This window comes from Oncorhynchus nerka, linkage group LG11 (genome assembly GCF_034236695.1).
Source record: "Oncorhynchus nerka isolate Pitt River linkage group LG11, Oner_Uvic_2.0, whole genome shotgun sequence".
Taxonomy (NCBI): domain Eukaryota; kingdom Metazoa; phylum Chordata; class Actinopteri; order Salmoniformes; family Salmonidae; genus Oncorhynchus; species Oncorhynchus nerka.
Window position 1 is genome coordinate 58,078,378 of NC_088406.1, and position 126,204 is coordinate 58,204,581.

Genomic DNA, 126,204 nt, shown 5'->3' on the forward strand with positions numbered 1-126,204 from the left:
GTGGTACTTAGTGATGTGTTGTGTTGGATTTGCCCCAAACATAACGCTTTGTATTCAGGACGAAAAATTTATTTCTTTGCCAAGTTTTGCAGTTTTACTTTAGTGCCTTATTGCAAACAGGATGCATGTTTTGGGATATATATTCCTTCTTTTCACTCTGTCATTTAGGTTAGCTTTTTGGAGTAACTACAATGTTATTGATCCATCCTCAATTTTCTCCTATCAGAGCCTTTTAACTCTGTAACTGTTTTAAAGTGACTATTGGCCTCATGGTGAAATCCCTGAGCAGTTAGGAAGGACGCCTGTTGATACACTATCCAAATCCTAATTCATAACTTCCTCATGCTCATAGGGATATTTAGCGTCTGCTTTTTTATTTTTACACTACCAATCGGTGCCCTTTGCGAGGTGTTGAAAAATCTCCTTGGTCTTTGCGGTTGAATCTGTGCTTGAAATGTACTACTCGATTGAGGGACATTCACAGATAATTGTATGTGTGGGGTACAACGATGGGGTAGTTATAAAAAAATAATGTTAACCACTATTATTGAACACAGAATGAGTCCATGCAACTTATTTTGTGATTTGTTAAGCACATTTTTACTCCTAAACTTATTTAGGCTTGCCATAACAAAGGGGTTGAATACTTATTGATTGCCTCATGACATTTCAGCTTTAAATGTTTTATATTAAAAAAGAATAATATACAAACAAAATCCCACTTTGACATTATGGGGTACTGTGTGTAGACTAGTGAAACAAATCTCAATTTAATCCATTTTTAATTCAGACTGTAACGCAACAAAATGTGGAAAAAGTCAAGGGGTGTGAATACTTTCAGAAGGCACTGTATATATTTTCACACTATGACGTTGGAATAATATTGGGAAATCATGAAAATGATGACAATGCCCTTTTAGTGTGAGACGTGTTTGAAAAGATTGGTAAATTAGTTAATTGACTACTAAGAGCGAGAGTTCCAAACCTCTCTGTCAATAACAGCTAGTTTTCAGTTTTCCCCTTCCACTCAGACCACTGCCAGAAAGTCCTAGCAACTACATTGTTTCTTAACATTCTCTGAATGTTCTGAGAACATGACATTATATAGAACCATGAAGAAACTTGCAGAAAATGTTACGCTGAAGTACTGAAATTCCCACAGAAGAACGTTGTTTTTTAAAGTTCTCTGAACATCCTGAGAATATTATTTTAAATAGAACAATGAGGAAACCTATAGAAAACGTTATGCTGAAGTACTGGCATTCTCACAGAAGAACATTAGTTAGTTTCTTAATTTATAACATAATTCTCAGAATGTTATGTGCTAGCTGGGTATCCTGCACCATTCCCAGGACAACCACACTTTCACCAAGCTCTAAGAAACGTGTTTCTCAAAACATTATGTGATAGCTGGGTTGTATTATTGTGGAGTGACACTTAAATAAATACAGTCATGTACAGCATTTCGCCACACCCGCAATAACATCTGCTCAACATGTGTATGTGACCAATACATTTGATTTGATGTCTAAATGTTGTTTGTATGTCATTTTGACAACCTAATGCAAAGCAAATTGCCCCTGCTGATTTGCCCAGCAGGCAAATCTGGTTGCAATGACAAGCTGGCATATTTTGTAACATCACGGTCAGGTTGTAAGGCGATTGTAAAAGGACGTTATTTAGACATCTTTTTAGTGACCAGGAAAATACATCTTAAATTTGTTGTATAAGCTGACGTCACATCAACCAGAAAAAACAATTTGATGATGACTCTTTACTTTACTCTAGTCCCAGAGGTTCTTCTCTTGCGTATGTCCTGGATCAGCCGGCGATAGGCCACCCGGCCTGCCAGGTCTCGGTCCAGCCCGGCCAAGACATGGTAGTACTCCTTCGGGTCCAAGGGTACGTCACACAGCCGCAGAGCCGCTCGGAACTCGCCTGGGGAGAGGTAGCCACTGTCGGAGCTGTCCAGCCTGTGGAAGGCCCGACGCAGAATCTTGCCCTGCCGCTGAAGCTGGGTGGAGGGTGTCATGGGGAGGTGGGGAGGTTTTCAACTCAAAGCAACATTAATAAAACTATAGTGTAATTCTTATTAATCGTTCTGCTTATGTGACTCAATAAAAACAATTATTCAGAAAAAAAACAATACTAATATGGTTCTCATACAAGAAGTCTCGCATAACTCTAACTTTTTCCAAAGGAGTGTTATAATTTTCTTTTAGCAGCAATTATTCGATAAAGCTCATTATGAAATTGAATCAGTGTAAGGTTTTCATCATGCAGAATGGGGTTTAACTAGATCTTGCAGTCTATGATGATATGGAAGTGGATTGAAATATCCTAAATCTATGGTGGAACGCACTGATTAAAAGTTAGTCAGTGTACCTTCTTCCTTAGTCTTGAGCTCAGTGGTACTTGGTCACACATGGAAGAGCCTTTCTCTGCAGACAGATCCTCTGTTTCGTTATGGAACTGCAGTATGCCGGCCATGTTGGATCCATGCCTCCACGGCTGTTTCCGTCTCCCAAAGGGCCTCAGGAACTCAACGAAGGAAACCCTGAGGATGGAGTGTTGCTGCTCATTCACAATATAAGGATCAAAACCATTGGCCATAACCACTTGAGGAATGTAGCTGAGGCACAATCAGATGAAACATCAGTCTGATGGTTCCAGATCCATGCTCTGATTCTAGAAGCAATTTTATGTTTGTGCAAAAATGTTAGGTTTGTGTAAAAAACTTAAACAGGGATAGGCCATCCTGTATGTCAACTAGTCAGAATTTCTGGCAATTCACCCACCTTCCATCCCTGTTGATGTCAAACTTTCGAGCCAGCATCTCCCACTCGTAGTCATCGAGGTGCACACACAGACCTTTCAGCACTTCCTGGAACTCCTCCTGGCTCACAAACCCCGTCCTATAAGGATCCAACTCCTCAAACTCCGCCCGCAACTCATCCAATGACAGCTCCACCTAGGCCAGTGTAGAGGGAGGGAAATAATGGCGACAATGAGAAAAAGTTGACCTGGGCCAAAGATGGGGTTAGGTACATTAACCTGAAAAAACCCTGGACAGACTGCAGATGTGAACAGTGGCTAGCACAGTCCACATATACGCTGAGGGATGCCAAGGGCATTAGCAAAGCTAAAGATGTAGGAATATTACATCTCCACATTTTTCAGCGGCTAGTAGCTGCTGTGAAAGGATCTTAAGCACAATAGACGCGTCTCAGGACGAACTAAAGGCTTAGAGATTGGGCGTAAGTGACGTGTTCCACTTAGAGACAACACAACAGTTCTGGATAAACTCGATCACTTTCTGGGCCATTAAAGGACCTTACACTAGAACCACCATAGGCCATGAGGTTTGATTTTGTAATTAAAGATAAATCTGCCTTTTCCTAATTGCCCAGTTATTAGAATTTTAAAATCACAAACAGCAAAGTATTGAGATCCTTTTTTCCTGTTTTTCCCCCCTAATTTAAGGGGCCAAGACAAATGCGCTGCTGGGCGTTGGTACCCAAGCGGGCTGTACGTGAGTCCTGCTGCTCTGATTGGATAAAGCAAAGCTGTCACCATTCACTCGCTTCATATTTCACACAAGCTGTCTCAGTTCACTCACTTCATAATCTACCCGATCACTTCTCACAGCATGTTTCGGGTCTGATCATTTAGATTGCTGCTGCATCCTGTTAGCCTGCTACTATAATAAATAAATAGGCGAGGATGTTTGCTAGCAAGCTATCAATGTGCATAAAATCTTACAAGCAAAGTGAGATTAGGGAAAGTTCTGTGATAGCCTAATCAATTATGTTTGTTTTGTTCCTTTATGTTTTCCAGACACCTTGATCACTGAACCCGAGACCATGGTGGATGGGGAAACGTCACTGGATTTGGTAGCTGGCACCGATCGATCCAAGGATTCTCCCCAATCAAATGTCCTCGGCTCCTAACCCGTTATCAAACTCACAGGAACCAGTGCTACTCAGCCCGGGAAGCAAGCATCTCTACTCAGATAAGCAAATACTTTGATGTCATCCAAGACATTGACACAGATGCTTGCACTTATCTTCTGGGCTAAATTCAAAGACAGATTCCCAAATCTATACACATGGGCAATGAAGGTCTTATCAATCCCTGTCTCCTCAGCACTGGTCGAGAGGGTTTTTAGTAGAGGGTGGCTCATCATGAGACCCCACTGTGCTCGTTTAGGTCATAGAAGGGTCACTGCACCTGTATTTCTGAAATGCAATCATACCCCGTTGTAGTTGATCTCTGATAAGAGCTACACCAATCCATTCACTTTCTTCAAGCAATTCAAACTGGTATGAAATGGCTTAATTGAAGCTGGTAATGTGATTTGAAATGCCAAGATTATACAGTTGAAGTCGGACGTTTACATACAGTACACCTTAGCCAAATACATTTAAACTCAGTTTTCCCAATTCCTGACATTTAATCCTAGTAAAAATGTCCTGTCTTAGGCCAGTTGGGATCACTACTTTATTTTAATAATGTGAAATGTCAGAATAATAGTAGAGAGAATGAATTATCTCAGCTTTTATTTCTTTCATCACATTCCCAGTGGGTCAGAAGTGTACATACACTCAATTAGTATTTGGTAGCATTGCCTTTAAATTGCTTAACTTGGGTCAAACGTTTTGAGTAACCTTCCACAAGCTTACATTTACATTACATTTAAGTCATTTAGCAGACGCTCTTATCCAGAGCGACTTACAAATTGGTGCATTCACCTTATGACATCCAGTGGAACAGCCACTTTACAATAGTGCATCTAAATCTTTTAAGGGGGGGTGAGAAGGATTACTTTATCCTATCCTAGGTATTCCTTAAAGAGGTGGGGTTTCAGGTGTCTCCGGAAGGTGGTGATTGACTCCGCTGTCCTGGCGTCGTGAGGGAGTTTGTTCCACCATTGGGGGGCCAGAGCAGCGAACAGTTTTGACTGGGCTGAGCGGGAACTGTACTTCCTCAGTGGTAGGGAGGCGAGCAGGCCAGAGGTGGATGAACGCAGTGCCCTTGTTTGGGTGTAGGGCCTGATCAGAGCCTGGAGGTACTGAGGTGCCGTTCCCCTCACAGCTCCGTAGGCAAGCACCATGGTCTTGTAGCGGATGCGAGCTTCAACTGGAAGCCAGTGGAGAGAGCGGAGGAGCGGGGTGACGTGAGAGAACTTGGGAAGGTCGAACACCAGACGGGCTGCGGCGTTCTGGATGAGTTGTAGGGGTTTAATGGCACAGGCAGGGAGCCCAGCCAACAGCGAGTTGCAGTAATCCAGACGGGAGATGACAAGTGCCTGGATTAGGACCTGCGCCGCTTCCTGTGTGAGGCAGGGTCGTACTCTGCGGATGTTGTAGAGCATGAACCTACAGGAACGGGCCACCGCCTTGATGTTATTTGAGAACGACAGGGTGTTCCCACAATAAATTGAGTGAATTTTGGCCTACAAATGTTCTATGAGATTGAGATCAGGGCTTTGTGATGGCCACTCCAATACCTTGACATTGTTGTCCTTAAGCCATTTTGCTACAACTTTGGAAGTATGCTTGGGGTCATTGTCCATTTGGAAGACCCATTTGCGACCAAGCTTTAGCTTCCTGACTGATGTTTTGAGATGTTGCTTCAATATATCCACATCATTTTCCTTTCTCATGATGTGACGTGCACCAGTCCCTCCTGCAGCAAAACACCCCCACAACATGATGCTGCCACCCCCGTGCTTCACGGTTGGGATGGGTTCTTCGGGTTGCAAGCCTCCCTCTTTTTCCTCCAAACATAAAAATGGTCATTATGGCCAAACAGTTCTATATTTGTTTCATCAGACCAGAGAACATTTTTTGAGAGGACAATCTTTGTCCCCATGTGCATTTGCAAACCGTAATCTGTTTTTTTATTGCGGTTTTTGAGCAGTGGCTTCTTCCTGGCTGAGCGGCCTTTCAGGTTATGTCGATATAGGACTTGTTTTACTGTGGATATAGATACTTTTGTACCTGTTTCCTCCAGCATCTTCACAAGGTCCTTTGCTGTTGTTCTGGGATTGATTTGCACTTTTCACACCAAAGTATGTTCATCTCTGAGACAGAACGTGTCTCCTTCCTGAGTGGTATGACGGCTGCGTGGTCCCATGGTGTTAATACTTGCATACTATTGTTTGTACAGATGAACGTGGTACCTTCAGGCGTTTGGAAATTGCTCCCAAGGATCAACCAGACTTGTGGAGGTCTACAATTTTTTTCCTGAGGTCTTGGCTGATTTCTTTTGATTTTACCATGAGTTTGAAGGGAGGTCTTGAAATACATGCACAGGTACACCTCCAGTTGACTCAAATTATGTCAATCAGCCTATCAGAAGCTTCTAAAATCATGACATAATTTTCTGGAATTTTCCAAGCTGTTTAAAGGCATAGTCAACTTAGTGTATGCAAACATCTGACCCACTGGAATTGTGATACAGTGAATTATAAGTAAAATAATCTGTCTGTAAACAATTGTTAGAAATATTACTTGTGTCATGCACAAAGTAGATGTCCTAACCGACTTGCCAAAACTATAGTTTGTTAACAAGAAATTTGTGGAGTGGTTGAAAAAACAAGTTTTAATGACTGCGACCTAAGTGTATGTAAACTTCGGACTTCAACTGTATGTGCACAGTATACTCTAGCCTGTGAAATGAAAATATTGGCTTTATGATTTGGATATATCAGAATGACAAGATATAAAATACATTTTATATTTTGAGTTGGTGTTGAAATGACTTGATGAAATCTTTTTCAACTTGTTTATTTTATTTATCATTAATGATCTCATTCCAAAATCATGGGCATTAATATGGAGTTGGTCCCCCCTTTACTGCTACAACAGCCTCCACTCTTCTGGGAAGGCTATTCACCAGATGTTGGAACATTGCTGAGGGGGCCTACTTCCATTCAGCCACAAGTGCATTGGTGAGGTCGGGCACTGATGTTGGGGCTGAGGTCAGGGCTCTGTGCAGGCCAGTCAAGTTCTTCCACATCAATCATGACAAACCATTTATTTTTGGACCTCACTTTGTGCACAGGGGCATTGTCATGCTGAAACAGGAAAGGGCCTTCCCCAAACTGTTCCCACAAAGTTGGAAGCACAGAATCGTCTAGAATGTCATTGTATACTAGCGTTAAGATTTCCCTTCACTGGAAGTAAGAGGCCTAGCCCAACCCATGAAAAACAGCCCCAGACCATTATTCGTACTCCACGAGATGTTATAATTTGCATCTATGCATTGGGGCAAATAGCTTTCTCCTGGCATACGCCAAACCCTAATTCGTCCGATGGTGAAGCCAGATGCCAGAGGGTGAAGCATGATTCATCACTCCAAAGAACGCACTTCCACCACTCCAGAGTTCAATGGCGGCGAGCTTTACACCACTCCAGACGACGCTTGGCATTGTGAATTGTGATCTTAGGCATGTGTATAGCTGCTCAGCCATGGAAAACCATTTCACAAAGCTCTTGACGAGTAGTTATTGTGGCGACATTGCTTCCAGAGGCAGTTTGGAATTCGGTAGTGAGTGTTGCAACCGAGGACAGACAATTTTTACGTGCTGCGTGCTTCAGCACTTGGTGGTCCCCGCTCTGTGAGCTTGTGTGGCCTACAATTTCGCGGCTGAACCGTTGCTCCTAGACGTTTACACTTCACAATAACAGCACTTACAGTTGACTGGGGCAGCTCAAGCAGGGCAGAAATGTAACGACCTGCCTCGTTGCAAAGGTGGCATTCAGTAAGGCCATTCTACTGACAATGTTTGTCTATGAAGATTGCATGGCCGTGTGCTCAATTTTATACACCTGTCAGCAACGGATGTGGCTGAAATAGCCGAAACCACTCATTTAAAGTTGTGTCCACATACTTTTGTATATATATTGTATGTCATAGTAGTTCCTTATAAATACCTTTGCTGTCTTTTAATCAGGATAGTTTGCTGAAGTGACAATTCAAATAAACTTTTGTTTTCGATATGATCACCATAAAAAATTGCAAAGCTGTCATCTATTTATACCAGTACTACACTGTACTGTATGTACCACATGCAATGGTTTTCAAATATCTTATAGCATACCTTGTTGGAACCGTTTTGGCTTGAATTATGTGTTGGGTATATGTTGTATGACTAGGGACGTTTGAACTTGTTTTGTAAACTGGAGGGCACTATTTGCTGGGTCAAGGGTCACTGGTCATGTATAATGCAGCCAATTCTGATTTTTCCACTAATTGGTCTTTTGACCAATCACATCAGATCTTTTTCAGATGTGATTAGTCTAAAGTTTTCAGATCTGATTAGTCTAAAGACCAATTTGTGAAAAAAAAGACTAGAATTGGGCTGCATGTCTAAACTCAGAGGAAAGGAAAGGCTCAATTAGTCTGTACACCAATTTAAACGCACACCAGCTGATGGGGAAATTCTATGTATGTAGTGGCTAATCCCTGAGCCACCTCCTGCACATGTTGAAAGCAGTTAATGACGCAAGTCAGTCATTTGAAACGCAATTTTTTAGATAAATGGATTGGCTTCTGTCACTTAGTAAATGACCCAGTATAGTGGATTTAGTTTCTAAAGAATGGGGTGGAAGAGAGAAAGTATATGGCATCACCCATTTTTTCCTGGGTGTGTCAGCTCGTCCACCCCAAACGGCATGGGCATGGTCTTTTGGGATGTGGTCTCCCAGGGCTCTCATAGGGCCATCGCTTATACCAGGCTGCAGCAAGTCTGTCTGGATAGATGCTGAAAGTATCAGCATCTAGCGCCATGACCTAAGATGTCAGGCAATATATATTGTACACCACCGTTCAAAAGTTTGGGGTTACTTAGAAATGTCCTTGTTTTTGAAAGAAAAGCACATTTTTTGGGCCATTCAAATAAGATCAAATTGATCAGAAATACAGTGTAGACATTGTTAATGTTGCAAATTACTATTGTAGCTGGAAAACAGCAGATTTTTTATGGAAAATCTACATAGGCGTACAGAGGCTCATTATCAGCAACCATCACTCCTGTGTTCCTATGGCACGTTGTGTTAGCTCCCATAAGATGGGGAGGCAGAGCAGGCAGTAGCTAATCACAGTAACAAAATGGGACGAGGAAAAGTCAAAACTTTGTGGACTCGAGAGTACCAGATAGCTCGCCGCCTTTTCCCTAAGATCCAGAAAGTAAAGTTAGATTATATTACTAGACTGACTGATCTCTAGCTCAATAGAGTGTGTTCTCCATAACAGCCAAGTCATTTTTTGCAGTGGTGGAAAAAGTACCCAAATGTCATACTTGAGTAAAAGTATTAAAAGGTGCATGAGGGAAGCCCTACAATATTATGTTTTTCTAAGTAGTGATAAAGCCTGCGAGCAGGCAATGTTGGAAAGTAATCTTTAGACATGCTGTACTTTTCTTAAATGTAGTTTTGTAATTGAATAAAACAAGCAGACAACAATATATTTTTTTCCTGGGCCAATGGGGTAACATAGGTAACCACAGGTTGTTTTCTCCACAGACTGGGACGGGGGCCATGTTCTATCTAGTACCAACTGAGACGATACGGAAAGATTTTGGAAGCATCTATATACAGTAGGTCTTATAAATGGTTTATAGTGTAACGAGCCGGTGGTCTAGTGGTAAATCTCCTGGCTCAAGACACATATGTCGGCTATACCACTCTCTCCACCAGAGATCGAGGTTCAAACCCAGCTCCAACCCTTCAATCTGTTTGTCCAATCTGTATCCCACTCTGTCATTTCAAATCTGGAAAATATATAAGTGAAATTCCACTATCCTTTAAAAAAGGATAGAGGCTTCGTTAATCCTTAAAAGTTGTGCTTTGTTTAAAGTGGGATGATTATTATTATCATGATCACAGGGAAGGTAGAAGGGAAGGGGCCTTTGGGAGGTTCTCTGAGAGTTGCACCAAAGCTGAGTGGCCTCCCCATCCAAACTCACATGAGTGGGGATCTGGTGGTAGGGAGACAGCAGTGGAGATCCTCTGGTTCTCCCATGTGAAGGACAATGCTCTCTCTGCTGGGTGAGTGTGAGCAGCAAGTCCCCCTAGTGAACTTCCATGGCCCCCTGTTCTCATACCCTCCCAACAGCCAACAGTCCCCCCTAACACACACACACACACACACACTATGCTGTAACCTTAAACAAGCTCGCAATTGAGGTCCCATTAGACAGACGTGGGTAGCACAGTGTTGTATGTGTGTGTGTTGAAGGCGATAGGGGCTTACCCTGGTTCGCTTTGTAAGTCCCCTCTACCCCCGCTCTTATCTTCCCACCCCTGCGCCCTTACCCCTACCTTGGCACGCACTCCATCTGCAAGTATGTCAGACACACAGTGGAGCTTTCTGGAGCACTGCCGGAGATTCTCATCCCCTTTCTTCGGGGGGCTGCGCTTGGCGTTGGGAAAGCACGAGGACTTGGGAGAGTAGCCAAAGTGGCGCGCAAGCTGCAAGAAATCCAGCGTCCTGTCCTGGTTGGTAATCAAAGTGACCCAAAGATGTCGGATCTCCCCCCGGCTCACTTCGGGGTGGATGTCAAATCTGCAGGATGAAAAGATGAAAAGAGAGAGACAGAGCGAGAGGGAGAGAAGGAACAAGAGAGTGAGAAAAGGGGGAGAAAGGGATGGAGAAAGAAGAGGGGGACAATTCCCACTACATATAGATGAATAACTACTATCTCACAGGGTTTAAGGGCCCCCTTTTTGCTTGCCCAATCCCCCTCACCCACCCACCCATCCCCCAATCCCCACTTCACCAATAACAATGCCAAAACTTGGCAGCCAACCCAGCACATAAGCAACAGTTTCCCATCAGAGAGCAAGCAGCTATCTTAGGCCTTGTTGGCATCGACCGGAGGCCAAAGAATGGGAAGCACTGTAAGAGAGCAGACATGAATGGGTCTGTAAGAAATGTAAAAAAATATATTAAAAAATAAACGTCTACACAGTTATACTGCCTGACTCTCAGCTCCCTGAGAATACGTTATTGATGAGTAAAGAAGTCCTTTGAAGAGAAACAGATTTGACCCTGATAATTTAACTATTTTAGTTATTCGATTTTTATATAACCCATGTAGATGGATATATGTCAGATATAAAATGTTTTCAAATGACAAATCCTAAAATATATATATATATATAACATCCCAAAAAAACTGGATTGAGTGGAAAATATTACAGATAGCGGGAGTATCTCAGAAGGGAAAGTTTTAACTGGCTAGATGTGATATATTAGCTGTGGACCTGGTGGATTCTGACTACTAAGTTATTGTACTAAGACTCTGGAAGGGTAGGGTGAGTGTCCCCCCTGCCAAGGGATGAAGGGTTTACCTTTTCGCAGTTGGCACGACCCTCAATGTGCTCACCCGCACTGAGAACCCCAATGCCCGAGATTATGCAAATCCATGGAGATGTTCTATTCAACACTACCTCTATTTAGGGCAGCCACTGGGATATTCCAGCCAAAAAATGAATAGACAGATAAAGGAGGGAAACGATATAAAGGAGAAAACAAGTGGGAAAGGGTCAAAAGAAGACTCAGATAAATGAACAATACATTTTTTCAAAATGTTCCCCAAACTTTGAAAAGGTATCCCCAGTCTCTCAGTCTTTGTCACTCTTCTTTGGTAGTGGGATTCTGATAGACATGGAGCCCAATGCAGAACAGAGCATGACATGGGAACACCAAAACAAGCGTGCAATACGCCATAGAAAATGGTCTGCCTGTGCTCTCAAGAAAAACAAAATCACAGTAAACGCTTTGTTATTCATGGGAAAAAAAGAGCAGGCTTGTTAACTCCCACAATTAAGGCATCATTTGCCAGGAGAAAGTGCTGCTTCTGATGGCCATTGTTTTTGTGGACAAAAGGTCTCCAAAGCGACCCTCAGATCAGTGCGTATGACTGTGTGAGTATCGCGAGGGTGGCTTTGGTTATCATGTAGCGCCACAACAAGGGGCACTTGTGTCACGAGGAGAGACAGGGTTGTGTGACATCTGAGAAGTACTAAAGATGAATCAGTTGATTTGACATGGTGGTAAGACAAAGAGGCAGTATGCATTCCATAACTCTGTGAAACCATTGAGAGATGCTCACAGGAACTGGGGGCATATAATGCATTTTGAGTAATTTCCCAAGACATTGCCTGAAGAATAGTATTATTCTGTCGGGGGAAAAGTTCAGATTAAAAGCCTTTTTGTTATAGACTATAATATCATTATATCTAAACACCAATCAATTATTCATATTTTGAGTAATGTTTTCCATCAAAAGAGCTTTAGGTAAAAAATGATTATTTAAAACAAATTTAGAATTACTATGACTTCTCAGTTCTGTGGAAATAAAGATGAAAATCATGTCTTGTCAAATGGCAAATGATTACTTTAGATAACAAAACACAATATTTTCAGTTGCAGCATAGTTGAGGGTCTAAATTAGTTCTACAAACGAAACACATTGTGTGGCAGCCCGTCTGGTGTTCAACCTTCCCAAGTTCTCTCACGTCACCCCGCTCCTCCGCTCTCTCCACTGGCTTCCAGTTGAAGCTCGTATCCGCTACAAGACCATGGTGCTTGCCTACGGAGCTGTGAAGGGAACGGCACCTCAGTACCTCCAGGCTCTGATCAGGCCCTACACCCAAACAAGGGCACTGCGTTCATCCACCTCTGGCCTGCTCGCCTCCCTACCACTGAGGAAGTACAGTTCCCGCGCAGCCCAGTCAAAACTGTTCGCTGCTCTGGCCCCCCAATGGTGGAACAAACTCCCTCACGACACCAGGACAGCGGAGTCAATCACCACCTTCCGGAGACACCTGAAACCCCACCTCTTTCAGGAATACCTAAGATAGGATAAAGTAATCCTTCTCACCCCCCTTAAAAGATTTAGATGCACTATTGTAAAGTGGCTGTTCCACTGGATGTCTTAAGGTGAACGCACCAATTTGTAAGTCGCTCTGGATAAGAGCGTCTGCTAAATGACTTAAATGTTAAATGTAAATGTGGTTGACTCAGCTACTGTAGTTGCAAAGTCAAACTTCAATACCTACAGTAAGTTCACACAACAATTTTTTTTTAAATTCAGCTTAAAGTGAACAAACTGCCTTGGCTAGTAAAGTATTCCATGTCAGCTCAACATGTTTTAGGCCAGCAAACTTAGACATTTAAACAGTTACATTTGTATTTATTTTACAGTGAAGCAAAACAATATAAGCGATTCAGAGAAACATTTCACATTTTTAGGACTGATCTGTGTTTGTTGTGATTCATGGGTCTTTACCGTCATATTTAGGGCATCATCCCTTTACCAGTGAGTTGAAATTGTGTGTGAACAGTGTTGGGGAAAGTACCCAATTGTCATACTTGAGTAAAAGTAAAGATAACTTAAAAGAAAATGACTCAAGTAAAAGTCTCCCAGTAAAATACTACTTGAGTAAAAGCCTAAAAGTATTTGGTTTACATGTACTTAAGTATCAAAAGTAAATGTAATCGCTAAAATATACTTAAGTATCAAAAGTATAAATCATTTCAAATTCCTTCAACACTCAGACATAATTTACAAACGAAGCATTAGTGTTTAGTGAGTCTGCCAGATCAGAGGCAGTAGGGATGACCACAGATTTTCTCTTTATACGTGTGTGAATTAGACAATTTTCCTGTCCTGCTAAGCATTAAAAATGTAACTAGTACTTTTGGGTGTCAGGGACAATGTAAGGAGTAAAAAGTACATTATTTCTTTAGGAATGTAGTGGAGTAAAAGAAAAAGTAATGAAAAATACAAATAATAAAGTAAAGTACAGATACCCAAAAAAACAACTTAAGTAAGTACTTTAAAGTATTTTTACTTAAGTGCTTTACACCACTGTGTGTGAATATATGTTCATGTATATTCACATACAGTATATACTGTACGTTGATATAATGATCATGTTGTTTTTGTGATAATTAACATGATTTAAGAGAAAGACAAGGGATGCGTCACAAATAGCATCCTATTTCTTACATAGTGTACTACTTTGCTCAAAAGTAGTGCAGATTGTAGGGAATAGGGTGCCATTTGCGAAACAGGCAGAATGTACCTCTTTAGAAGCTGGTAGAAGGTCTCTTGACTGAGACGTTTGGTGTTCTTCTCATCCAGCTTCTCAAAGACTCGCTCTGCTGCCTGGTAGTGGTTCTTCACCAGGGCCTTGATGATCTGGAACAGCTATTGAAAAGAGACAGATGTGCCACATCTGACATTTACACCATACACTCTTTAAAATTCACAATGGAATTCTATGGATATCAATAGTGTCAACTTATGAATCTGGCAAAACATATGACATCTACAGAACTACCCATCCCGGATCCGGGAGAATTGTCATCAACTACACTAATTAGCATAGCGCAACGGTCAAAAAATATTACTAGAAAATATTCACAAGTGAAATATAGTGAAACACAGCTTAGCCTTTTGTTAATCACCCTGTCATCTCAGATTTTGAAATTATGCTTTTATCGAAATTAAGTTTATCGATAGCCTAGCATAGCATTATGTCCAGCTAGCAGCAGGAAGCTTGGTCACGAAAATCAGAAAAGCAATCAAATTAACTGTTTACCCTTGATGATCTTTGAATGTTTTCACTGACGAGACTCCCAGTTAGACAGCAAATGTTCCTTTTGATCCATAAAGATTATGTTTATACCCAAAATACCTCCGTTTGTTTGTCACGTTATGTTCAGAAATCCACCGGAAACGGCGAAAAAAATGACAAATTAAATTCATAATATCGACAGAAACATGGCAAATGTTTTTTATCAATCCTCAAGGTGTTTTTCAAATATCTATTCGATAATATATCAACCGGGACAATTGGCTTTTCAGTAGGAGCAAGAGGAAAAATGACTACCTCTGTCTTTTACAAGAATCACTCTGAGAGCCCTCAGCTGGCCACTTACGCAATGTAGTCGTTTATGCTCATTCTTCAACATGTCAAAATGCTGGAGATGCCTTAGGGAATACGTAGAAAAAGGAATCTGGTTAATATCCCTTCAGTGGCCAATAGGGGTGTATAGGAACACAACGGTTTCAAAACATGAGTCACTTCCTGATTGGATTTTTCTTAGGCTTTTGCCTGCAATATCAGTTCTGTTATACTCACAGACAATATTTTGACAGTTTTGGAAACTTTAGAGTGTTTTCTATCCTAAGCTGTCAATTATATGCATATTCTAGCATCTGGTCCTGAGAAATAGGCGGTTTACTTTGGGAACGTTCTTTTTCCAAAAATAAAAATAGTGCCCCCTAGTTTCAAGAGGTTAACAACAACTCCTTTTATTATTACTACTACTACTATTAATAATAATACAACAACAACAAAACTCTTAGAAAAAAACAGTTCCAAAAGGGTTCTTCGGCTGTCCCCATAGGAGAACCCTTTTGGGTTCCATGTAAAACCCTCTGTGGAAAGGGTACGACGTGGAACCCATCAGGGTTCTACCTGGCATCTAAAGGCATCTCCTACGGGGACAGCCAAAGAACCAATTTAGGTTCGAGATAGACCCTTTTTTTCTTAGATTGTAGTACAGCTACTACTTCTACCTTTACTGCTGATAATAATAATAATAATACATAACATAATGTCACGTTCTGACCATAGTTATTTTGTGTTTTCTTTGTTTTAGTGTTGGTCAGGACATGAGCTGAGTGGGCATTCTATGTTGTGTGTCTAGTTTTCTCGTTTCTATGTTTGGCCTGATATGGTTCTCAATCAGAGGCAGGTGTTAGTCATTGTCTCTGATTGGGAACCATATTTAGGTAGCCTGTTTTGTGTTGGGTTTTGTGGGTGGTTGTCTTCTGTCTTCATGTGTCTACACCAGACAGAACTGTTTCGGTTTTTTCACATTAGATGTTTTGTATTTTGTAGTGTTCACGTTTATCGTCGTTATTAAACATGATGAACACTAACCACGCTGCACTTTGATCCTCGCCTTTGTCCACAGAAGAAAGCCGTTACACATAAGCTCTTATTTTGACTCTGCAAGTAGGAAAGCTGCTCAAGCAGGCAGAAATACAGCCGGAATGGCACTTTATATGAGGGAAAATCATTAATGGCAAATCGATCAGATACACATGAAATGATCCCGGGAATCGATAGTACATCGCTCAGAGTTGCACAAATATGACACAACATTCAAAATGGGTGAATCTTTCCTTTAAAAGTCCAGAATGTAGCTTTGTGGGTGAACTGACCAAATTCATATAGAAATGTGTGTTCCAGATCTGTCATTGTCATTGAAGGCAAGTCTGAAGAACATTATTTCTATGCTTCCAGTTCCGGTTTTGCGTCTTTTTACTTTCTGAGTGAAAATGCTTTCGCTCAGATTTTTCTTTAGCATGACTTTAAAAAAAACGTAAGCTATGCAACATTAACATTATGTTTGTGCAGTAGGCCATAGGCCCAATACATTATCACTGCATATTAGCTATGCTTTAATTTTTTTTGTACTGGACTGATGGCCTGCATCTGATGGTCAGTCTGAGGGGAGGGAGTGAGTAGCGGTGAGGCTGCCTCTCACCCAAGTGACCCGACTCACAGTCCCTCCCTCCTCTGAGAAAAGGGGACACGGTCTTCCAGTTGATGGCAAACTCATGTCGCACTGCATTATTTCTGCCTCATTGCCCAATTCATGTTGTTATTCCTATGACCAAAGAAAGTGAAATATTCCTTGATATTAAAAAAGACACAAGCGTATAACAGTAACAATGCAAGCTTATCGGAACACTTTGTTATACTCCTTCATTGCAGCTGCTGTGCTGGTTGTAGCGTGAGTGGAAGTAGGGAGAATGCGCATTTTATGGATCATAAAAGTGTTGAACAAAGTGTTGCCAGTGCTAAATAACTACCTAAACATGAAATTTAAAAAAAAGTATCTCTCAGGTCAAAAGTTTAGAAATCTCACAGTTTAAACTTTGCTCTGCGTTCAAGGCTTCTTTTTACAGTCTATGGCTCGAGGAAACTGTGCAGACATGTTCATTTGAACTATCTGATTTGCCAGTGGTAGGCCTACAGGTGCACTTGATTTGCTCTCTGGGCCTGCCGGGTAGGCGGAGTCCTACCTTCAGACACATGAAATGGTTGAAAAAGCCTTCCCGGCAGGCTAGGACAGCTGAATCAAGTGCACCTTTCAATTAATAGCGCAAAACAAAAAATTAAAACATTGGAATGCTAGGCTTTATCTTTGTATTTTTTTACAGAAAGGATCGACAGGTTGGTGACCACTGCTCTACACTATACAGGTAACTGCCAAAATAATGAACACTTTTGTAAATGAGGAATACAAAGTATATTGAAAACCAGTGTGGTTTGAGTAAATTAAGCAATTAACATTTCATCATTCTTAGGGCCATCTATAAAAATGTTGGGCATGCCATTATTTTGGCTACCATGGCTATGCCCCTGTGGGATGACAATGCCCCTGTCAACGAGTGGTCACTGAATGGTTTGATGAGCATGAAAATTATGTAAACCCTATACCTTGGCCATCTCAGACACCAGGGCCCAGAGTCACAAAATTTTCTTAAGAAGCAATTTCTTCTTAACTGCCATTTTTTTCTTAACTATAGACTTAAGAAGAACTTTAAGCAAAGTTGCTATTCCTCAAAAATGTTATTGGACATTTTCTTGCGCTATTTCTTATGTTTATCCTTAAGCATAAAGTTAAGAAGAAATTTGATTCTTGAAAATAAAGTTGTATAATGTTGTCAATTCCAAGATAGCTAAACCCTTGTCTTAAACTCAGGGCAGTGAGACAAAAAGCACATGAAAGTAATTGAACATGTTTAGTTCACTCACAAACCCCATCTGAAAGTTACTTTAAACCCAAGAACATGTTTTAGAACGATAATCCCAGTAAGAAATATGCTAACATGATTGCCATTGCAAGCTAGATACCAAAAACTGTTGCCTAGCAACAAACATCTTAAGAAGATCTGTATGAAGATATTTGAGAAGCTCGGAAGAAAATCATTAAATCTTACGATATTGTTGAGGAATTGCACTAACAAACTATTTTATGAACTTCTTATTTTTATCTAAAGAACATTCTTACGTTTTTGCATAAGAAGTGTTCCGTGAATCTGGGCCCAGATCGTCAAAATCAATGGCACTCCATCGATATAAAGTTGTTTTTGACAAAAATGTATCAGTTTGTCACTTTCACAAGGTTGGAGTAATAACATGTTCAACTACCTAAGAGATTGGCTTGAATCTAGGTTGGACCTTTTATATTTTGAGCAAAATAACTAGGGAAGAATTTTTCACTTCACTCATTGAGTTTAAGACAAGGGTTTAACTATCTTGGAATTAAGAACAAATTGAAAAACATTACTTTCAAGAATCTAAGGCGAACATAAGAAATAGCCCAAGAATATTTCCAATAACTTTTTTGAGGAATAGCAACTTTGCTTCACTTTCTTTTTAAGTCTACAGTTAAGGAAAAAATGGCAGTTAAGAAGAAATTTCTTCTTAAGAAGGTTTTGTGAATCTGGGCCCAGATCTCTACACAATTGAACCATTATGGGAGATTCTGGAGCAGAGCTTGAGACAGCATTTTCTACCACCATCAACAAAACACCAAATTATGGAATTTCTTATGGAAGAATGGTGTTGCGTTCCTCCAATAGAGTTCCAGAATCTATCCCAAAGTGTATTGAATCTGTTCTGGTAGCTCAACACCCTATTAAGACGCTTTATGTTGGTGTTTCCTTTATCTTGGTAGTTACCTGTACATTGTTTTGTCACAAACTGAAATTAGGCGAAGATGATAGAACGTTAGGAACTAGATAATGGCGGATATATGCAAAACATGCTAAACATAATAAGATATGAGGAAAAGTCAATATACCTGTGCCACACTCCGTCCCCGTCCCAGAGTCCCACTCTCCTCATTCTCGAGTTGCACGTTTAGCCCCTCCTGTTCTTCGTTTGTACGCCCCAAATTCCCCACAGGACTTGCCTCGAAAAGGCTGGGAACTCCTCTCCTGGAATTCAATTAACAGAGAGATTATTTCAGTCTCAATTGCACTGTTTTGTGCTCTGGGAGATTTTGCTCACTTGAAAAGGTCGCTTGAAGAATGTCTTAAAGGGCAGGATAATGTAGCAGTGCAGTGAGTCTCTTAATAAAAGCAGGGGTTGCTTTGTGTCGGGGCCCCCAAGCCTGCACCTTTTCTACACATATGCTTCAGTGGCCCAACGAGGCACATACGCAAAGCGACAACACGAATCAGGGACGAAGACATGAAACGCTTTGAGGCAGCCTGAAAGGACGTGTGATGTGGTCAAACAGTTTGAGTGCACCTGACAAACTTGACATGCCAGTCAACCCTGTAAGGGAGCCAAAAGAAAGGGCAGACAAAAACCACTGGTCCTAATTTGCTCCCTGTCCGCTTGGCTGGACTCATAAGGGGCTGGGCTGGTGTGTCCTCCCAGCCACCCCTGCCGCCCTGCTTTTGTCTGGAGAAATGGCCCAGCCACTCCTCTGCCTTTGGCTCCTTTGGCTGTGGGCTGGGGCCAGTGTCAGAGCCAGTGTTGGGGACGACTGTAGGTTTTAAAGGTCACGCGCCAGAGGTCACAATCAGGAGACCAATCGAGACAAAACCAATCAGGCGTAAAAAACAAAGCCGAAATATGAGCTGGCAGGGTAGTTGGGTTGAGGACTTTATCACACGTAACTGAATGATTTTAATCAATAACCTGTGTGTGTGTGTGTGTGTGTGTGTGTGTGTGTGTGTGTGTGTGTTTATTGTGTAAAGTGTGGTGAGGGGGGACATTCTTTACACCAACATGGGGCTGTAGGTGACACTCCCACTAAACTACAGGTCTGAAGCAGAGGCTGGATATTTACAAAAGCCAATCCCCTATTTCATTCTACCAGATCAGGGTTGAAATGAATTGGTATTCTTTAAAATAATTTAGGCACACTTGATTTAATTTTATCAATAGAAAAGTCCCGAAAGTGCAAACCCAGTGCGCAGGCTAGGCCAAATCAAGCACACCTATATTGTTTGCCAGACTATTTCAACCCAGATCTGCATTCCACTCACACTATGGCTCCACACAACTACAGACATATCCAAGCTAGCACATAACATTCAGAAAACCATATATTTCTTAGAGCTTGGTGAGAATTCACAGAACATTAAGAAACAACACTCTGCTGTGAGAATTTTGGTACTTCAGCATAGCGTTTCCTACAGGTTTCCTCATGGTTCTACTTAGTCATGTTCTTTTTTTTTCAATTTAAAGTTTTATTAAGTTCTTGTTTTTCAATCAACCAACAAAACACATTCCACATTCACAGATGTGACAGGCTTTAAAAAAATAAAAAGTCAAAAAATAATAATACATTTGAAAAAATTAAAATACAATTAAAATGAATGATAAAGTCAAATAAAAGCATTTATTTTTCTTAATCTATATATTTTCCTTGGTACCTGTATATAAATACATACATACATACATACATACATACGCACATATACATACACACACACACACACATACGTACTCAAAAACTAAATTAAAATAAAAACACACACACAAAAAAAAAAAAACATACCACTTGCAGCAGCACTATCAAGGTTCTTATCAGCTATTTCAAGCATTCGCTGAGACGATGGGCCAATAATTCGTTTTTAGGTTTTACAGTACCTTACACAAAATGTATCTGCGCATTTCCCTAGTCACCCCGTTCACTCTGTCCAGTTTGAAATATAGTTGAATAGTGGGGACCAGAGTCTATCAAACTTGGGCTGTCTCTTGTGGAGGTCATAAGGAAGGAAGTGAGCTTTTCAAGAGGAAGGAAGTCATACAATTTTCTGTCAGGATCAAACAAAGTCCTTCTGGGCATTAAGAAGATAGATACATGGGTCTATAGAACTGCAAGATATTTTGCCTCTTCTCCCTACAAAAATGGATTGTTCCACATTCAGCTGTGACAAGAAGGGTATAATAAAATTTGTACAACTTTCATTTTTACACTGGTTCAACTGAGTTCTAAATTTTCAAAGGAGCAGTAAGGAGTCAGACCAAGGTCCTCCTCTTGGAGGTAAATGAGGAAATTACATGTCTAATTTGAAGATATTTTTTGAAAAAAAAAAAGGGATCTTGGCACGTCGAATTCACTGCAGAGCTCTTGAAAGGATTTCAGTGTAGTGGTTTTCTGATGAAATAGGTCTGAAAAGGTCCTGATTCCTAGAGTATGCCAAAGATTAAAGTTGGCATCCCTCAGGGCTTTTGGCAAGTCTGGGTTGCCTACTATAGGCGAGTGAGAACATATTTGGGAGGAAATGCCCAGGTATTTCTTACAGTCCCTCCACGCTAGTAGGGTGCTGTAAATCACAAAGGATTTGGCTATGTTGCCCACTTCACTAAAGTTATTAATGAATATAATTGAGCTTAAGGGCAATGAACCACAGGATTGGGCTTCTATCTGAATCCACGTTGACTCTTGTCTGTTTGTGATCCATGTTAGCATGTTGCGGATTTGGGCAGACCAGTAGTACAATTGAAGGGAGGGAAGGGCAAGGCCACCTTTAGATTCGGGTTTTGATAAAGTGGAAAACTTGATCCTAGGTTTTTTATTGCCCCATATAAATTTGGTGATGCTTTGGTTAGTTGTTTTGAAGAAGGAAACTGGGAGATAGCATGGGAGCATCTGAAATAAGTAGTTCAGTCTAGGGAGGACGTTCATACGGATTACATGAATTCTTCCTACTAAGCTAATTGGGAGGGAGATCCAGGTTTGGAGATTGTTCTTGATTCGATCCAGGAGTGGAAGATAATTTTCCTTAAAAAGGCTATTCAGATCTGGTGTTATGAAGATCCCGAGGTATTGAAACCCCTGTGTTTTTCATTGGAAAGGACAAAGTGTCTTCATAGAGCTGGTGAGTGTAATATTGAGAGGGCAGACAGTGGATTTGTTAAAATTGATCTTATAACCTGAGAACTTGCCATACTGAGCAATTGTGTCTAAAATGAGAGGGAGGGATTTCTCAGGGTTGGATATGTAGAGCAAGACATCATCCGCGTAAAGCGAAATCTTGTGCTGCAGGCCACCTGCAGAAACACCCATAATACTTGGATTGCTCCTTATCAGCTCTGCCAGAGGCTCCGCCCCCAACAAGTAGAGCAGCGGGGATAGCGAGCACCCTTGTCTTGTGCCCCGCTCCAGAGGGAATCTGTCAGAGTTCAGTCCATTAGTAGTCACCATGGCATTTGGATGAGAGTATAGTGATTTGATCCATTTAATAAAATTTGGGCCCATATTGAACTTTTCTAAGACTGAAAACAGAAAGCTCCACTCCATCCTGTCAAACGCCTTCTCAGCATCCAGTGAAGCCAGCAGGACAGGGGTCTTTTGTGCGTTTACTTGATCAATAATATCAAAAAGACGGCGAATGTTATCAGAAGAGTATCTGTCTCTAATAAATCCAGTTTGGTCCGCTTTTATTATTTTGGGAAGAAGAGTGTTTAGTCTTATGGCGAGCAATTTGGTAATTATTTTATAGTCGAAATCCAACAAGCTTATGGGCCGGAAGGACGAGCAGGATAGGGGTCCTTGTCCTTTTTAGCAACACTGTAATGCGAGCTGTGTGCATTGAGTCTGGGAGAACTCCGTTTTGCAAAAATCCTCCAGCATTGGCATGAAGATAGGGCTGAGCTGGGGCCAAAAAGCTTTATAGAACTCTCTGGGGAATCCATCTGGGCCTGGGGACTTATTAGGTGGCATGGAGGTAATTGCCTCCAGGATCTCCTCAGGAGTGAAGGGGAGTTGAGATCTTCCTGGTCGGTCTCTGATAGTTTAGGTAGCGAGATTCCCTCTAGGAAAGAGTGGAGTTCTGCCTCCGTGTGTTTTCTCTCAGAGGTATATAGTTTGCAGTAAAAATCATGAAAAGTTAAATTGATCTTTTTTGGGTCATATGTGACCTCGTCCTCTGCTGTTCGGATAGCCATGATTGTACGCTCTGACTGCTCCTTTTTAATTGGTAAGCAAGCAATCTACTGGGCCTATTGCTATACTCATGGTATTTCTGTTTAGTAAAGAAAACTTTTTTTTATCTCCCGAGTGTAGTCCAAATTCAGTTTGGCTTTGGCTGCTTTAAGATGACTCCAGGAAGTGCTGTCTAGGGATTGTTTATGTATTTTTTCACAGCATTCCAGCTCCCTCTCAAGATCTAGCCTGTGTGCTTCCATTGCTTTTTTCTTATAGGAAGCATATGCAATTAGATGACCTCTTAGTGTGGCTTTAGCAGCGTCCCACATTGTGGCCGGAGAAACAGGGGAATCTTTATTGTCTTGTGTGTAGTTGTCTATCCATGTAGTTACTAATGTATGGAACTCGTCATTTGATAGCATGGAGGTGTTGAATTTCCAGCTCTTTGACCTCGGGATGCTTTTGCAGAGGTCAAAGCGGAGGTGGACAAAGGCGTGATCTGAAAGTGCTATGGGTCCGATTGTACAAGTGGCTGAATTTATGAAACTCTTTGGGATAAAAATGTAATCTATACGGGAGTAGGTGTTATGGACATTAGAGTAGTATGTATAGTCCATAGATGAGCTATTATTCTCTCTCCAGATATCTATCAGCCCCATCTCTTTAGTAAGAGAGTTCAACATCTTTGCAGATCTAGGATTTGTGGTGGGGACTTGAGATGATTTGTCTAGGGTTGGGTTAAGGGTACAATTAAAATCTCCGGCCACCACACCAAAGGAGACACAATGCTCATTGAACAGGTTATAATTTTTGACATGAAGGCAGGAGTATCTGTGTTAGGGGCGTATATGTTTAATATAGTAATTGGTTGACCATATAGTGACCCAGTTATCAAAATAAATCTCCCCTCCGGATCAGATATGTTTTTGTCTATTATGAATGGAACATTTTTATGGATAAGTATGGCTGTGCCTCTACTGTTTGATTTGAAAGATGAGAAATACACCTGTCCCACCCAAGCTCTGCGGAGTTTGGCATGTTCAGCATCACAGAGGTGTGTCTCTTGTAATAGCGCAATGTCTGCTTTTTCCTTTTTAGAGCACATAGTATCTTTTTCCGTTTTATTGCATGCCCTAGACCATGGCAGTTCCATGTCAATAGATTTAAGGTACTAGTCATCGTCATCGAGCAGTAATCGAACTTTAGTGCAAGTCATCGCTGGGTAAAAGTGGATAGTAATTACAGCTGCGTTCACATAAAAGGAAAATAAATGGTGTACATAAAATAATAATCTCTGAACACCCCAGCCGAGTTCCCAAACAACTCGACACATCCCGTTGGATCTATTACCCCTCCCCCCGCTCAGTCTCAATTCTGTGTTCTGAATAAAACAAAAACCGGGAACAGTTAGCAACGCACAACGTCTCCTCGCCCCACCAAAGAAATGCCTCATCCTCTCCACCCCGCATTGAGTAAGTAACACAGTTGCCCTCGTCCAGACCTCAGTAAAAGAGGGAGAAAAATAAAATCAATAGCCCAGCCTACATATACCTCCCCAAGGGACATAGGGAACCCCAGGTAATAATAGCAACAACAAAAAAAACAGGGAAATAAAAGTAGGCTGAAACATTAGTAGGCCTAGGTTAGGCTATACAGCCCATCCCTCTCAGTTAAAGGAAAATAAATATAAATTGGACGGCTGTAATGACATTTAGGGGGTGGGTCTCTGGATATCGGCTATATGTCGTCTTACCTCCTTTAGTAATGGCATTAATCGCATTTAGTCATTGGTCTGTTTCTCATTGGCCAGGATTGTCTTTCAAAAAACGTTTTGCCTCTTCGGGAGTTTTGAAGTGTCGCAAGGCTCCTTGGTGAAGAATCCTGAGCTCGTTTGGGTATTTGAATCCCCTGAAGATGCCTCGGTCAATGGAGTATTTCTTCACTTTGTCAAATTCTCGGCGCTTTCGGGCGTATTCCAGCTGACAGGTCCTGGTGTAAAGCGAGTTTGGCGTTTCCCACTGTGATGGTGTTGTTTTTCGCCGCCTGTAGGACTCGTTCCTTGTCGGTGAATCTCAGGAAACGTATGGTGATTGGGCGCGGTGGTTGTCTGGCTGCTGGTGGGGGCCTCAGTGCTCGGTGAGCTCTCTCGAGTTCTATGGGCCTGTCGGTGGGCAGGTGGAGCCACTCGGGAAGTTTGTCTTGCAGGTAGCGGATCAGTGGCATGTTTCCCTCTTCTTTTTCGCCCAGATTGAATAGAACACAATTATTCCTTCGCCCCTGTTTTCCAGGTCCTCTGTTTTCTCTTCCAGATGCTCGATTTTCTTTTTTAGCATATGCTATTGTTTCCATGGCATCTGTCAATAAGTTTTCCATGGATAGGATTCGCCCCTCTGCCTCGTCCAGGCGCCCCGCGTTTATGGTTATCTTGTTGTTGATGTCAGGCAATGCGTTTTCCAGGATTGTCACCTTGCCCCCTATCGCACTGAGCTGAGAGTTAATGGCATCTAATTTGGTGTTTAGTTCTGTACGTTGGGATCTCAACTCAGAGAGGATGTCTTCGACAGAGTGCGAGGTTGGCATTCGTTGTGCCTCGTGGGGGAGCGGGTTCTCTTGCTCCTGGCTAATGGCGCTAGTTTTTTCTGAAGCTAGCTTCTTCTTGGAGGCTTTTTCCGTCGCTAATACTCGAGTCCGGGTAAAAATGTCACCTGTAGTGTCGCCTTTTGTAGCCGCCATGACTTTTTCTTACTAAAGCTAAATGAGTGTGAACTTGGAATGGAGGTAAGATTAGGAATTGGAAACTACTTGTGCGGAGCTCTTAGTTCACGCGGCCATCTCGTTCAAGGGTCACGTGATCCCCCTTAGTCATGTTCTAAACATTTTCCAGAACGTTAAGAAAACTTTCCATAAAAACCACAAGAAAACTTTTGAAACGTTCAGAGAACTTTCTATGAATGCTATTTAACCTAAGGGTGAATACAATAGCATAATACAAAAATAACCATAAAAATCTGTCAGTTTAAATATGTTTTTTTGCATTGCATGTAACACTTTCGCATTTGCGGTAAAATGTGACAGAGCTAGAACCGTGTTTGTCAGACCATGAGACATCCCGGAAATTGTCTGTAGCGTCCAAACGGTTTTTCCTACTATTACCCCTCTATGTATAGATGAGACTCTCGCAAACACGATGGTGTCTCCGTTTTGCTCTTCGATCCCCACAAGCATCTTAGGACTCATCTGAAGTCAGTACAGCCAATAGTACAGCCAATATTCCAACTTCTCTCTGTAGCATCTGTACAGTTTGGGCTATACACTAATATGACTCCTCTGTGGTAAGGTGAGACTCTCACAAACTCATACATGTTCTAGGATGTCCACAGGCCTCACAAGACTTGTCTGAAGGTCCCCTGGTACCAGTTGAAAAACATATATGGACACTGTTTAGTCATTTACATTTTTTTTTAAAAGTTTCCTGATCTTTCTTAAACTTTCTTTTGATGTTTTTTTTCCATGTTCTGAATATGGTATTCAATGTGTTTGTATGGGTTAATAGCAGTAAGCCCCCCCCCAAAAAATTAACAAATCATTTGTTTAGCCTACCATCCTGGTAGTGCAGTGGACTAATTCCATGGATAAGGAACAGAAGATTATAGATTTGAATCCCACTGATGTCGTTTCAAAATAAAAATAAATCAATGTGTTTGCATGATTAATGTCTAAGGAAATGAATTTCCACATATCCTAACTGTGCTTGGAGTTCAAAAAAGTTAACACAAAATAAGCTATCAGTGTTATTAAAAGTATTATTGAAACATTCCTTCAGTTTTAAGGAAGTTATTAAGAAACCTCCAAATAACCTATAATCTTCGTGCTCAGAGCTTTAATAAAACATCCCAGGAAAATGTTCAAGGAACCAGAGTAAAATGTTTGCAGAACCCCCCTGCAACCTAAAAATAGATTTTCCCAGAACAGGTAACATTTTCAACTCTATTCTCAGGACGTTTTAAATACATTTAACAGGTCAGGAAATGTATGGCTTCATTCCCATAACCAATGTCAAACCCAAAACATATGATCTAACAACTTCCAAAAAGCCAAATGTGCTAACTGGGGTCTTACTCTTACACTAAATGTTATGAAAATTCAAATGTGGGGATGTGCAGAATCTATGAGACTATAGGCATCAAAACATCCAAGAGGATCATAATGGAACCTTCCTGGACTCCACCACTGCACCCCGCTACTAGCTTGAACCAGAAAATGGCTGCTCATTTTTCGACTCCAGGTGAGAGTAAATGGATGAGTGTCGGAACCAGAAAGAAGGAGAAGATTCGTTCTCGGCGCGTCTGCCTTCTTCCCCTGCGTCCGGACTTAAGAGCTTCAAATTGCTTGGAGTCCCTGTACCAGCTGTTTTCTGCCGGGGACTTGGGTGTTCCCTCCATGGCTGTGGATGCCCCTCCAGCTACCGCTCCCTGTCCTAGTCAATCAACTGCCTGGGCACATCCTGGACCACCGCGGCCCCCCTCCGCTGGGCATTGCTCTCTGGATCAGACCTCTGTCCCTTTGCCTGTTGTGGCCTGCACACAGCCGGTGTCTCAGCAGCCCTCTTCTCAGATGAGTTCTGTGGTTCTGACCTCACAATCTACTTCGAGACACGGCAGAGGCTGGATCATTCTGTCTTAGCACACTCTGCCAACCGGGATGTCCTAGCCATGTCTGAATCCTGTCTTAGGAAGACCACCAATAACCCTGAAATTTCCATCCCTAACTATAACATTTTCCGACAAGATATAACTGCCAAAGGGGGCTGGGTTGCAATCTACTGCAGAGATAGCCTGCAGAGTTCTGTCTTACTATCCAGGTCTGTACCCAAACCATTTGAGCTTCTACTTTTAAAATACACTTTTCCAGAAACAAGTCTCTCACCGTTGCCGCTTGCTATAGACCACCCTCTGCCCTCAGCTGTGCTCTGGACACCATATGTGAACTGATTGCCCCCCATTTATCTTCAGAGCTCGTGCTGCTAGGTGACCTAAACGGGGACATGCTTAACACCCCAGCAATCCTACAATCTAAGCTTGATGCCCTCAATCTCACACAAATGATCAATTAACCTACCAGGTACAACCCAAAAGCTGTAAACACGGGCACCCTCATAGATATCATCCTAACCAACTTGCCCTCTAAATACACCTCTGCTATTTTCACCCAAGATCTCAGCGATCACTGCCTCATTGCCTGCATCCAGAATGGGTCTGCGGTCAAACAACCACCCCTCATCACTGTCAAACGCTCCCTAAAACACTTCAGCGAGCAGGGCTTTCTAATCGACCTGGCACGGGTATCCTGGAAGGATATTGACCTCATCCCGTCAGTAGAGGATGCCTGGTTATTCTTTAAAAGTGCTTTCCTCACCATCTTAAATAAGCATGCCCCATTCAAAAAATGTAGAACCAGGACCAGATATAGCCCTTGGTTCTCTCCAGACCTGACTGCCCTTGACCAGCACAAAAACATTCTGTGGCGTTCTGTATTAGCATTGAATAGCCCCCGTGATATGCAACTTTTCAGGGAAGTTAGGAACAAATATACACAGGCAGTTAGGAAAGCTAAGGCCAGCTTTTTCAAGCAGAAATGTGCATCCTGTAGCACTGTAAAGTCCATGAAGAATAAGAGCACCTCCTCCCAGCTGCCCACTGCACTGAGGCTAGGAAACACTGTCACCACCGATAAATCCACTATAACTGAGAATTTCAAGAAGCATTTTTCTACGGCTGGCCATGCGTTCCACAGGGCTACCCCTACCCTGATCAACAGCCCTGCACCCCCCCACAGCAACACCAACAAACGCTGACACTGCACATCCAAGTATATCTGACCAAATTATGAAAGACAAGCTGTCACACCCTGATCTGTTTCACCTGTCTTTGTGCTTGTCTCCACCCTTGACCCCAAGCCTGCCTGCCGTCCTGTACCTGCCTGACTCTGACCTGATCACAAACCTGCCCTCAACCTGCCCTTTGCCTGCCCCGTGTTTCTAATAAATCATCTGAGAACTGTACTATCCGCCTCCCGTGTCTGTATCTGGGTCATAATACAAGCATTATTATTTAGAATTCTGTAAAGTATGTGTGGAAGAGGTGAAAAAATTGTTGTTGTCTATCAACAATGACAAGCGATGGCTTGTCTGACAACTTGGATGGAAAATTACTGAGGATAATAGCGGACGATATTGCCACTGCTGCTTGCCATATCTTCAATATAGGCCTACTAGAAAGTGTGTGCCCTCTGGCCTGGAGGGAAGCAAAAGTTATTTGCCTACCTAAGAAGAGTAAAGCCCCCTTTACTTGCTCATAGCCCACCAATCAGCCTGTTACCAATCCTTAGTAAACTTTTTTTTTTAAAATTGTGTTTGACTAGATACAATGCTATTTTACAGTAAACAAATTGACAAGACTTTCAGCACACTTATAGGGAAGGACATTCAACAAGCACAGCACTTACACACATTACTGAGGATTGGCTGAGAGAAATGGACGATAAAAAGATTGTTGGGGCTGTTTTTTTAAACTTCAGTGCGGCTTTTGACATTATCGATCATAGTCTGTTGCTGGAAAAACGTATATGTTATGACTTTACACCCCCTGCTATAATGTGGAGAAAGAGTTACCTGTCTAACAGAACACAGAGGGTGTTATTTAATGGAAGATTTTTAACAAAGAGCTGCAGTTAGTTTCAGAATGGGTGGCAAGGAATAAGTTAGTTAGTGATAAATATTTAAAAAAGTTATGTATTTGAGACAAATCGTTCACGAAACCCTAAACCTCAATCATTTGGAAATTGAGAAAGTTGAGGAGACTAAACTGCTTGGTGTAACCCTGGATTGTAAACTATCATGGTCAAAACATATTGATACAATAGTAGCTTGGATGGGGTGAAGTCTTTCCATAAAGCACTGCTCTGCATTCTCAACAGCACTACTAACAAGGTAGGTCCTGCAGGCCCTAGTTTTGTCGCAGCTGGACTACTGTTCAGTCGTGTGGTCAGGTGACACAGGAAAATGAGGAAAATTGCAATTTGCCAAGAACAGGGCAGCACAGCTAGCCCCTGGATAAACACAGGGAGCTAACATTAATAATGTGCATGTCAATGTCACCTGGCTCAAAGTGGAGGAGAGATTGACTTCATCACTACTTGTATATGTGAGAGGTATTGACATGTTAAAAACTTCTTAGGGCTGCAATTCCGTTAACGGGATCGATATGACAACAGCCAGTGAAAGTGCAGGGCACCAAATTCAAAACAAAAGAAATCTCATAATTAAAATTCCTCAAGCATACAAGTATCTTATACCATTTTAAAGGTAATCTTGTTGTTAATCCCACCAAAGTGTCCAAATAGGCTTTACAGCGAAAGCACCACAAACGATTATGTTAGGTCAGAGCCAAGCCACAGAAAAACACAGCCATTTTTCCAGCCAAAGAGAGGAGTCACAAAAAGCACAAATAGAGATAAAATGAATCACTAACCTTTGATGATCTTCATCAGATGACACTCATAGGACTTCATGTTACACTATACATGTATGTTTTGTTTGGTAAAGTTCATATTTATATAAAAAAATCTCAGTATACATTGGGCACGTTATGTTCAGTAGTTCCAAAAACATCCAGTGATTTTGCAGAGAGCCACATCATTTTACAAAAATACTCATCATAAATGTTGATGAAAATACAAGTGTTATACATGGAATTAAAAATATACTTCTCCTTAATGCAACCGCTGTATCAGATTTCAAAAAAGCTTTATAGAAAAAGCAAACCATGCTATAATCTGAGAACAGCGCTCAGAGGACAAATACATATATCCGCCATGTTGGAGTCAACAGAAGACAGAAATAACATTATAAATATTCACTTACCTTTGATGATCTTCATCAGAATGCACTCCCAGGAAACCTAGGTCCACAATAAATGTTGATTTGTTCGATAACGTTATGTCCAAATAGCTACTTTTGTTAGTGTGTTTGGTAAACAAATCAATACTCACGAAGTTTAACATTTAACATTTAACATTTAAGTCATTTAGCAGACGCTCTTATCCAGAGCAACTTACAAATTGGTGCGTTCACCTTAAGACATCCAGTGGAACAGCCACTTTACAATAGTGCATCTAAATCTAGTTGCAGACGAAATGTCAAAATTTTCCTTTACAGACCGTAGAAACTTGTCAAACGATGTATGAAATCAATCTTTAGGATGTTTTTAACATAAATCTTCAATAATATTCCAACCGGAGAATTCCTTTGTCTTCTGAAAAGCAAAGGAACGGGAGATACCTCTCGTGTGAAATGCGCGTGACCAGCGCATGACTGCTTGCCAGACCTCTGACTCAATCCACTCTCATTCCCCACTTCACAGTAGAAGCCTCAAACAAGTTTCTAAAGACGGTTGGCATCTAGCGGAAGCCTTAGGAAGTGCAAGATGACCAATATCCCACTGTAACTGAGTTGAAAATGTCCCACTTCCTGGTCAGATTTCCCACTTCCTGGTTGGATTTTTTTCTCAGATTTTTGCCTGCCATATAAGTTCTGTTTTACTCACAGACATCATTCAAACAGTTTTAGAAACTTCATAGTGTTTTCCAATACTAATAATAATATGCATATATTAGGAACTGGGACTGAGGAGCAGGCAGTTTACTCTGGGCACCTCTGGGCACCTTTTCATCCAAGCTACTCAATACTGCCCCTGCAGCCATAAGAAGTTAAACGCACTAAGCTGTCTGTTTGAATTACTGGCATTCATCTCGGACACCCATGCATACCCCACAAGACATGCCACCAGAGGTATCTTCACAAGTCCAGAACAGACCATGGGAGGCGCACAATACTACATAGAGCCATGACTACATGGAACTCTATTCAACATCAAGTAATTCATGCAAGCAGTAATATTAGATTAAAAAAGCCATTTTGTTTATTTTCTTTGAAAAAAAGAGCCAATTAAAGAGCATTCTCTAGTGTGGTTGTAAGAGTAATGTGTTGTGTGCGGTCCAGGATAGGGAAGGATGAAGGACTGAGGGGTGTGGAGAGTGTGAACGGAAAAGGCTGAGGGGGTTAGGTAACCTTATAACCCCATGGTGGCCATCACAGTGGGGCATCCAGGTCAGACACCAGGGCACCAACAACAGCACAGCAGGACCAGGCAAGAACACAAGTCAGCACAGACACGCATGCAGGAACATACACACCCGGGTCTCCTGCCGTCACAATACTGTGATAGCCCGCAGAACTAAAGCCTAGACATTATGCTGGTAAGCCAACACAAGTCTTAAGGCTTCAGGTCACTCATCAAGTGTGTTTCTGAAGCATCTATTTTACATAAACACTCGCAATAAACACTCTATTTAGCCATTTGCACATTTTTCCTACATATTTTGCACCATTAAACTACGTTCTCTGGTTGATCTGAACAATATGCAAAGGATCTGTCTGTCTGTCTGTCTGTCTGTCTGTTTGCTTTTGCTTTTCCTAGGGTATATAACAAGGCTTTTCATAAATTACAACACCAAGTCCACAAAACAAGTCTGCTTTCTGTCTATGTAACAAAAAGTGTATTTTTTGGGGGGCAAAACAAACAAGGGCTTGAGAGGCCATTATTGGAGGGCATCTGAGAGGGCAGTGCTGGGTTGGCAGTGCCCTCTGCCAAGTTACTTGGTCCTTTCTAGCTCAGTTGGCAGAGCATGGCGCTGGTAACGCCAAGGTAGTGGGTATGATTCCTGGGACCACCCATACGTCAAATTTATGCACGCACGACTGTAAGTTGCTTTGGATAAAAGCATCTGTAAAATGGCATATATTATTGTTAGTAGTCTTCAGAAGCACTTATCAAGGGAGTGTGCTTTTTGGGACACAACCACTCTTGTACAACCCAGCCCAGCATGGGGTGACCATTTCCATGGCACAGGGGTCATTGTGATGTCAGAGGCTGGGCCCTGGGTTATTATTTGGGGTCAGGGGTTCAGAGGAGATGGTGTCACATGTAGCAGGGAAAGAAACCCACTACGGCTACAACTGAAACACTCAGAGAGCCCAGCCAACAATAATACCACAAGTACGACCAATAACAACATGTTAGAAAACAAGCAAACTCAGAAAAAAAGATGTATATACAATACTGTATAGCAAGTCCCTTTCATTTACACAGGAAATCTATATAACCATATAAAGTTGAATGAAGGCCAAATAAATACTCACTCATTTAAGTAAATACATTTGATGGCCTTCTATTGGAGCACAAGTGGAGGACAATAGGGTCCAACAATCTTCGAGGTAAAAAATATTATACTTTCACTTTTTGAACAATGAAAGATAGAAGACTTAGGAAGCTGCTTTTTACTGCAAGTAAAAAGACTGCATTATGAGTGCTACTAGGAATCCTGGCTCCATGTACTGTGAGAAACAAAGTCTGAGAGTTCTTTAGGGGCAAACATGCTTGATCAAAATTGACTTGCATACATCGTTTGTGAGTTATATGTATGTTTGTGTGTTTGTAAGCATGACAATCTTATGGTCTGATAAAACCAAGATAGAAACTCTTTGGCCTGAATGCTAAGCGTCACGTCTGGAGCAAACCTGGCACCATCCCTAAGGTGAGGCATGGTGGTGGTAGCATCATGCTGTGGGGATGTTTTTCAGTGGCAGGGACTGGGAGACTAGTCGGGATCGAGGGAAAGATGAATGGAGCAAAGCGCTCAGGACCTCAGACTGGGGCGAAGGTTCACCTTCCAACGGGACAACAACCCTAAGCACACAGCCAAGACACCGCAGGAGTGGCTTCGGGACAAGTCTCTGAATGTCCTTGAGTAGCCTAGCCAGAGCCCGCACTTGAACCTAATCGAACATCTCTGGAGAGACCTGAAAATAGCTTTGCAGCGACTCTCTCCATTCAACCTGACAGAGCTTGAGAGAATCTGCAGAGAAGAATGGGAGAAACTCCCCAAATACAGGTGTGCCGAGCTTTTAGCGTCATATCCAAGAAGACTCAAGGCTGTAGTTGCTGCCAAAGATGCTTCAACAAAGTACTGGGTAAAGGGTCTAAATACTAAATTTGCAAACATTTGGAGAAAAAAAAACTGTTTTTGCTTTGTCATTATGGGGTATTGTGTGTAGATTGATGAGGGAAAAATCTATTTAATCAATTTTAGAATAAAGCTGTAATGCAACAATGTGGACATATTTTGAAAAAGTGAATACTTTCCGAATGCACTGTAAATACAGATATAGTACGTACATATACAGTATGTATACAAAGCTGAAAGAAATTACTTCAAAACAGGTAAAAACTGAGATACTGAAATTCTTGCTGCTCCCTCTGCACTGTGGTAAATAACGTCAAACTGAAAAACAGAGTGAGAGAGAGATAAAGAGAATTATCCATCGTTTGCCGAGACAAGACACCCAGAGATAACTTGGTGAATGGTCCTCTTATTCCCTTTCTCTATCCCATCCCAGGGTAAAAGAGTAGAGATGGAGGGATAAAAAAGAGCCTAACTAGATGCACATTTTACATTGAAAACTGTATTGTTCGCCTCCTAATCTGGCCCACCATCTGAGAGGAGTGCCGTGCGTGTCGGAGAAGGGAGGCCTGAATGGGAGGACGAGAGCCAGGAGCGCTGGGACAGGGGACTGGGGGGCGAAGGGGAGTAACTGGGGGGAGGACGGGGAGGGTGGCTAGGCTTTGGCTTTACGGAGGGGATCAGGGTGGGTGGAAGTTCAGAATGGATGTTTCTTTTTCTCCAAAAAGGGGGGAACTTTGTATTTGACTGTTGTTTGTATCTGTCTTTCAGGGGGCCTGATCCCCGCCAGGCCGTCCGGGACGTACTGGGAGATGCCCTGTGTGTGTGAGAGAGTGTGAGAGAGTGTGTGAGAGAGTGTGTGAGAGAGTGTGAGAGAGAGAGAGAGAGAGAGAGAGAGAGAGAGAGAGAGAGAGAGAGAGAGAGAGAGAGAGAGATTGGATCTGCCCCTCTCCTTCCCTACAGCTGCAGGCTCAGAGGATTAGGCGTCATCCACAAGGCAACATTACAACAAGTAGCCTTTGAACAAAAGTCATGGATACTATTAATGAGATGGTAATCCTTAATGGAGCTACCTCCCAGTAGTGATTATACTCACATGGGAAGAATGTCCGAAAGTCCTGGACGCAACTCCCTCAACAACACTGTGGCCATTGTTATTGTTACCATAGGCCCTGGTCCGAGGCCTAAAACCAAGTTGTACTGCTATTGCCCCAACCATCAATACATGTATGCATGCACACACACACACATGCGTATATGCACACGCTCGCTCGCTCCTACACACACACTCGCACGCACACCTCTGCCTCCTTGCTCTCCACAGCACCCTTCCCTCCACCCCTATCACCCTATGAATAAAAAATGAAAACCCCAAAAATGGACAGAGAGAAAAAGGGATGGGGGAAGGCGGGGGGGTGTCCTGGCGTGGATTTCTCCCCCTGTGGTTCCCACACACGGATCTGAGCTGGAGCCGAACGTTTTCCTGTTCCCTCCCTCTCCCCTCCTCTCCTCCTTACCAGGAAGACCACACAAACACTGGATGATTTAATCGGAGCCTGTTTAAGCAGTTATGGCCGCCACCTCAGAGACGGAGGATAAGGATGACATCTTTTTTGTTTTGGCTGCATCTTTCTTGGGGGGATTCCAGGAGTCAGAGAGTGGCCTCTGTATGCCTGAGTAAATGCCTCCACCCGTTCAACGGGCCTATGTCACATCAGCGGTGTTTAACCCCTCAAAAACCTTTGAGTCCTTTAAATCCCAATTATTCCTTCACACACTCTTACGGCCTCTTCATACCACAATCACTGTTGAAACTGATCTAAGTGTGGACAATTCTAAAGCATTCATTTTTCCGTAAATACGACAGATAGCAACCTTTTGTCAAAAAAGTGTCACCCAAAGTTGTACCTTGCAGGCCAAATTCATGCTTCATGCAAAATTCATGCCAACATCATGCTTTTAATCATGCTTTCAAAATGTCTTGATGGCGACATCCTAAAGACTCTGTCAGGTGCGCTAGTTCAGTGTCATTGACTATGTGTGCACGTCATGGTTCACCAGCATCCCCGAACATCTAAAGAATCAACTACAGACCAGTCAAAACAAGCGTGTTTTGTTTCAGCAATATGAGGTAGATATAAAGTAAGAAAGTAAACAGCATAGTGGGTACATTTCTGCAAAAACTATGAGCGTTGAAGTGCGAGGCTGAACTCTTCCGCTGTTTTGGTCCCGTGGCCACCACGCTGTACACAGTGTGAAGTTAGCATGTGCACATGCGCAGTGATTGTGTTAGTGAAGTGTTACGTCATTTTGCTACCTTTAAACTCGCTCTATGTACTAATCTGGAGGTTGAGCAATTGAATCTGCTAGGCTGGAAATCGGTAGAGTAAAGGGTTGTATTCATTTAACTTGGTCTGGTACAAATAATTATTACCGACACAGCTCCCAGGTAGCCTACCTATCCATTGATTTTACTTTTATTATGAGATGTTCACCAGAGACTCTGATATTGACCGTTTCAAATGTAAGACTATCCGGTAAGAACACTTTTCTATATAGTGTTACTTTTGAGTGGAACAAACTACTACAACAACTTAAAGCTATACCAACCTGGTAAAATATATATATATATATATATATATATGCCAAAAGCTGGCTGATGACTGAAGCCATGTTCATGTCTGCATCTATAATGTATCAATTCCTGTATCTATGTAATGTGTTTTACCATGCACTTTAAGGGACCACAATGGAAATAAGTAATTGACTTTATTGTGTGATTCCCATGTTTCAAAAATGTATGTACTGTGTGTATGTGTATGTATTTTTTTTACTGTCAAAATAAATCAACCTTTAAATAATAATACAATTATGATCAGATTATATTAGTGAAATAGAGTTGCCTCTTTTTCTGTCTGATATTGATGTACATTTTTGGGGATAGGGTAAAGTTGTCCTTAGAGTAGACACTGATCTTGGGAGAGTTTTGAATTCACAACACTATTGGTTACGGTTAGGATTGGGGGATGGAGGCTGATCCTTTATCTGCACCTAGGGGAATCTTGTCTCATGCTGGTTGATATGTTATCTGCTTTCCATCCAAAACATGTCACTCAGGACCGAAAAGGATGGCCTTCGCAAGTGTATGTAATACCAAAGTAGAAACACAACAGGCACACTGATTGGCTGGCGTATAATTGAACTACATTGTTGTGGTTGTCTCAGTTGTTGTTTGAGATTGATTAGGTTTGTACTCGATACCATAGGGAAATGAGAACATGAGTTGTTTGGAGTAGTTGTCTGAACATAAGTTAAGTTTGTTAATTATTCTCACTGTGTTTTGTGTCACAAACCAAGTTTTGGATATGGTATGTAATTAGCAGACGTTAATTCCAAAACAATTTATCCAACATTTCAAACATTCAGCCGCCTCTGTATGGACAGCCCAGGGCCCTGCCTGACTGATATGTCAAAGTTGAGGACAAACAGGAAGAAAAGGGAGTGAAAATACCACACAGGCACTGACACAGGGGATCAATCCGATTGAAATTATTTAGCTTTTTCTCCGGTTTGAATAAAAATGAGCGCGCTAGACAGTGGAGCAGTTTGATTAGGGAGATCCTAAGTCCCCCGGAGTCTCGGGTGGCTTTTCTCTCCTCCTTTGCTAGCATAAAAGTTCTCTTTCTCTCTTTTCAGGGCTCCCTTGGTACCCAGGCCTTTCCACACTGTTGGTATTACAAAATCCCCATTCAAAATAACCCTTGTCACCTGTCAACTAAGCCAGGCTGGTTTTCTAGGTCTTTATCCCATACACACACACACACACACACACACACACACACACACACACACACACACACACACACACACACATCCTCACATTCATACACACACACAGAGACACAGACACATCCACAAATCCAAACCACACACACCCACCCACGCTCACACACTAAAACCACATGTCTGGGAGAAGTTACTATAGCAGTTTAAAATTCATTACCCTGTTCAATTTAAGAAACATTTACACTGGGATGGTTTTTGTTGGCCATTCATTGGATGGTGCAAGGCAACTTGGGGGTTCACGTGCATAAGATGCTGTCCTCTCACTCGCCCATCACGTTTAACCTTGTTGACCTATATATCTTCAACCCTAACTTTGTGTCAAGTGAATAGAAACAACTTGAGAATAAGTGAATAAATGATGAAAAATTATATATTTGAAAATAATAACATACTTAACTATTTGTGTAATATCAGGATTTAATCTATAGTAAAATTGAATCTGAATTTGATTGATATTTATAGAGGTGGGATCTTAATTTGTTCACTCCTTTTTTTGCTGAGTATGTTTTGTGATTTACACAAATTCACTGAAAACCCACACTAACACATAGCTGTATAAACAGTATTGCACATTCATGTAGCCTATTTCAGCCAGCTAATAGCCTAGACACCAATCAAGGAACATTATGGACTAAACGTTCAAATCTGAAGGATTATTTTTCTGTGACAATATAGGTCAAATTAAGAAGAAGGAAAACACACTACCAAGTAGTTTGTGATTCTTCGAGCCTAAAACACAGGGCAATGTAAAAATGCTGAATACTATGAATCCAAATCTACATTCAAGACATTACTTGGTGAAACAAAATACATGTTTTGACTGGCCTTCTGCAGTCTAAAAGGAATATTAAAAAAATCAAAAATCAAAACAAATAATTGAGTGTGGAATAGTATTCTGAAAGTTGTCAATGACAGCAATGTTTCAGGATGCAAACAAAAGCAATAAGCTACAGCGGTGGGAATACATACAATGCTTTTTTAATTTGTACAAAATATGTTGAAACATATATATTTTAAAATTCTATATGATTATCCTTTGAATTAAAATGTTTCACAGGAATGTAAAATACAAAACTGGTTCTGTTCCATATTCCATTATGAACCCCCCCAAAGAACCAAGCAAGAAGAGCAATATTAGTTTATTTTGAGATTTGAAAGGTTATGGAGGATGATTACATATACATATAAATGAACAGTACTGGACCATAAACCTCTCCATAAATCTTTACTGGCTACTATTGTACTTCATTTGATATTACTTTATGATCTTCTATGATTTTCCTAGGATTGATTCAAGACTGAGGATTTCTAAATGAGTGTGCAAGACCAATAACTAAAAGAGGATCTATGATAGTTCATTGTAGAGCCTTAACCCTTTACTTCACCATTTGGATATAATAGTGGTTTAGGGCAGTAGTTCTCAACTGGTTTTGCCTCAGGACCCAAATTGAACCAGGTTGTCTCAGTCACAATCCAATATTCGCAGCGTGATTTTTTTTTGTTGCAAAAATGCAATCTGGAAACTTTGTTTAATCCTATATTGATAGTAAATGTACAAATGATATGACAAGGGAACAATAGTCCCACCTTTTCCATTGTCAATAATTACATTTTGCCCATATTCTCGATGAAGAATGTTAAGCTCACTGCTTTGAGACCACAAAATAGTTCAGAGAATAAATTATTTAAAATATAGGTTCAGTATCATTTATACACATTTTATACCAAGTCATATAAGTTCCGACTGTAGTATTTGTACTCTTTTTACTCAGACACTCGCAACCCATTCTAAACCTCCCACAACCAAAATGTGGGTCCACCAGTTGAGAATCGCTGGTTTAGGGGAAGTTTACACGTGCCGAAAACAGAGACAGAGCTAATTAACAACAAATAAAAATACATTTTAAAACTGCATTCAGGGAGCAAAGTGGAGAGATTTCACTGAAGAGAGAGAACGAGAAAGTAAAAGAGAGAGAGAGTGAAAGAGTGAGAAAAGGGAGAGAGAGAGAGAGAGAGAGAAGAAAGAGAGAGAGAGAGAGAGAGAAAGAAATGGGGAGGCAAGTTAACAGTGGTCAAGGAGAGAAGGGGTGGGGGTGAGTCAGTGGGATTACCTTGTGTCGAAAGCGGCCATGAAGACTGGGTACTGGACATTTCCGTCCTTGTCCAGGGGCAGCCTGTCCAGCAGCTGGTCAAACTCAGGTTCCGCGACCTCCAGGCCAAATCTAGAGAGGGTGTGTGTGTATATGTGTGTCCAGAGGGGTTAACGGTGCAAGAAAAGGGTTTGAGGGGGGACAAAAGAGAGGCATTGGGTCAGAACAGAGGGTGGTCATCCGGCCCAGTCACTTAGCCATGGCCCACAATGCCCCTGAGCAGCCGCTGGTCATTAGCCCTCTGACAAGGCCCCCTCCTCGCCCCACACAGCCGGGTCAAGTGTCAATCAGCTCTCTCTCCAGCCATCACATTGAGATGGACACATCCTCTCTCAATCAGAGGATTAATGGTGCACAACGATGTCACACACAAATATATGCTCATACACTCACACGCAGGCAGACACACACATATATACACACACAGACATGCAGTACACATCAAACTAGTCAACCGGAGAAATACACATAGAGGCAAACTAATTTAGCACAGCTTAATTTGGCATTTTCAAAACAACATATCTGGATGGTTGAGGGTTATATAGACGAAGACACCTTCATCCAGTCTACATGAAGAGGACATATACTGTTTTTTTCCCATCGCTTTGGTGCTATTTTCACAAGTATGTTGTGAATTTTGAAAACTATTTACAAAACTCCAAATTGGTAACACTTGTAACGCAGAAAGTTTTATGTTCAAAACCTTATTGTGCATTAATCTTTGTTTGGAGATATCACAACCATTGTTTACTGTGGAATACCATGAGATCCTCGATTTAATCACCTAAACACAAATAATGATATCTTTTCAATTTAGTTATTTCAACAACCCGGGTTAATCCAATAGCAAGAAAATGAAAGAAACATGTTTCAAAATTGCCACTTGGATGTAATATGCTACAGTACTGTAAATTACAGTACGTTACACCGATTTCACATTTCCATCATTTTTATCCCATCAAAGGTGTGATCGTTGATGACATCTTTCACAATCATTTAAGCAAAAAATAAATGTATTGTTCAGATATAATTACAACATAGGTGTAACGTAATCAAATAAACAAATTAAAATAGAAATGGAAGTTTCAGTAGAAGCGTCGTGTGCTTGCTCATCTGGCTGAAATAATTAGTACTAATGATAGCGGAAGAAGTTTACATAGTGAGATAATTAAGCCTTTATCTTTGAGATATCTTTCAGTAAAACCAATTCCTGTAAACGCTTAAAGTTTAAAAGGTATAGCCCAAAGGGCCATCCACACCAAGGATGATAACTATAACGATAACTATAATGACAAATTATCCATAACTATAAACGTTGGCGAGCATCCACACCAGCGGACCTTTACCATTTATCGTTCTGCAGTAGGCCTACACCTGTCAGTCAACTGTCACCTGTCAGTTAACGCATCCTACTGTACGCTGTAGGCCTATGAACCCTCTGTTGCTCTGCTGTTGTGTTCGTTTCATGTTAATTCATTCTGTGTTCCCGGTACAAAATGACCTCCCCATTATAGCTGATTATAAATCCATAATTAAACATATATTATCACCTAATGTTGTGTTAGATCTTTTTTTTTTATCAACTTCTGTTCTTGTGAACATTACAAGTTTGAACTTCTATTTGCTATTTATGGCCTGTAGGCCTCATTGACCTGAGCTCATACAACTAGTTTTTGAGTTTAAAAAAAGCATAATGTATGGATTATTTTGACTATAACAAATACTCAGATGAAACATATTGTGCTATTTATCACAGACTACTTTGTGTCAAAGTTTAACAAGGACTCTCTCCTCCTCACTAGTGCCATGATCAAAGATATAATCAAGAGCCTCACATACAGTTATCATTTGGTCATTGTGCTGCCACAGAATGAATTATGAGCAAGACTTCAAAAAAGCCTTGTATACTAGAGCTGCGAGAAAAATTCTATATATTATTGAAAGAATGCTGAGATTGTTTGAGAGAATACCAACAGGTGTGTTTACCGTGGGGGAAAGATTCTATTGGGGAAGGTTCCCGTGGGGATTGCCATGGAAGCCAAGGGGAGTGAGGTGTGTGTGTGTGTGTGTGTGTGTGTGTGTGTGTGTGTGTGTGTGTGTGTGTGTGTGTGTGTGTGTGTGTGTGCTCAAACTGGTCTGGGAAAGGAAGTGTGTCCATCTGATGAATGGGCAAGTGCCTGAACTCAATTTTATTCACTAATTGTAGTCCCACCTGTTCATATCTAATGACCGGTCATTTTGACGGGAATACCACAGGTGTGAAACACCCAAAATGTAATGAAAGTCATCTAAATGTATTTTGTGTGTTCAGATGCCCTGTGTGGACAAAGTCATGGAACCTTACGACAATCAGATTAAATTAACAAAATTTTTCAGAGAGAAAACTTGTAAATCGGTGGTAACACAGACCATTCAGTGCTTCAGGTTACGTTCATTGTCATAGTGACAACTGCAAATAATTATTCAATGTACATGTAATGATTTTTTTCTTAACTCAATAAATGTAGCAAATCAACAACAAACGCTGTTTAGCCATCTTTTACATTATATCATCATGATTTCCATTTTTCTAATGATTGTCAATTCGTTTGGTTCTTCTTTTTCGCTGTGCTTTCTCTCTGTCTGTCCCTGCATTAATGCTACAATGTTCTCATCCCTTGCCAAAGTGATCACACCAACGCTCCTTAACTTTCCCCGACAGTTCGTTTGGCCTAGGCCTATTTTACATTCAGCAAGCCTGCTTCTCGCCACGAAAAGGCGAGTAGGTCTAATATAAAAAAGGCTAAAAAGACATGTCCTATAGCTTTTGTAGCCTATAGATTTTCCTGGGATTTCACGTGAAGAGGAATAGCGGAGAGGATTCCGTTGCCTATAGCCTATAGTGCGCACAGGAACAGCTGGAAGAGAGAGGCTACAGATGTGTAATCGAAGTAAGATGCTAAATATCAGCTACATATTAGGCCATTCATTAGATGAATAGTAGAAATTAATAGTGAATTTAAAAATAAATAAAAAATAATGAAATGACATGGATTTCCCGAGTGGCACGGCGGTCCAAGGCACTCCAGTGTTTGCAAAAATGCAATCTGCAATGCAAACTACAAAATGCAATGCAAACTACAGATCCGGGCTCGATCCCGGACTGTGTCGCAGCTGGCCTCGACCGGGAGACCCATGTGGAGAAGCACAATTGGCCAAGCAAATAGTAAAAATAAAGAAAAATCCTAGAATGAGTAGGTGTATCCAAACTTTTGACTGGTACTGTGTGTGAAACAACAATGCGCTTCAAATTAAATTAGCTGGACAATCCAAGGATGTTCTAAAAATGGCACCTCAATACAACAAAGTCAAAACATACGAGAGGAACAGGAGAGGGACAAAATACCTGCTCTCAATCGCTGCTCGAAACTCCTCCTGGCTCACCACCCTCCTGTGGCATTTATCAATGCTCCTGTAGGAGAGACAAAACACCTCAATAAGACCAGGACAAATGTTAATGTGACAGATGTATTATTTCACTGACCTCCATGTTGAATTCCACTCAACATTTGTGCCAAGTACATATGTATTCACAGTTCACAGTTCAAGATAATCACAACTGGGTCAGTTAAGGTTTTTTTTAGCATTAGGACAGCTTGGGCTTTGAGTTTGGAGAGGTTGTTTGAGTTTGGAGAGGTTGTTTTCTATTCAAAAGCAGCAAGGACCAGCTGACATAGGCTGGTTCATTTCCTGAAGTGAACAGATACTATACACTTTAAGGGCTTGATCTTAATGAGGTATGACTATGGTAAAATGTAGGAGTTTATGACCTCCGACCAGGCAAAAGCCTGCGTGTGACCCCAATCATATTGAGACACGAAATGTAGAGAAAGGTAGTGGAAAGGGGTAAAGAGGGGGCCTGGTTCACTAAAACAGAGCACTGAGAGAAAGAGCAGAGATGGTATATCTATATTCACCCCTGCACAGAAGGGCTAGAATCAAAGACTCATTCTCAAAACTATTCTACACGGAGTATACCAAACATTAAGAACACCTTACTAATATTGAGTTTCACCCCCCTTGCCCTCAGGACAGACGCAATTCGTCAAGGCATGGACTCTAGAACGCGCTGAAAGCGTTTCACGGGGATAATGGCCCATGTTGATTCCAATGCTTCCCACAGTTGTATCAAGTTGGCTGGATGTCCTTTGAGGGGTGAGCCATTCTTGATACACACTGGAAACTGTTGAGTGTGCAAAACCCAGCAGCGTTGCAGTTCTTGACACAAACTGGTGCTCCTGGCACCTACCATACCCTGTTCAAAGGCACTTAAATATTTTCTCTTCCCCATTCTCCCTCTGAATGGCACACATACACAATCCATGTCTCAATTGTCTCAAGGCTTAGAAATCCTTCTTTATTAACCTGTCTTCTCCCCTTCATCTACACTGTTTGAAGTTGATTTAACAAGTGATATCAATAAGGTATAATATCTTTCACCTGGATTCACCTGGTTAGGCTATGTCATGGAAAGAGCAGGTGTTCTTAATGTTTTGTATACTCAGTGCATATCTGAAACTATAAAATGTATCGCTTTCCCCATTATGTTCTGTTGAATGAACTTTTGGAAAGCACATTGAAAGAGAGTGAGACAGAGAGAGAAATAAAGAAAGACAGGAACCAACTGAGATGACCATACACTATCTATACAAAAGTATGTGGACACCCCTTCGATTTAGTGGATTCGGCTATTTCAGCCACACTCGTTGCTGACAGGTATATTAAACATGGCATCGTCATAGGATGCCACCTTTCCAGCAAGTCAGTTTGTCATATTTCGCCCTGCTAGAGTTACCCCAGCCAATTGTAAGTGCTGATATTGTGAAGTGGAAATGTCTAGGAGCAGCAAAGGCTCAGCTGCGAAGTGGTGGGTCACAATGGGCCTACCTAGTACTGAAACATTTTTTGCCTGTCCTCAGGCAGCAGGTTAGCCTAGTGGTTAGAGCATTAGTCTAGTAACTGAAAGGTTGCAAGTTCAAATCCCCCAGCTGAAAAGGAACAAATCTGTTGTTCTGCCCTTGAACAAGGCAGTTAACCCACTGTTCCTAGGCTGTCATTGAAAATAAGAATTTGTTCTTAATTGACTTGCCTAGTTAAATAAAGGTAAATTAAAAAATATACTTTTTTAACTCACTAGCGAGTTCCAAACTGCCTCTGGAAGCAATGCCAGCACAAGAACTGTTCGTCGGGAGCTTCATGAAATGGGTTACCTTGGCCGAGCTGCCGCACACATGAGCCTAAGATCACCAAGTGCAATGCCAAGTGTTGGCTGGAGTGGTGTAAAATTCACCGCCATTGGACTCTGGAGCAGTGGAAGCGCGTTCTCTGGAGTGATGAATTACGCTTCACCATCTGGCAGTCCGACGGACAAATCTGGGTTTGGCGGATGCCAGGAGAACGCTACCTGCCCTAAATTTATAGTGCCAACTATAAAGTTTGGTGGAGGGGGAATAATGGTCTGGGGCTAAGACTGTTGCGGTGACCGTATTAAGGCCACACCAGCGGTCAAGAGTCATGAAGGCAGTCATATTCCATGTGACCGTTTTGTCACCATAATGAGGCTTCTCCAAACTATGATGCTGCTGATGGTCATTAGTAGCCTACCAAACTTGCTAACTGCCTGGTAGTCAGCACTCTATTGTCCCTTTAGTCTAATCGCTCTGACATCAATGAAAATATGCTCGAAAATCAAACACTTCATGAGAGCCTATGAGCTCACGTTGCGCAACATTCCTATAGGCTATACAATTGATGGCCTCTACTAAAAAAAGGAGGATCCCATCAGCTTTCTATAGGCTAGTCCTACTATATTTATTTCTCAACTTTCCTAATATTAAGCACATCGGTTTTAAGCACATATCTTTCTTAAGAACTACATTAGTATCTTCTTATGTTGCATTGCCATTAGTGACGTACTTGAAACCAATAAATAAGCCTATGTGACAGGGATGATCGGATTTGGTTATTTTGTTATTTTTCACACATTATAGACATCAGACTAGCTATATCAAAATCAAAAATGGATAACCAGGAAAAGAGATCGAAGTGATGGTGGATGAAAGAAACCCAGCAAAAAATGAAACGGCCCTTTCTCAGGACCCTGTATTTAAAAGATAATTCGTAAAAATCCAAATAACTTCACAGATCTTCATTGTAAAGGGTTTAAACACGGTTTCCCATGCTTGTTCAATGAACCATAAACAATGAATGAACAGCCACCTGTGGAACGGTCGTTTACAGTTTACAGATGGTAGACAATTAAGGTCACAGTTGTGAAAACTTAGGACACTAAAGAGGCCTTTCTACTGACTCTGAAAAACACCAAAAGAAAGATGCCCAAGGTCCCTGCTCATCTGCGGGAACATGCCTTAGGCATGCTGCAAGGAGGCATGAGGACTGCAGATGTGGCTAGGGCAATAAATTGCAATGTCCGTACTGTGAGACGCCTAAGACAGCGTTACAGGCAGACAGGACGGATAACTGATCGTCCTCGCAGTGGCAGACCACGTGTAACAACACCTGCACAGGATCGGTACATCCGAACATCACACCTGCGGGACAGGTACAGTATGCCAACAACAACTGCCCGAGTTACACCAGGAACGCACAATCCCTCCATCAGTGCTCAGACTGCCCGGAAGATGCTGAGTGAGGCTGGACTGAGGGCTTGTAGGCCTGTTATAAGGCAGGTCCTCACCAGACATCACCGGCAACAATGTTGCCTATGAGCACAAACCCACCATCGCTGGACCAGACAGGACTAGCAAAAAGTGCTCTTCACTGACGAGTCGCGGTTTTGTCTCACCAGGGGTGATGGTCAGATTCGTGTTTATCGTCGAAGGAATGAGCGTTACATCGAGGCCTGTACTCTGGAGCGGGATCAATTTTGGAGGTGGAGGGTCCGTCATGGTCTGGGGCGGGGTGTGTCACAGCATCATCGGACTGAGCTTGTTGTCATTACAGGCAATCTCAACCCTGTATGTTACAGGGAAGACATTCTCCTCCCTCATTGTGGTACCCTTCCTGCAGGCTCATCCTGACATGACCCTCCAGCATGACAATGTCACCAGCCATACTCCTCGTTCTGTGCATGATTTTCTGTAAGACAGGAATGTCAGTGTTCTGCCATGGCCAGCGAAGAGCCCACATCTCAATCCCATTGAACACGTCTGGGAGCTGTTGGATTGGAGAGTGAGGGCTAGGGCCATTCCCCCCAGATATGTCCGGGAACTTGCAGGTGCCTTGGTGGAATAGTGGGGTAACATCTCACAGCAAGAACTGGCAAATCTGGTGCAGTCCATGAGGAGGAGATGCACTGCAGTACTTAAACTTCTTATGGCTGCAGGGGCAGTATTGAGTAGCTTGGATGAAAGGTGCCCAGAGTAAATGGCCTGCTCCTCAGTCCCAGTTGCTAATATATGTATATTAGTATTAGTATTGGATAGAAAACACTCTGAAGTTTCTAAAACTGTTTGAATGATGTCTGTGAGTATAACAGAACTCATATGGCAGGCAAAAACCTGAGAAGAAATCCAAACCGGAAGTGAGAAATCTGAGGTTGGTAGATTTTCAACCTAGCCCCTATTGAATTCACAGTGGGATATGGATGAATTTGCACTTCCTAGGGCTTCCACTAGATGTAAACCATCTTTGGAAACTTGAATGAGGCTTCTACTGTGATGTGGGACTGAATAAGAGCTGAATAAGTCAGGTTACTGGCAGAGAGCCATTTCCTGGTCATGCGCATTTCACATGATAGCGACCTGCGATCCATGGCTTCTCTAAACACAAAGCAATTCTCCGGTTGGAACATTACTGAAGATTTATGATAAAAACATCCTAAAGATTGAATCTATACTTAGTTTGAAATGTTTCTACGACCTGTAATATAACTTTTTGTCCGACCTGCACAAGCGTTTGGATATGTGTACCTAACGCCCGAACAAAAGTAGCTACTTGGACATAAATAATGGACATTATCGAACAAATCAAACATTTATTGTGGAACTGCGATTCCTGGGAGTGCATTCTGAGGGCGGATAATTGTAACATAACATGGCGGATAATTGTATTTGTTTTCTGAGCGCCATCTCAGATTATTGCATGGTTTGCTTTCTCCGTAAAGTTTTTAAAAAAAAATCTGACATAGCGGTTGCATTAAGGAGAGGTATATCTATATTTCCATGTCTAACACTTGAATTTTCATCAACATTTATAATGGGTATTTCTGTAAAATGATGTGGCTCTCTGCAATATCACCGGATGTTTTTGGAACTAGTGAACGTAACGCTCCAATGTATACTGAGATTTTTTTATATAAATATGAACTTTATCAAACAAAACATATATGTATTGTGTAACATGAAGTCCTATGAGTGTCCTCTGATGAAGATCATCAAAGGTTAGTGATTCATTTTATCTCTATTTGTGCTTTTTGTGACTCCTCTCTTTGTCTGGGAAAATGGCTGTCTTTCTATGGCTTGGTGGTGACCTATAACATAACCGTTTGTGGTGCTTTCGACTGTAAAGCCTATTTAAAATCGGACACTGTGGTGGGATTAACAACAAGATTACCTTTAAAACGGTATAAGATACTTGTATGTTTGAGGAGTTTTAATTATGAGGTTTCTGTTGTTTTGAATTTGGCGCCCTGCACTTTCACTGGCTGTTGTCATATCGATCCCGTTACCGGGATTGCAGCCCTAAGTTAATGCATCTGGTGGCCACACCAGATACTGACTGTTACTTTTGATTTTGACCCCCCTTTGTTCAGGGACACATTATCCCATTTCTGTTAGTCACATGTCTGTGGAACTTGTTCAATTTATGTCTCAGTTGTTGAATCTTGTTATGTTCATACAAATATTACACTTGTTAAGTTTGCTGAAAATAAACGCAGTTGACAGCGAGAGGACGTTTCTTTTTTTGCTGAGTTTAGCACCCAGGAAAAGGCTGCTGTTGGGAAGACTTGATAACTGCGGGGTCACTGCAGAGACCAAAAAGAAAGGATGGGCGAGAGTGGCCAAGTCTGTCTCTGCCGTTGGGGGTATGGCAAGAGACAGTGACACCGTAAAAAAGAAGTGGTCCGACATCAAGTTGGCTGCTAAGAAGAAGGGAGCTGAGAGACCATTCATGTGGACCAGCTGGAGGAGAGGGTGTCGTCCATCATAGAGATGGTGGTAGAGGGACTGTGCGACCGGTAAGTTAATTAGCTACGTTAGCTAGCTAAAGCGTAAAGACATTATAGCCAACATAGCTAACGACATAAATGTTAGCTAAGCTATCCAAGTTCTTCTTTGCAAATTGACAAGATAGCGCTAGCTTTTTACGCTTCTAGAATATTTTAATATATTGTAAATTACTAGCTAGCTAGATAATGCAGGTTTAATTTGTATTCTTGCTGTATTTAAATATCCGGTAGCCAACTCTGTCTGTGGGGCAAGAAAACATTTATGGTTACAAAAGTATCCATTCGTCTCAAGACAAGGGTTTGGCTGTCCTAAAGTTAAGTACATTTCCAAGAAGAAATTCTAAAGCATTATTTCATGAATCCCATTCCTTCTTTACTTATTTCTTAGGACGAAACTTAGGAAAAACCTTGTTAAGAACATTTCCAATAACTTTATTGAGGAATGGCAATGTTTCTTAACTTTCTTCTTAAGACTATAGTTAAGGAAAAAATGTCACTTAAGAAGGAATTTCTTCTTAAGAAGGTTTTGTGAATACTGCCCCAGGACCTAACATACGAAGAGCTCAGAGTATGCTATTCTGTACTTCTGAAATAGAATACATTTTCTTCATATCACGCTTCTTTAAACCTGTCTATTGTGAAGGTGTAGGCTATATAGCATGGATTTATTACTTTTTAAAATGTAAATGTTCCAAAGGTCTGCATCAGTGGCTTGTAAGCTATGTGTGGAAGTATCCAGATGCTAAATTTGTTTATATTAATTAACTGTCAATTACTGTGAGACCAACAGTTATTTGCTTGAAATCCACCAGCTGACGAACATTTGTGACAGCCACAACCCTACCTGGGGCTGTTTTTCATGGGTCGGGCTAGGCCCTGTAGTTACAGTGAAGGGAAAGCTTAACGCTAAAGCATACAATGACATTCTAGACAATTCAATGCTTCCAACTTTGTGGCAATAGTTTGGGGAAGGCCTTTTCCTGTTTCAGCATGATAATGCCCCTGTGCACCAAGCGATGTCCATACAGAAATGGTTTGTTGAGATCAGTGTGGAAGAACTTGACTGGCTTGACTGATTGAGCCCTGACCTAAACCCCAACGAACACCTTTGGGATGAATGACTGCAAGCCAGGCCTAATCGTCCAACATCAGTGCCTGAACTCACTAATGCTCTTGTGACTGAATGGTCCCCGCGGCAATGTTCCAACATCTATTGGAAGGCCTTCCCAGAAGACTGGAGGCTGTTATAACAGCAAACTCCATATTAATGTCCATGATTTTGGAATGAGATGTTCAATGAGCAGGTGTCCACGTACCTTTAGTCATGTAGTGTATCTAGCTGCTACAATATGCTCATATTTGCTATTTGTTGAGTCACCATGTGACTCTATACTTACTGAAACATTTCTAACAGAGCGAGGTACTCTGACTGGAAGAGTCGAGCCAGTTTAGCCTCCACCATGGTGACTGTGGACGCATGGCTGATGCTCCCCTGGATATGGTGAAACCTGTGTTAAAAAGAAGACATTGGCCTTGTCCGAATACCCGTTCTTGCATAAACAGTAGGCATTTTGGTTCTGCAAAAACATTAAGTTTTATAGTATATGACATTTAAAAAATGTAATGCCGGTATGCTTTGAGTTTGAAAACAGCTTGATAATCAGAGAAGGTGACACACTGTACCAAAATGAACGAATGGAGTGCCTGGATACAGCACTTAGCCGTCGTATAATCGATGGCAATTTGATTGGACAGCGATACCATGACGAATGGGCCATCATATAAATGGCCCATTGTCATGCCATTTATATGCCGCCATCACCTCATGTTTCAGCATGATAATGCAAAGATCTGTACACATTTCCTGGAAGCTGAAAATGTCCGGACCACTATCACAGGCCCCTATCAACAGCCTGATCAACTCTATGTGTAGGAGATGCGTCACACTGCATGAGGCAAATGGTGGTCACACAAGATATATTTCCGTATATGAACTGTAGCTCAGTAACATTTTTGAAATTGTTGCATGTTTGCATTTATGTTTCTATTCAGTGTACTTGTGCTGTGACCATAGATCCCTAACTCCAGTTTACAGGCTTCAACAACCCAACGTAAATACCCCAAAGCCCAAAGTACACAATGATACGTAAAACCCACCCATCAAGTCCTGTTCGCAAGTCTTATGTCAAGCAGCCCCCAAACACACACATACACACACACGCACACACACTTCGCTTAATCTGGGTAGAGATAACCTCCGACAAAGGACGGCTGACTTCTGTATGCTATCGTCGTGGTAACTCATCCCCGGGAAAGGGACTGTAAACTCAACTAAATTCATCTGTGCTAATGTTTGCCAGTCCCACTTTATCCAATTTAGGGTCCTTAATCAGGAAAGTAATAAATTAGCCTCTGAATACCCTACTAGCTAGCATAGTGTAAACCTCTGCTGCCTTTTAAACATTTAAGCATAAATTGATAAGTGTGGCACAGAGGAAGGCTAGATGTGAGCGGGAGTACTCTGGGCACGTTTTACTGTAAAAGTCGCAGCTCAAGGGTGCACTTCCAGAAGCCTTCGTAACTCGAACTCTAAACTACATGTAAAAGATACAATCTGTAACTTCGATTAAGTCCCCTCAGGGCATGAGGACGAAATACAAAATCAAATCACACATCCATAAACAAGAACAAACCAGTTCCACTGAACCAGTCAGTGCGTGAGTGCGTAGCCTAATAATGACATCACTGAAGGGTGTAAACTGGTTTTCTGGTTAATGAGATGTCACATAAACAGATTGCAACCAGGTAAAGACATTCTGTGGTCGCTAATAATACAGTCGTGGCCAAAGGTTGAGAATGACACAAATATTAATTTCCAAAGTTTGCAGCTTCAGTGTCTTTAGATATTTTTGTCAGATGTTACTATGGAACACTGAACTATAATTACAAGCATTTCATAAGTGTCAAAGGCTTTTATTGACAATTACATGAGGTTGATGCAAACAGTCAATATTTGCAGTTTTGACCCTTCTTTTTCAAGACCTCTGCAATCCATCCTGGCATGCTGTCAATTAACTTCTGGGCCACATCCTGACTGATGGCAGCCCATTCTTGCATAATCAATGCTTGGAGTTTGTCAGAATTTGTGGATTTTTGGTTGTCCACCCGCCTCTTGAGGATTGAGCACAAGTTCTCAATGGGATTAAGGTCTGGGGAGTTTCCTGGCCATGGACCCAAAATATCGATGTTTTGTTCCCCGAGCCACTTAGTTATCACTTTTGCCTTATGGCAAGGTGCTCCATCATGCTGGAAAAGGCATTGTTCGTCACCAAACTGTTCCTGGATGGTTGGGAGAAGTTGCTCTCGGAGGATGTGTTGGTACCATTCTTTATTCATGGCTGTGTTCTTAGGCAAAATTGTGAGTGAGCCCACTCCCTTGGCTGAGAAGCAACCCCACAGATGAATGGTTTCAGGATGCTTTACTGTTGGCATGACACAGGACTGATGGTAGCGCTCACCTTGTCTTCTCCGGACAAGCTTTTTTCCGGATGCCCCAAACAATCTGAAAATCTGAGAAAATGACTTTACCCCAGTCCTCAGCAGTCCAATCCCTCTACCTTTTGCAGAATATCATTCTTTCCCTGATGTTTTTCCTGGAGAGTAGTGGCTTCTTTGCTGCCCTTCTTGACACCAGGCTATCCTCCAAAAGTCTTTGCCTTACTGTGCGTGCAGATGCACTCACACCTGCTTGCTGCCATTCCTGAGCAAGCTTTGTACTGGTGGTGCCCCGATCCCGCAGCTGAATCAACTTTTGGAGATGGTCCTGGCGCTTGCTGGACTTTCTTGGGCGCCCTGAAGCCTTCTTCACAACAATTGAACTGCTCTCTTTGAAGTTTTAGATTATCCGATAAATGGTTGATTTAGGCGCAATCTTACTGGCAGCAATATCCTTTGCCGGTGAAGCCCTTTTTGTGCAAAAGCAATGATGATGGCACGTGTTTCCTTGTAGGTAACCATGGTTGACAGAGAAAGAACAATGATTCCAAGCACCACCCTCCTTTTGAAGCTTCCAGTCTGTTGTTCGAACTCAATCAGCATGACAGAGTGATCTCCAGCCTTGTCCTCGTCAACACTCACACATGTGTTAACGAGAGAATCACTGACATGATGTCAGCTGGTCCTATTGTGGCAGGACTGAAATGTAGTGTAAATGTTTTTGGGGGATTAAGTTCATTTGCATGGCAAAGAGGGACTTTGCAATTAATTGCAATTCATCTGATCACTCCTCATAACATTCTGGAGTATATGCCAATTGCCATCATACAAACTGAGGTAGCACACTTCAGCACACTTTGTGAAAATATATATTTGTGTCATTCTCAAAACTTTTGGCCATGACTGTACGTGAAGTATTGGGGCTCCCGAGTGGCTCAGTGCTCTAAGGCACTGCATCTCAGCGCTAGAGGTGTCACTACAGACCCCCTGGTTTGAATCCAGGCTGTATGACAACCGGCTGTGATTGGGAGACCCATAGGGAGGTGCACAACTAGCCCAGTCGTCCGGGTTTGGCCGGTGCAGGCCGTCATTGTAAATAAGAATTTATTCTTAACTGACTTGCCTAGTTAAATAGAATAAAAACAGTTTACAACTGGACAACAATGTCACAAAAGAACTTCAAGGACACAACCAGTTTTGCCCATTGGATTGTAACTGTCCGGCTGTGACCTCTGACCTGTGTTGTGGATTGGATAGGATCCTATGTGTGACCCCTTCCTCGCTGCGGTCCTGAAACATGCGGAGGAACTCTGGGTAATGGATCACACCTTTCTTGTTGAGTCCCAGGCCACAGCGAGCCAAAAACAAGCCCACATGCTCCCTCTTTAGATTCAGGCCAAAGATCTTCAGCACCTGCAGAAACTCCTCCAGGCCCACCTAGACAAATGTCCCAGCAAACACACAGACCTAGTTTCAATACGTTGAATTTCTTTATTTCTTTCTTCAGTTCAATACCAGGCCAATAGTTTGACTAAAAGTGAAACAATATTAAATCTTCACCTGTTTCCAATCCCTAGCTGTCAACAGACTCACCTTGCAGGTCTGGTCTGGATCCAGTTGGTCAAACTGGGATTTCATTCTCTGGACGCCCTCCCTAAACTTGTCCTTCAGCCACTTCTCCATGGTGATGGATACCCCACGCTCCTCCTCCGACTTCGACAGGGCCCTGGGTCTGGCTGAAAGCATAAGGCCATGAAGGGTAAAAAAATAGTGGTTTAGTATCTATGAGCAAACTGTAAAATTCCCCACTAGCACGCATCAATGATCATTTTAGCTACAGACACATAGCCCTCGAACTTTGAAGAATTTACATGTACCTAAACTTAACTAATAAATAATTTATGAATTTATTAATGAATAGTTATTTAAGACAATAAGGCTTGTTTGCATGTGGAAAACCTACAGATCGCACCTTTAATTTCAGTGGAAATTTCCCATTATTTCCCAACTGTGGATTGCATATTAACCCAGTCATACCTTGGAGAGTAACAGCTTCAATATCATAGGGGTTATGGGGTACTCAGATTAGAAGAACATCCAACATCAATCATTTAAAATGATACATATTAATTTAGTGGACTTTGAATGGATTAAAGATGTAGAACTGTGCAGTATTTTATAAGGGAGGTGCCTTTGACTGGTATGATACTACAGTGCCCTCTATTGGTAACTATTGGTCACAGCAATCACTAACTGTTATTTTTCTCTGGATGTATTGTATGATAATAGTATTGATAACATGGTCATTTAGCAGATGCTTCTATCCATGCAACATATGGAAGGGACACCTATATTAAGTGTGTTACACTACGGGATTCAAAGGCACAACCCTGGTGTTTCAAGAGCTATGCTTCAACCCACTGAAATGTTGACAGATGTTTGTACATGCAGTAGTTAATACTTACTTAAAAACGTAATACTTAAAGTGATGCTCCAGAACTTTTGTTTAATTTCAGACAGCAGTTTTGAAAGTGGTACTCAAGAGCCAAAACGGGTTCCCGTTTTTTGTGTACTACGTCATCCAATTGTGTACAATGTCATCCATTTCGTATGTTACATCCTGCAAAAAAAACTTTTTGTGTGTGTGTGCAATTCATATGATATGTTATGAATTCAATTGGTAAAATATGTTACGAATTTGTTGTGCTTAAGATCCCGGACTGCATCTTTAAGTATATGTAAAAACGTAATACTTGAGTTAAAACTTTAGTAAATACTATAGTTTAAGTAACAACAAAGAGACATTACCAACTGTGGTGAACAGCATCACATCTTTTGACTCATACCGTTTCTGATGGAATATGAAGATATGCAGAATGTCTTTCCTTTGTTCTTACCTTTGGTGTCTTCACCATTGATAGAAGATGAAACTTGATCATTATTATCGTTGGTGTCTGAGGTCTTTCTCTGGCTCAGTCCAAGTGTCCTTAGCAAACCTCTCACGTTCACGGCTCCAAGTCCTTCGCTGTCAAATCTGTTCGTCAACATATTTTCTAAAATCATACAATGAGGTGTACCACTACAGTTTTCCTCATACAATGCACACAGACAGTACATGAATACATAAAGGAAATACTGAACATGAACATGCATACATGCATATGGTGAACATTGGAATTGAAGTCATATGAAGTGGTTTGAATATATACAGTACCAGTCAAATGTTTGGACACACCTACTCATTCAAGGGTTTTTCTTTATTTTTTAATATTTTCTACATTGTAGAATAATTGTGAAGACATCAAAACTATGAAATAACACATATTGAATCATGTAGTAAACAAAAAAGTGTTAAACAAATAAAAAATATAGTTTAGACTTAAAATTCTTCAAAGTAGCCACCCTTTGCCTTGATGACAGCTTTGCACACTATTGGCATTGGCACTAAACTAGCTTCACCTGGAAAGCTTTTCCCACAGTCTTGAAGGAGTTTGCACATATTCTGAGCACTTGTTGGCTGCTTTTCCTTCACTCTGCGGTCCAACTCATCCCAAACCCTCTCAATTGGGTTGAGGTCGGGTGATTATGGAGGCCAGGTCATCTGATGCAGCACTCCATCAATCTCCTTCTTGGTTAAATAGCTCTTATACAGACTCAAGGTGTGTTGGGTCATTGTCCTGTTGAAAAACAAATGATAGTCCCACTAAGCGCAAACCAGATGGGATGGCGTATCGCTGCAGAATACTGTGGTAGCCATGCTGGTTAAGTGTGCCTTGAATTCTAAGTAAATCACAGACAGTGTCACCAGCAAAGCATCCCCCACCATCACACCTCCTCCTCCATGCTTCACGGTGGGAACCACACATGCGGCGCTCATCCATTCACCTACTCTGCATCTGACAAAGACACAGCGGTTGGAACCAAAAATCTCAAATTTGGACTCATCAGACCAAAGGACAGATTTCCACCGGTCTAATGTCCATTGCTCGTGTTTCTTGGCCCAATCAAGTCTCTTCTTATTATTGGTGTCCTTTAATAGTGTTTATTTGCAGCAATTCGACCATGAAGACCTAATTCACACAGTCTCCTCTAAACAGTTGAACTGACTTGAACTCTGTGAAGCATTTATTTGGTCTGCAATTTCTGAAGATGGAAACTCTAATGAACTTATCCTCTGCAGCAGAGGTAACTCTAGGTCTTCCTTTCCTGTGATGGTCCTCATGTGAGACAGTTTCATCATAACACTTTATGGTTTTAGCGACTGCACTTGAAGAAACGTTCAAAATTCTTGAAATGTTCCGGATTGACACCTTCATGTCTTAAAGTAATGATGGACTTTTGTTTCTCTTTGCTTCTTTGAGCTGTTCTTGCCATAATAACGACTTGGTCTTTTACCAAATCGTTATCTTATGTATACCACCCCTACAATACATTGTAACAAAACAACTGATTGACTCAAACGCATTAGAAGGAAAGAAATTCCACAAATTAACTTTTAACATGGCACACCTGTTAATTGAATTGCATTCCAGGTGACTGGCTCATGAAGATGGTTGAGAGAATGCCAGGAGTCTGCAAAGCTGTTATCAAGGCAAAGGGTGGCTACGTTGAAGAATCTCAAATATATATTCTACACTGTAGAAAAAGTACAAATAAAGAAAAACCCTGGAATAAGTAGGTGTGACCAAACTTTTGACTGGTACTGTATATACAGTTGAAGTTGGAAGTTTACATAAACTTAGGTTGGAGACATTAAAACTTGTTTTTCCACCACTCCACAAATGTCTTTTTAACAAACTATAGTTTTGGCAAGTCGGTTAGGACATCTACTTTGTGCATGACACAAGTCATTTTTCCAACAATTGTTTCCTTGGGAGCAATTTCCGAACGCCTGAAGGTACCACATTCATCTGTACAAACAATAGTACGCAAGCATAAACACCATGGAACCATGCAGCCGTTATAGCGCTCACGAAGGAGACGCGTTCTGTCTCCTAGAGATGAATGTACTTTGGTGCAAAAAGTGCAAATCAATCCCAGAACAACCAGCAAACCTTGTGAAGATGCTGGAGGAAACAGGTACAAAAGTATCTATATCCACAGTAAACGAGTCCTATATCTACATAAGCTGAAAGGCCGCTCAGCAAGGAAGAAGCCACTGCTCCAAAACCACCATAAAAAAGCCAGACTACGGTTTGCAACTTGCACATGGGGACAAAGATCGTACTTTTTGAGAAAAGTCCTCTAGTCTGATGAAACAAGAATAGAACTGTTTGGCCATAATGACCATCATTATGTTTGGAGGAAAAAGGGGGAGGCTTGCAAGCCGAAGACCACCATCCCAACCGTGAAGCACGGGGGTGTCAGCATCATGTTGTGGGGGTGCTTTGCTGCAGGAGGGACTGGTGCACTTCACAAAATAGATGGCATCATGAGGCAGGAAAATGATGTGGATATATTGAAGCAACATCTCAAGACATCAGTCAGGAAGTTAAAGCTTGGTCGTAAATGGGTCTTCCAAATGGACAATGACCCCAAGTATACTTCCAAAGTTGTGGCAAAATGGCTTAAGGACAACAAAGTCAAGGTATTGGAGTGGCCATCAAAGCCCTGACCTTCTCTCTACTATTATTCTGACATTTCACATTCTTAAATTAAAGTGGTGATCCTAACTGACCTAAGAAAGGGAATTTTTACTAGGATTAAATGTCAGGAATTGTGAAAACTGAGTTTAAATGTATTTGGCTAAGGTGTATGTAAACTCCTGACTTCAACTGCATATATATATTTTTAAACATTTTTTAAAAATTGCTTCACCTTTTCAGCTTTTTTAGGGAAATATGATTTGACTTAAATTTGATTTGACTCCAACTCTGATGCACATACTTAAATGCAGAAAATGCAGTATATAATGTTGAACGTTTCAAAAATCATCATACTTTACTTATGTACCACATCGTATTATTCATAAATTATTTATACATATATAGAGAGAGATTTTGAGGGGGGAAACACACTTCTTCCAAAGCTTCTCAAACTCCCGGTCCTCTAAGTTGAGGCCCAACTGTGCAAGACATCTCTTCAGCTCTGGAGCTACAATCAAACTGATCCTCTGTAGGCCTAGCTCTGTGGGACGTGACTCTATGACCTCCAGGAACCTGTGGTGGGGAGAACCACATCATTTACATTTTAGTCAGCTGTAAGCAGATGCTCTTGTCTAGCTATCTTTGGTCTAGCATTCAGCTTAGGAAAGTGAAAACGTTTCTGTGACATTCAGATACATATACAGTGGGGCAAAAAAGTATTTAGTCAGCCACCAATTGTGCAAGTTCTCCCACTTAAAAAGATGAGCGAGGCCTGTAATTTTCATCATAGGTACACTTCAACTATGACAGACAAAATGAGAAAAAAAATCCAGAAAATCACATTGTAGGATTTTTAATGAATTTATTTGCAAATTATGGTGGAAAATAAGTATTTGGTCAAAAACAAAAGTTTATCTCAATACTTTGTTATATACCCTTTGTTGGCAATGACAGAGGTCAAACATTTTCTGTAAGTCTTCACAAGGTTTTCACACACTGTTGCTGGTATTTTGGCCCATTCCTCCATGCAGATCTCCTCTAGAGCAGTGATGTTTTGGGGCTGTTGCTGGGCAACACGGACTTTCAACTCATTCCAAAGATTTTCTATGGGGTTGAGATCTGGAGACTGGCTAGGCCACTCCAGGACCTTGAAATGCTTCTTACGAAGCCACTCCTTCGTTGCCCGGGCGGTGTGTTTGGGATCATTGTCATGCTGAAAGACCCAGCCACATTTCATCTTCAATGCCCTTGCTGATGGAAGGAGGTTTTCACTCAAAATCTCTCGATACATGGCCCCATTCATTCTTTCCTTTACACGGATCAGTCGTCCTGGTCCCTTTGCAGAAAAACAGCCCCAAAGCATGATGTTTCCACCCCCATGCTTCACAGTAGGTATGGTGTTCTTTGGATGCAACTCAGCATTCTTTGTCCTCCAAACACGATGAGTTGAGTTTTTACCCAAAAGTTCTATTTTGGTTTCATCTGACCATATGACATTAGCCCAATCTTCTTCTGGATCATCCAAATGCTCTCTAGCAAACTTCAGACGGGCCTGGACATGTACTGGCTTAAGCAGGGGGACACGTCTGGCACTGCAGGATGTGAGTCCCTGGCGGCGTAGTGTGTTACTGATGGTAGGCTTTGTTACTTTGGTCCCAGCTCTCTGCAGGTCATTCACTAGGTCCCCCCGTGTGGTTCTGGGATTTTTGCTCACCGTTCTTGTGATCATTTTGACCCCACGGGGTGAGATCTTGCGTGGAGCCCCAGATCGAGGGAGATTATCAGTGGTCTTGTATGTCTTCCATTTCCTAATAATTGCTCCCACAGTTGATTTCTTCAAACCAAGCTGCTTACCTATTGCAGATTCAGTCTTCCCAGCCTGGTGCAGGTCTACAATTTTGTTTCTGGTGTCCTTTGACAGCTCTTTGGTCTTGGCCATAGTGGAGTTTGGAGTGTGACTGTTTGAGGTTGTGGACAGGTGTCTTTTCAAACAGGTGCCATTAATACAGGTAACGAGTGGAGGACAGAGGAACCTCTGAAAGAAGAAGTTACAGGTCTGTGAGAGCCAGAAATCTTGCTTGTTTGTAGGTGACCAAATACTTATTTTCCACCATAATTTGCAAATAAATTCATTAAAAATCCTACCATGTGATTTTCTGGATTTTTTTTTCTCATTTTGTCTGTCATAGTTGAAGTGTACCTATGATGAAAATTACAGGCCTCTCTCATCTTTTTAAGTGGGAGAACTTGCACAATTGGTGTCTGACTAAATACTGTTTTGCCCCACTGTACATACTGTGTGTGTGTGTGTGTGTGTGTGTGTGTTTGGATTCATGATGACTATTTTTAAGCACCAAACATAGCAGATTCTTGGTTGCATTCATATTGCAGATATACAGTACGATCTCTATTAAAAAAGACTGCTTCTTTGTTTTCCAAATGTCACTCCAATTAAGTAGTGATAGCCAAATATTCAATCATTTTTTTGACTTGCATAGACTTCATAGGTGGTGACCAAAAAGTAGATTTTTGGAAAATTTGACACTAATACTTTGTTAATGTTAAGGAGATAGATTGGGTGTAAGGCCCTGCGATAGACTAGTGTCCTGTCCAGAGGGTGTACTTGTACATCAAGCTGCCTCAGGCTACATAAACAGATAGTTTCCATTTCCAATGAGCCATTCTGCCTCGCACAAATGCCTAGGCTTGTGCAAGGCTAGTTACTTTTACTTACTTTATAAATGTAGCCTAGTGTCCACAGGGTGGCTGCTAGTGTGACTGACTAACAGACGTTTTCAAAAGATAACAATACTAGGACGCCTGCGGGTGAACGCCTTATGGAAAGCGAGCAAAAAGTCCTGTCAATCAGACACATCAGTAGGGGTAACAGGATTAAAGAGTTCACAACCATTTGACTCTCCCTCCCTCTCTCTTTCTTTTCTCTCTCTCTCTCTCTCTCTCTCTCTCTCTCTCTCTCTCTCTCCTTTCTGTGCTTCTCACTCCTCTCTCTTCCTGAGTTTTTCTTTCTCTCCCTCACCCTTTTCTCTTGCTCTCACCGTTTTATCTGTCCCTCTAACTCCTCTATTCCTGAGTTCCATTTCTCTCCACCCTCTTACTTTCTCTCTCCTCCTTTCAGTGGAAAACGTACTCAATTGTCATTCTTGAATATAGGTAAAGATACCTCAAGTAAAGATGACTCGAGTAAAAGTGTGTGAAAGTCACACAGTAAAATACTACTTGTGTAAAAGTCTAAACGTATCTGGTTTTAAATGTACTTAATTAAGTACAGTGGTGGAAAAAGTACTCAATTGTCATACTTGAGTAAAAGTAAAAGGTGAAAGTAAATCAAATTCCTTTTATTAAGCAAACCAGACTACACATTTTTCTTGTTTTTTAAATGTAAGGACAGCCAGGGGCACACTCCAACACTCAGACATAATTTACAAGCACATTATTTCTGCTTAGTGAGTCGGCCAGATCAGAGTCAGTAGGGATGACAACGTGTTATATTGATAGGTTTTTAAATTGGACCATATTGCTGTCCTGCCTGAGCATTTGATATGTAACTGGTACTTTCGGGTGTCAGGGAAAATGTATGGGAGCAAAATTACATATATTTCTTTCTAATTTGGTGGAGTAAAAGTAAAAGTAGTCAAAAATATAAATAGTAAAGTAGAGTACACATATTCCCAAAAACGACTTAAGTAGTACTTAGTTACTACTTAGTTACTTTACACGACTGCCTCGTTTTTCATGCTGTTCTTTTTTGGTCACTCTTTCTCTTGTATTCCCTCCCTTTCAATCCCCTCCTGCTCTATTTCCCTCACTCTTCCCTCTTTCTCTCCCTCTCCCACCCACCCCCTGTCTCTCACTCCCCCTCTCCCCTTCTCTTTGCTCCAACTGACTAGGAGTCTCCAGGTCTTCCTAATTGGTCACGGGGATTTCTGAACTGGTGGCTCTCAGGCCTTCTCAGCCTCCGCTGGAATGTGTTTATGTGTGTGTCTGTGTGTTTGTCTGTCTGTCCACCACAGCCGGTTTGCCAGTTTGCCCTGACAGGGGAGACACACATACCTCCCCGGTCGAGAGCTGCTGATGACAAACTGTCTCTTGCGCATGCGCCCACACCCACCCACACACACTCACACATATACACACACACACACACACCATTTGACACCCCGACAATGGCACCAAAGAGAAGAGGTAAATACTTAAATAATCTCCTTTCCCCTGAGTCCTGTGGTTTTGGGCTCCTCTGTCGATAGAAAGGGAGTATGAATGTGCCCAGTGTTTAAAGCATCCTACCAAGTTTGAACTGAGATTGCTCTAAAGCGGGAGAATTGCGTCAGCATTAACTTAAAACAGAAAGGGCCATTTTGGCTCTGCATTGTTTGAATCTAACTATCCAGGGGGTGAGTTTCCCGAAAGCTTTGTAGCTAACTCACCCTAAGCCTGCCTTTTGTCTAGAGTTATCTTTCCAGGGTTAGTCAATCCCCAGCCTTCTTTGACCCAGAGATTTCAGAACTGATGGTCTAGTAATGTAGTTTTTGGGGTTGTGGTACAGTCTCTGTCCCAACCAATATCATGATTTCACTATGTTGGAATTTAGACACTGCATTGCCAAGGCATTTCTAGGCTGGGGGGCGACAGTACTTCAGCTCTCAGCAAGGCAATAGAGATGCTAACTTAACCATCCACCTGTCTGACACTTGCAGATCTCAGCCATAACACACTCACACTTTCCTTAAAGTCTAAAGTACAACCCCGGCACAACCATAGCATGACTTACAATATTTATACTTATAAAACAAGCCAAAAAATTGGGGGATAGATCACCTTTAACATTTCATTTAGATTGTAGCTTCCATCAATGTAATTGTCTGCATAATTTCCAATCCCCATATATATTTTTTGTAAAACAATATATATATATATATATATTTTTTGTAAAACAATATATATATATATATATATCAGTGCATTTGGAAAGTATTCAGAACCCTTGACTTTTTCCACATTTTGTTTAAGTTACAACCTTGTTCTAAAATTGATTAAATCGTTTTTCCCCTCATCAATCTACACAGAATACCCCGTAATGACAAAGTACAAGATTTTTTAAATGTTTGCAAATGTATTAAAAATAAAAAACTGAAATATGACATTTACATAAGTATTCAGACTGTTTACTCAGTACTTAGTTGAAATACCTTTGGCAGCGATTACAGCCTCAAGTCTTCTTGGGTACGACGCTACAGGCTTGGCACACCTGTATTTGGGGAATTTCTCTCATTCTTCTCTGCAGATCATCTCAAAATCTGTCAGGTTGGATGTGGAGTGTCGCACCAGTTTGAGGTCCTGAGCGCTGTGGAGCAGCATTCATCTTTCCCTCAATCCTGACTAGGCTTCCAGTCCCTGCACTGAAAAACATCCCACAGCATGATGCTGCCACCACCATGCTTCACCGTAGAGATGGTATTGGCCAGGTGATGAGCGGTGCCTGCTTTCCTCTAGACGCTTGGCATTCAGGCCAAAGAGTTCAATCTTGGTTTCATCAGGCCAGAGAATCTTGTTTCTCATGGTCTGAGAGTCCTTTAGGTGCCTTTTGGCAAACTCCAAGAGGCCGTCATGTGCCTTTTACTGAGAAGTGGCTTCTGTCTGGCCATTATACCATAAATGCCTGATTGGTGGAGTGATGCAGAGATAGTTGTCCTTCTGGAAGGTTGTCCCTCCTCCACAGAGGAACTCTGGAGCTCTGTCAGAGTGACCATCGGGTCCTTGGTCACCTCCCTGACCACCGCCCTTCTTCCCCAATTGCTCAGTTCGGCCGGAAAGCCAGCTCTAGGAAGAGTCTTGGTGGTTCCAAACTTTTTCCATTTAAGAATGATGGCAGCCACTGTGTTCTTGGGGACCTTCAATGCTGCAGACATTTTTTGGTACCTTTCCCCAGATCTGTGCCTCGACACAATCCTGTCTCGGAGCTCTACGGACAATTCCTTCGACCTCATGGCTTGGTTTCTGCTCTGATATGCCCTGTCAACCGTGGGAACTTATATAGACAGGTGTGTGCCTTTCAAAATCATGTCCAATCTAATGAATTTACCTCAGGTGGACTCCAATCAAGTTGTGGAAACATCTCAAGGATGATCAATGGAAACAGGATGCACCTGAGCTCAATTTCGAGTCTCGTGGCAAAGGGTTTGAATACTTATGTAAATAAAGTTTTCTGTTTTTTTATTTCTTAAAACCTGTTTTCGCTATGTTATTATGGGCATTGTGTTTAGATTGGTGAGGGAAAAAACATAATTTCATAAATTTTAGAATGTAAAATGTATTCATACATTTTCCTTTATTATGTTCTCCTAACCCTGCCATCCCTCCCCTAATGGAGTAAACTAATGGACAACAACAGTTAGGCTTCTACTTCCATCTTTTACATACTATATACATTTTAGCTTTCTATTCTCATAGCTTCTACAGATTGTAAATTAAAGATCAAATGTTTTGCTAAACGTATTATTATATTGTTGATCGATTGACTATGACTTTTCAAATCCCCAGCATTGGTTTTTGCAGAGTTAGCATCAAGTAAATGTTGCAATTCTTCCGCCATTCCTGAACCTGCAACCAAAAACAAGCTACATATGGACAGTACCAAAACAAATATTCTAATGATTCTGTTTCTTCGCAACAAAATCTTCAGAGCTGAGATGGTTGTATCCCCCAAATATATAACATTATATTGGTTGCAAGAATTTTGGATAATCATTTAAATTGGAAAATTCAAAGTTTTGATTCCGGCATCGTTTCACAATACTTAGGGGATGCGTGTCCTCAATCCAGACTTACCTGTTCTGGGCCTGTCCCCGCAATAGGGATAGGGTCTGGGAGGCTGTGACTTTAGCTGGAGAAAGGGGAGGGGCTGTGCTGGGATCCTGGGTGGGGTTAAACCAAGTGGCTGGTCCACCTGCTCCAGACTCTCTTATGGCCTCCCACAGCTCCTCAAAGCTAATGGCTGCCTTCTTCGACAAATGCAGTCTGGAGGATTCAAAAAGGTTATGTTTTACTGTATGGTTTAGTCCAGTGATGTAGTTAACTGCAGGGATGAATTGAGATTATTTTAGATTTGATCAAATTTAAGAATTATTCATGGTTTTCTATGAGGAGTTTTGAGTTTTTGAATTTAGTTGAAATTGAATTGACCCCAACCCAGGTTCATTGTTTTTTGTTTTTAGATGACTCTATTACACATGGCAAGTTCATTGTAGGCTGGTTCATGTTTTGTTTCAGTGAATCAAACCAAACATTCACACACAGTCAGATTTTAGAAAAGGAGTGTGCTAGACAAAACAAATATATATATACAGTACCAGTCAAAAGTTTGGACACACCTACTCATTCAAGTTATTTTTTAAATGTTTACTATTTTCTACATAGAATAATAGTAAAGACATCAAAACTATGAAATAACACATATTGAATCATGTAGTAACCAAAAAAGTGTTAAACAAATCCAAATATATTTTATATTTGAGATTCTTCAAATTCTTCTTCACCCTTTGCCTTGATGACAACCTTGCACACTCTTGGCATTCTGTCAACCAGCTTCATGAGATAGTCACCTGGAATGCATTTAAATTAACAGGTGTGCAATGTTAACAGTTAATATGTGGAATTTCTTCCCTTGATAATGCATTTAAGCTAATCAGTTGTGTTGTGACAAGGTAGGGGTGGTATACAGAAGATAGACCTATTTGGTAAAACACCAAGTCCATATTATGTCAGGAACAGTTAAAATAAGCAAAGAGAAACGACAGCCCATCATTACTTTGAGACATGAAGGTCAGTCAATCCGGAACATTTCAAGAACTTTGAAAGTTTCTTCAAGTGCAGTCGCAAAAACCATAAACCACAGGAAAGGAAGACCTAGAGTTACTTCTGCTGCAGAGGACAAGTTCATTCGAGTTGCCAGCTTCAGAAATTGCAGAACAAATAAATGCAATTGAAAATAAATGCCCTATTTGGTAAAAGACCAAGTCCATACTATGGCAAGAACAGATAATTGTATATGTTTTGATTTGATTTGTTAAACACTTCTTTGGTTACCACATGTTTCCATATGTGTTATTTCATAGTTATGATGTCTTCACTATTATTCTACCATGTAGAAAATAGTAAAAATAAAGAAAAACACTTGAATGAGTAGGTGTGTTCAAACTTTTGACTGGTACTACCAGATAGATACAGTGAAATGTGTCGTTTCAAACGGTCAGCCATAGTAGGAGTTTATTCTTTCTTTCTGTAAGGGAGCAAATTAGAGTTAAGTGCCTTTCTCAAGGGCACATCAACAGATTTTCCACCGTGTCAGTTTGTGTATTCGAACCAGCGACCTTTCAGTTACTGCCCCAACACTCTACCCGCTAGGCTACCTGCCGCCCTATAGAGTTAAGACTTCTATTATGTTTTTTTAATTTATACTGTCAACCTCGCTGACTCCTTTACCCAGCACTTTGCAACAAATGCATTTGAATGCACTATACTACTAAAATGTGATATTTATTCAAATTGGTTGATGTACTAACCGGAGCAGCAACTGGCTGTACTGCTGCAGTGTGATGAATCGGCCCAGAAACTTGGTGAGGATCATCAGCAACACATCTCTGTGAGCATAGACAAGAGAGAGGGGAGGGATCAAGAAACCATATAGGATAAAGGACATCCTGTAGCTGTGTGTTTGTAGGTGTTAATGTATAGAGAGAAGATTTTGTGTAGGTAATATCATTTTTTAAAAGTGTGTGTGTGTGTGTGTGTGTGTGTGTGTGTGTGTGTGTGTGTGTGTGTGTGTGTGTGTGTGTGTGTGCGCGCGTGCATGCATGCGTGCATGCTCGTGTTAGTCAAAGCTTAACCTGTTGGCCAGTGCTTTTCCCTCCGGATGGTTGTTCTTGAACATTCGTTGAAGATTCAAGTGTCCTAACAACTGAATGTTCTGCCTTAGCTCGTACTCAAGCTGGAGGTAGAACACAAAGATATCAATGCAGTGACTATAGCTCACTCAGTCTATTCAGTGCATTCATTTGTTAATTCATTTGGTCAGTTGTTCATTCATTTTGTTAGTTCATTCAATACACCAATCGACCATCAGAACATGAAACATTTCATCAAAATTCATTTTGACAGCTTTGACCATGTCAAAACAATAATGACTCAACATCTCACATCCAACAAAACAGAGGAAGCTAAGTGACATCCACTAGGAACTATGCTGATGTCATAGGCAGGCTAGCCCTTCCTGCTGGTAGGTTAGGACTTTGACTGACGTTCATCGTCTCTATTATCAGGGGACTTCTTCTGATCTAAGGAAGAGCAAGGGAGGGGGTTTGGGTATTAAGATAACTGTTGTGGATCCCTTTTGACAGGCAGTATCCCCGACTGTCTGTGCATGTTAATGTTTGCCTTGGTGTGTGTGTCTATGTGTGCACACAGTAGGTGTACTCTGAACACTGCATTGTGCATGAGTGTACAGCATATTATGTATGACTGAACTGTGTGTGTGTGTGTGTGTGTGTGTGTGTGTGTGTGTGTGTGTGTGTGTGTGTGTGTGTGTGTGTGTGTGTGTGTGTGTGTGTGTGTGTGTGTGTGCGCGTGTGTGTGTGTGCGCGCACTTGCATGCCTGCGTGAGCGCATTTGTGCTTTGTCTTCACTATTATTCTACAATGTAGAAAATAGTAAAAATAAAGAAAAACAATTGGTTCTAGACAGGGCTAAACCTGGTCAGCTATTCCCGTCTGACATCTGCAGATTTCAGCCATAACACACTCACACTCAAAATGCTAATCTCTACCTCTCTACCTCTTAACCATTCTTGACCAATGGGGATGAGGTTCTCTGGGTACCTATGGGATTTCCCTCAGCATGGTTCAAGGACCCCACTGAACCCCCTTTCGTTACTCTGGACCCCAACTCCACATCATATCTGTGTCTGTTATTTAAACTAAGAACGAGACTGACTTTGATGTGGAAGGAGAGCAACACTGTCTGACTTCCTGCACAATCCTGCTGTTGTCGAGCTCATAGCTAAGAAGCTGTCTGTGGTCTTGGAATATATAATACGGATCAAATGGTCAGACTTAGACCTAAATCAAGAATTCCATTGAGTGTTGAACAGGAATAAGCACCCTTGAAAAATGGAGAGAAGTTGAATAGGAGATGTCAGATGGAGTGAAATGTAGTGAAAAGAGGGAAAAAGAGACCAAAAACGGATGAAAGGAGAGAGGCGGAAAGAGGGAGGGACAGTACCTGGTCCACTTGGATCCTGAGCTGGGTGTCAGGGCAGGAGGCTGCGGTAGTAGTTCTGGTAAGGATACTGGTTCTGCTGGTATTGGTTTGGCTGGTGATGCTGGTTTTAATGGTACTGGTTAGGCTGGTGACTCGGCTCCCCCTGCTCTCTGGTGCCACCCGCTGACCTATCCAAAGTACAACCACATTCACAGCATACCAGGATCATGACCACTCCTGATAAGTGCAAACTCTGTTTAATTGCATTGCAGTTCACCAGTCCTAATTTTAACACATTAATTGTAATTATTTCTGGGTATCGGCATTCTCCAGTTTAGTGCACACAGTCACAAAGTCATTGTGGATTGCATTTAGGCTAGTCGATTTGATGGGATAGGTGTAAAAAATCTACCATTTTGAAGTCAGTTCAGGAAGTAATTTGAATTTATGAATATATTCTACTATTCCTTTCAGTTGGTCCAATTCCCAAACTTATCAAGAGAACATCTCTGGTCATCCCTACTGCCTCTGATCTGGCAGACTCACTAAACACAAATGCTTTGTTTGTAAATTATGTCTGAGTGTTGGGTGTGTCCCTGGCTATCAGTAAATATATATAATTGTGCCATCTGGTTTGCGTAATATAAGGAATTTGAAATGGTTAATAATTGTACTTGTACTTTTGATGCTTATGTACATTTCATCAAATCCATTTACTTTTGATACTTAAGTTTGTTTAAAACCAAATACTTTTAGACTTTTACTCAAGTTGTATTTTACTGGGTGGCTTTCACTTTTACTTTAGTTATTTTCTATTAAGGTATCTTTACTTTTACTCAAGTATGAAAACGGAGTACTTTTTCCACCACTGATCATATCCACTTTAAAAAATAAATAAAAATTCCTCCCAAGATAATCAACAATTACCAACTCCAATAGCAGAAGCATCTGGCCAAACGTCGCACATTTTTTTGTAGAAGGGCGCCACCACATGGAGATTTGGACCAGAGAAACTGTTCTGGTGCTGTTTATGGTACTGAAAGGAATTCGTGTGTGTGTGCGAGAGAGAGAGAGAGAGAGAGAGAGAGAGAGAGAGAGAGAGAGACTATTCAAATTTGTTGCGCAGTATTTCTCCATCCTATTATTCGTTTAGCTAGAGATCACGTTGCAATAGGCTACTCACCAAAGATGGGCAGCCGTGGTTTAACCGGATCAAGGGCTACTGAGACTTCGACTCCTTCGGGGATTGGCTGCGAGACCAGGCTGAAACTGCTCTGCTTCGGCGGAGCCTTGTCATAAGGATAACCTGTGGCCCTTTTTGTGTTTTGACCTCGGAAAACAAAGTCGAGGTCCCCATCCCGCAACAGCGGCGGTACAACTTCGTCACTCCCAGCGTAATCTCTGGAGTAGCCTCTGAGAGAGAGGGTTTCTGGGTCTATGAGTCTTGATAACGGGTGCTGAATGGCTGGTAGTCGAAGAGAAGCAACCGAGGACAGTCTAGACATTGTATCTGTCATACTCCAGGATAAAAACGGTCGCAAACGTCACATGGTGATGATAGCAACTATATTCGTTATTAATGCTTCCTCGATAGCTTATGCTACTCTATGCTGAAGTTCCTTCACTGCGTACGAAGGCAAAGGTTAACTTTTTGTGCCTCGTCTCCAACTCGAGTTGGTTTTGCAGAATAGGCTATAGGTGCGCGGTTGCTACAGACAACAGAAAGCACTCCAGCCCTCTCCATCAAAGTTTATTTATTGCGGTGGTAAATGGTGGGGTGGAGTTGTCAACTCAAAGAACAATGGTTTTGTTCTTGGCTTTATGTGGTATTTTTATGTGTGCAACTTGACAAATTGATAGCCTCACAGCTGAAATAACCCCACTGCGCAAAAACTGGTTGAATCAACGTTGTTTACATGTCATTTCTACAACAACAAAAAATGCAATGTGATGTAGTTGAATCAACGTGGAAAACTGGTTGGATTTCCAAAAAGCCATCAATGTAAGGTTTTTATTTTTAACTTTTTAAACAACACACTTTCCGAACTGTGGGAAATGTAACCTACATGCAACCTTAATTATACTTGTTTTAAAGTAGGCCTATAGCATTCGGCCCATTTAAAGTTATTTGAGTGGGTTTCAATAGCATATTATATTTATTGCTGCCTGTCAAAATGCAATGCACTGATCGCAGTTGCTATGCAGCCTGCAAACAACTGCTAAAATTGGTGTGCAGCAAAACCAGGGAAATGTGAGAGCATTACTCGCATTACTCATTGCATAACTGTAGTCATATAGTGATAATAAATCCCACCATCCATTTGCGCAGTTAGCCTATTGCAATGTGCGGGCACGTGCGCGTAGTATTTGGTCCCATTGCAACAGGGCACAAGTCAAGCTCCTATGCACGTCGAGCACCGAGCAACGCATTTGTCGGGTAATTATCGGTAGACATCGACGCCCCCTGCGCGCACACATGACCTATTCGTGCAGGATCTCTTGATCTCCAAGAAGCAGCCATAGGTCTCATGGAATTGCTGACACGAGGAGCATGTATAGGCTATTAACGTTGTGCTTGGAATTTGAAACAAGGTGGGCTTCTATAACCACACAGACTCATTAGCTTATTGGTTATCAATGGGATTCTGCTGGCATTCACCTACATTATTATTTGTCACAGGTGAACGGGCAAAGCAATGGTTTTGGGGCAGATCGTTTATAATTAACTCGGTAATCAGGGTTGTAAGTATAGGAAAACTCTATAGTAAAATAGTAGGCTATATTCTTCCCACACAGTACAGACTATAGACAGCAAATAGGCTATAACTTAATATGTGTACATTAACATCTCTTTGATTCAAAACATTAGTATTTTAGGTACATTATTGATGCATTATTGTTGTGCAAACAGAAGTATTGTGTTTTGCAATCCAGAATTACAAATAAAATAGAGCTTGATTGAATTCGACTGTTACTATCTCAGCAACCAAGTGGATAGTGAATGGTGTGGGCGCAACGCGGGTGTTTGGCAGCAACTCCAGGTCCTTTTGTACATTTAATTACAGGGCTTATGTTTTGTTGACATAGGTTACTATTGTGTTGGTTAAGTCACAAGCTACATAATGTTCTGGAAGAGACTATATTCGGCTGTATCCAAGCAACGATCAAACATACTTTCCTGTGTGTGAGAAATGCAAGAATATGAGTCTGTTTTCAAAGCTGGAACAACAGGTTAGAAATGGTCAAAACGACGAACCTACAACCTACTGTAACATGTTTGGCTGAAGGTGTTGGCCTAATGCATACAAAACGGAGGAATACTTTCGTTCCAGGGGTGAAAGCTGGTCCTAAATAGCCAACGTTGTTAGCAGGAACAGGCCTGAAGATATGAAAAATACAATTCCATTGACAATTAATGATAATTACAAAGGCCATAATCAGCACATATGACCTACTTCTGCGCTGTAGGTCACATTGACATTCTGTTAAATGGAGACGCGCGCGCTTCCGGCTCTTCAAAACGCATCATAGGCTACAGGTCAGGCTATGAAGCAAATCCTCACCACACCACCACAATGTTAAAAAGTTGGCAAGCTAAGTTAAAGTCTTCAAAGTCGCATGCATACCAGCAACAATGTCACCCTCTCGCCCTCGCTGTTAATGTGTGAATTTTGATGGCATAATTGCCAGGCCTAACCTCTTAAATCACATTTATCATAACAATAAGACCTATATTGAATTATGAAGATACATTATAAAGCTAAACTAAGCTAGCCTACCCATGTGTTAATTGCACACTGTATCATGGTGCCCACCCTAAACTCCGATAAAACTTTGGCCTAAAGCATAAATAGTGCATAAATAATGATAAATAGCTGTGATGTTGTGATGTTATTAAATAGCAGAATAAGAATTATTATCTAACACCACTGTATAACTGGAAAATGACTTGAATTTGCCCTTTAAAAGTCCCGAAGTGTTCTATTACACTTTATTTAATAGACATGGCTAAGATTCGAACCTTAACCTAGGATATTTATTTAGCCTCGCCAATCTGTTCGACCGTCTGCATATCCATCACCCCCAAATTCTCGCGATATATAGCCCAGATATATTATGCGGGATGGGGGCGCTTCGTCCACTTGGAGGGGCGTTGGGTTTCTTTGAGGGTGTCTTGGTGAGGACTGTCTGGAACTTTTACGGTCTGACCTCTACTCCACGAGGAGGAACTTGAAAACATGTCGGACGCGGTGGTTAGCTTCATTAAGGACTTTTTGGCTGGTGGCATTGCTGCTGCCATCTCCAAGACAGCTGTTGCTCCAATTGAGAGAGTAAAGTTGTTGCTCCAGGTAAGACTGAGTGAGAATAATTGTTTTCCAGTCTCTGTCATAAAGTTAATATATTATTGGTTATCCATTGAGTAAGATTGTAATACAATTAGATTAATTTGGCAAATGGTTTTCATTCAGAAAGACATGCGAAAAGCGCATTGGAGACGTTTCTTACGCACATGACTTGTCGCTGTTCAATGTGGTATTGAGTTTTCTAATTGGATTCGATAGGACTCAGGATTTGGCCTTTCATTCAGAACAGAAACCGAATCATATGAATTTCAGGTCATAAAAGAAAAATGACTATTTTGAATAACAAAAAGTTAATTTATTTGATGCGTTCTTATATTTTAATGTTGATTTCAAGTACACGTAATGCTATGTTTCGATTAATAGGATGATAATTAATTATTCCAAAATGTCGAGAATCGTTTGGATATAAGAGCGGCGATATTTGGTTTAGGCCTAGGCTACAGCTAAATTTATCCAGACGCATGCAACCCAATACACTCAGACTGTGCTCAAGTGACATGAGTATACAACAGCGCTGAGAATAGCTCACTATAACAAAAATTGCACACATGCATTCCTACAAACCCGTGAGTATCATTGAATTAAAGTGAATTAGGAATTTTCCCAACAACAAACTCAATATTGTTACGCTCTTGCTATAAGCATACCACCCTGCATACCACTGCTGGCTTGCTTCTGAAGCTAAGCAGGGTTGGTCCTGGTCAGTTCCTGGATGGGAGACCAGATGCAAATGAGAACTTGTTCTCAGTCAACTTACCTGGTAAAATAATGGATAAATAAATAAAAATAAGTAAAAAAGATTAACTTCAGTTGCGTAATACAAAGTAGGCCTAAAGTACAATGATAAAATCCGATTGACATGTTGTTTTTTTGCATACTGAATTGAGGCTAAATTGAAAAATGAATTGTCTTCTGTTGTTCTGCTCTACAGGTCCAACATGCCAGCCAACAAATCACAAAGGAAATGCAGTACAAAGGGATCATGGACTGCGTCAGGAGGATTCCCAAAGAGCAAGGCTTTATCTCCTTCTGGAGAGGCAACCTGGCCAATGTGATTCGTTACTTCCCCACCCAAGCCCTCAACTTCGCTTTCAAGGACAAGTACAAGAAGATCTTCCTTGGAGGAGTGGACCAGAAGACACAGTTCTGGCGTTGGTTCGCCGGGAACCTGGCATCCGGTGGCGCGGCCGGTGCCACCTCTCTTTGCTTCGTTTACCCACTTGACTTCGCCAGAACCAGGCTCGCGGCCGACATCGGAAAAAGTGGAGCTGAGAGAGAGTTCAGCGGTCTTGGCAGCTGTCTCAGCAAAATCTACAAAGCCGACGGTATCAAGGGCCTGTACCAGGGATTCAACGTGTCTGTCCAGGGCATCATCATCTACAGAGCTGCTTACTTCGGAGTCTATGACACAGCCAAGGGTGAGGAGCATGAGCTAAAGTAAAATCATACATATAAGTAGCTGTTTGCAATTGGACGTTGTTTAATTTGACAAAAAATAGGCGCATAATCCCAATTATGTTGCTCTGTGTCATCATCTAGGTATGCTGCCCGACCCCAAGAACACGCACATCTTCGTTAGCTGGATGATTGCCCAGAGCGTCACCGCAGTTGCCGGTATTATTTCATACCCATTTGACACCGTCAGACGTCGTATGATGATGCAGTCTGGACGCAAATCAGGTGAGCTAGTTGTAGGCCTACTCGTTGAATCATATCAATGAATGACCGTCATAGTAAATAAGAATATGTTCTTAACTGACTTGCCTAGTAAAATAAAGGTTACGGCACATTACGCATGGCAATTGTCATTGAATTGCCTACAGTAGGCCTATATTTCACATTTTAATGATCAATGTGTCAATTTCAATAGCGGACATCATGTACACTGGCACAATCGACTGCTGGAAGAAGATCGCCAAGAATGAGGGAGGCAAAGCCTTCTTCAAGGGGGCCTGGTCCAACGTGATCCGAGGCATGGGGGGCGCCTTCGTCTTGGTGCTCTACGACGAGATCAAGAAGTACACATAAACATTCACAACTCCATAGGAAACCCTTCACCACATGTCTTAATTGGATCATATAATGATAACAGCTTGGGTGAATTATCGGGGGTATATGTGTATTCTATTGAGCCAGCCCAGGAGTTGGTTGCTAGTTATCCTTCTCGCCAGTGTATTTGGTCATGTGAGGAACGCACCGACTCTGAAAGCTGTATATATCTTACCCAAGATGTACAGATAAACGCACATCCAGGCCTGCCAGTTGACTGTCAAACTGGTCCAGAAAAGGGATTTTTCCATTTAATTACATGCCTACTGCAAACAAAGATTCATCCACTCTCCTCAGTTCTTTCTTTCTCTCATAGTAAGTCAAATGAATGTACTCTTCACAGCAGCTGCTGTCTTCCAAGGGCCTTATGTTCCTGTGTTGTGTCATATCTCATGTCCCACAATAAACATTATTTAACTTATTTTAATAAAGATGAAAATACCTACTAAGCCCTCTGCTTTGGTGCATTCCTTTGTCATTCATATTTCATATATGTTTTATTGAAATATTATATACAATATATAACATAATATACAGTATAACATAATACATCAAAACATTTAGGCAAGGGTTACTAGTTCCAGGGTCTGACTTAGGGTTAGAAATATCATCCATCCCATTTTCTTGGGCTGGCTATAGAGATCATTCTATTGGGAGCCAGCCTAGATGGGAATCATATAGCCCAGTGCCTCATCAGCTGCCATGCTTCATAGTATTTGTTATGTACATAACAGATACAAATCTAATATTACTCCAATTTTCTCAAACATCAGGTTTTACTAGGCTATACATACACATTACTATAAATTACATAAAAAATACAAAAAAGGCCAACAAACTTGATGTTTGCAATACCACTACCAACATACAAATGTATTACTTTTCCTGTGCCAACCCTCAAAAAACAATTATTTGAGTAAGCTTATAGTACTAATTAATTACAACTACTGGTTAATATTTTCCTTGTTTTTTTCTCTGTTGATGACTTATAGTGCTGGGTCAGGACTTCTGACCATGACACAGCCAATCACTGGTCTATTTCCCCTGCCGCTGTTGTAGCCATCGTGTGTGTGTGTGTGCGTGTGACATTATGTCATTGTGGGTGATAATTATTCATGTCCACAACATGCCAGATTTGCTGCCCGTTAAGTGTGTCTGCATTGGCAGGCTTTGTTGCCACGTGGATGGTATGCAGCTAACTGGCCTACAAAAGACAGCTGCCACAAGTGTAAAAGTCCTGTGGACATTGTTTGAGCTCATTTGACCACGGACAGACATGATTGGTGCGCGCAACAAGCAGCTTTATTGGAAAACATCAAGAAATTTGCACAGGATCACAATAAAAATATATATATATATGACTAATTCTCCCATAATATTCTAAAAAAAAAGCTTTACCAGACCACAAAGATATATCTCTCTCATTATTCATGATAATGTAAGAACAATTACAGAAAAGTTCCACTTGAAAATATTTCACAAGAGTGCAAATACAGCACGCAATACTTAGTGCTTACTCTATTCACTAAGCATATTGATAAGCACCACCTGCTAAGCTGACAAAGGAATGTTTTTTTATATTTTTTAGTTGAACCATATTACCTATATCTAGGCTATAGCCAGGCTATATCTTCCATTACAACAGAAGAACAGTTCACAATACTTTATGGCAGCTAGCCGTAGGTCCTGGGAAGCAATAGTGAAGCAGTTCTATGAGAATTGTTGTATAACGGCAACACCATCATTCTTACATCATATAGGACTGGTTTTCCGGACCCAAATGAAGCCTCCTACTTTATCGAAAGTTATTTTAGGCTTAGTCTAAATCTGGGAAACAGACAATCAGTGTCAGATCCCTTTATTTATTAGAATTGAGGGCTAAAACAGAATCACTGGACAAGTGCATGATCAGAGCACAATGGAGATTTAGTTTGGACAAAGTGTGACCAATTTCTGGCTTCGCACATCTCTGACACAGATCCTTCATTGTGTGGGACACCCCTAACAACCTCAACTTAACCATCTGGAGGAAGAATGTCAAACTGACCTTGGATCAATGTTTAGGGGCAACTATTGACTTATAGGTAAGGACTTGGAAGGGGTGGGGGAGTTGGGGAATGGGGCTCCTCCCTGAGCACAGCTCTCAGGACCATGCTGCTCGGGACGCTGCCGTACTGGCGTGCCTGGGTAGGGGTGTGGAGGTGGTAGCGATGGCAGATGATGCCCTGGCACTATGGTGGTTGCGGTTGGTACTGCCAGGCCTGGGGCTCTTTCCTGAAGAAAAAACAACAAGACAACAGGGGTCAATAGTACTACTGATTTACATACTATTACTACTACATTAATTATATGCTAGTATTACTATACTACACATATGATGAAACAACAAGACAACATGCGTCAATAGTACTACTGATTTACATACTATTGCTACTACATCAATTACATACTAGTATTACTATACTACACATATGATGTACTACCTTCTCCCAAATTGAACTCCCTCAATGTAAAAATATATGGGCTATGTACATTCGAGTACAACAGTACATCACATTTGACGTTTGTGGGGTGGGAAAAAGGGAAACAAAAAAACAGCTGTGAGCATTTGTTATAATTTTGTGCATTTTAAACACAGATAGATCACTCAAAAACTATATTTTAATATTTGTTCATAAGAAAAATGGTGCATGTCAGCAGCCACTTTCAGTACAGTATGCAGTACGGCCACACAAAGGGGATGCCGCCGGGAAATTTGAGGCATTATCAAGTGCTTGTCAAATTGTGAAAGAGAGAGACTGATAAAGTGTGTACAGCCTGCACAAAAAACTAAGCAGAGCTCATGCCTTTCATGCAACTTTTTTCAAATCATCATTAGAGTCACATCATGTAGCCTTAGAAAGTATTAAAAATCAAAACATATAGCTCAACTAAAGTTAGATAAATAACTCTAAATTAAGCATATAGGAGTAACTGTTTCTTTGTTAACCGCTCACCACAGATTTCCACATGTGCGCATTCACTCAAATCGTTTGGAAAAAATATATTTTATTTTATTCAATTGTATTCTTCATACTATAAAATAATTCCATGGAATTCTAAGCAAATGTTGTCTGCTAAATGAACTAGTGTAGCCCACAGCCATATGGCATAGCCAGATCAGTACCATACATAAGGACAACTCAGAGTATACTATTCTGTTCTTCTGAAATAACTATATTTTCTTCATATCATGTTTCTTTAGACCTGTCTAAAATAAATAATGGATTTATTGTGACGGTGTAGGCTATATTACATGGATTTATTAGACTTTATAAAATGTAGATGCTCCAAAGGTCTGCATCAGTGGCTTGTAGGCTTATGTGTTGAAGCCAGAAGATGCTACATGCGTTTATGTTAATTAATGGTCAATTACCGTGAGACCGGCAGTTAGTTTGACAATCACCGTGAGCAGCCCTATGCGTGAGCAGATACTAATTTATCAAAATACAAGTAATCTGAACACAAGTGTGACACGTGTGCATACAGTAGGGAGTAATATGTATGTTTTAGTCTTCACATATCACAACTTATTTCAGCATATTGATTATGAATTTGGACATTTAAAACCGGTGACACTCGGCTACAGTATATAGTATATATAAAAAATACAGGAAGCAGCAACAATTATCCTTTCCAACTTGTTTTAGGAATATACATTTGAATATTATTTCTCATCATGATTCTACTTCATCATGTAAAAATTAGTGAATGCTATGATTCATTTTTTATATGAAAATTTGTTTGCCCTGGCTACAGTGGAAGTGCTCAGTGCTTATGATCTCGAAAACATTACATGCTAAAAAAAAAAAAAATTAAACAGTGGACTAATGGAAAAAATACCAAAATATGTTTTGAGTAAAGTGATCCTTCAAAAGAACAAAAATAAAAGATGCCAATTCAGTCTCTCTTAATGAATGACAGAAATAAGTATTGTCTTTGATTGGAATACCTAGGATAGGATAAAGTAATCCTTCTCCCCCTCCCCCCCCCCCCCTTAAAAGACCTAGATGCACTATTGTAAAGTGGCTGTTCCACTGGATGTCATAAGGTGAAAGCACCAATTTGTAAGTCGCTCTGGATAAGAGCGTCTGCTAAATGACTTAAATGTAAATGTCTTTGGGCTATTGAGAGCTATTGAGCATCAGTTCTTCAGAGAGTTGACCTGGTGACGTTCTGCTGGAGGACCGCTCCATCTTGGAGGGCGATCTGTCCATGGCAGAGAGCGAGGTGGCGATGCCCAGGTATCCGGCCTGGCGCTGGTAGTCTGCCAGCTGCTCTGCCCTCTTCATGCCCCGGGTAGGCCTCACTGACTCTAGCCTCCGCAGGAAAGCCTGGTGAGAAATGGTGGTAACAATTTCCATGAAGGTACCTGTATAATGTCTTCCTAAGACATTCATAACCTATACATATCACATTCAAATGCAGTGCAAACACCAATTGCAAGACATAACTACAATATTAACTTGCGGTCGTTGTCATAAGGTGACGTATGCAGATATGAAATGGCTATTAACTGTTCTATTAATACGGTGAGGGTTATGAAGCCATTAGGTGCCCATCAACATTTTCAAACACTGGCAGAGCATAAAACACTATTTTACATTCCTTTTCCAGATTGGACCTGAAAATCATAATATAATTGTGTGTCTAGCAATGGATACCTTTAGGTACTGCAAAGTATTCAACACCATTGGTAACTATCTGGTACCGAATGGTATACAGTCATGGCCAAAGGTTTTAGGAATGACAAAAATATTAATTTCCACAAAGCTTGCTGCTTCAGTGTCTTTAGATATTTTGTCAGATGTTACTATGGAACACTGAAGTATAATTGCAAGCATTTTCATAACTGTGTCAAAGGCTTTTATTAACAATTACATGAAGTTGATGAAGAGTCAATATTTGCAAGTTTTGACCCTTCTTTTTCAAGACCTCTGCAATCCACCCTGGCATGCTGTCAATTAACTTCTGGGCCACATCCTGACTGATGGCAGCCCATTCTTGCATAATCAATGCTTGGAGTTTGTCAGAATTTGTGGGTTATTGTTTGTCTACCCACCTCTCGAGGATTGACCACAAGTTCTCAATGGGATTAAGGTCTTTGGAGTTTCCTGGCCATGGACCCAAAATATCGATCTTTGTTCCCCGAGCCACTTAGTTATCACTTTTGCCTTACGGCAAGGTGCTCCACCATAATGGAAAAGGCATTGTTCGTCACCAAACTGTTCCTGGATGGTTGGGAAAAGTTGCTCTCGGAGGATGTGTTGGTACCATTCTTTATTCATGGCTGTGTTCTTAGGCAAAATTGTGAGTGAGCCCACTCCATTGGCTGAGAAGCAACCTCACACATGAATGGTCTCAGGATGATTTACTGTTGGCATGACACAGGACAGATGGTAGCGCTCACCTTGTCTTCTCCAGACAAGTTTTTGTCCGGATGCCCCAAACAATCGGAAAGGGGATTCATCAGAGAAAATTACTTTACCCCAGTCCTCAGCAGTCCAATCCCTGCACCTTTTGCAGAATATCATTCTTTCCCTGGAGAGAAGTGGCTTCTTTGCTGCCCTTCTTGACACTGGGCCATCCTCCAAAAGTCTTCGCCTCACTGTGCATGCAGATGCACTCACACCTGCCTGCTGCCATTCCTGAGCAAGCTCTGTACTGGTGGTGCCCCGATCCCGCAGCTGAATCAACTGTAGGAGACGGTGCTGGCGCTAGCTGGAGCGCTAGCTGCGCTCTGAAGCCTTCTTCACAACAATTGAACCGCTTTCCGTGAAGTTCTTGATGATCCGATAAATGGTTGATTTAGGTGCAATCTTACTGGCAGCAATATCCTTGCCGGTGAAGCCCTTTTTTTATAAAGCAATTATGACGGCACGTGTTTCCTTGCAGGTAACCATGTTTGACAGAGAAAGAACAATGATTCCAAGCACCACCCTCCTTTTGAAGCTTCCAGTCTGTTATTCAAACTCAATCATCATGACAGAGTGATCTCCAGCCTCGTCCTCGTCAACACTCACACCTGTGTTAACGAGAGAATCACTGACATTATGTCAGCTGGTACTTTTGTGGCAGGGCTGAAATGCAGTGGAAATGTTTTGGGGGGGATTCAGTTCATTTGCATGGCAAAGAGGGACTTTGCAATTCATCTGATCACTCTTCATAACATTCTGGAGTATATGCAAATTGCCATCATACAAACTGAGGCAGCAGACTTTGTGAAAATTTATATTTGTGTCATTCTCAACTTTTGGCCATGACTGTACAGTATAAGCTAATAGTGTTTCAAAAGGTAAATATTGTGTAATTGTGCACTACAGACCACTTTGTCTATTTTGATTATGCCAGCCCAGTGTCATTGATAGTAGGCAGCTGCAGGCATGCTGCACACACGTAATATTATTAGCACACTTCAGTTAAACAAATTGGATCTGTCAACAGTGTCAAAGGGAACAAGCCTTACAAATCCACTGGACATGAGCCATTACCATTATAAAACCAAAATAAACGTCCTCTCGCTGTCAACTGCGTTTATTTTCAGCAAACTTAACATGTGTAAATATTTGTATGAACATAACAAGATTATACAACTGAGATACAAACTAAACAAGTTCCACAGACATGTGACTAACAGAAATGGAATAAAGTATCCCTGAACAAAGGGGGGGGGGGTCAAAAGTAACAGTGTGGCCACCAGCTGCATTAAGTACTGCAGTGCATCTCCTCCTCATGGACTCCACCAGATTTGCCAGTTCTTGCTGTGAGACATTACCCCACTCATCCACCAAGGCACCAGCAAGTTCCCGGACATTTCTGGGGGGAATGGCCCTAGCTCTCACCCTCCGATACAACAGGTCCCAGACGTGCTCAATGGGATTGAGATCCGGGCTCTTCGCTGGCCATGGCAGAACACTGACATTCCTGTCCGGCAGGAAATCACACACAGAACAAGCAGTACGGCTGGTGGCATTGTCATGCTGGAGGGTCATGTCAGGATGAGCCTGCGGGAAGGGTACCACATGAGGGAGGAGGATGTCTCCCCAGTAACGCACAGCGTTGAGATTGCCTGTAATGACAACAAGCTCAGTCCAATGATACTGTGACCCACCGCCCCAGACCATGACGGGCCCTCCACCTCCAAATCCATCCCGCTCCAGAGTACAGGCCTCAATGTAACGCTCATTTCTTCGACCATAAACGCGAATCCGACCATCACCCCTGGTGAGACAAAACCGCGACTCGTCAGTGAAGAGCACTTTTTGCCAGTCCTCTCTGGTCCAGAGATGGTGGGTTTGTGCCCATAGGCAACGTTGTTGCCAGTGATGTCTGGTGCGAACATGCCTTACAACAGGCCGAAAAGCCCTCAGTCCAGCCTCTCTCAGCCTATTGTGGACACTGATGGTGGGATTGTGCGTTCCTGGTGTAACTCGGGTAGTTGTTGTTGCCATCCTGTACCTGACCCACAGGTGTGATTTTCAGATGTACCGATCCTGTGCAGGTGCTGTTACATGTGGTCTGCCACTGCGATGATGATCAGCTGTCAGTCCTGTCTCCCTGTAGCGCTGTCTTAGGCGTCTCACAGTACAGACATTGCAATTTATTGCCCTGGCCACATCTGCAGTCCTCATGCCTCCTTGCAGCATGCCTAGATGAGCAGGGACCCTGGCCATCTTTCTTTTGGTGTTTTTCAGAGTCAGTAGAAAGGCCTTTTTAGTGTCCTAAGTTTTCATAACTGTGACCTTAATTGCCTACCATCTGTCAGCTGTTCGTGTCTTAATGACCGTTCGACAGGTGCATGTTCATGAATTGGCTGTAGAAATATAACCACTCTCAAATTCAAAGACAGAGTTAAGGATGAAAGGACTGACCATCCATGATAGGGCCATGATAGGGCCAAAACCTCCCCTAACCCGGACGACGCTGGGCCAATTGCACACCGCCCCATGGGTCTCCAGGTCGCGGCCGGCTGTGACCGAGCCTGGACTCGAACCAATCTCTAGTGGCCTTAGACCACTGCACCACTCGGGAGGCCCATATTTAGGGTTCTGATGGGGTATGAAAGTTGAACTAAGCTCATGAGGCATATATAAGTCATATTCTTCAAGAATCAATGGGTATATACAGTGCCTTCGGTAAGTATTCAGACCCCTTGACTTTTTCCACAATTTGTTACGTTACAGACTTTTTCTAAAATGTATTAAATTATTGTTTTCCCTCAATCTACACACAATACCCCACAATAAAAAGGTGAAAACAGGTTCAGATTTTCTTTTGCAAATGTATTAAAAAAACTAAAAACAGAAATACCTCATTTAAGTATTCAGACCCTTTGCTATGAGACTCGAAATTGAGCTCAGGTGCATCATGTTTCCATTGATCATCCTTGAGAGGTTTCTACAACTTGGAATCCAACGGTGGTAAATTCAACTGATTAGACATAATTTGTAAAGGCACACATTTTTCTATATAAAAGGTCCCACAGTTGACAATTCATGTCAGAGCAAAAACGGAATTGTCCATAGAGCTCCGAGACAGGATTCTGTTGATGCACAGATCTGGGGAAAGGTATCAAAAAATGTCTGCAGCATTGAAGGTCCCCAAGAACACAGTAGCCACCATAATTCTTAAATGGAAGAAGTTTGGAACGAGCAAGACACTTCCTAGAGCTGACCGCCCGGCCAAACTGAGCAATTGGGGGAGAAGGGCCGTGGTCAGGGAGATGACCAAGAACGCGATGGTCACTCTGACAGAGTTCCTCTGTGCAGATGGGATAACCTTCCAGAAGGACCACCAACTCCATCAATCAGGCCTTTATGGTAGAGTGGCCAGACAGAAGCCACTTTTTAGTAAAAGGAACATGACAGCCCGCTTGGAGTTTTCCAAAAGGCACCTAAACGAAACTCCGACCATGAGAAACAAGATTCTCTGGTCTGATGAAACCAAGATTGAACTCTTTGGCCTGAATGCCAAGCATCACATCTAGAAGAAACCTGGCACCATCCCTACGGTGAAGCATGGTGGTGGTTTTTCATCGCCCGGGACTGTCAGGATCGAGGGAAAGATGAAAGGAGCAATGTACAGAGAGAGAGTGCTCTGGAGCAGGTTCTCAGACTGGGACGAAGGTTCACCTTCCAACAGGACAACGACCCTAAGCAAACAGCCAAGACAGCGCAGGAGTGGCTTCGGGACAAGTCTCTGAATGTCCTTGTTTGGCCCAGCCAGAGCCCGGACTTGAACCCGATCCAACATCTCTGGAGAGACCTGGAAATGGCTGTGCAGCAACTCTCCCCATCCAACCTGACAGAGTTTGAGAGGATCTACAGAGAAGAATGGGAGAAACTCCCCAAATACAGGTGTGATATTTCTTTATTTTTTAGACATTTGCAAAAATTTCTAAAAACCTGTATTTCCTTTGTCATTTTGGGGTATTATGTGTAGATTGATGAGGATTTTAAAATAAGGCTGTAATGTAACAAAATGTGGAACTAGTCAAGGTGTCTGAATACTTTCCAAATGCACTGAGTCCATAAATGGATATGGCAACTGTTGATTGCCCTTTTAACGGCGAAATGATGCGAAATGACGTTGCCACGAGCAGCACTGCAGATATTGAGATGAGCCAGGGCACCAAAACAGCAGTGAAGTTGATCCTCGCGCTTCAACGCACTTAAGTTGTTGCGGAAATTGAACTACTATGCTCTTTACTTTCTGTATCTACGTCATATCGCTGACTCTATCTTTAACACATTATTGACAAAAGATGATGCAACCTGGACATATTTTGATTTGCGACAGCCGCAAAGTATGTGTGCTGGTAGTTAGTTAAAAACACAACATATGTACATTAACTGTGAACAATGTATGTCTACTGCACAGCTTTTGTATGTGTGTGAGTGAGTGAGTCAGTGAGTGAGTGAGTAAGAGAAAGAGAGAGTCCTATTCAATTTATGTTGCGCAGTAGTTCATTCAGAGATGGATTTGGTTAAATCCGGTCAATAAGATGAGCATGCAGATGAGGTTCTACGATGTCATAACCCCCCCCCAACCAACCCCCACACCCCTTTACCATTCCTTGTGACATTACACAAGAGAAACGCTTTGCTGACTTATGAGGCTTTGGGCCCCTCTCCTAATTTAACTGGTTGGTTGGCCCTTAGCCATGACCTTGCCCTTATTGGAAGTACATGGCACGAGTTCACATGAACTCTTCTTTAGACACAGTCCACACTAATTAAAACTACTTGACCCCTCCGATCATGTTCAATAGCTAGGTCTCTTGCAAATAGATTTTATTTCAGTGAGAAACTGGATAAATAAAAGTGGAAATTAAACTAAAGTATTAGCCAAACACATTACCAAAACACAAAATAATTGGGTCACTGTGGGAAGATCATATGGCATTTTTATATATATTTCAACTATCTAATGTGAGTAGACAGTTCATGTAGAAACAGAAACATTTCCAAGGCCATTACCACCAGAGACCTTAATGAAACTGGGAGAGGATAGTGAGCCCTGAAAAGCAGAGGTAAAAAACGTGGCCCATTGAGAGTAAAAATAACCAGCCAGTAGCTCAAAATGTCACATGCAGTCACGCTCCCACCAACAAGCCATACGGAGGAAATCTCAGTAAGTGAGACCGTCAGGAAGAACTAGGAATGGAAATAGGGGAAAGGTTATGAATGACACCCCATATTCCATAGGAGGCATAACTGACCGGTACTATATCTAAACCTCTTGCTAGAAAATATATATAAAATGTTTTGTGTAAACCAATACAATCTCTCAAACAATGTGTATAACAATATCATAAAATATGCATAGAGCCAGGTAAGGACAAGGTATTCATATTTCTCTCAGGTCACACTTTGGATAGTCCCAAATTATGATCTACAGATGGTCAAACTTTTTGTTGATATGCAACTGCTTGGTAAAGTTAGGGTTAGAATAAGGGTTAGGTTAAGCTGAGAGTTAGGGCTATTGTTAGTGGATTGTTAGTTGAAATGTTGTTGATGGTAATTGAACATCTACAAACCATCTACTTGGGATTCTACACATAAAGTGATACCTTCTCTCAAACTATATAGTGTACAATGAGTGAGAAGGACAGTCAACTACCCTGAACAACTCCAATGCTGGACAAATGTGCCATCTGTCAATGGAGAGACAGAGTGTGTGTGTGTGTGTGTGTGTGTGTGAGTTTATGTGAGAGGTGTATATACATCACACGGTATATTCAATTACCACACTAAGAATAGAGGGAGGGAGAGCGTGAGGGAGAGAAACTCTCCTCCCCCTCTTGATGAGTTAAGAGAGAGAGAGAGCAAGAACGAGCGAAAGAGTGCACTGCAAGACAGCTACAGTACTGTACAGCCTGTCCCAGCCAGCACTGCTCATTGCACAATAACAGTGCGAGTTTTGGAGATAAAAGGGTGACTTTCTGACATATAGGATGACATACTTTATCTAATCACTGCAAACAATGATTAGATAAATTCCAGAATATTTGTCAAGTTCGTTTGTAGAGATGGACCAGAGACGGATGTTGAGTTCCACATAATTTATTGAAAGTGAAACTTAGCTAAACAAAACAATAAACGAACAAACCATGACTACAGAGGTGCTACGTGCACTTAATAAAAACAATATCCCATAAAACAGAGGTGGAAAAAAATTGTACTTAAATATGATCCCCAATTAGAGACAACGATAGCCAGCTGCCTCTAATTGGGAATCATACCAAACACCAAAATAGAAAAACTAAACTATAACCCCACATATAAAATAACTAGAAAACCCCCCAGTCACATCCTGACCTACTATACCATAGGGGGAAAAAGGCTCTCTATGGTCAGGGCGTGACAGTACTCCGCCCCGAAGGTGCGGACTCGGCCTCAAAACCTGAAACAAATGGGGAGGGTGGGGGGGGAGAGATCTCGCGGATCTGCCAGCATCGGTGGCGGCTCTGGTGCGGGACGAAGAACCCGCTCATCCCGTGAATCCAGCCATGGACCCGGGCTGAACACTGTGCCTGGACTGGACCTCGGTATCAAGGAAGGCTCCTGCCATGGAGCGGGACTGGACACCAGATCTGGATTGGACATCAGTGCAGAGGAAGGCCCCAGCCTTGGAGCTGGACTGGACGCCGGCGCAGGAAAAGGCTCCGGCCATGGAGCTGGACCGGACGCCGTGCCTGGACTGGGCACCAACGCAGAAGAAGACTCTGGCCTTGGAGCTGGACTGGACGCCGTGCTTAGACGGCATCGGCGCAGGGGAAGGCTCCGGAACGGGGACCCGTCGCCGGAAGCTCCGGACCGGGGACCCGTCGCCTGAAGCTCCGGACTGGGGAGGCGCACTGGAGGCCTGATATGCGTGGGGCCGGCACAGGTGGCACCAGACTGGTGACACACACTTCAGGGAGAGTGCGAGGAGCAGGCACAGGACATACCTGACTGGGAACACGCACTTCAGGGAGAGTGCGAGGAGCAGGCACAGGACGTACCTGACTGGGAACACGCACTTCAGGGAGAGTGCGAGGAGCAGGCACAGGACGTACCTGACTGGGAACACGCACTTCAGGGAGAGTGCGAGGAGCAGGCACAGGACGTACCTGACTGGGAACACGCACTTCAGGGAGAGTGTGAGGTGCAGGCACAGGACGTACCTGACTGGGAAGGAGCACTTGAGGGAGAGTGTGAGGAGGAGACACATGACGTAACGGACTGGAGAGGCGCACTTGAGGCCAGAAACGTGGATTTTTTAGTACCTGAGGACCCATGCCAAATCTTTTCAGTTTCCTGAGGGGGAATAGGCTTTGTCGTGCCCTCTTCACGGCTGTCTTGGTGTGCATGGACCATGTTAGTTCGTTGGTGATGTGGACACCTGAAGGAACCTGAAGCTCTCAACCTGCTCCACTCCAGCCCAATCGATGAGAATGGGGGCATGCTCGATCCTCTTTTTCCTGTAGTCCACAATCATCTCCTTCATCACGTTGAGGGAGAAGTTGTTGTCCTGGCCCAACATGGCCAGGTCTCTGACCTCCTCTTTATAGGTTGTCTCGTCATTGTTGGTGACACTATTGTGTCATCGGCAAGCTTAATGAGGATGTTGGAGTCGTGCCTGACCGTGCAGTCATGAGTGAACAGGGAGTACAAGAGGGGACTGAGCACCCACCCCTGAGGGGCCTCTGTGTTGAGGATCAGCATGGCGGATGTGTTGCTACCTACCCTCACCACCTGGGGGCAGCCCGTCTGGAAGTCCAGGATCCAAAACATTTTCAAAGACTCCAGTCACCCAAGTCATAGAGTGTGCTCTCTGTTCCCAAACGGCAAGCGGTACCTGAGCACCAAGTCTAGGTCCAAAAGGCTCCTTAACAGCTTCTACCCCCAAGCCATAAGACTACTGAACAATTCATCAAATGGCCACAAGGACAATTTACATTGACCCCCCCGCCTCCCTTTGTTTTTACACTGCTGCTACTCGCTGTTTATTATCTATGCATAGTCACTTAACCCCTACCTACATGTACAAATTACCTCGACTAACCTGTACATTGACTCGGTACCGGTACCCCCTGTATATAGCCTCATATTGTTATTTTATTCTGCTACTTTATTTTATTTAGTAAACACTTTCTTAACTCTATTTCTTGAACTGCATTGTTGGTTAACGGCTAGTAAGCATTTAACGGAAAGGTCTACCTGTTGTATTCAACTTGTCTAAGTCCTATCATCAACTGATTTTAGCCATGGAATGCCATGGCTGTGGATTGCATGCATTGTTTAAATTAAATGTTGGTATATTGGCAGTTAGTTGTTTGAAATGATGGAATAATTCCTTTAAAACTGGTTGACTAGCGAGCTAACAAACATACAGTGCAGATAAATTCTTCAAATTAAATATTTTACAATATCTTCTCAATATATATATAAAAATACAATATCTTATCACAGCAACACTATTATGGCTCTAGCCAGAAGTTTTGCTTTGGCATTTATGATTTATTCTACAATTCAAACATGGAGATTATCCCAAACTCCCGTTCCACCTACACCTAAAGACGTGGATGGAAATCTCCCCTTCCATATTGTGGACTTCGGCCATGAACAACTTTACCGGCACCTGATATCACCTTTCCTACGGGAACAGCTGAGCCGCTCGGGGGAAGGTACACAGGAAACACTGCAGCGCCACTGAAACCGGTGTTAACTCCAACAAGCTGCTTGTTACCTTCAGACTGCTACTCTGTGACGATGTACGCCCAAACACCACAAAGCAAGCTAAACAACTACGCCCAAACTGTGGTAAGACCGTAAAGAATTCAAAAGCGGTGGCTTGTGATATTTGTCATTTGTTTGTTCACATAAAGTGTGGAGCTATCAACCCCTTGTCATATGATGAAGCTGTAAAGTCTCAAAGTAACATTTCGCTTGTTTGCAATTGTATGCTGTTTAAATGCGGTGCCAAACATTGGGATGCCGAACACAAGCAGGGATGATGAGAGCAATCTAGATGAGATAGTCGATGTATCAGCAGTGGGCACAGAAAATGACATGTTTGACTGTTTCAATCGGAGAGGACTTCACTTTATCCATGTGAACGCACAGAGCCTGCTGCCGAAATGAGAGGAACTAAAACGCCTTGCTTCTAACACACAGGCTGCAGTAGTCGGTGACTGAGACATGGCTCGGTGGGTCAATTGAGGACGATGAGGTTGAGCTTCCAGGTTATAGCATTCATAGAACTCCCGGAAACCGAAACTGTGTTTTACTAGGAATGATGTGCCTTTTAACCCTTGTTCAGATCTGAAAATGGATGTTCTTGAGGTTGCATGGGTAAATATACTTATTCCTAAATGTCGTCCTATACTTGTTGGTGTGTGCTATCTGCCTCCTAAGCAGAATCATTTATGATTTACTTGAATCGAATTGCTGTGATCAAAATGTATTTGCTGACAGAGACTGTATTCTGCTTGGTGATTTTAATACAATTGTGCAGTTATCCCCCCCAGAGAAGTACACTAGTAAATGCCCTGTATAACTTTAATCAGTTATTTGGACTAAAACAACTGATTGTTGAGCCAACCCGGGTGTGTACTGACAGTAAATCAACTTTGGATTTGATTATTGTATCCGATCAAGAGAACGTCTGTCATGTACAAAACTGTGATGATGTTGATCAAGCTTGGTCTCTTTTTAAAGATCTGTTTCTGTCTGCACTAGACTCTCTGGCTCCGATGAAACAAATTCAAATCAAACAGTGGTCAGGGAAATAAATCACTTCTGAGATCTTAGACCTCATAAAGAAAAGGGATCGCTACCTGTCCAGATTCAGAAGGACAAATCTACAACAAGATTATGATGCTTATATTAACTGCAGAAACCAGGCAATATACAAAATGGATAAGGCCAAATCCCAACATTATATAGACGCCGTTAATGATAACTTAAAACTGTGGAAACTGTGGAAAATTTTAAAGGACATTGGCTCAAAACCTCCCCATAAGGTAAAATCCTGTAGCATTGGCCTGGATATTGATGAGGTTTTATGTCATGACTGTGCAAAGGTTGCAATTTTTTTTTTTTTACCACTATAGCCTCATCTCTGGTTAAGAAGTTACCCACCTGCTCTAGACACTATGGCTAGTCTTTCATTAAAAACTTTTACCATAGCAGAAGTATTACAAATAATTTGTTTGAGCTGTGCATGGTAACAGAGGACAAAGTTTCCAATCTACTATGCTTAATGAGCACAAACAACGCAACTGGGCTGGTTAACCTCGATGCAAGATTCATAAAGGATAGTGCTTGTGTCACCGCTAAAATGATAACGCATTTTGTAAACCTTTCTATTAGTCGTGGTACATTTCCCAAGGATCTCAAAACAGCCTGGGTGGTTCCACTCCACAAGAAGAGCAGTAAAACAAATGTAATAACCTACAGGCCTGTGTCAATACTCAAAACCTTATCCAAAGTGGTTGAGAGATATGTTATTAATCAACTTGAGGGATACCTTTATTGAGCACAAACTTCTTTATGAACTACAATCTGGTTTTAGAACAGCTCATTCCACTGATACTTATCCACCTTTTTGACCACGTTAAGCAGGAAAGTGAGAAGGGGAACTATACAGTTATGGTCATGTTAGACTTGCAGAAAGCTTTTGACACTGTGGACCATGATATTCTCCTGATGAAACTGAAATGCATGGGTCTAAATTATGTAGCAGTGAATTGGTTTATCTTCTTCTTTTTTTACCCCCTTTTTCGTGGTATCCAATTGCTACAACTCCCGTACGGGCTCGGGAGAGACGAAGGTCGAGAGTCATGCGTCCTCCGAAAAACAACCCAACCAAGCCGCACTGCTTCTTAACATAGCGTGCATCCAACTCGGCACCAATGTGTCGGAGGAAACACAGTACACCTAGCGACCTGCGCCCAGCCCGCCACAGGAGTCGCTAGTGCGCGATGAAACAAGGATATCCCTACCGGCCAAACCCTCCCTAACTCGGACGATGCTAGGCCAATTGTGGGTCGCCCCATGGACCTCTCGGTCGCGGCCGGCTGCGACAGGGCCTGGGCTCGAACCCAGAGTCAGCTAGCACTGCGCCACCCGGGAGGCCCGGTTTAGGTCTTATCTGACCAACAGAACATAAGTATGTAATGTTGGTGATGTTCTGTCAGAGGCCAAAGAAATATCCTGTGGAGTACCGCAGGGATCCATTTTAGGGCCTCTTATTTTAAATATACGTTAATGATATGCCAGATACAGTAACGTGCAAAATCTTGCTTTATGCTGATGATTCAGCCATACTGGTATCAGGTAAGGATACAGTTTACATTGAGAAGACCCTGAGTAAAGAATTGCATTTTGTTAAGAGATTGGTGGTCTGACAACAAATACATTTGGGAAAAACTGATTCGATTTCTTTTGTAACAAAACGTAGATTGCTTAGGGCTGACAAGATAACGGTAAACTGTGCAGGCAAGGAGATTGAATCTAAAATAAGTATCTTATCTTGGTGTGTCCCTAGATCAATCCTTTTCTAGAGACCTGATTGCTGCTAAAATCCTTTCTAAAATGAACAAATTGAAATGTTTATATCATAACACTCAATATTTTAACATTAAAGTTAAGAAACTGCTGGTCTCAACCTTGATTCAGTGTCATTTTGATTATGCCTGCTCTGCTTGGTATAGTGGGCTATCAAAAAGCTGAAAAAGAGAATGCAGGTCATGCAAAACTATGTTCCAAAAGGCTCCTTAACAGCTTCTACCCCAAGCCATAAGAATGCTGAACAGTTAATCAAATGGCTACCCAGACTATTTGCATTGACCCCCACCTTTTTTTTTACGCTGCTGGTACCCCCTGTACAGTGGGGCAAAAAAGTATTTAGTCAGCCACCAATTGTGCAAGTTCTCCCACTTAAAAAAGATGAGAGAGGCCTGCAATTTTCATCATAGGTACACTTCAACTATGACAGACAAAATTAGAAGAAAAAAAAACAGAAAATCACATTGTAGGATTTTTAATGAATTTATTTGCAAATTATGGTGGAAAATAAGTATTTGGTCACCTACAAACAAGCAAGATTTCTGGCTCTCACAGACACCAGTGACCACCTAAGCAATGATTATTTTAATGGAATGCCTTTTTTATGTCTCAGTGCATGATTGTGTTTAATATTTCCATACTTCAGATAAAGTTTGGGGAGCAGTAGATTAGGCGCTAAACCAATTTAAGGCAAGATCCAACCCAAAAATGGTATGAGCGCTAGGAAGGAATAGGCGTGACTATCCTATATTAAATATAGTAATCTGTGCCATAAAACCTTTAAATTAAACATTTACAGTGTTTAAAACAATTCTCATTGTATAAACTGCCTTAATTTTGCTGGACCCAGGAAGAGTAGCTGCTGCAATGGCAGCAGCTAATGGGGATCTATAATAAATACTAAAACAAATCTCTCTTAGTACAGGGCTGTTGGAGTAGAGGTTGGGGTTGGCCTTGAACTCTATATAATGTCAATCTGTGCTGCCACCACTGTTGTGTCCACTGCCACCTGCTACCGTCTCTCTATGGCTGTACTGTGTCTGCTTTCACTGACCGGCCTGTGCTCTCAGACACACAGACAGCATACACAACCCTGGCAATTCTCCCTCCCTCCCTCCCTCCCTCCCTCCACACACACACACACACACACACACACACACACACACAGTTCAAAATATTCAGTTTCACACATGTGCAACAAGTGGCTCCGTGGCGCAATGGATAGCGCATTGGACTTCTAGGCTTGTGAATGTGAGGTGATTCAAAGGTTGTGGGTTCGAGTCCCACCGGAGTCGCACTTTTTTTTTTAAAGAAAGTGATACAGGAAAAAATTATAAAGGAAGACAAAATGATCTTAGTTACTTTAACAAATTTTCGTTGTTAAAAGTAGTATAGCATTTCGAAAGAGACTTGAGTAAGGCAAAATTCTGATATGTATCTTTGGCTAAATACATATAATAATTTCTCAACGAGCTACTAAAACACACATTTTTGTGAGCTAAATTTAACATAGTGACTTTTTTCAACATTTTGTTACAGCCTTATTCTAAAATTGATTAAATAGTTTTTCCCCCCTCGTCAATCTAGACACAATACCACACCATGACAAGCAAAAACAGGCAAAACTTTTTTTTTGCAAATGTATTCAAAATAAAAAAGTATTCAGACCCTTTACTCAGTACTTTGTTGAAGCACCTTTGGAATCTTTGCCTGGATCCTGACTAGTCTCCCAGTACGTGCTCCTGAAAAACATCCCCACAGCATGATGCTGCCACCACCATGCTTCACCGTAGGGATGGTGCCAGGTTTCCTGCAGATGTGACGCTTAGCATTCAGACCAAAGAGTTCCATCTTGGTTTCATCAGACCAGAGAATCTTGTTTCTTTTAGGTGCCTTTTGGCAAACTCCAAGCGGGCTGTCATGTGCCTTTTACTGAGGAGTGGTTTCCATCTGGCCACTTGATTGATGGAGTTCTGCAGAGATGGTTGACCTTCTGGAAGGTTCTGCCACCTCCACAGAGGAACTCTGGAGCTCTGTCAGAGTGACTATTGGGTTCTTAGTCACCTCCATGACCAAGGCCCTTTTCCACCGATTGCTCAGTACGGACGTGCAGTCAGCTCTAGGAAGAGTCTTGGTGGTTTCAAACTTCCACCCATTTAAGAATGATGGAGGCCACTGTTCTTGGGGACCTTCAATGCTGCAGACATGTTTTTAGTACCCTTCCCCTGTGCCTTGATTACAATTTTGTCTTGGAGCTCTACGGACAATTCCTTCGACCTCGTGGCTTGGTTTTTGCTCTGACATGCACTGTGAACTGTGGAACATTATATAGACAGGTGTGTGCCTTTCCAAATCATGTCCAATCAATTGAATTTACCTCAGGTGGACTCCAATCAAGTTGTCGAAACATATCAAGGATGATAAATGGAAACAGGATGCACCGGAGCTCAATTTCGAGTCTCATAGCAAAGGGTCTTAATACTGTAAATAATGTATTTTTTTTGTAATACATTTGCAAAAATGTCTAAAAACCTGTTTTCGCTTTGTCATTATGTGGGATTGATGAGGGAAAACAATAATTTAATCAATGTTAGAATAATGCTGTAACGTAACCAAATGTGGAAAAAGTGAAGGGGTCGGAATACTTTCCAAATGCACTGTATATTTCTCTCTTGCTTCTCCTTCAGTTTGGAAGAAACGTATTTGTTCAAAACTGTTCAACTATTGTCTTTCTCTGAGTCAACTACTCACCACATGTTATGCACTGCAGTGCTAGCTAGCTGTAGCTTATGCTTTCAGTACTAGACTTAATTCTCTGATCGGGTTGACAACATGTCAGCTGTTCTCCAGCTACATCATGTTGCTACCCTACAGAGTGCTGCTGAGGCTAATGTAGACCTTCTTCGCAAAATAGTACGTTTTAATCAATTATTTTGTGACGTGATTATATTTAGTATAGTTTAATCTAAAAAGGATACCTTTTTTAATGTTTAACCATTCATATTTTTATGAAATTCACTGAGGAGGATGGTCCTCCCCTTCATCCTCTGAGGAGCCTCGACTGCCTCACAAGTAGAGGATTATAGTTTTCGGAATAAAATTGTGTGCACGCAGGCAGCAGTTTGTGTGAAAATGGAACAAAAATGTCCATTACATATGTTTTCCGGAAAATTCACAGAAATATTGTCCTTTGGAGGTTTGTTTGGGACTTTGGGTTTAGCCAGCAAGGCCTCATTTAAGGACGTGGAACTTTTAGTCTGTACATAACATGGAACAGTTCTGGGCAGTAAAGAATTACTTTTTCAAAATGCCTTTGCTGCAGCAACGTACATCATAAGGTGAAGCCAAGTGCCAAGTTCATAGCGATCTTCTAACCATAATATACAATAATATGCTCCTGATGGCACAGCTACAGTGCTGTGAAAAAGAACAAGACCACTTTCTAACTTCCTCTACTGTTGTATATGATTGATGCTTAACGTTATCAGATCTTCAACCAAATCCTAATATTAGATAAAGGGAACCCGAGTGAACAAATAACAACAATTACATACCTATTTCATTTATTTCATAAACAAAGTTATGCAACACCTAATGCCCCTGTGTGAAAAAGTAATTGCCCCCTTACACTCAAAAACTGGTTGTGCCACCTTTAGCTTAAAAAATATAGAAAAATCAGAAAAGGGGCAAATACTTTCACGGCACTGTACATCCACTTTGAAGCAAGCCTGGACTCATTTGAGCTTGAAATAAACAAAAAACACAATCAACACAATGTAACTTTGAAACAATAAAGCCAAACACCCAATTACAAAAGATAAGTTACACACACAAAAAGAGAAGAACACTTACCAGGTTCTCCTTCTCGATACGCTGCTGCTCGCGCTGCCTGTTGAGGGCGCTGTGGTAGAGGCGGACAGGGGGCGGACCCCCTCCTCCTCCGTTGGACCTCCTCCGGGAGCTACTGGTGGTGCTGGTGCCCCCCGTACTACCCGGTCGCGAGTGGGGCGATGGGCGCGACAGCTGGCGCAGCAGCCTCTGGTTCTCCCGGTCAATCTGCCGCACCTCGTCGTTGCTAAAGGAGTAATTCTTCCTATTCCTGCCTCCACTGGGGCAGTCGATGGCCAGGCCACTCCCCAGGCGACTGAGGAATGCTTCAGAGAGAGAGGAGGGAGAGATGACAGAGGAGGAAGCAGCAGATAAACATTTTGTTAGTTAGCTGTCTGATTTGTTACAAATGGAGCATCTGCATGTCAATGAAAATATTTATAAAACACATATGTAAACCGCCACTTTCTCAGATAGCTCCTGTCCTCCTGGACTGACCCCCCCCGCCCACCCGCACATACACCTCAGCCCCTGCTTCTCCCCACCTCACCTTCTTCTACATCTGGGTTCCAGGAGCCCCCTTCCTCCTCCTCCTGGGGTATGCTGCTGAGGTTACCAGTGGGAGCGCTCCCCTCTGTCCCTCTATGCTGCTGCTGCCTGACACCCCCAGGCCCCACACCCTCCTCCTCCACCACCACCCTCCCCACTCCCAGGTCCAGGGACTGGGCCGGGCTAACGTCGGGGGTGGACAGTGGGGTCACGTCAGTCACTGTGTCTTCCTCTTCTTCAAGGGTGACGGTGGTGTGAGGCATCTCTCTGGGCGCTGCCGAGCCCAGCCTAGGGGGCCTCCATCTGGGGGAGGAGGGCATGGATGTCTGGTGGGTTGGGAGCCCGGGCTTGGGAGAGGGCTCTGGGCATCCAGTATGCACCTGAAGGAAGAATAAGATGCATTCAGGGAGTTGTTTTAACAGTTAAAACGAGATAAATTCTGGATTTTAAGAGTGTCTTAACTCCTGTTGAACAACTTACTGCAACCATAACAGTGCCAAAATTTACATTTGTATCATTTAGCAGATGCTGATGCCCATTTCCAGACTGTTATGCAGATCGACATACAGTTAGCAGTGATTCTCAGTACTCCTGTGCCAGTTGAGTACTGCAGGTTTTTGTCCCAGCTTAGCGTCATCACACCTGATTCAACTCATCAACAGATTTTGAAAAAAATAAGGCTCAGTGGCAAATGAATGTCCAACTAGTCAGTTACAACTGTGTGGAGTTTGTGACAGCAACTAGGTGAGCTTTTTACAGTATTATAGACAATATGTCCTGGGATTTCTATGATATTCTATATACACTGCTCAAAAAAATAAAGGGAACACTTAAACAACACAATGTAACTCGCCAGACTATGATCCAGAGATTGCCAAAGTGGCCGAGGAGAGGGACAATTTGGGCATGCGGGTGTGGATCCCCAGTCGGAACCTGGCCGAAGCTAAATGTAAGGAACATTCAAGCCATTTTCTCATTATATACTAAATGTAAAATAGTTGCTTTTACAAATCTGAAGTTTTACCTGAAGCAAAATATTAACTTAATGATTTAACTATACAATAATAGCAGAAATGGGTAGATGAGTGTTATTCCAGTCTTTTGTCTCTCTTTCTGTCTCTCTCTCTGTGTGTGCCCTTGACTTTTTCCACATTTTGGATTCTGCTTTTTCAGCCACACCCGTTGCTGACAGGCATTTAAAATTTAGCACACAGCCATGCAATCTCTGGCAGTAGAATGGCCTTACTGAATAGCTCAGTGACTTAACTTGGCACTGTCATAGGATGCCACCTTTCCAACAAGTCAGTTCCTCAAATTTCTGCCCTGCTAGAGATGCCCCGGTCAACTGTAAGTGCTGTTAAGTGGAAACGTCTAGGACTTACAACTGCTCAGCCGCAAAGTGGTAGGCCACACACAGAATGGGACAGCCTTTCCTGTTTCACCATGACAATGCCCCTGTGCACAATCCGAGGACCATAAAGAAATGGTTTGTTGAGATCGGTGTGGAAGAACTTGACTGACTTGCACAGAGCCCTGACCTTAACCCCATCGGACACCTTTGGGATGAATTGGAATGCCGACTGCGAGCCTGGCCTAATCGCCCGACCTCACTAATGCTCTTGTGGCTGAATGGATGCAAATCCAGCAACAATGTTCCAAGATCTAGTGGAAAGCCTTCCCAGAAGAGTGGAGTCTGCAAAGGGGGGACCAACTCCACATTAATGCCCATGATTTTGCAATGAGATGTTAAATGAGCCGACGTCCACATACTTTTGGTCATGTAGTGTATGTTAAGCTTAAATAAGTTCAGGATGCAAAATTTGGTTAAGAAGCCACAGTTACATGGACTGTGTGCAATACATAATAGTGTTTAACATGATTCTTGATTGACTACCTAATTATATGTACCACACACATACAATTATCTGTAAGGGCCCTCAGTCGAGCAGTGAGTTTCGAACACAGATTCAACCATCTTTGCTGGCCATTGCAGAACACTTGACATTCCTGTCCTGCAGGAAATCACGCAGAGAACGAGCCGTATGGCTGGTGGCATTTTCATGCTGGAGGGTCATGTCAGGATGAGCCTGCAGGAAGGGTACCACATGAGGGAGGAGGATGTCTTCCCCTGTAACGCACAGAGTTGAGATTGCCTGCAATGACAACAAGCTCAGTCCGATGATGCTGTGACACATCCCCCAGACCATAACGGATCCTCCACCTCCAAATCGATCCCGCTCCAGAGTACAGGCCTTGGTGTAACGCTAATTCCTTCGACGATAAACGGGAATCTGACCATCACCCCTGGTGAGACAAAACCATGACTCGTGAGTGAAGAGCACTTTTTGCCAGTCCTGTCTGGTCCAGTGACAGTGGGTTTGTGCCCATAGGTGACGTTGTTGACGGTGATGTCTGGTGAGGACCTGCCTTACAACAGGCCTACAAGCCCTCAGTCCAGTCTCTCTGAGCCTATTGTGGACAGTCTGAGCACTGATGGAGGGATTGTGCTTTCCTGGTGTAACTCGGGGCAGTTGTTGTTGCCATCCTGTACCTGTCCAGCAGGTGTGATGTTCGGATGTACCGATCCTGTGCAGGTGTTACACGTGGTCTGCCACTGTGAGGTTGATCAGCTGTCCGTCCTGTCTCCCCATAATCACAAAGTGAAAACAAGTTTTTAGAAATGTTTGCAAAGATATAAATAAAAAGGTATTTGTTTTTTATAAAAGTATTCAGACCCTTTTGCTATGAGACTTGAAATTGAGTAGGTGCATCCTGTTTCCATTGATCATCCTTGAGATGTTTCTACAACTTGATTGGAGTCCACCTGATGTAAATTCAATTGTTTGTACATGATTGGGAAAGACACACACCTGTTTATATAAGGTCCCACGGTTGACAGTGCATGTCAACGCAAAAAGAACAAGCCATGAGGTCAAAGGAATTGTCTGTAGAGCACTGAGCCTTGATTGTGTCGAGGCACAGATCTGGGGAAGGGTGCCAAAAATGTCTGCAACATTGGTCTCCAAGAACACAGTGCCCTCCATAATTCTTAAATGGAAGAAGTTTGTAAGCTCCAGATTTCCTCTGTGGAGATGGGAGAACCTTCCAGAAGGACAACCATCTCTGCAGCACTCCACCAATCAGACCTTTATGGTAGAGTGGCCAGAATGAATCCACTCCTCAGTAAAAGGCTCATGACAGCCCGTTTGGAGTTTGTCAAAAGGCACCTAAAGTACTCTGACCATGAGAAACAAGATTGAACTCTTTGGCCTGAATGCCAAGTGTCATGACTGGAAGAAACCTCATCCAGAACGCCGCAGCCCGTCTGGTGTTCAACCTTCCCAAGTTCTCTCACGTCACCCCGCTCCTCCGCTCTCTCCACTGGCTTCCAGTTGAAGCTCGCATCCGCTACAAGACCATGGTGCTTGCCTACGGAGCTGTGAGGGGAACGGCACCTCAGTACCTCCAGGCTCTGATCAGGCCCTACACCCAAACAAGGGCACTGCGTTCATCCACCTCTGGCCTGCTCGCCTCCCTACCACTGAGGAAGTACAGTTCCCGCGCAGCCCAGTCAAAACTGTTCGCTGCTCTGGCCCCCCAATGGTGGAACAAACTCCCTCACGACGCCAGGACAGCGGAGTCAATCACCACCTTCCGGAGACACCTGAAACCCCACCTCTTTCAGGAATACCTAGGATAGGATAAAGTAATCCTTCTCACCCCCCTTAAAAGATTTAGATGCACTATTGTAAAGTGGCTGTTCCACTGGATGTCTTAAGGTGAACGCACCAATTTGTAAGTCGCTCTGGATAAGAGCGTCTGCTAAATGACTTAAATGTAAATGTAAATGTAACTCCAAGTCAATCACACTTCTGTGAAATCAAACTGTCCACTTAGGAAGCAACACTGATTGACAATAAATTTCACATGCTGTTGTTCATATGGAATAGACAACAGGTGGAAATTACAGGCAATTAGCAAGACACCCCCAATAAAGGAGTGGTTCTGCAGGTGGGGACCACAGACCACTTCTCAGTTCCTATGCTTCCTGGCTGATGTTTTGGTCACTTTTGAATGCTGACGGTGTATTCACTCTAGTGGTAGCATGAGACGGAGTCTACAACCCACACAAGTGGCTCAGGTAGTGCAGCTCATCCAGGATGGCACATCAATGCGAGCTGTGGCAAGAAGGTTTGCTGTGTCTGTCAGCTTAGTGTCAAGAGCATGGAGGCGCTACCAGGAGACCGGCCAGTACACCAGGAGACGTGGACGAGGCCGTAGGAGGGCAACAACCCAGCAGCAGGACCACTACCTCCGCCTTTGTGCAAGGAGGAGCAGGAGGAGCACTGCCAGAGCCCTGCAAAATGACCTCCAGCAGGCCACAAATGTGCATATGTCTGCTCAAACGGTCAGAAACAGACTCCATGAGGGTGGTATGAGGGCCCGACGTCCACAGGTGGGGGTTGTGCTTACAGCCCAACACTGTGTAGGACGTTTTTCATTTGCCAAAGAACACCAAGATTGGCAAATTCACCACTGGTGCCCTGTGCTCTTCACAGATGAAAGCAGGTTCACACTGAGCACGTGACAGACGTGACAGTCTGGAGATGCCGTGGAGAACGTTCTGCTGCCTGCAACATCCTCCAATATGACCGGTTTGGCGGTGGGTCAGTGTTAGAGGAAATTGTGGTTGAGATTATTAATTATGTATACATTATTGATTAGAACCATTTATTCTAATACTATTATGTTATGGTATGAAAAGTAAAAGTTATTGGTTAAGCTGTTACTGAAAATGTAAGCAGAACGAATTAATTGTCTGGGCCTCTTGGGCAGTTAAAGGGGGAGCGATGCTATGGCTTTTCAGACAGATAAGAAATGTCTGGGAGATGTTCCAGACCTAATGAACAATGGGCTCTTGTGAGAATCGGAGAGAGGGTGGGAAACTGATGATGTCATGTTCAGTTTATAATCGGTGGAAAAATGTGTATGCTTCAGTACTCTCTGGAATTAAACGCTCTTACCTGGCTTTTAAGACTGGTCTCAATCTACTTCATGCATAATTAATGAACTTACAATTCATTAATGAATTAGAAATGAGTGCGAATTGGTTTTGGCAATAAAACATAAAGGAATTTAGAATTCCTCTATCAATTTGGTCCTTCGAATGCCGGATCTAAATATCTCTCACTGTGCCTGAAGGTAGTACGCTGGAAAACGTGCACGGACGAGTTTTTGACTCGTTTTACTAAAGACCTGACCTCTGAATTGAGGTTAAAATTGAAACAGGCCTGCGTATTATCACAGAGGACAGAACAATGTTTTCCCAGCCGGCAGCAGGTAAAGTAGCCTTTATTCTCGATTCTGGGGGGATTTGAGCTCTTTAATTGATGTTCTGAAATTTTCAGAAATCATCAATAATGGGGGCCTGGCTATTCCCACAGGGTATGATCATCATACAATGGGTTTTGTAGAACCGATATACACGGAAGCAGGTTCGAAAATAACCTGTGGTAATGTGCACTACCGTAAATAAACTAAAACTTAGTCATGAGAGGCACACCCGCCCGAGATTAAGAAGGGATATTAAATAGGTACTGGGAGATAGGACGGTGATCTTGTACAAATACTGGGCGTAGAGAGACGGCAAGAATGCGCAAGATAACTGGATGGGTCATTTAAATAGTGGCAGTATTGATCAGCGTCCCGATTCAACTAATACTACGGAAAATATCCAAATGAGGAGGAGAGGGAAACTTAAATCTAAAAAAAATGAGATAAAAGCCATATCTATAGACATGATGTTTCCATGCGAGAGGGAAATTTAACAATTAGTGGCGTGAGATAACGATTATTAGAGTTCTTTACTGACACAACCGGAAAATAAGATTTTAACTAGGGCTTTACAAACCCTGGGCTTATAGTTGTTAGGTTAGACCTAATATTTGATTCAAAAGTCAAAACTATTGGTAAGATTTCCACAAAAGAGCTAAACTTAATCATGAGAAACGCACCCGCCCGAGATTAAGACGGGATATTAAATAAGGTACTGGGAAATAGAACGATAATCTTGTAAAAATATTGATCATCGTTCCTATTGAAATATCCAAATAAAGATACACATAGCCAGACAGAAAAACGAAGTAATTAAGTAACGGTAAATTGCTAATTCGTAGAAAGCCACACATAAAGAATTTAAAAATGATATAGAAAGGCATCTAGATTTCGGAGTAACCAATACAGATAACGGGAAAAACGAGTATATTTGCGGAGAGTCTCAGTCAATTCCATTGTGCTAGTAGTATAGTGGCGAGCGCAACAGTCTCACCAACCGTAATCCACGGTTCGGTTCCCGGCCGAGGCATTTAACTAAAATTGATTTTAGATCGTAATTGACCTATTTGCATGTTTTGCCTGAAAAATACGGTCGCCAGTGTTTGCAAAAGATATAACTGAATGGATATTATGTGTTCTAGATAGAATTGATAAAAGAAGTCATTAAAAATAATGGCGAGACAATTTCGATGTAAAATACTATTTCGCCCAAAATGATCTGGTGGAATAATGTATTGAGATGGGAGTCGTAATTAAATAGATGTATCATAGAAGAGAGAGAGTTACCTAAAGTTAAATGGAGGGGATAACGGAGAGATACGATACAATTCCAGCCTGCCCTGACGTTATGGCTATTTATGAATCAATTGACATGAGAAGTTTAGCACAAAAACAGGGTACGTTTAAATGTTAGGGTATAGTAAATTGAGAAGTTCAGTTGGGTTTACTCTGATGATTAGAATTTAAAACTGAACTCAATCTGAATAGGGAATATATATTTTACAAAGGCGGGCAGATTTGTGTCTATAGCCAGCAACGGAATTGCTAGACACTCAAATGGGGCTATATAGTGTAACGCTTTGGACTATAAAATAGGTAAGAATAGTTTAATCGTAAAAAGTTGTGATTGTTTTTCCGAGTATTGATTTTTGGTTAAGGTAACGCCAGTGAATTTGAAAAAAAAGTAACGTATTCTAAAAATGATCTGATTTCCGTCCTCATTGCGGGGAACAAATAAAATGTCTTATCTTAAAGGGACAGTGCACGGTAATCACAGTGGTTTGAGTGTATGACAGTGGAAAAAATATTGTGGGATGACAATTCGAAGATAGAAAAATAAGTTACATGATACATCAAGAGATTTAAAACGAACGACGTGAAGGGATCATAAGAATTATTGGGTGTCGTTGTAGGAGTAAATGTTTGGGTTAAGGGGATTTCCCTGTTCCCAGAGACAAGGCATTTTTAAGGCGAGCACTCACTAATGCTGGTCTGAGTTTGTAATTAGACAAGTGAATAACGTATTGGGAATAGAGTTGTAATTAAAATACTAAGTCAAAGACGAGACAGGTACTTAGAGCAAAATGGATTCTAAATGATAACAGAGACAATTATGATTTATGCCCATCGAAAAGCTTTTATAAAATTGGCAAATTTAGAGATGTCGGTTGGGGTGGTAAATTATAATTCAGGATTTGAACAAGATGTGATAAATTAGGTTTGGTTAATCGAACAAGAATTATTTACAATTCATTTGGAGTCGCTACGAATTGGCAGGTTGAGCGCTTGATGATGACGTCACTAGCGAGACACTTTTGTCACCAGGGACTGGGGATAACGGAGCAAACTGTATGGCTGTTAGTGTGTGTATCGAGGCTTCGAGTAACCTTTCAGAAGTTGAGATAAAAGTGTTTTGTTTATTGGTTATGGTCAATTTTAGGGTTTGAATTAACTTAGTTGAACAGTGTGTTCTGGCGGGTTTAGGTAGAACTCTTTGTTCTGGGACGGATGGGAGTTACCCCAAAAAAATAAGTAAATTAAAGGAGCCATGAGAGAATGCGAATGCATATTTATTAAATATCGGGGATTAAATTACGGATTCCTTACACTGTGAAACGTACGACATTTGCGGCAGAGAGAAAAAGTAATGCATTGGATAATAATGTTATCGGGTTAATTGTATCTAAAGGTAGCATGGTCATTTAAGTAAACATATCCGTAGACGATGTTTAAAACTTATGATTATTGATTTGAGTCAAAGGGGAATTATCATTAGGTTTTAGAGGCACGCTCACACAGGTGACTATTTCTATTGTAAGGATAAAGGGATCTTTATGTCTAACATGGTATGGCCTTTTGACCTTATCATGACTGGCTTCTGAGGTCTGATCAGCCTCAGGGGAGAGTCATTTGTATAATGAATGGGGTCATATTGAGTTACTAGTTTTAAGGTAAATTCATTAGAAATGAAGCAGTTTTGGTTGAGGGCTTAGAATTACTGTTTGAGCCACAAATGAGAAAGGGGTTCAGGATTCCGTCTTATAACATTAGCTGTGAAGTTTTTTGAATGGGCTATTAGGGAGTTGGTATTGTAACAGAGAGAAAGTCATATTCATCATTGAGAATAAATAGGGGAAGATAACATATTTTGAGCCAACAGGGCAGGGAAGAAATTGAGGTATTTTTGTTTGGTTTTAACACCCGTGTACAGGAGTGTCAAAAGACGGGGGACATTACCTGGGTAATGGGGGAGGGTGTCCGTATGGGGATTACATGATAACCAACTTGGGACAGTTCTGGGACTGGAGAAGAGGGTATCCTTATAGCATAGAGGATCCCACAAAGGTGGATGGGTTTTCCATGATATGGGGGAAACCTGGGAGCACTGTGAAATCCTACTAACCATCAAAACTATTAAGCTCTCTAATGCAGGCACTTACACCCCCGGACTACAACGGACCGGGACAGACACGATGGGTGTGTTTTCTATTAAGGTACTGCCAAAACCAGAGGTCCCAGACGAACCAGGGCCAGACACACTCCTCCACCACCCCTGGACCGAACCTGCCACCACTGTGTTAAAAATCCCATTCAGGTAATTAATGTTAGACTATTCAGCTATTGATCAATTAGGCACGGAGACTGGTTTTGATGGTAGGGACAATTTGTGGCTGTCTTATACAGAATAGACTTGCTTAGGATATGCTTCTTGCTAGTCAGGGGGGCGTCTGCAAGATGTTCGGTGAACAATGTTGTACGTATATCCCTAATAACACCAGTCCAGATGGTAGTATATCTAAGGGCCTTAATGCGCTTGATGCACTATCTGTCGAGATGAGGACCATGGGGGGGGGAGTCTGACTGTCCTCTTGGTTGGGAGCCTGGTTTGGTAAGTATACTGGTATGGTGGTTACTGGATTTCTGACCCTAATTCTTGTATTATTTGTTATTGATGTGATGTGCTGCCTGCATCATACCGTGTTTTAAGAAGTCTGTTACAGATGTGGTGAAGGCTTCAGACACGATGCCTTTGCTTGATGCTCCAGTTGGAGAGGCTGAGGTGAAGCATGCTTTCAGGGGAGGATTAGACTGACTGAGGATGACCCGTGTATGGTTGTTCTCCCTGTCGTGAAGGGTGGCATGGTGCCCACCTGGTGCAGGATAGGAATAGCTGAGAGGACCAGATGGAATATAAAAATGCTTTGTTCTGCTTTACTGTTTTCCAGGACCAAAGTTTTATTCCACACTTTGCAACACATATTAAATCCATGTTATTGTCAGATAGAATACTGAGGGTCCCCAAGGAGAGGGCTTGTTAGTGTAGGAAGGATTTTTAATATGGTTAGCATTTATTAGATTATAAGTTTTTAAATAGTATTATATTTAACAGGAATATAGGACATCTATGATGATTTAGGATTATTGTTAGGATTAAGATAGATTGATTAAGGACTTTAGAGAAAAGCCGCTCATAGACATGTTCTTTCTAAAAGAAAATCCATGAGTTTAAAAAGCCAAACAGTGAGGCATGTAGTTCAAATTTGGGAATGTGAAAAACAGCCACAGGCAGGCAGAAGTGCCCTCCCACGCACTGCAGAGACCTTGAAGGTTGGAGAGCAGAGAAGTTTTAGAAGGGGAGCCAGGAAGAGCAAAGATAACATAGTGTGTAGATACTAAGTGGAGACAAAAGCGAGAATTGGACATGTGGAAAATGAAAGGGACACTCCTAAATGAAAATGTCAGACATAAGGATAATTCACTAAATCTTACCTAAGTCATTGTATAAGAATAAGGCAAGGTTGTTACCTGGGCAGAGCCAGGTAACAAAAGGGGGATGGGTAAATAGTGTTCTAGAATAGGATGTGACCTACGGGATAATTAACTAATAATTTTTTTTTTTAGCTAATTGGTTTGACGAATAAGAAACTGTTTTATTAACCAAACCTGTATGTCCAAGAGTTTATGAACTACAGGTGAAGACACTCAATCCAGTCCCGTGGGCCACCCGGATTCATATCGCACTGCGGGGGGGTAAGATACATATGCCACTATCGAACAATAAACAGTGTTCGAGAGGAGAACTGGAATTAACAGAATTCCGGGGGCCATCTCTCGAATGAAGTAACCCTCCCTGTCCTGTCACCCCTGTTTTTGTTCATAGAAGTGAAGATGTGTCTGGCTCTTGCTGGGTGATGTGTTCTCGGGGAAAGGGTGGGGTTTCACATGGAAGCTGATCGTCTGAGCTGTCTTATCGTGGGTGACATATTCCTGATACAGCACGTCCTACTAGATATGCGGAGAGTGGTAATTTGACCCATGGTTTAGACGGTGAGGATTTTGTTCCAAAATAGAAGAGATATCGGTGCAGGTTCCCATATTGATCGTGGACAGAGGTCATAGCTCATTGGGAGAGAGGGCTATATGAATCCACTCACCCAGTATGGAAAAAGGTAGAGTGGAGTGGCATAAGGAAATGCTTAACTCTTCAAATAAGAAATGAAAAGGATCAAGGTTTGTGGTAGGAAGATGACCAGGTCTTGGTCGACACCCTAGTACGGTTCTGGGTAGAGGAGTGTGGGTCGGTATGGTAAAGCTGTTCATGAAAGCAGGAATGCCAGATAATGACAGTTGTATTGATTTGCACTATTTATATCCCCAGGTTCCCTTTAAATCAAGACTTCCTCCCTTTACCGTGACGAGAGGTGAATATTACTGTTTGGCCAGATACAGTACACACGGGAAATACGTGGGGGAAGTTAGTACTCGCAATAGGACAGAGAATATTACCACTGACGAGACCATGTCTGATTTGACAGGCTGGTTGAACTCTGGGGATTTCAATACGTTGAAGTGGGCCAGGGCGACATCTGGTGGTTGTGCGGGGGAATGAGTTTGTGGCCAGTATTGCCGACTGATTGGACTGGTTAGGAATGCCTTTTACACTCATACAACACCAAGACATGAAGTTAGACAAACGAGAGAGAAGAGAAGCTCCATCTGGGTCTTTTGGCGACAGAGTATATATTGATAACATTAGGGTTCCACGAGGTGTGCCGAATGAGTTCAAGGCAAGAAATCAGATACTAGCAGGATTAGAGTCAAGCATTTCCGGGGGTTCTACTCTTACAAGAGCGTGGACTGGATTGATTATAGTTATGATAATCAACAGCGCTTTAGCAGGAATACCAAAGGTGTTATTAAAGGTTTTGTAGAACAGACTGAAGCAACCAGCTGGAAGACCTGACAGAATAGAATTGCATTAGATAAAAGGGGGAAGTGGGCGTGATAATCAGGACCATGTCTTACATCCCGGGGTAACACAGCTCCGGACGAATCAGTGCCCAAAGCCTCAGCTGGTTTGACCACCCTGGCTCACGGGTTGGCAGGAAACTCTGGGGTGAATACTTCCCTGACTAATTGGTTTGATTGTACGTTTGGAAAATGGAAAAATGTTATAATCACTGTGTTATAGACGGCATCCACCTGCATGACTGTTTTAATTTTATGCGGCTGTTGTCTAATTCCCTGTGTGCGAGGCCTTGTTTCCAGGACTCTGGAGAGATCAATGACACTACAGATGGTGCGTTATGGGCCGATTCCAGGTTCTGACCGTGGAGGACTGAAGGCATGTCTACCGAGGAAGTGGACGAATCTGAATCTGTCATTTGTGGGGAATTTATGTTTGATGAGAATAGTGTTGAGATGAAGGGGAATTAGATTGTAATTTGTTTCAATGATTAAACTGTTTTTTAATAAAGATTGTGGAAAAAAATCCTGAAAAAGGAGTTATGATTCTGATGTAGGTTTAAAACCAGTTGGAGTTAAGGTTAGATTTGATTAATGATGTGTGAAGAATCTGATAAACCTCTATAAAAAGGTTAGTTAAGTTCGTTTATACTTTTATTTTTTATGATTAAATGGAAACTAGATGTAGGTTTGAATGTATAATATTTGATCAAAGAGAGGATTGTTAGAGGAAATTGTGGTTGAGATGATTAATTATGTATACATTATTGATTAGAACCATTTATTCTAATACTATTATGTTATGGTATGAAAAGTAAAAGTTATTGGTTAAGCTGTTACTGAAAATGTAAGCAGAACGAATTAATTGTCTGGGCCTCTTGGGCAGTTAAAGGGAGCGATGCTATGGCTTTTCAGACAGATAAGAAATGTCTGGGAGATGTTCCAGACCTAATGAACAATGGGCTCTTGTGAGAATCGGAGAGAGGGTGGGAAACTGATGATGTCATGTTCAGTTTATAACCTGTGGAAAAATGTGTATGCTTCAGTACTCTCTGGAATTAAACGCTCTTACCTGGCTTTTAAGACTGGTCTCAATCTACTTCATGCATAATTAATGAACTTACAATTCATTAATGAATTAGAAATGAGTGTGAATTGGTTTTGGCAATAAAACATAAAGGAATTTAGAATTCCTCTATCAGTCAGTCATGGTGTGGGGTGGCATTTCTTCGGGGGGGCCGCACAGCCCTCCATGTGCTCGCCAGAGGTAGCCTGACTGCCATTAGGTACCGAGATGAGATCCTCAGACCCCTTGTGAGACCATATGCTGGTGCGGTTGGCCCTGGGTTCCTCCTAATGCAAGACAATGCTAGACCTCATGTGGCTGAAGTGTGTCAGCAGTTCCTGCAAGAGGAAGGCATTGATGCTATGGACTGGCCCGCCCGTTCCCCGACCTGAATCCAATTGAGCACATCTGGGACATCATGTCTCGCTCCATCCACCAACGCCACGTTGCACCAGACTGTCCAGGAGTTGGCCGATGCTTTAGTCCAGGTCTGGGAGGAGATCCCTCAGGAGACCATCCACCACCTCATCAGGAGCATGCCCATTCTTTGTAGGGAGGCCATACAGGCACGTGGAGGCCACACACACTACTGAGCCTCATTTTGACTTGTTTTAAGGACATTACATCAAAGTTGGATCAGCCTGTAGTGTGGTTTTCCACTTTAATTTTGAGTGTGACTCCAAATCCAGACCTCCATGGGTTGATACATTTCATTTCCATTGATAATTTTTGTGTGATTTTGTTGTCAGCACATTCAACTATGTAAAGAAAAAAGTATTTAGTAAGAATATTTAATTCATTCAGATCGAGGATGTGTTATTTTAGTGTTCCCTTTATTTTTTTGAGCAGTGTAGAAGACCCCCTTACCTTCCTGATCTTCATTAGTGCAAACCGTAGCAAAACATTTTGCTACAAAAATGAGTGTTTCTTATTAGGGCCCTCCCCATTTCAGCCCGTTTGGTTCGTAGTGAATTCAACCCAGGTGTTTCACTACTGAGCTGGGACAAATAGCTAGACCCTATGCGAATACTCTTAAAATGCATCCTTCTTTCCTCCCTTCCTTGAAGTAACCATTGGGTATGTGTACAAAGCCAAGCAGTACGGCAGCTCTCTCCAGGAGCAGGATTGAGTGACTAGCCTCAACCAGTTAGACAAGAACAAGTTGTAATCCTACCATGTCCACAGAGTGAGAGGGCTCGGAGGAGCAGCTCTCCCCACTGCTGTAGCTCTCATCCGTCTCCGACTCGGATGAAGTGGAAGATGGGGACAAACTCCTGTGGCGGAGCTTCCTGACAGGCTTCTTGGGAATGCCGTGTTGTGTCCCATTAGGTCCGGGTATCAACCTTGGGTTAACAAAATATAAGGTCATGAAACAAAGGCTTACCCATCCAACTGAATGACATGGCACAGTCTAGATAAGAACACAACCTGGTAAACAGAAGACGCAAATGCTTTGCCTGCATATTGGAACACTATACTGTTGATTTTATGTCTGTAATGCTTCAGATGTCAAATTCATTGCACGGATGGCAAGTGTCTGCAGGTTTTCACTCCTCACTTGTACTTGATTGATCAATTAACCCTATCAGTCCTGAGAACCCATCTAAAATTGGCTTTCCATTTATCCAACTTTCATATACAGTGGAGCAAAAAAGTATTTAGTCAGCCACCAATTGTGCAAGTTCTCCCACTTAAAAAGATGAGAGAGGCCTGTAATTTTCATCAGTCTGATGAACTGATGAATTTGTGTCCAAATTACAGACATGCTTTGTAAATAGGAAAACCTGCAAAATCGGCAGTGTATCAAACACTTGTTCTCCCCACTGTATGTGACCTTATTACAGTATTATAGACACTATGTCCTGGGATTTCCTATGATCTTCTATGTAGAAGAACCCCTTACCTAACAACTCATGTAACTTGTGAACATCATAAAGCAAAACATGTTACATGTGCATGTTTGTGAGTCTCAGAGTAGATATCTTTTAATAGTTTGTAGCTCAAACAATTAGGACTCTACAGACGTTTTTGTAAGACCCAGCCCGGGCTCCTTGAGGATCCACCCTTGTCTCACAAACACTGCTCTAGCTCAGCCCCCGTTAATCACAGACTAATGAGCAAGGCAGTTAACCCCCAACAACAACTGCTCGCCGATGATGTGGACGTCAACTAAGGCAGCCACCCGCACCTCTCTGATTCAGTATTGGTATCTACGGATGCAGACGAAATAAACACATCCAATGGTCCAACTCAGTAGTCTTTAGCTCAAACAAAAATGTTTAAAAAGGGTTATAAGTCCAAAATGCACCAGCATTACGGTGGGACTCATTGAGTTAAGGTCACTGATTAGTTAAGAACTCCCCTCACCTGGTTGTTTAGGTCTTAATTGGACACAAATTGAAAGGAAATAACAAAAACTAGCAGACACTGCCCTCCACGAAATGAGTTTGACACTCCTGCATAATGTTACATGCTTGTTTGCTGCTATCTTGGCCAGGCCTCCTTTGGGAAAGACATAATCTCAATAGCCACATAAATAATAAATACACGAAGATAAGAAATTGTATGCTGATTTAAATTTTGAGAAGGAAATATGGGATTCCTAAAAAAAAAAATCAGGAAAGAAAATCATAAAATCTTTGAACCTTTGACCCAGTGGCCTCCCTGACTCTTCCTCGCTTTCATCTTGGCTCTGATGATAGCCATCTTCATCATCATCGGCGCCTTCTTCCTGCTCCTCTGCCGATGATGCCGTGCGGATGTCGCTGGAGCTCTTGGAGTGGATGCTAGATACCTCCTCTGCACCGCTGCCGCCCTTCACCTCCGACTAGACAGGTAAGTGAATATAGTTTACAACTACTACAAATATTACAATAGACCATGGTTAGACATATTTGTTTTAGGCAGCTCCCTGGTCATGGAACAGTTCTCAAGCTTTTGATGGACATGTTATTGAAATGATTATCACTAAGAACATGAATGATGAGGATTGCATTTGATTTGACTACTGTTTGTTTTAAATCTGTACTGTATTGTATAAAAACAATTGGAATTCTAATGGACATTTTTAGGATTAAATCATATATTTTTTTCAAATAATTATGCTTCCTTGACATTGATTTTGATTAGGCCTCGCATAATGACACCTTGTGGCGTAATGTAGAATGATGAAGCCAGACTTTTTTACAATTTTATTTAACTAGGCAAGTCAGTTAAGAACAAATTCTTATTTACAATAACGGCCTATCTCGGCCAAACCCTAAACCGGATGACGCTGGGCCAAATGTGCACAGCCCTATGGGACTCCCAATCACGGCTGGTTGTGATACAGCCTGGAATCGAACCAGGGTCTGTAACGCCTTTAGCACTGAGATGCAGTGCCTTAGACCGCTGCGCCCCTCGGGAGCCCCGCAACTTGTCTAGTACAAGTTATTACTCCTGCATACTGTTATGCCTGCATGTGCACTGTAAATCGGTTACAGATAGGGTGCATTCTGATTTTATAATAAAGCACTTGTTGCCCTTTCCTTGTGACTTTACCTTGACCTGGGTAAAGGGGTTGGGAAAAGTCACAAGGGAAAGGGTAAAAAGATGACAGTGGTTATTTTCATCAGACAATCCTTGTTCATGCCTTTCTTACAGAACATTCACCAAATAGCCTCACCATTAGCATGCCTACCTCTGATTTATTGGACGATATGCTAGAAGACCTGCTCCTCCTGTCTTCGGCCTCAAAGCCATGACCCTTCTCCTCTGTCCTCGGTTGAAATATTACTCCTGCAGGACTAGGGTCCCTAGTACCACCACCGGACCTCTCTGTACCACTACGCCGCTCTGTCTGTGGAGCCTCCGGCTGGATGTCTGGCTCCTTTCTAGCCTCAGGGCTTATTTCACTCTTTCTTTCACTCTTCCCTTGCTCTTTGCTGATGCTGTCACAATCAGCGTCGCTGTCGAAAAACGAGTGATCCACCTCGCCCTCCAGTTCTTTGGGGCTGTACATAACAGTTGTCTCCTTCAGCACTCTGGTCGAGAACTGGAAAGGGGACATTTAAAAACAATTTATATTCGATACTCTCAGCTGGTTAAAACTTCATTTAAATTCGAAACGGTAGCCTATAGGTGACCCTATAGGTGACATATTTAATCAAACCAGCATTAGCAATGTTTAGCCTATATGCATTGTATTTGTTGATAAACTGCCTCGCACACACAATCTAGCTACCTACATAATGTCAGCTACAGTAGCTAGCTAAATGTGGGAAGTCTAAAAAGCACATTTACAGTACCCAATGCCAAAGGCATTTAGCTATTTTATTTGACCACAGGACAATGAATCTAGCACTTAATTGCAGGTTTTATTGATCAACGTAAAACATCCACAGTTCTAATGGAAGAGCTAGCTAACTCTAGTAAAACAGTTAATATGTGTACGTTAACGTTAGCAAGGTGTTGAAGTTCCTTGATATCACTGACGTTAACGTTAGCTAGTTACTGTTAAGCTAGCTAGTAGTTAACGTGACCTAGCTAGTAGAAAGACTGACACTTTTACAGTCAGTACCCAAAGTAACGTTACCCAGGGCATTCTGCATTCAGTGATTTATTTGACTACAGGACACTGCATATAACGCTTCTGTGTAGCCTTGGTTGATGGGAAAGCTAGTAACGTTAGCTAGCTCAAGTACATCTCAACATCCACATCTCAAATGGAAGTTAGCTAGCTAGCATAAAGACAGACAGTTAACTTTACTATAACGTTATCAAGTCAGTATCCTACAAAATACCGAATCAAGGCAGCTGATCCTATCAAGAAAGCTCTGCTAACGTCAGCCTAACCTAGCTAGCTAACGTTAGCTAGCTAGCTACAATAAAGCACACTAGATATGTTTTTTTTACGACCTTACCTGGCATGCACGCTAAGTGTATGACTCAAGACAAATCAGTTGGTTAATTAGCTAGCTTTGTTTTTTTTAACCTATGCCGTTATAACCAAGCAGTCTCCATGTAACGTTACTTTAAATGGCATATTGAAAGTAATTTGCTAACGTTACATGAAACGAAGCTAGACTAAATATGTGTGGGTTGAATAGCTAATGTAACTAAGCAACGTCTTCTTTTTGGTGTGGCTTTCCGGAAGACTAGACGCTGTGGACAGGGTTGCCAGGTTACCTTACATTTCTAGCCCAATGACCCTCAAAACCACCCCAAGGCCTGAAAACTATCGTTTTTGCGCAGCAAGAGAGTACTTGACACACTAAATCCAATAAACTGTTTTTCCATAAATTAATCGAACAAATTAAGAAGGATTATCGTCTAAGTAACTTGTAATGACGTTACGATCGGGTTTCCATCGAAATAATAAGTATTGCGAGTTAGCTAAAGTAATAAAGAATTTGAATATGTTGCAAGAGAAAAGATCATTCAGTCCAGATCATTTTCTATCAATGGGTGTCGATTTAACTCTGTCTACTTTTGGCATAAAATTGACAGGAGAGTTAGAGTGATGAAAGTTAGACAGAGGATATCGAAATCTCTACCCAAGAAACACTTGGAAGAACTTAAAAAAACGAATGTTATGCAATTTTTCTGGCAATTGTGCCTTAATAATAAGTGCCAAATGTTAAGACTACATACAACCCGTTATAAATGGCCTATCTGCTAGATTGGCTTGTCATTTCTATAGGCATAGACTACTGACACAAATCTTGGTTTATGATTGCAATTCAGCTTTGCCATTGGTTTGCTTAGCTAAATGCAGGTAGCCTATAGCCCCTGATAGGCCTACATCTAATTTCAGATAGCCTACAGTAGCCTAGGCAAGATGTAAACTGAACGATTTAGCAATTTGCTTAGTTTAAATTGACATTCTAATTTATTCAACATGAATAGTGAGGCGATTTAGAGGTAAAAATTGCTTGTATTGTCCAATAGCCTGCTGGAATAAGCTTCTGGGGATGGGGTCTTAATTTAAATCACTAAACAAATATTAACAATATGGATATGAACTGAATATGCTTGACAACATCAGCCAGTGTTTTATCTGTAGCCTAATCTGACTGACTGTTACTGTCAATCTAATGCATTCTAACAACAGCCTGACAATTGCGAGAGCTGTGACCAATGCTCCCTACAATTTTGGGGGGCACTGAGCAAATTTTAGGTCTTGTGAGCAGAAACTTGAACATTGTGAGAATTTACAGTGAACACTGAGGTTGTACCCTTACAGTTTTAGACAGTAGCCAATAGGCTACTGTGGCTATCTGAGCATAATGTAGGCCTACCAACAAAACCAATGGAGCAAATCCCATAACATTTTCACGTGGAAAAAGTTTTTGATTTCTATGATATAGCCTATATGTGGTGTTCAGCGCAGGCCTACATTGCACAAGACTTTTAAAAACGTTTTTACATTATGAAGGGCTTGATATTAATACTTTTTTACTTGGTCTGTAACATGATGTGCCAAATAGGTGACTGTAAATTGTATTGTGTTGTATGATGCAAGAAACCACTTTACAATATAAAATAGGTTATTATTACCTTACAGAGAATTAGACAATGTAAATTGTTGTAATATTTGTTTTGTCTTTTGAGGATTAAACAGAAATCCTCCATCCGCTTGTTTTAAAAATAGCTATATTTATTTTCAAATACCGAAAGTGAGAGGTTGTAATCTGAATAAAGGGAAAAAGGCCCTTCTTGAACACGGGCTGACATTCTTACTAATCTGCTAGCGAAACAGTTTAGATTTGAGTATATCTTTTGTATGATGTAAGCCTTTAGTGAGAGGTCTAATATTCAGTCATTTCTTCCCTCCGAATACATATTCATTAGATAAATAGGCCTGTTTAATTTTGTCTGGCTTGCCATTCCAAGGCTCTGAAAAGCATCCAATTATTTCTGGTCCCATGCCGTCGCTGGGTCGCGGATACGAGAGGTTCAGGAGGCCCTTAGCACTTCATATCTGGTTTTAAAGACTACTGCCATTCTGTTGGCATACCTTTTATAGATAACTTTGACACCTTTTGGAAACAGAAGATTGTTCTACAGGCATGCTTCTACACCTGCATTGCTTGCTGTTTGGGGTTTTAGGCTGGGTTTCTGTACAGCACTTTGAGATATCAGCTGATGTACGAAGGGCTATATAAATACATTTGATTTGATTTGATTTGATGACGAAGTCCATCCAAATCATCTTGACTCCTGGACTCTTTCCACACATTTCAAGGCTTCGTTGAGAGAATGACTTATCAATTAACCAAGCCCTGCTCAGATTATCCCTACTATTGTTTCGCTGAGTTGTCGTAGTGCTGCAGAAAATGTACATAGTCCCAGGAGCATTGTAAGTCATAATGTAAGTAACTTAATTTATGTCCCTCTAAGTCCCTTGAATGCCTCTATTGATCCTATATCAATTGCATGCAGTAAGCATGTGTCTCTGGACCAGAGTTATATTGTTAGCACTGAGGTGGTGTGCAGCTCACCCTCCACTATCAGCTCAAACATAAATATCACTGTCATGTCCCCTCTCTCCACTGGGATTATCTGCCTCAAACCCTATTACAGGGGCTGAGTCACTGGCTTACTGGTGCTCTTCTATGCCATCCCTAGAAGGGGTGCGTCACTGACATGATCTTCCTGTCCTGGTTGGCGCCACCCCTTGAGTTGTGCCGTGGGAGAGCTCTTCATGCGCTATACTCGGCCTTGTCTCAGGATGGTAAATTGGTGGTTGGAGATATCCCTCTAGTGGTGTGGGGGCTGTGCTTTGGCAAAGTGGGTGGGGTTATATCCTGCCTGTTTGGCCCTGTCAGGGGGTATCGTCGGACGGGGCCACAGTGTCTCCCGACCCCTCCTGTCTCAGCCTCCAGTATTTATACTGCAATAGTTTGTGTCGGGGGCTAGGGTCAGTCTGTTATATCTGGAGTATTTCTCCTGTCTTATCCAGTGTCCTGTGTGAATTTAAGTATTCTCTCTCTAATTCTCTCTCTCTTTTTCTCTTTCTTTCTTTCTCTCCTTCTTTCTTTGTCTTGGAGGACCATGCCTCAGGACTACCTGGCTTGATGACTCCTTGCTGTCCCCAGTCCATCTGGTCGTGCTGCTGCTCCAGTTTCAACTGTTCTGCCTGCAGCTATGGAACCCTGACCTGTTCACTGGACGTGCTACCTGTCCTAGACCTGCTGTTTTCAACTCTCTAGAGACAGCAGGAGCGGTAGAGATACTCTGAATGATCGGCTATGAAAAGTCAACTGACATTTACTCCTGAGGTGCTGACCTGTTGCACCTTCTACAACCACTGTGATTATTACACTGCAAAAAAAAAAAGTAAGATTAAATATCTTAAATCAAGGCAATATATCCTTGTTTTTCTTCTTATCAGCCAGTTTTTATGTTGGAGCATTTCACTTGTTTCAAGATTTTTTGTCCTTAATTATCTTAATAAGATAACTTGTTACTGAGATTGTATTACTGGTTCTGAGTAACTTAGTGCTCGAAACTAGAATTATAAAGCTGTTTGATCAACACTGACAAGTACAAAACTGCTTTGTCAAAGTCAGAATTTCTTATTTCAAGCATCTTATCCTTTTCATCTCTTCACATATTAAGAACAGATAAAGACCAAATGGAATTCACTGTTTTAATGTCAATCTTACACACACAGCACAGCAATCATGTAGACAAAATACAGTACAGAAAAAAGACAGTACACTTTTCATATCTGGGGAACACACTTTGAGTCATTTGAACAATTCTATTACATCCCCAAGATGGTATTTGACTTGTACATACGTTTGGATCTTGTTGCTAATTGTGTAAGAGGTTAAATAAACCAGCTTTTTAGCATCTACTAACTCAGTGGCCTGTGCAAGATGTGGGACCTCAACTTGATAAACCATGACGTTTCTATCAAAGCATATAGTTTGAAATGGTTGATATTCCAAACAATAAAGCCTAGAATCAACAAGAAATATGTTTTTGACCAGTCCAAAACCTGGCATACTTTGGCAAAGATCATGGACTTCTGAGTTATGTATTTATTATAATTTATTGCAAGCCATTTGACTGATACAGCATGGTTTACTTCATTGAAACCTAGGAAGTCCCTCAATTTTCTACATAAATATTGTTTATTTCTTAACCTCTGATACAGGTCACATCTCACTTTCATTTGAAAAAAATGGGTGCATTGGAACTGTCAACATTTTGGCAGCTTTCATATATTTGGTTCTGATTGATCAAAGACTTGCAAATATTTTTTATATTGAGCTTGGAAGCCCATTGTTTAAAGAAACCATGTTAAGACTCAAACCGCATACACATATGTCTAACCATTGGCCCCAATAACTTGATCTGTGATGGCAAATGTATCATATAATGCTGTTTAGGTGTAACATTGCAGTCTGGAAAAAGCTCCTTCAACCTAGACATAGTCACAATGGAAAGAACAGGTGCAAATACTATCTGTACAATCTCTATTAGCTCAATTATCAGTTGTATATATGCATTGACTTCCAAACTCTCCCAAACAAATGGCAATATCCTTAGCAGGACAAGCATTTGCACAGATTACTGTTTTAGTTTACCATCACTTGACGTTAATGTACTAACAGAAATTGGGAATGGACGATCTCTAACATCTAGAGGGGAATAAGGGATACCAAGAATAACAGAATTCACTGAGTCCAGATCAAGTTGTCCTGACAAGACAAGATGATTCAAAACACATTTGACTTCCAATGGGGCTATGCCCTCCAGAATGACATGCATAATGTCTTGCGGAGTTTGTTGTATGATATCAAAGGCTGGGAATTCAACTAACTTGCTCCTTGTATTGATCCCATATGTTGTTCTCAGGCTGTTGCGAAGCAAGTCCGTCTGTGCCTTTTCTATTTCATCACACTGTCTGACATGCTTCTCCAATGTCCTTTTAGTATATGCATCCTCATTGAAGTGTGACTGCATGTAGTCAAAAGAACACTCACAGTGTCTGCACTTACTGTAGGCAAAGCCCACACGCTCTTTGAACCCTGCTAGTTCATGTTGTGCCAGGGTGTCTCCACAGAGAGCGACCATGGCACCATATATCGTTTTCTCTCCATTAATAGTTAGCATTTTAACCCCACTGTACAATCATCCATGTCTTCCTTGATTCTATTCAATATTACATCTACACCAGATTGACAGAGGTCTGCTGATCTAGCCATGGCAAGTAGCCTGATAGCAGCCAGTTTAGACCTGTATTTTGGATGTATATTTCCTATGGTGTCGTACACCATTAACAACTTGTTTTTGATGCAAAGGATCCTAGTGGATTACAGATTTCTACTTAATCCGTGTACAGAACAATCTGCAATGCCTTTGGTTTCTCTGAAAATAAGGGATGTGATTTTAGAAGAGCACCATCAACAATGTCATTAAAAAAAAAATCCCTGCACATATGGGGTCCCTTTTCAACCATAGACAAAATCCTTGGGTTTGATAAGAACTGTTCTAGACTTTTGACTAATGGTATATAAATTATTTTATTATCTTTGATGAAAATGTATTTTGATCCTCCACATTTCATCCTGCATATGGTTCGAGCAATGTGAATTTCCTCTGCGTCCAAACAGCTAAACTGCTTCTTAATAACACTGCCCTGTCTAAATGTTGTTTCAACACCAGCAAAAGGGTCAATGAAATTGTCAAATATATCCATTGCATCTTTTTCAAGTTGACCTGACCTGCTTCCTGAGGTTGTCCAATAGTGATGATTGATACTGCTGTACCCCAGAACAATGTCATTCACGCCTTTCTGAAAATGAGAGAGAGAGAGAGAGAGAGAGAGAGAGAGGTGAGGAAGTCATCAGTCATGGAGGTTGGAACACACCATCATGTATACCTATGATATTCTGATTTGCTTATGACATATTCAGTAACATAAGGGATCAACAATAGTAAGGTGGACAACCTAGCACTGAGGATGAACTCAACCACTACAAAATGCTCTGCATAATGTAACAAACCAAATGCTGTGCTCTGTTCAGAAAAAGCATCTTACCTGTGAGAGACAATGCTTGGCTCTGGCATTTATCACAAAAGCAGTGGCATGTGTTGTCAGATCCTTTTTTAATATATATATTATTTTACATTGAATGTAGTATCCTGACATGTGCGGGCTGGACATTACTAGTTCATGACAAGTATAATGTTTGTGACAGGATAAGTGGTTGCGAAGACTGACTGTGAATGCTATTAGTAAATGTAAGTACTTAAAAAACATGGTCAATTTCAGTTGATTGCCACCAACCGAGTAACTTACTTGTCGCACTGTGACAGCTCCGTGTTGGTTAATGCCCCTTTGCCCTTCATCTGAGTCAGATGTATGGAGTTGATTATTAGTGATGCTGGAGTTAGCTAGTAGCTGATCGGGTTGAATGTTGTCCTGTGTGTACCACACATCAAAGAAATAATTAGCTTGCACTATCTTTTGGTTTAGATCTACAACCAGTGGAGCTGAGTGGGTAAATCACTACTCAGGTATTCAACACATGCTTCCAAACGCAGCACTGTTGGAACCTGGCAGCCAAAGTGCAAACATCTGACACTCAAAATAGGAGGCATGTGCTTCATCCAGATCAATCAGGGCAACATGTGTCTGCTTGTATCATTTCATTTCTGGATGCGATTTTGTTTAATGTGATTTATAACACGAACAATTTGTTGTTTGTTAGGAATCTGTGAAGAAGCAGCTTTTGAAAAGGATTCAGAATGTGACAACCCCCAAAACGAAGCAGGGAGCGACCCCTTCAAGAAAGAGGCCATGAAGCCTTAGATTTCAGAGCAGCCAGGAGATGTCCACTGATGAGACTGATGAATCCACCTCCTCAACCCTGATCTTGGAGAGATCCCCACAATCTAGATGCAGCACCCCAGAGGTTGAACAGTTGGGTGGTAAGTACACAAATTGAAATAGTGGATAGTGTTTCTGTATAAATGCAACTTCTACTACTACTCTAAATGAGGGACTAGAAACAAAAAAGACTGTTTAGTCTTCAGTGTTTTCTGTGGAATGAGAGGTTGGGGGGGGGTAGTACCAGCGGAATCACTGGTCTTAATTTCAGTCTACATTTTTAAATGTTAATTGGGTGGGTTTGTTATGTTTTCTGGCATCAGAAACTACTGAGAGCCTACAGAACCAGGCGAGACATTATAAAACTCTACAGGAGATGTACAAAACCAAGGCCAGACCCAACCAGAAGGATGTTTCCCAGCTCCTGGACCTTGAATTCCAAGCAAGACGGGCCTACATCGACTGATGCTACTAAGGAGCAGGACAGGCCAACCAACATACCAACAGTTCCAGAGAACTGGATCATGTAAGCAAATGTATTAATTTTACAGTAAGTAGGCCTATGCTTCTTTAGCCTGTTTAACACTAGACCGAATCTCAAATGAGATACGGTGTGGGAACTGAGCAGTGTGAGAAGCCATAGCAGGGACAGGGGTAAACTACTTCATTACTTAACCATAACCTACAAAGAGTGTGAATTGTCTTTGTGGTCATATTTGTTTTTCTCTTTGTGTTTGTGTCAGTCTGCAGAAACCCCAACACCTTACTTCAGGCAAGACCACTCTTCAGCCCTGTCGTGATTGTCTGCGAAACCAACTGCGTACTGGCCATTGGAACCATGCCTGTGGTGACCTTCCCAAAAGAGGACATCTATGCCAGCGTGACGTATCTCATGGCGTGTTATTACGCCTTTCACATCACATATCCCAAGTGCATTGCAACACTCTTCTCTGTGCTGCAGACATAAGTCCTCTCGGACGCCATCCATGACATGACATCTTCATATAAAAAGGCTATGGCCGAGTGGAAAAAGTTAATTACTGACTAGGGTTGCACAATACAATTTTTTAATTTCCAGTCCCGATAACAGAACTGTGTATTGGCCCATCTGAGAACCGATCCGATAACCTTTAATAAATAGGCAGGGCGTTTCTTGAGTATTATAAGAAGGTTTAAGCAATGTTATGTTTGTTATCTTCCCATTGGTCTTACATTTTCACCTTGACCACCAATGGCCTTTGTTGTTGTTTTTGCATATATTTACTAAACATGTAGCCTTATTTCAAAATGATGGCACTAGCATTTGCTACATTTAAGCACATTTTCCGACATATTGAGAAAATGATTCTTAAATCTTTTCTTTGTATCCAGACAAATTACTGGTTTTTAGTCTGCACGCACAAGTTTTAAGATATCTGTGCGTTCTTTGATATATTTTTACTTGTTTAAAAACATTTGGCAAGTAAAATTTTCCTGTTCTGTTGGCAAATAATTTTGCTTATTTTAAGTAATATTTCCCACATATTTTCCATATTTTCCACGAGTTTTTCCTTTCCACCGTGCTTCTACACCTGCATTGTTTGCTGTTTGGGGTTTTAGGCTGGGTTTCAGTACAGCACTTTGTGACATCAGCTGATGTAATTAGGGCATTATAAATACATTTGATTGATTGATGTCTACTTCTGATAAGCCGCTCAGTAAAACAATCAAGCATCCCAGAAAAGTGCAAATAAACTGCCCACATTAACATGTGTTGCCTAAGAAACAAGGCACATGAAATCGTTAATAACCGATGACATTCATATACTGACTATCTCTGAAACTGACTTAGATAATACCTTTGATATAGCGGTAGCAATACATGGTTATAACATCTACAGCGATGCTAACGGGGTTGGTGTTGCATATTCAGAGCAACATTCCAGTAAAGCTTAGAGAGGATCTCATGCCAAATACTGGTGAAGTAATATGCCTACAGGTTCATCTGCCTCACATAAAGCCCATTCTGGTGGGAAGCTGTTATAGACCACCAAGTGCTAACAGTCAGTAGCTGGATAATATGTGTGAAGTGCTTGATAATGTATGTGATATCAACTGAGATTAATTTTTTCTGGGGAACCTAAATATTGACTGGCTTTGATCAAGCTGCCCACTCAAGAATAAGCTTCAAACTAAAGTGACTGCAACCTAGTTCCGGTTATCAGTCGAGCTACTGGGGTATTTAAAAACAGCATAGGAATGAAATCTACATCCTTGTGAAGAACATTTGATGGTCTGGTGTGTAATTAAGAGCAACCAATCTCTGCACTTGACACATTTATGAAATTGTTTACTCCAGTTACTAAAATGCATGCACCCATTAAGAAAATGACTGAAAAAATTGTTAAATCCCTGTGGATTGGTTGAGAGGGATGAGGCAAAAGGAATGGAGAATAAGTCTGGCTGCATGACCAATTGGCAAACCTACTGCAAATTGAGAAATAATATGGCTAAACAGAACAAAAAGAATAAGAAACTACAATGAAACAAAAATAAATGATATCAAGAATTATAGTAAAAATGCTTTGGAGCACCTTAAAATAAAATTTTAGGCAAAAAGGAAAACTCAGCTCCTATCAGGTATCAAGGTAAGACGCAAGTGCAGACTGTGAAGTAACAATGTTAATTGTAACAAGGGCAGACAAACAGGGCAAGGCAGGCAGGGGTCGATAATCCAGAGTAGGAGCAAACGTACAGGACAGCAGGTAGGCTCAGGGACAGGCAAAGTTCGGTAATCCAGAGGTGGAGCAAAGGTACGGCAGGCAGGCAGGGTCAGAAACCAGGAGGACGAGAAAAAGAGGCTGGGAGAAGACAGGACCAACTGACACAGACAGTGTATAAATACCCAGAGGATAAGTGGGGAAGATGGGTGGAGACAAGCAGAAGGACAGCTCCAAGACCACCTCCCAGCTGCCCACTGCACTGAGGCTAGGAAACACTGTCACCACTGATAAATCCACTATAACTGAGAATTTCGATAAGCATTTATCTATGGCTGGCCATGCGTTCCACCTGGCTACCCCTAACCCGATCAACAACCCCCCATAGCAACTCACCCAAGCCTCCCCATTTCTCCTTCACCCAAATCCAGATAGCTGATGTTCTGAAAGAGCTGCAAAATCTGGACACTCTTTCTAAAAGAGTGAACCATAACCCGGCCAAAACATAGAAAAAATAACATAGAATGCCCACCCAAATCACACCCTAACCAAACCAAAATAGACATATAAAAAGCTCTAAGGTCAGGGCGTGACACCTACACTTCCAAGTATAACTGACCAAATTATGAAAGACAAGCATTATAATTTTTAAAGTGAGTGTGGAAGAGGTGAAAAAATTATTATGGTCTACCAACAATGAGAAGTCACCTGGGTCTGACAACTTGAATGTAAAATTACTGAGGATGATTAGGAATGATATTTCCACTCCTATTTGCCATCTCATCAATCTTACAAAAAAGTGTGTGCAAGGAAGAAAGCAAAAGTCATTACGCTACCCAAGAATAGTAAAGCACCCATTACTGCCTCAAATCGTAGAACAAATCAGCCTGTTACCAACACTTAGTAAACATTTGTAAAAAATGGTGTTTGACCAGTTACAATGTTTTTTAACAGTAAATAAATTAACATATTTTCAGCACGCTTATAGTGAGGGAAATTCGACATGCACACCACTTAAACAAATTACTGATTTCAGTGTGGCTTGTGACATTATCGATCATAGTATACTGCTGGAAAAACGTATATATGTTTTGGCTTTACACCACCTTCTATAATGTGGATTGAGAATTACCTGTCTAACAGAACACAGAAGTTATTATTTAATGGTAGCCTCTCCAACATTCCAAGTAGGGCATTCCCCAGGGCAACTGTCTAGGCCCGTTACTAAAATAATGACCTGACTCTGAGTAAAGAATGTGTGTCTATGTATGCGGATGACTCAACACTATATACGTCAGCTACTACATTGACTGCAACACTTAACAAAGAGCTGCAGTCAGTTTCAGAATGGGTGGCAAGAAAAAAGTTATTCCTAAATATTTCAAAAACTAATAGCATTGTATATGGGACAAATCATTCACTAAACCTCAACTAAATCTTGTAATGAATAATGTGGAAATGCTTGGAGTGACCCTGCTTGGGGTAACCCTGTGTTGTCTACTTTTACGATCAAGACATATTGATGCAACAGTCGCTAAGATGGGTAGAGGCCTGTCCATAATAAAGAGCCACTCTCCCTTCTTAACAATATCAGGCAAGTCCTACAGGCCCTAGTTTTGTCGCACCTGAACTACTGCCCAGTCGTGTGGTCAGTTTCCACCAAGAGGGACTTGGGAAAAGTACAACAACCCAGAACAGGGCAGCACAAACTGGCCCTTAAATGTTCACGTAGAGCTAACATTAATAATATCCATGTCAATCTCTCATAGTTCAAAGTAGAGGAGAGGTTGACTTCCTCACTACTTGGTTTTGTAAAAAGTATTGACATGTTGAATGCACTATTTTTGCTAACTTTCTATTAACATGTATTGTAATGAGATAATTTCTTTCTTTCGGAATATGAATACAGCGTATGCCCACTTCACTTCATATAGTGCACTTATCATAATTAAGTTGTAATCCAGAGAGGTTAGAACAATTATCTAGATCCCATACGAGGCTGTGGAGGGATTGAAATTGTGGATTTAAAATAAATAACTTCTATTTTGTAGTTCTTTTGTAATAACATTTCAAATAAATCACATTTTATTGTTTCTAGGTATTCTGTAATAATTACTTTTTACAAAATTGCTGTTCAATTGTCAACATTCTCATTGTGTTTTGTTTTGACAAAGGAATACACAAGCTAGTACACAAAGGCCAGGTGAGAATATCTTAGCAACAAAAAAACATGTCTCCTCTCACAGCTTCTCAGGGGAGCGCAACTGTCATATACCCAAAGCAGAGCATCTTGCGTCTTATAAGGGAAAAAACATACCTTTTCGACACAGCTCCATAGAAGTCATTGATTAGAAGTTGAGGTCAAAAACGTGATTGGGCCAATTTTGTCTAGTGTTTCATACTCAGGGTAAATTGGGCTTTTATAACTCTGAGTCAATTTAAAAATATGAATAAGGCTACATATTGTATAAGTAGAGTTAATCCAACAGGAATCA

General features: G+C 41.7%; 3 protein-coding genes and 1 non-coding gene across 6 annotated transcripts; 2 read left to right on the forward strand and 2 right to left on the reverse strand.

Moving 5' to 3' along the window:
* Positions 1 to 215: 215 nt before the first annotated feature.
* si:ch211-197n1.2 (EF-hand calcium-binding domain-containing protein 6) lies at positions 216 to 70,358 on the reverse strand. Its single transcript, XM_065024689.1, has 18 exons — positions 69,838 to 70,358; positions 68,676 to 68,842; positions 67,286 to 67,386; positions 66,962 to 67,039; positions 65,229 to 65,417; positions 58,815 to 58,955; positions 55,695 to 55,831; positions 54,391 to 54,533; positions 54,035 to 54,234; positions 50,700 to 50,810; positions 43,459 to 43,524; positions 40,035 to 40,145; positions 18,910 to 19,045; positions 14,103 to 14,227; positions 10,329 to 10,572; positions 2,799 to 2,971; positions 2,386 to 2,557; positions 216 to 2,014 (listed from the first exon to the last, which is right to left on the reverse strand). Exons 1-18 carry the CDS (start codon positions 70,169 to 70,171, stop codon positions 1,775 to 1,777), a joined length of 2,868 nt encoding a protein of 955 aa, XP_064880761.1. The 5' UTR covers positions 70,172 to 70,358; the 3' UTR covers positions 216 to 1,774.
* Positions 70,359 to 72,774: 2,416 nt separating this feature from the next.
* On the forward strand, positions 72,775 to 75,516 carry slc25a4 (solute carrier family 25 member 4). The gene is made up of 4 exons (XM_029673408.2): positions 72,775 to 73,003; positions 73,950 to 74,436; positions 74,558 to 74,698; positions 74,889 to 75,516. The coding sequence occupies exons 1-4, from the start codon at positions 72,893 to 72,895 to the stop codon at positions 75,044 to 75,046; spliced, it is 897 nt and encodes a 298-aa protein (XP_029529268.1). The 5' UTR covers positions 72,775 to 72,892; the 3' UTR covers positions 75,047 to 75,516.
* An 831-nt stretch (positions 75,517 to 76,347) lies between these two features.
* On the reverse strand, positions 76,348 to 114,326 carry cfap97 (cilia and flagella associated protein 97). Of its 3 annotated transcripts, XM_029673405.2 has the most exons (8): positions 114,085 to 114,326; positions 112,863 to 113,216; positions 111,829 to 112,010; positions 110,358 to 110,526; positions 96,539 to 96,917; positions 96,013 to 96,314; positions 79,272 to 79,440; positions 76,348 to 77,341 (listed from the first exon to the last, which is right to left on the reverse strand). In XM_029673405.2, the coding sequence occupies exons 2-8, from the start codon at positions 113,181 to 113,183 to the stop codon at positions 77,211 to 77,213; spliced, it is 1,653 nt and encodes a 550-aa protein (XP_029529265.1). In that variant the 5' UTR covers positions 113,184 to 113,216; positions 114,085 to 114,326; the 3' UTR covers positions 76,348 to 77,210. The 3 variants fall into 3 exon arrangements, with proteins under 3 accessions (XP_029529265.1, XP_029529266.1, XP_029529267.1); XM_029673406.2 differs by lacking the exon at positions 79,272 to 79,440; XM_029673407.2 differs by lacking the exons at positions 76,348 to 77,341; positions 79,272 to 79,440 and adding an exon at positions 95,707 to 95,903.
* Positions 93,364 to 93,455, forward strand: trnar-ucu (transfer RNA arginine (anticodon UCU)). Its single transcript is given in 2 exon segments — positions 93,364 to 93,400; positions 93,420 to 93,455. It is a non-coding gene; the product is annotated as a tRNA-Arg (tRNA).
* Positions 114,327 to 126,204: the final 11,878 nt, after the last annotated feature.

Coding starts and splice junctions, on each gene's coding strand:
- si:ch211-197n1.2 (XM_065024689.1), bottom strand. CDS start 70,171: ATGACAGATACAATGTCTAGACTGTCCTCGGTTGCTTCTCTTCGACTA. Junction 67,040..67,285: donor GGAAAAGCACTGGCCAACAG/GTTAAGCTTTGA, acceptor CTATGCTCACAG/AGATGTGTTGCTGATGATCC. Junction 58,956..65,228: donor CGGGGACAGGCCCAGAACAG/GTAAGTCTGGAT, acceptor TCCCCACCACAG/GTTCCTGGAGGTCATAGAGT.
- cfap97 (XM_029673405.2), bottom strand. CDS start 113,183: ATGTACAGCCCCAAAGAACTGGAGGGCGAGGTGGATCACTCGTTTTTC. Junction 112,011..112,862: donor TATCGTCCAATAAATCAGAG/GTAGGCATGCTA, acceptor TTACCTGTCTAG/TCGGAGGTGAAGGGCGGCAG. Junction 77,342..79,271: donor CTCCAGCAGAACGTCACCAG/GTCAACTCTCTG, acceptor TTTTTTCTTCAG/GAAAGAGCCCCAGGCCTGGC.
- slc25a4 (XM_029673408.2), top strand. CDS start 72,893: ATGTCGGACGCGGTGGTTAGCTTCATTAAGGACTTTTTGGCTGGTGGC. Junction 73,004..73,949: donor GAGTAAAGTTGTTGCTCCAG/GTAAGACTGAGT, acceptor TCTGCTCTACAG/GTCCAACATGCCAGCCAACA. Junction 74,437..74,557: donor AGTCTATGACACAGCCAAGG/GTGAGGAGCATG, acceptor GTCATCATCTAG/GTATGCTGCCCGACCCCAAG.